Genomic DNA, 144,179 nt, shown 5'->3' on the forward strand with positions numbered 1-144,179 from the left:
TATTTTTCCGATTTTTAAAAAGTTTTGTAATTAGGGTTTAAATTAAACTTACTGAAGTGGAGTATTTAAAATAAACACTTGACACCAGGTCTGTGTTCGAAGATTCAAGCAGTCTTTATTCGCACCGGTGGGGAAGTGATCTGCTATAGGTCTAGTCAGGTCACTGTCCAATGATACGTAGTTTCAAACAACCTTTTATACACTTAAACGTACATGCTCAACCTTGTGCACGATCCTTTGGCACAATTTGATTAGTTTAAAGCCCGCGTGCACAGTAACTATTGGCTAATTTCCTTCCGCGTCACATAATCACTCGCCTCTGCCTAGCTCGCATAACATTAAGGTACCGCCTTCATAACCGAAGAAGCGCATGATTGATGTGGCCACAATCTATTGTCATTAGCCTAACCTTTGCTCAGGTCAGGTGGTATCCTGTTAACAGTTCACTTCTGCCCCATTGTTCCACTTTCTTAGGCCCCTTGTGGCTCCATTTCTAAGTCATGCAGCTTACCTTGGTTAGTTATTGCAAAGTCAACATGTTATTCTCAGCATTAGATCAACTGTGCAACTTGACCACTGCAAACAGCCCGTTAGTTACATAGAAACATAGAAACATAGAAAATAGGTGCAGGAGTAGGCCATTCGGCCCTTCTAGCCTGCACCGCCATTAAATGAGTTCATGGCTGAACATTCAACTTCAGTACCCCATTCCTGCTTTCTCGCCATACCCCTTGATCCCCCTAGCAGTAAGGACCTCATCTAACTCCTTTTTGAATATATTTAGTGAATTGGCCTCAACAACTTTCTGTGGTAGAGAATTCCACAGGTTCACCACTCTCTGGGTGAAGAAGTTCCTCCGCATCTCGGTCCTAAATGGCTTACCCCTTATCCTTAGACTGTGACCCCTGGTTCTGGACTTCCCCAACATTGGGAACATTCTTCCTGCATCTAACCTGTCTAACCCCGTCAGAATTTTATATGTTTCTATGAGGTCCCCTCTCATTCTTCTGAACTCCAGTGAATACAAGCCCAGTTGATCCAGTCTTTCTTGATAGGTCAGTCCCGCCATCCCGGGAATCAGTCTGGTGAACCTTCGCTGCACTCCCTCAATAGCAAGAATGTCCTTCCTCAGGTTAGGAGACCAAAACTGTACACAATACTCCAGGTGTGGCCTCACCAATGCCCTGTACAACTGTAGCAACACCTCCCTGCCCCTGTACTCAAATCCCCTTGCTATGAAGGCCAACATGCCATTTGCTTTCTTAACCGCCTGCTGCACCTGCATGCCAACCCTCAATGACTGATGTACCATGACACCCAGGTCTCTTTGCACCTCCCCTTTTCCTAATCTGTCACCATTCAGATAATAGTCTGTCTCTCTGTTTTTACCACCAAAGTGGATAACCTCACATTTATCCACATTATACTTCATCTGCCATGCATTTGCCCACTCACCTAACCTATCCAAGTCGCTCTGCAGCCTCACAGCATCCTCCTCGCAGCTCACACTGCCACCCAACTTAGTGTCATCCGCAAATTTGGAGATACTACATTTAATCCCCTCATCTAAATCATTACTGTACAGTGTAAACAGCTGGGGCCCCAGCACAGAACCTTGCGGTACCCCACTAGTCACTGCCTGCCATTCTGAAAAATACCCATTTACTCCTACTCTTTGCTTCCTGTCTGACAACCAGTTCTCAATCCATGTCAGTACACTACCCCCAATCCCATGTGCTCTAACTTTGCACATCAATCTCTTGTGTGGGACCTTGTCGAACGCCTTCTGAAAGTCCAAATATACCACATCAACTGGTTCTCCCTTATCCACTCTACTGGAAACATCCTCAAAAAATTCCAGAAGATTTGTCAAGCATGATTTCCCTTTCACAAATCCATGCTGACTTGGACCTATCATGTCACCTCTTTCCAAATGCACTGCTATGACATCCTTAATAATTGATTCCATCATTTTACCCACTACCGATGTCAGGCTGACCGGTCTATAATTCCCTGTTTTCTCTCTCCCTCCTTTTTTAAAAAGTGGGGTTACATTGGCTACCCTCCACTCCATAGGAACTGATCCAGAGTCAATGGAATGTTGGAAAATGACTGTCAACGCATCCACTATTTCCAAGGCCACCTCCTTAAGTACTCTGGGATGCAGTCCATCAGGCCCTGGGGATTTATCGGCCTTCTTTTGAATCCCGAGACCACTTCTTAACCCTATAATTATAGCAGAGCTCGAAATTCCCACTTTACTTACCTTAGTGGGCAGAATTTTTAAACAAAAAAATATGGTTTTAAATTTTATTTTTATATGTTTTAAAACTCTTACGCTGGTAAAAGTAGGCTATGCACCTGCTTTTACCAGGCACAACAGTTTTAAGGACTGTCCTTGCTGCCGCGATGCGTTGGATCTATCAAGCCAGAACTTGACAGATCGGAAAAGCCGTTTTTTGCTGCATGCGCATTGCGCGCCGAAAAACGGCTTTTGCGATATCTTCCCATGTCCATACACACTCCGTACAAACCCGGTGAGGCCGGAATTTCAGGCCCAATAAGGTGGATGTAGATCACTATGCCTCCTACCTCATTGTCATAAGGTCAGCCAGAGTAAGTGGACTTTAATGCTTGTGCCCACCCCCAATGAATTGGAGGATCTGAGAAGCAGCAGGTAGCAAAGCAATGGACGCAGTAAAATGATAAGTTCCTGTTTCTTAACAGGGTCACCAGGATGGCGTCAGATCTGGAGGCCTTCTGGCTAGGCTTTTGGACAGGTCTGCCTGAGTGCATTTTGGGTACCTCTGCTGAATTGCATCATCATCATAGGCAGTCCCTCGGAATCGAGGAAGACTTGCTTCCACTCTTAACATGAGTTCTTAGGTGGCTGTACAGTCCAATACAAGAGCCACAGTCTCTGTCACAGGTGGGACAGATAGTCGCTGAGGGAAGGGGTGGATGGGACTGGTTTGCTGCATGCTCTTTCTGCAGCCTGCGCTTGATTTCTGCATGCTCTCGGCGACAAGACTTGAGGTGCTCAGCGCCCTCCCGGATGCACTTCCTCCACTTAGGGCGGTCTTTGGCCAGGGACTCCCAGGTGTCAGTGGGGATGTTGCATTTTATCAGGGAGTCTTTGAGGGTGCCTTTTAACGTTTCCACTACCTACCTTTGGCTCATTTGCAGTGAAGGAGTTCAGAGTGCTTGCTTTGGGAGTCTTGTGTCTAGCACGCGAACTATGTGGCCTGCCCAGCGGAGCTGATCAAGTGTGGTCAGTGCTTCAATGCTGGGGATGTTGGCCTGGCCGAGGACACTAATGTTGGTGAGTCTGTCCTCCCAGGAGATTTGTAGGATCTTGCGGAGACATCGTTGGTGGTATTTCCCCAGCGACTTGAGGTGTCTACTGTACATGGTCCATGTTTCTGAGCCATACAGGAGGGCGGGTATTACTACAGCCCTGTAGACCATGAGCTTGGTGACAGTTTTGAGGGCCTGGTCTTCAAACACTCTTTTCCAAAGGCGGCCGAAGGCTGCACTGGCGCACTGGAGGTGGTGTTGGATCTCATCGTCAATGCCTGCTCTTGTTGATAGGAGGCTCCCGAGATAAGGGAAGTGCTGAATTGCATTCAGATGGTGAGAGGAGAGGAAAATCAGCCTAGATTTTTCCTATGTTGTCCTTGTCACCCTCCCATCCTCCACCCTTCATAAACCTCAACTCGTTCAAACATGTCCTGCCTGCATCCTATTCTACACTAAATCCCAGTCACCCATCGTCCCTCCCCCGCCCCGTCGTTTCTGATCTATACTGGTTCTCTGTTCTATATGGCATTGAATTTAAAATTGTCATCCGCATTTTAAAATACCTTGCGTATCCTACCTGAACTATCTGTTTCACTGTCACCAGTTTACTTCAATATAAAAACAAAGCAGATCAGACAGCATATGTAAAGACAAAAGACAAGTTAATGTTTGGGATGTAACCCTTCCTCAGAACTGAAAACCCGCTCGAATCGTTAATACCAAAGCAAAATACTGTGGATGCTGGAATCTGAAATAAAAAACAGAAAATGCTGGAAATCTCAGCGAGTCAGGCAGCATCTGTGGAGAGAAAAACTGAGTTAATGGGGACGGAAGAAAGAACAAAAGGGAAGATTTGCGATAGGGTGGAAGGCAGGAGAGACAAAAGGGATGATGGGCCGAATTGACATGGTAATGGCCAGAGTTAGAAAAAAGTTAGTCTAGGTAGGGCGTGAATGGCGCAATAACGATCAGCTGCCATTGGAGACAAAGAGAAAACAAGCATAAGCTGGGGGGGATGAGGAAAGGGAACCAAAGATGGGCAAAGGTTATACTCTGAAATTGTTGAACTCGATGTTGAGTCCAGAAGGCTGTAAAGTGCTTCGAATTGTTAATAGGTGCTGTGCATTTCCAGCAATGTTTTTGTTTCAATTATTTGACAATTGGATAGGAGGTAGACATGACGAGAATGATTTTAGCATTACAACCGCTAAAATAAATTAAATTCTTGTGCATTTTCGCTACTCACTGATAAAAATTGGACTTTTCATGATTTTCCAATTTTGGTTTGAATTCAATACGAATGAAGTGGCGGGGCGCAGTGATATTACGAGCGATATTGGACCTGAAGATTGACAATCAGTACCACAAGCGTTTGTTGAGCTAACAAATTACAGAGAAAACATACGAGGCTTGAACGCCGTTTAAAATTAATAAAATAAATCACTTTAACACAAATAAACGGCGAGGTGCGTGATTCGGTAAATGAAAGGACTGTGCACCAGCCCTGTATTAGCTGCAGGTGGCAGCAGCCACGGGACACAGAATATTGTGAAAGTCTGCGCGGGACCCGGACAGGATTCTTGAAATATATTACCGTTTCAGCGCGAGCTCCGGACCGGACGGGAGCAGAGCAGAGCGGGCCGGGGCGAGAGGAGGCGCCGGGTCTGAGCTGCACTTGGCAGCAGCAGGTGCATCAAAGGCCGGACGGCTGCGAGGAAAGAGATGATGATGATGGAGGAGGAGGAGGGTTCAGGGTCCGTCCGCTGGAAACCGCGTCGGCAGTGTCCGCACTCAGCCTTCAGCTCGGCGGGGCCGTCAGCGTGAGTCAGCGGCCGCAGTTCGGCAGAAATCCGACCGAGCGCCTGCGATTGGCAGGTAGCGGAGACCGAGGCGCAGCGAGAGCAATCCTGGCCAGGCCTCGGACGGCAGTGTGAGTATGGAGTGTCGAGTTATATTGTAGCCGACATGCATTCCTCTTTTCCCGGGGCGTTGCTATGGTAAATGTGAGTGGTGAGGAAACCTCTCCTCTGTCCGTGTTCCGCTTACTTCAACACTAGGCCTCTGGCTGTACGCAACGGTCCGTGGGTGTTTTTTGTGGACATTCGCGTAGGAGGCAGACCAAGGCCCATCTAACCCCAAGGCGGTTGGGGAGAAAAGAGGCGTCTTTATTTTTTTTACAATAATACATAATTTATAAAACTCCATCTGCTCGCCATACGTTTCTCTCGTTTATTTTTTTTAGCATATTTTTCTTGTCCTTGTGAGTTTTCACTCCAATCAGTTGGCGTTTTGGGCGAGATCCACTTTATTGAAGATTCCTCGCTTTCGGATGTTTTGTCATTTTGCTTCATCAGTAAAAGTTTTCGCGTTTTGGCGAATGCTTGTGTGGCAGAAGGTGTACTTGCTAATGCTGGATCTTCTGCACTCTGATCTGAAGGAATGCTATGTGATGCGTGTGTTACCGCTTAGTAAAAACTCCCAACAATGTAGTTTGTTGGATTTCAAAATACGACCGTAAATTTGTATAGTAGGTCGTTTGTGTCATTACTAGTAGTGAGTTGGAATATGCAGATATTCTATAATCTGTGGGTCCGCCAAGCCCCCAAGTCTCTGTTTTCCTCTGCTCCTGATTGAACCAGAGCTCTCGCATCCACCCATCAAGATCTCTTTTCTCATTACCCCACAATAGGGTACCTATGATTCCTTTTTGCTACTGCTCCAAGAGGACTTTCCCAATCCCTAGTGTATCTGTCTGAAGTGCAGCACAACCATAACAACATAAGTATAGTTCTCACCCTGCATCTTCCTCTGTTGCTTAACTCTACTGTTTTACTTAGAAACATAGAAAATAGGTGCAGGAGTAGGCCATTCGGCCCTTCGAGCCTGCACCGCCATTCAATGAGTTCATGGCTGAACATGCAACTTCAGTACCCCATTCCTGCTTTCTCGCCATACCCCTTGATCCCCCTAGTAGTAAGGACTGCATCTAACTCCTTTTTGAATATATTTAGTGAATTGGCCTCAACAACTTTCTGTGGTAGAGAATTCCACAGGTTCACCACTCTCTGGGTGAAGAAGTTTCTCCTCATCTCGGTCCTTTATCCTTAGACTGTGACTCCTGATTCTGGACTTCCCCAACATTGGGAACATTCTTCCTGCATCTAACCTGTCTAAACCTGTCAGAATTTTAAATGTTTCTATGAGAACCCCTCTCATTCTTCTGAACTCCAGTGAATACAAGCCCAGGTCCAGTTGATCCAGTCTTTCTTGATATGTCAGTTCCGCCATCCCGGGAATCAGTCTGGTGAACCTTCGCTGCACTCCCTCAATAGCAAGAATGTCCTTCCTCAAGTTAGGAGACCAAAACTGTACGCAATACTCCAGGTGTAGCCTCACCAAGGCCCTGTACAACTGTAGTAACACCTCCCTGTCCCTGTACTCAAATCCCCTTGCTATGAAGGCCAACATGCCATTTGCTTTCTTAACCGCCTTCTGTACCTGCATGCCAACCTTCAATGACTGATGTACCATGACACCCAGGTCTCGCTGCACCTCCCCTTTTCCTAATCTGTCACCATTCAGATAATAGTCTGTCTCTCTGTTTTTACTGCCAAAGTGGATAACCTCACATTTATCCACTTTATACTTCATCTGCCATGCATTTGCCCACTCACCTAACCTATCCAAGTCACTCTGCAGCCTCATAGCATCCTCCTCGCAGCTCACACTGCCATCCAACTTAGTGTCATCTGCAAATTTGGAGATACTACATTTAATCCCCTCGTCTAAATCATTAATGTACAATGTAAACAGCTGGGGGCCCAGCACAGAACCTTGCGGTACCCCACGAGTCACTGCCTGCCATTCTGACAAGTACTCATTTACTCCTACTCTTTGCTTCCTGTCTGCCAACCAGTTCTCAATCCACGTCAGCACACTACCCCCAATCCCAGTGCTTTAACTTTGCACATTAATCTCTTGTGTGGGACCTTGTCGAAAGCCTTCTGAAAGTCCAAATACACCACATCGACTGGTTCTCCCTTGTCCACTCCACTGGAAACATCCTCAAAAAATTCCAGAAGATTTGTCAAGCATGATTTCCCTTTCACATATCCATGCTGACTTGGACCTATCATGTCACCTCTTTCCAAAGGCGCTGCTATGACATCCTTTAATAATTGATTCCATCATTTTACCCACTACCGATGTCAGGCCGACCGGTCTATAATTCCCTGTTTTCTCTCCCTCCTTTTTTAAAAAGTGGGGTTACATTGGCTACCCTCCACTCCATAGGAACTGATTCAGAGTCTATGGAATGTTGGAAAATGACTGTCAATGCATCCGCTATTTCCAAGGCTACCTCCTTAAGTACTCTGGGATGCAGTCCATCAGGCCCTGGGGATTTATCGGCCTTCAATCCCATCAATTTCCCCAACACAATTTCCTGACTTATAAGGATTTACCTCCGTTCCTCCTCCTTTATTCGACCCTCTGATCCCTTTTATATCTGGAAGGTTGTTTGTGTCCTCCTCAGTGAGTACCGAACCAAAGTACTTGTTCAATTGGTCTGCCATTTCTTTGTTCCCCGTTATGACTTCCCCTGATTCTGACTGCAGGGGACCTACGTTTGTCTTTACTAACCTTTTTCTCTTCACATATCTATAGAAGCTTTTGCAGTCCGTCTTAATGTTCCCTGCAAGCTTCCTCTCGTACTCTATTTTCCCTGCCTTAATCAAACCCTTTGTCCACCTCTGCTGAGTTCTAAATTTCTCCCAGTCCCTGGGTTCGCTGCTATTTCTGGCCAATTTGTATGCCACTTCCTTGGCTTTAATACTATCCCTGATTTCCCTTGATAGCCACGGTTGAGCCACCTTCCCCTTTTTATTTTTACGCCAGACAGGGATGTACAATTGTTGTAGTTCATCCATGCAGTCTCTAAATGTCTGCCATTGCCCATCCACTGTCAACCCCTTAAGTATCATTCGCCAATCTATCCTAGCCAATTCACGCCTCATACCTTCAAAGTTACCCTTCTTTAAGTTCTGGACCATGGTCTCTGAAATAACTCTTTCATTCTCCATCCTAATGTAGAATTCCACCATATTATGGTTACTGTTCCTCAAGGGGCCTCGCACAACGAGATTGCTAATTAATTCCCTCTCATTACACAACACCCAGTCTAAGATAGCCCCCCCCCTAGTTGGTTCCTCGACATATTGGTCTAGAAAACCATCCCTTATGCACTCTACAAAATCCTCCTCCACCGTATTGCTTCCAGTTTGGTTAGCCCAATCTATATGCACATTAAAGTCACCCATGATAACTGCTGCACCTTTATTGCATGCACCCCTAATTTCCTATTTGATGCCCTCCCCAACATCACTACTACTGTTTGGAGGTCTGTACACAGCTTTTTGCCCTTTGGTATTCTGCAGCTCTACCCATATAGATTCCACATCATCCAAGCTAATGTCCTTCCTAACTATTGCATTAATCTCCTCTTTAACCAGCAATGCTACCCCACCTCCTTTTCCTTTTATTCTATCCTTCCTGAATGTTGAATACCCTTGGATGTTGAGTTCCCAGCCCTGATCATCCTGGAGCCACGTCTCTGTAATCCCAATCACATCATATCTGTTCACATCTATTTGCACAGTTAATTCATCCACCTTATTATGGATACTCCTTGCATTAAGACACAGAGCCTTCAGACTTGTCTTTTTAACACACCTTGTCCCTTTTAGAATTTTGCTGTAATGTGGCCCTTTTTGTTTTTTGCCTTGGGATTCTCTGCCCTCCACTTTTACTATTCTCCTGTCTATCTTTTGCCTCTCTCTCCCTTTTATTTCCCTCTGCCTCCCTGCATAGGTTCCCATCCCCCTGCCATATTAGTTTAATTCCTCCCCAACAACACTAGCAAACACTCCCCCAGGACATTGGTTCCGGTTCTGCCCAGGTGTTGACCGTCCGGTTTGTACTGGTCCCACCTCCCCCAGAACCGGTTTCAATGCCCCAGGAATTTGAATCGCTCCCTTCTGCACCACTCCCCAAGCCACGTATTCATCTGAGCTATCCTGCGATTCCTACTCTGACTAGCTTGTGGCACTGGTAGCAATCCTGCGATTACTACTTTTGAGGTCCTACTTTTTAATTTAGCTCCTAGCTCCCTACATTTGTCTCGTAGGACCTCATCCCGTTTTTTACCTATATCGTTGGTACCTATGCGCACAACGACAACTGGCTGGTCACCCTCCCTTTTCAGAATGTCCTGCACCCGCTCCGAGACATCCTTGACCCTTGCACCAGGGAGGCAACATACCATCTTGTAGGTTGCGGCCACAGAAATGCCTATCTATTCGCCTTGCAATCGAATCCCCTATCACTTTTGCTCTCACTCTTTTTCCTGCCCTCCTGTACAGCAGAGCCACCCACGGTGCCATGAACTTGGCTGCTGCTGCCGTCCCCTGATGAGTCATCCCCCTCAACAGTACCCAAAGCGGTGTATCTGTTTTGCAGGGGGATGACCGCAGGGGACCCCTGCCCTACCTTCCTTACACTGCTCTTCCTGCTGGTCACCCATTTACTATCTGGCTGAGTACCCTTTACCTGCAGTGTGACCAACTCGCTCAACGTGCTATTCACATCATTCTCAGCATCGTGGATGCTCCAGAGTGAATCCACCCGCAGCTCCAGTGCCGCAATGCGGTCCGTCAGGAGCTGCAGGTGGATGCACTTCCTGCATATGTAGTCGTCAGGGACACCGGAAGCGTCCCTGACTTCCGACATAGTACAGGAGGAGTTTAACATGTGTCCGAGCTCTCCTGCCATGACTTAACCCATAGATACACTTAAGTTGGCAACGGATTGCAAAAGTTTCTATAGATATGTAAAGAGAAAAAGGTTAGTAAAGACAAACGTAGGTCCCCTGCAGTCAGAATCAGGGGAAGTCATAACGGGGAACAAAGAAATGGCGGACCAATTGAACAAGTACTTTGGTTCGGTATTCACGAAGGAGGACACGAACAACCTTCCGGTTATAAAAGGGGTCGGGGGGTCTAGTAAGGAGGAGGAACTGAGGGAAATCCTTATTAGCCGGGAAATTGTGTTGGGGAAATTGATGGGATTGAAGGCCGATAAATCCCCAGGGCCTGATGGACTGCATCCCAGAGTACTTAAGGAGGTGGCCTTGGAAATAGTGGATGCATTGACAGTCATTTTCCAACATTCCATTGACTCTGGATCAGTTCCTATGGAGTGGAGGGTAGCCAATGTAACCCCACTTTTTATAAAAAAAAGGAGGGAGAGAGAAAACAGGGAAAACAGCCTGACATCGGTAGTGGGTAAAATGATGGAATCAATTATTAAGGATGTCATAGCAGTGCATTTGGAAAGAGGTGACATAATAGGTCCAAGTCAGCATGGATTTGTGAAAGGGAAATCATGCTTGACAAATCTTCTGGAATTTTTTGAGGATGTTTCCAGTAGAGTGGATAAGAGAGAACCAGTTGATGTGGTATATTTGGACTTTCAGAAGGCGTTCGACAAGGTCCCACACAAGAGATTGATGTGCAAAGTTAGAGCACATGGGATTGGGGGTAGTGTACTGACATGGATTGAGAACTGGTTGTCAGACAGGAAGCAAAGAGTAGGAGTAAATGGGTACTTTTCAGAATGGCAGGCAGTGACTAGTGGGGTACCGCAAGGTTCTGTGCTGGGGCCCCAGCTGTTTACACTGTACATTAATGATTTAGATGAGGGGATTAAATGTAGTATCTCCAAATTTGCGGATGACACTAAGTTGGGTGGCAGTGTGAGCTGCGAGGAGGATGCTGTGAGGCTGCAGAGCGACTTGGATAGGTTAGGTGAGTGGGCAAATGCATGGCAGATGAAGTATAATGTGGATAAATGTGAGGTTATCCACTTTGGTGGTAAAAACAGAGAGACAGACTATTATCTGAATGGTGACAGATTAGGAAAAGGGGAGGTGCAAAGAGACCTGGGTGTCATGGTACATCAGTTATTGAAGGTTGGCATGCAGGTGCAGCAGGCGGTTAAGAAAGCAAATGGCATGTTGGCCTTCATAGCAAGGGGATTTGAGTACAGGGGCAGGGAGGTGTTGCTACAGTTGTACAGGGCATTGGTGAGGCCACACCTGGAGTATTGTGTACAGTTTTGGTCTCCTAACCTGAGGAAGGACATTCTTGCTATTGAGGGAGTGCAGCGAAGGTTCACCAGACTGATTCCCGGGATGGCGGGACTGACCTATCAAGAAAGACTGGATCAACTGGGCTTGTATTCACTGGAGTTCAGAAGAATGAGAGGGGACCTCATAGAAACATTTAAAATTCTGACGGGGTTAGACAGGTTAGATGCAGGAAGAATGTTCCCAATGTTGGGGAAGTCCAGAACCAGAGGTCACAGTCTAAGGATAAGGGGTAAGCCATTTAGGACCGAGATGCGGAGGAACTTCTTCACCCAGAGAGTGGTGAACCTGTGGAATTCTCTACCACAGAAAGTTGTTGAGGCCAATTCACTAAATATATTCAAAAAGGAGTTAGATGAGGTTCTTACTACTAGGGGGATCAAGGGGTATGGCGAGAAAGCAGGAATGGGGTACTGAAGTTGAATGTTCAGCCATGAACTCATTGAATGGCGGTGCAGGCTAGAAGGGCCGAATGGCCTACTCCTGCACCTATTTTCTATGTTTCTAACAATGCTAAATGTAACTGATAAAGAAAGAAAAAGAAAAGTTACTCACCAATCACCAGCCAATCACTTACTCTCTTGGCTGTGACATCACCTTTCGATTTCTTTCTACTTTTTTGCCTTCTCCCTGTAGCTGCACAAACACGCGCCTCCCGAGCCTCTCCACGCACCTGGAACTCCCGAGCCTCCTCCGACGCATTGGGCCTTTTTATAGGCCATAGCGACGCACCTCCCGACTCTCTCCACGCACCTGGAACTCTCGTGCCTCCTCCGACGCATTGGGCCTTTTTATAGGCCATAGCGACGCACCTCCCGAGCCTCTCCACGCACCTGGAACTCTCGTGCCTCCTCCGACGCATTGGGCCTTTTTATAGGCCATAGCGACGCACCTCCCGAGCCTCTCCACGCACCTGGAACTCTCGTGCCTCCTCCGACGCGTTGGGCCTTTTTATAGGCCTCAGCGACGCACCTCCCGACTCTCTCCACACACCTTCCGACTCTCAAACTCTCCTGCTTTTCTAATTTTCCAAATCTGAATTCTGCTACTCCACTGGCTCCTGGTTCATATGCTGGCTTTTCAGCTGGTTGCTGAACTGGGCCATACTCCTTTACTGCCTGCTGCTCTAATCTCTGCTGGCGCCGGCTCCACGATGATCCTTTGCTCTGCTGCTGAACTCTGAATTGGACCTCATTGAACTGGTAACAGTGACCACTGCACAGTTCTTGTGGAGACGAAGTCCTGCTTTCACACCATAGTGTTGTGCGGCACTACTACCATGCTAAAGGGGATAGATTGAGAACAGATCTAGTAGCTCAAAACTGGGCATCCATGAGGCATTGTGAGCAATCAGCAGCAGCACAATTGTATTCCGCCACAATGTGTAACCTCATGGCCTGGCATATCCATCACTACAATTACCATCATGCCAGGGGATCAACCATGGTTCAATAAGGAGTGTAGTAGAGCATGCCAGGAGCAGCACCAGGCATATCTAAAAATTAGGTGCCAACCTGGTGAAGCTACAACACAGGACAACGTGTATGCTAAACAGAGCTAAGCGATTCCCACAACCAACAGATCAAATCAAAGCTCTGCAATCCTGCCACATCCAGAATGGTGGACAATTAAACAACTAACAGGGGGAGGAGGCTCCATGAGCATCCCCATCCTCAATGATAGCGGAGCCCAGTGCACAAATGCAAAAGACGAGACTGAAGCGCCAGGACATCACTGCAGGAATTCCTCAGTGCAGTGTCCTAGGCCCAACTATCTTCAGCTGCTTCATCAATGACCTTCCCTCCATTTATAGGGCTAGAAATGGGGATATTTGCTGATGATTGCAAAGAGTTCAGTTCATTTGCAATTCCTCAGATAATGAAGCAGTCCATGCCCACATGCAGCAACAGCTGGACAACATTCAGGCTTGGGCTGTTAAGTGTGAAGTAACATTCATGCCAGGCAATGACTATCTCCAACAAGAGAGAGTCTAATCATTGCCGAATCCCCCACCATCAACATCCTGGGGGTCACCATTGACCATAAACTTAAGGATGCGTTTACTTGCAACAGGAAAATGCTCAGATTGGGTCCCCTTGATCACATGACCTGATTGCTGATTGGTCCCCTTGGAGGATAAGACACTTCCAGCAGTTTATCTGGCATGTGTAATTAGAACTGCCCTTTTTACAACTATTTTAATTGAACTATAAATCAAGTGCCCCCTAGAACCGACAAATTAACGATCAACTTTGAACATTAAACAGTCAAATTAAAATTTGGTTGCCGTGGGGTGGTGATGCACTCCAGTCTCCGGCGCCCACCTCTCACGGAAGGCCGCGAGCGTACCGGTGGACACCGTGTGCTCCATCTCCAGAGACACCCTGGATTGAACGTAACCACGGAAGAGAAGCAGGCAGTCGGGCTGAATGACAGTCCGCTGCCTGGACTGGTTAATGGCCACCATGGCCATGCCCAGGAGCAGTCCTACGAGGAGGCCTTCTGACCTGCCTGCTCTCCTCTGCACAGGATGCCCAAAGATTAGGAATGTAGGACTGAAGTTCAACCAGAATTTGAGGAGCATTCCCTTCAAATATTGGAACGGGCTGCAACTCACTCCACATAATCGTAGAACATGGACTCTTCCAGACCGCAGAAATTGCAGGCGGCCTGGGAATCCGTGAATTGACTTAAAAACTGATTGCGCGGGACTGCCCCCTGCAACACCCTCCAGGCCAAGTCCCCAATAAATAAAGGGAGGACTCCTGCATAGAGAGTAGTCCATTGGGGACCCCGGCTGCCTCCGACGGCAAGCTGGTGTGTCGTGGCGTGTCTGGACGGCAGACGAGGATGGCAAAGTGAAGAGTGTGTACGAGTACAGGAATCACCTCCGTGCACAACTGAGTCAGTTCGGACGGGATCGCCTCACGTGCTTGAGCCTCCTCGATGCACCTAATGGAGTCAGGGCCCAGTGCTGTTTTTAGTGACTCGATGACATTGGCCGCGCACCGGACGTCAGCCCAGGATAGGCGCCATGCCAACTCTTCCGGCACCATCCAGCCCGCTCCTCCACCATCCAGTAGGTCCCTGACCCTGGTCATCTTGCTAAGCCCAGCCCTTTCTGCCACCTAAAACCGCACTTGTGGAGGTATGGATTCCTGAGCAGCGGCTCCCGAAGGACAGCCGCCATTCCAGATGGGGGAGAACTGCGCTTGGTGGTGACATCGTTCCAGACCCTGAGGCGTTCCTGGTAAAAGACAGGCAGCCCCCGCATGGCAGTCTGGACGCCTACCAGGTTTACAAACAGAAACTGAGTGCCATAATTAAGGCAGTACTGCTGATGGAAGAAATACGTCACCAGCGCACGCCATCTAGGAAGGTGCTTTACGTACAGCACCTCTGCAGGGTCTGAAGACGGAAAGTCGCAGCCTGGGTGCTCATGCACACCAACACCTGACCGCCCTCCCGAAGCAGGAAACTCTTGAGCTGCAGCAGAGACCCAATGCTTCCTGTTGATCCAGAAGAAGTCCACCAGCTGCTTCTGTATCTTGGTGAAAAACGCAGGGGGAGGGGTCAAAATAACCAACCACAGCATAGCGGCCACCAGCTGGTTTATGATTAGCGCTCGACCCCTGTAGAACAGCACTCTTGAGCAATCCTGTCAGCGCCCTAGCGAGCAGTGACTTTGGCCTCCAGTTCGCCAGCCAGGCTTCCTCGGCAGGGGTAAGGTAGACTCCCAGATAGAGGAGATGGGTTGTACTCCAGGCAAAAGGCCTGAACTCCGGCAGGGAGTCCACCTGCCACTGACCCACCAGGAGTCGGGAACATTTCTCAGAGTTGACCTAGTGGAGGATGCGGCCGAGCAAATCTTCTGGCACTCGCGCATCCTCCGCAGGTCAAGGGGATCCGCGACCGTGAGGAGCATGTCATCGGCATAAGTCAAGAGGACGACCTCCACGCCCGGCCCTTGCAGTGCCAGTCCCTTCAACCTCCGCCCTTTCTACATAATTAGTGACTTTGCAAAGTGTAATTCGAGCCATTCTGACTGCTGACTCCAGGTTAAGATCTCTTTCTCTCCCCCTTCTCCACCCCCCCACCCCAGTGTATCTGACCTATTCCCGAGCTCAGGTTCTTGACCTATCCCTGAGCCCAAGTTCCTGCCCCAAAAGCCCTAGAAGCAGCTCCAGCGGTAGGCACGAGCAGCACTGAGCTCCACGTGGTTCAGCACCACTTCCGGCTTCCTTGTATATCTCACTGTGTATGCGCGACCAGATCGAGCGCACATGTGCAAAAAGGGGGTGGAGTCCAATGCGCGCATGCGCAGAAGAACTCAAAAAAAAGTTGTTGCAAATAATCGGAAACTTAACTGGACTAGCCACATAAATACTGTGGCTACAAGACCAGGTCAGAGGCTGAATATTCTGTGGTGAGTGTTTCTCCTCCTGACTCCCCAAAGCCTTTCCACCATCTACAAGGCACAAGTCAGGAGTGTGATGGAATATTCTCCACTTGCCTGGATGGGTGCAGCTCCGACAACACTCAAGAAGCTTGACACCATCCAAGGCAAAGCAGCCGGCTTGCTTGGCACACTATCCAAACATTCACTCCCTCCACCACCGTGGCTGCAATGTATACTATCTACAAGATGCACTGCAGCAACACGCCAAAGCTTCTTCGATAGCACCTCCCATACCTGTGATCTCTACCTACATCGCCACCTCCAAGTCTCACACCATCCTGATTTGGAAATATATTGCTGTTCCTTCGTCGTCGCAGGGGCAAAATCCTGGAACTCCCTTCCTAACAGCACTATGGAAGTACCTTCAGCACACGGAGTGCAGCGATTCAACAAGGTAGCTGACCACCACCTTCTTGAGGGCAATTGGGGATGGACAATAAATGCTGGCCTTGGCAGCAACACCCACATTCCAGGAATGAAGAAAAAAGAAAACATTCTGCCGTTACTGCCTGCCCAAAGGCTTCTGCCCTCAAAGCCACATGGATATTGGGCTGTTTATTCTTTCTTGTATCAACCCCGAGCTTGAGACCTTTACTGCAAAATTTAAGGTCTCCTCTATGCCCATTTATGTACTCATTTTGGTTGCTCCTTGAACTTTATACTCACGCTTTGTCTTTTCAGCCATTTTTGGGTCATGTTCTTTCTTTCCTCAATTTCCAAAACTGCCACTTCTCCTTTTATCTCTCCCTTCCTCAGCATCAGATCCATCTCAATCCTTTTCCACGTAACAATATTCCTTCGCCTACCATGTCAATTGTTTTAGTTCCAGCCTTGAAACCCTCTCGAATGAGTGCATGGGCTCCTTCTGCTTTTGGTATTCACTGTGCAGACTGTTGCATCCATCACTACTTTACCCAGGGCAGAAGTTGCAACTGTTTCACATTCCACTCCCAGCAATGATGTCTCCTACCTTTCTCCTTGTGCCGTAACCTCTCCAACCTCTTCTCTTTGTGGCTTGTCACTCTGCATCCGATTTAATGCTCATCCAACCGAGCTGGCGTATAAGCAATCACCATTCTGCTCCAAATTACCCATCTGAATGTTCACTGTCTCGCAAATGAGGCTCTCTGCATTAATGATCTCGTCCTGGATGAATTTGTTGACAATCTTGACATTTTCAGAAACTTGGCTTACAGGTGATGATTCTTTCCCCTTCACTGAAGCCTTCCTGCCTTGACTACACACCTAAACATCTGTGGTTGTGAAGCTCATTGCCAAGTCACACCTACTCTCCTACTTCTCTGGCATCTTCTATTCTGTGAAGCATTCTCCCTCTTGCATCTCTGTCATCACTCACTCACTCATTTTATCCTTCCAAGCTCCATAATAATTTCCTCATTGAGATTTCCTATCTTGTCTCTGTTTAGCCTTGTACCCAGTTACTCCTCATCTTCACCGAATTCAATCTGTATCTTAACTTCATTGGCTCCACTTTGGTAGAAAAAAATAGAAAAGCAAGGTATTTTTTAAATGGTGAGAGATTGGGACGTGTTGGTGTTCAGAGGGACCTGGGTTTCCTTGTACACGAATCACTGACAGTTAACATGCAGGTACAGCAAGCAATTAAGAAAGCAAATGGTAGGATTTGAGTACAGTATAAGAGTAAAGATATCTTACTCCAATTATATAGGGCCCTGGAGAGACCACACCTGGAGTATTGTGTAGAGTTTTGGTCTCCTTACCTAAGGAAACATAGAAACATAGAAAATAGGTGCAGGAGTAGGCCACTCGGCCCTTCGAGCCTGCACCACCATTCAATAAGATCATGACTGATCATTCCCTCAGTACCCCTTTCCTGCTTTCTCTCCATACCCCTTGATCCCCTTAGCCGTAAGGGCCATATCTAACTCCCTCTCGAATATATCCAATAAACTGGCATCAACAACTCTCTGCGGCAGGGAATTCCACAGGTTAACAACTCTGCGTGAAGAAGTTTCTCTTCATCTCAATCCTAACTGGCCTACCCCTTATCCTAAAACTGTGTCCACTGGTACTGGACTTCCCCAACATCGGGAACATTCTACCCGCATCTAACCTGTCCCGTCCCGTCAGAATCTTATATGTTTCTATGAGATCCCCCCTCATCCTTCTAAACTCCAATGTATAAAGGCCCAGTTGATCCAGTCTCTCCTCATATGTCAGTCCTGCCATCCCGGGAATCAGTCTGGTGAACCTTCGCCACACTCCCTCAATAGCAAGAATGTCCTTCCTCCGATTAGGAGACCAAAACTGAACACATTATTCCAGGTGAGGCCTCACCAAGGCCCTGTACAAGGAAGGATATACTTGCCATTGAGGGACTGCAACAAAGGTTCACCAGACTGATTCCTGGGATGGGAGGATTGTCCTATAAGGAGAGATTGAGTAGACTAGGCCTATATTCTCTGGAGTTTAGAAGAATGAAAGGTGATCTCATTGAAACATACAAAATTCTTACCAGGCTGGACAGGGTAGAAGCAGGGAGTATGTTTCCTCTGGCTGAGGGGTCACAGTCTCAAAACAAGGGATCGGCCATTTAGGACTGAGATGAGGAGAACCTTCTTCAATCAGAGGGTGGTGAATCTCTGGAATTCTCTACTCCAGAGGGCTGTAGAGGCTCAGTCTTTGAGTATATTCAAGAAAGAGAGCGATAGATTTTTGGATATTAAGGGATATGGGGACAGTGCAGGAAAGTGAAGTTGAGGTAGAAGATCAGCCATGATCTCAATGAATGGCAGAGTAGGCTCGAATGACCTGCTCTTGCTCCTAATTCTTATGCTCTTATGACTCCCTCTGCTCCATCTTCTCTACCCTCTGTCACTCGCATCTTTTATATAAACCTCCTTAGTATCATTAGCTTTCCTCTGACTGTGACCATGGTGTGTTACTCCTTTTATGTTGGTATTTGGTGATTAATGAATGGTGTCGTCCTCATCATCATTAAGAGGTGATAAGTGCCCTCCTTCTTAAAAGAGTACAGTCAATATACACTAAATTAAACAATAAATAAAACTTATCAAATCGGATTAAAATTTGGTCCCGGAATGATGATGCACTGCAGTCCCCCACCAGTCACTGAAGGTCTCTAGCATGCCAGTGGACGCCACATGCTCCTTCAGGGACACCTGGACGTGAACATAGCTGTGGAAGAGAGGCAAGCTGTCAGGCCAAATGATTCCCTCGACTGCGCACTGTCTGGCCCTGTGGATAGCCACTTTGGCCAAGCCCAGGAGGAGATCCTCCGACTTGCCTGATGCCCTCCGAACCGGGAAGTCAAAGATCAGGAATGTGGGACTGAAGTGCAACACAAAATTGAGGAGCAACCCCTTCAAATAGTGGAACAGAAGCTGCAACCTCTTGCACTCCACATACATGTGAAACAAGGACTCATAACATAAGAACTAGGAACAGGAGTAGGTCATTTGGCTAAATATCATGGCTGATGTGATCATGGACGGAGCTCCACTTCCCTGCCCGCTCCCCATAATCCTTTACTCCCTTTATCGCTCAAAAATCTTATCTATCTCCGCCTTAAATATATTCAATGACCCAGCCTCCACAGCTCTCTGGGGCAGTGGATTCCATAGATTTGCAACCCATTGAGAGAAGAAATTTCTTCTCATCTCAGTTTTAAATGGGTGGCCCCTTATTCTAAGACTGTCCCCTAGTTTTAGTTTCCCCTATGAGTGGAAATATCCTCTCTGCATCCATCTTGTCGAGCCTCTTCATTATCTTATATGTTTCCATAAGATCACCTCTCATTCTTCTGAACGCCAAAGAGTATAGGCTCAACCTATCTTCATAAGTCAACCCCCTCATCTCTGGAATCAACCTAGTGAACCTTCTCTGACTCATCCGGGCCCCAGAAATTGCAGGTGGCCTGGGAGTCCATGAACCTGCTTAAAAACTTATTGCACAGGGTGGCTCTGTGCAACACCAAATCTCCAACAGAAAAGAAGATGACTCCTGCGTAGAGAGCCCTCCACTGCCTCCTCCGGACGACAAGATGGTACATCAAGGTGTGTCCGGATGGCAGACAAGGATGAAGAAGTAGAGTGTGCAGGAGCAGCCCTTGCAGGAAACTGCTCCATGCAGAGCGAAATGACATGGAAGGGATTGCCGAGAGATGGCTCAAATTTTGAAGTGTCTGCTCTCTAGGGAGGATTTGGGGCCAGGTGCCGATGAGAATTTCCATTCGAACAAGATTGAACACACTTGAGCTTCCTCGACACACTGATTGGAGTCCGGGCTGAGTGATTCTTTTAGCGTCTCGATGGCTTTGGCCATGAGCCAGTTGTTGCGCCAGGACTTGTGCTGTGCCAGCTCCTGGCGACATCCAGTCCGTTCCTCCACCATCCAATATGTCCCTGACTCTGGTAATCTTGCCAGCTAGAGCCCTCTCATCTGTCGACAACCTGAGCCTGCGTTCGTGGAAATGCAGATTCCTGAACAGCGCCTCCTGGAGTTTAGCCACCATTCCTGACTGGGGAGAAATCCAGCTGGAGGTGACCATGTTCTAGATCCTGATCAGTTCCTGGTATGAGACAGGCAGCTCCTGCAAGGAGGCACAGTTGCCCTTCCAGTTTTACAAACTTATCGTAATTAGCCCATGCTGCTGGCAGAAGAAATATGTCATCAGCGCCGCCGTCTCGGAAGATCATTGACATACAGGTATCTCAGTAAGGTGTGAAGGGAGGAAATAGCGGCCTGGGTAAGCACACCAGCGTCTGACTGCCCTCTCTTAGCGAGAGACTCCGAACCATGGCAGAGTCCCAATGAGCAGCTTCTGAATCTTGGTGACAAACTCAAGGCGAGCAATCAGTGACCAACTGTTGCCAAAACATAGCGGCCACCGGCTGACATGACCAGCGTTCGATCCCTGCAGGACAGCACTCTGAGCTGTCCTGTCCAGCACCCTAGGTGAGCGGTGACTTTGGCCTCCAGCTCTTGCCAGTTCGTCGGCTAGGCTTCCTCGGCAGGTCTAAGGTAGACTCCCAGGTAGAAGAAATGAGTGGTGCTCCAGGCAAAAGGCTCCTCTGGCAGGGAATCCATCCGCCAATGACTCAGCAGGAGTCCAAAACATTTCTCCCAGTTGATCCTGGCTGAGGCTGCAGCCGAGTAGATCTGCTAGCACTCGCGCATCCTTTGCAAGTCAATGAAATTTGGAGCATGTCATCAGTGTAAGCTGAGAGGACAACTTTCACACCCAGCCCTTGCAGAGCCAGTCCCGTCAACCTCTTCCGCAAGAGGTGCAGGAAAGGCTCCACGCAGATGGCATATAATTGGCCTGACGTGGGGCATCCCTAACTCACTCTCTTGCATTGTTGCCTCTAGATTTCCAAAAAATGTATCCTTGGCCTCTCTTGTATACTTGCTGCTCTTGTGCTGCATCAGTTTCCATCCATATGCTGACAATATTCAGCTGTACCTTTCCACCATCACCACCTCTTTACTGCCTGTCTGATACCAGGTTATGGTTGCATCCAAATCTCCAACTGAACATCGGGAAGACCAAATTCCTTGCTTTCTAACCTCATCATGAACTCTGTTCCCTTTTCTAGTTAATTCTTCACACCACATGAAACCCTGACATACTGTTCACCTAGAACTGAACTTCAAACCCCACATCCTTTTCCTGACCAAGGCAGTTTATTTCCACCTTCACACTCTAAAATTACCTATCTGCAGTCTCACCCTCAGCCTCTCTGCTGCTGGAATCCTTATTCCCACTTTTGTCAACTCTCCACTCCATTTCTCCAAAATTGCCCTTGCTCTCTCTCAATCTCTACCTTTCCTAAACTCCCAACTTGTCAAACACTGCCACCTGTATCCTGTTCTACACCAAGACCTGTACACCCATTTGACCCATTGTTACTCATCTAAATTGACTCCCTGACCTCCAACACACTCCGATTTTAAAATTCTGATTTTGCTTTTAAATTTCTCCATGACCTCAGCCTTAACCTTTTGTAGGTCACCGTCCTTCTAAGGAAAATGAAAAGGAAGTTCACCTCATCAGATTGTTGCAATTCAAAATATTGTGCAGGTGTTTTTTTTTCCCCAGACAGACCAAGACTGTGTGTTGTAGTATTGTGATTAGTAATGTAATGTGACAAGTTAGCAATAATCAAACATGAGTTAGCTGATGCCTGCCAGACAGCAGTTAGGGGCTCCAGTTAGTCCCACCACCCATGAGGTATGGAAGGGAAAAAAGCCAGTAATTCCCATCGCTGGCCATTGTCCTGTGATCATTGCTGGGAAGCCATGCTTGGTGATGACCGATCAGGACAGAATTGGACTCTAAATGTTGCCCGTTACAGTCTAATAATCTTTTAACACTTGCTGCCTGAAAAATGGATCCATGGTACTGTACCCCAGGAAAACTCAGCGCCTTCAGGATAAGGAGGAAACATGGGGTGGGGAGGAACAATACTCAGGCATGTGAGGGGAGATTTCCTCTATTTGCTCTTTGCAGCAAAATCTTAAACATAAACATATTTTTCTAATGTAATTGGCTAAGAGATTTAAAGGGGATTTGGGGGGAAATTTCTTCACCCAGAAGGTGGTGGTGGGGTGCGTCTGGAACTCACTGCCTGAAAGGGTGGTAGAGGCAGAAACCCTCAACATTTTAAAAAGTACTTGGAAGTGCACTTGAAGTTCCGTAGCCTACAGGGCTACGGACCAAGAGTTGTAAAGTGGGATCCGGCCGGTTAGCTCTTTGTCAGTTGGCGCGGACAAGTTGGGCCGAAATGGCCTCCTTCGGTGCTATAAATTTCTATGATTCTATGAACCCATCCCACACTTGACTGCACCCTATGGTCCTCTGACCTTGACTTATTTTCATCCCCCTGCTCTTTGCCGATTGGTGACTGCCCGAGTCCAACTTTGAAGCTTTCTCCCCAATCCCTCTGCCTCTCCCATTTTCTCAAAACCATTCTTTTTAACCAAGTTGTCAAATACCACTCTTTCCCCATGTGGTGTGCAGAGCACCTTTTAGTTTCTGATTTTTGAGACACAATTTTTTCTGAACAATCCTTAGTCTGTGTCTGTTCCCTTACTCTTTGTAATGCAAAGTTAGTAAATTTTCTACATTTAAAGGTGTTATTTAAGTGCAAATTGTTGACATCTGAAACCCACCTTGCTTTCTACCATCTACAACTGCTCCTCCCCCCCCCCCCCCCCCCCCCATGAAGCTGTTACAGTGACAGTGTGGCCCTTTCCCCAAGTTGCGCCTTGGCCTCTTCCCCATCTCCTCTGACACCTTTTCCAAGCACCTAGTCTTATTCCACTCGCTCTCCTTTAAAATCATTGTTGTCTACTGCCCCCCAAGCACCCTCTGCATTCTGAGACATCCTCCAACCTTTCCTCCTTCACTGCACGAATCTGCATTCTTTGATTTCGGTCTGCATCTTGCCTCCCCTTGCTCTCTCTCCTCTGACTTCACTGCTGTCCTGTTCTCTCTCAACCACTCCCTCTATGTAAATTCTCCTTTCCTGTATTAATGGCCATACCCTTCACCTTTGCCATCTTCCATGGCCTCTACTCAGATGGTCCATGATCAATGATGAGGCATTATCTGACCGCTTCCTTGTATCCCTTGGTATCCACATCCCCCTCCTCCTTCCAACTCCACTTTTTGGTGTCGGCCTGGAAATAAAACTCTTTCCCAGGTCACTTACAATTGTATTTTCAAACTCTCAACTGCCTAGCCTTTGACCCTCTACTCCCCATGATATCATTGATTTTCTCAACCATTTCCACACCTCCCCCTTTTGATGCTCTTGTCCTCAGCCAAACCTTTACTCTACCATCCTGGTCATTTTCCCTGTTGTGCCTCCATCTTAACTCCAAGTCCAAGGGGCACAGACTTGAACGTATCTGGGTTAAGCAACCATGACCAGATGTGATTGGAACCATCAAGCACTATGGGCCTCACTCTCCCCAACCAAATTCACCCACTACTCCAGGATCATCCTGGTGAGCAAAGATAAACTCTGACTTCCTTCCTCTAATATGAATCGTCTGGTTGAAACCCCTCTCCCCTGCTCCCTCCATTTTCCCTTGAACAACATGTGTGAGAAGCTCCTGGACTTCTTTGTCATCAAGATCGAGACCATCTGTTCAGTTGTTTTAACTGCTTCCCCATTCCCTGTCCCATTGCAGGGTCACTTCAGCACTAGCCCTGAACCGCATCTCTCTCCAGCTTCTCTCCTATCCTCCTCTTCTCGCCCCAAACCCCCTGCCCCCCCCCCCCCCACTTCTCCATGCTCTCTGTGAGCTCACCCAGTCCATGTGATCCATCTCCTGCTCCCTTCACCCCATTCTCATTAACTGCTGACCACCCAATGCCCTACCTGGCCCCTATGCTAGCTGATACTGTAACTAGCTCCTTCTCCTCTAGTACTGTCCCCTCCCTTTTAATACAGCTGTCATCAACCATTTCCTCAAAGCTCACCCTTGACCCCTCTGTCTTTGCAAATTACTGCTCCATCTTCAATTATCTTTTTCTATCAAATCTGTGAACATGTCACCTCTCAAATTCATGCCCAGCTTTCCCACAATTCTCATTTTTGAAACTCTCTCTAATTAGGTTTCTGTCACTGCGACAGCACCAAAATGGCTTTAACTAAAGTCACAAATGCATTCTGTGACTGTGACCGTGATGCATTATCTCTTCTAGTCCTCTCTGCAGCCTTTGACAAGGTCAACTATACCAACCTCTTAAAACGCTTCTCTTCTGTTGTCCAGCTCGGTGGGACTGCATTCACCTGATTCTACTGATATGTATCACATCATTGCCAGTGCATGGCCAGCAATGGCTTTTCTTCCCTGCCCTGTGCCATTACATTCAGAGTACCTCAAGTTTTATCCTCTGACCCTCATAGAAACCTAGAAAATAGGTGCAAGAGTAGGCCATTCGGCCCTTTGAGCCTGCACCACCATTCAATATGATCATGGCTGATCATGCAACTTTAGTACCCCATTCCTGCTTTCTCTCCATACCCCTTGATCCCCCTTTTGAATATATCTAATGAACTGGGCTCAACAACTTTCTGTGGTAGAGAATTCCACAGGTTCACAATTCTCTGAGTGAAGAAGTTTCTCCTCATCTCGGTCCTAAATGGCTTACCCCTTATCCTTAGACTGTGACTCCTGGTTCTGGACTTCCCCAACATTGGGAACATTCTTCCTGCATCTAACCAGTCAAATCCCATCAGAATTTTATATGTTTCTATGTCATCCCCCCCTTATTCTTCTAAATTCCAGTGAATATAAGCCTAGGCGATCCAGTCTTTCTTCATAGGTCATTCCTGCCATCCCAGGAATCAGTCTGGTGAACCTTCGCTGCACTCCCTCAATAGCAAGAATGTCCTTCCTCACATTAGGAGACCAAAATTGTACACACTATTCAAGGTGTGGCCTAACCAAGGCCCTGTACAACTGCAGTAAGACCTCCCTCCTCCTATATTCAAATCCTCTCGCTATGAAGGCCAACATGCTATTTGCCTTCTTCATCACCTGCTATACCTGCATGCCAACTTTCAATGACTGATTTACCATGACACCCAGGTCTCGTTGCACCTCCCTTTTTTCTAATCTGTCACCATTCAGATAATCTGCTTTCCTGTTTTTGCCACCAAAGTGGATAACCTCACATTTATCTACATTATACTGCATCTGCCATGCATTTGCCCACTCACCTAACCTGTCCAAGTTACCCTGCAGCCTCTTGGTATCCTCCTCACAGCTCACACTGCCACCCAGCTTAGGGCCCAAGTTTCCACAGGATAAAAAATGGGCGCCCTTCCGAGCTGGGCACCTGTTTTTCGCGCCTAAAACGGCGCCAGAAAAAAAACGCGCTATTCTCGAGCGCTTTGCAGCTCCTTGTCTGTTTGCCGCGGCACCCAGGGGGGCGGAGCCTACACTCGCGCCGATTTTGTAAATGGGAGGGGGCGGGTACTATTTAAATTATTTTTTTTCCTGCCGGCAACGCTGCACATGTGCGTTGGAGCGTTCGCGCATGCTCAGTGTGAAGGAAACATTAGCACTCGGCCATTTTTGTAGTTCTTTGTAGCTGTTTAATTTTTGAACATTTTTTAATAAAAGCACATTGCCATCAGCACATCAGCACAGAGGCTACCCTTCTCACTGTCTCCTTCCCCTCCCCACCCTCCACGGCAACAAACGGTTGTTTCCTCCCCCTCCCTCCCCTCCACGGCAACAAACCGCGGTTTCCTCCCCCTCCCTCCCCTCCGCAACAACAAACCGCTGTCTCCTTCCCCTCCCTCCCCTCCACGGCAACAAACCGCTGTCTCCTTCCCCTCCCTCCCCTCCACGGCAACAAATGGCGGTTTCCTCCCCCTCCCTCCCTTCCGCGGCAACAAACCGCTGTCTCCTTCCCCTCCCTCCCTTCCGCGGCAACAAACCGCTGTCTCCTTCCCCTCCCTCCCCTCCGCGGCAACAAACCGCTGTCTCCTTCCCCTCCCTCCCCTCCGCGGCAACAAATGGCGGTTTCCTTCCCCATCCCCCACGGGAACGAACGATGGCTGAAGCACTTTCACACAGGTAGGAAGATGGTTTATTTAATCTTTTCTTTGCTTATAAATGTTTATTCAGGTTGGATTTATTTGTATAATATTTGTAGAAGTATAAATAAGGATTGAGTGTAGAATTTAATGACTTCCCTTCCGCCCCCCCCCCCCCCCCCACCTCGTTCTGGACGCCTAATTTGTAACCTGCGCCTGATTTTTTAATGTGTAGAACAGGTTTTTTCAGTTCTACAAAAATCTTCACTTGCTCCATTCTACTTTAGTTTGGAGTACGTTTTCACTGTGGAAACTTTGAAATCAGGCATCAGTGGCCGGACACGCCCCCTTTTGAAGAAAAAATTCTGTTCCAAAGTAGAACTGTTCTACCTCACTAGAACTGCAGAAAAAAAAATATGGAAAATTGCGATTTCTAAGATAGTCCGTTCTCCACCAGTTGCTCCTAAAAAATCAGGCGCAAATCATGTGGAAACTTGGGCCCTTAGTATCATCTGCAAACTTGGAGATATTACATTCAATTCCTTTGTCTAAATCATTAATGTATATTGTAAATAGCTGGAGTCCCAGTACTGATCCTTGCGGTACCCCACTAGTCACTGCCTGCCATTCTGAAAAGGACCCGTTTATTCCTACTCTTTGCTTCCTGTCTGCCAACCAGTTCTCTATCCACGTCAATACATTAACCCCAATACCATGTGCTTTAATTTTGCACACTAATCTCTTGTGTGGGACCTTGTCAAAAACCTTTTGAAAGTCCAAATATACCAGATACATCATTGAACAAGTCTCACTTGCCGATCATCCATGTTCGTGCTGACCTACATTGATCCCTGGTCCCCCAAGCTTCAATTTAAAATTCTCACCTGTGTTTAAATCTCTTCATGGTCTCTCTTCTCTCTATCTCTCTAACTTCCTGCAACTTTCAGCTCACATCGCCGAGGTGATCGCCCGCACATCGCCCAGCTCAACTTTTGGCACATCGCCGGGCTGATGACTCGCTGAGAACATTGCTGGAGAATAGTTGCTTTTTCCTGGCCTTCCTCTCACAACTCGGCACTACGGATGCCATTTTGAATGTCGGAAGAAGGGAGAAGGCTGCTAAAACAAGGGGCTTAGAATTTGTAAGTTATTCAACATCCTTTTACTGATAGATCCACTCACATTTATACTAATATTTATATTTAAATGTACAACAGTTGCATTAATGTTTTAACTTAACTTTACTTACAATTGTTGTGCAGGGTCTTTTAATAACGTAAGATTCAACAAAATTTTATTATAAACAATTTCAATTTTAAACACCCCTGCCTCCCCAATAGCAACAAGAAAAACAAGAAGAAAACATGCCCCTCCCTACCTGCGGTCACGTTTCCCTCCAGATCCTGGACCCCCGCCACACCACCCGCCCGTTTTGGTCCCCCGGTACCGAGACGACGCGGGCGTGCAGCGGGCAACCGCAAGACTTCCTGCCGTGGTTGGGGTGACGGTGGCACGATCGGCTGTTGGGGGTGACTGGGGGGGGGGGGGGTTGTTGGAGGGGAAGATGAAGCACGGGCAGGGGCATCGTCTTCCAAGTCAGAAGGAAGTGCTTCCTCCTGACTCACTTGTGTGCTGGGGGTTGTGCTTCGATCGATCACGGCACCTTTGGGTGAAGCGCTGTGCTCAGCCAGCAATGCATACCGCAAGGCATTGGTGGCAGAGGTCTGTGCATGCATCTCCTCCAGTGTCTGCTGCATTGCCTCCGCTTGGGCAGCAGACACCTGGGAAAATTCCCGCGCGAACCGCACAAACTCCTGGAGATGCTTGCAATTTATTGTGACCGTTTCCTTGCACAGGGAGATCAAACCCTTTATCTGATCGTCCACTGCAGGCGAGTGCTGAGCTCGCTGACCCGACCTCCGTGGGGTTGGCATGCGCACTATAACGTGCCTTGGCATTGGCGGTTGCACACCGCTTGGTCCCGGTGCCTCTTCAATAGCAACTTCCACGGTGGCCGCAGGTTCATCCCCCTCTGGCTTCCTCCATTTCTTCCTCCTCTTCCTCCTCTTCCTCTGGCTCGGTCGTATCCCCCTCCTCCTCCTCCTCCTGTGCGGCCTCCACTTGCGCCTCTGGTTGACCTTCAAAGCACAATTGAGCCTGTTGAGCTTATTAGAACAGAAGGGTGCACATTACCGATACACTAATATGTAAAGTCTTATGTGGATTTAACTGCCCCAGAAAACCTGTTGCAGCTGCATCAGTCGCAGATGGACACGGGTTTATGGGGAGCGCACAGAGAAGGGGACAGTCGGCCAGATGACCTTCCCCTGTTCTTATTGCTTATGTTTTTATGTTGTCAACCTGAGAGTAGCACAAAGGCTGCATTCATGATATGACATGACATTACATCATCTGTATATTGCATTTTAATTAAATGATGTTATATTACTTTAAAACTGTTTCACACATTACTCACGTGATGCATTGGAGGGTCCCGCAACACCACGTGTGGTGGCCGAGCGACTGGTGGTCTCCACCAGTGCTGCTGCACGCTCCTCCAGCTCACTTAAAGCAGGGCCCCCTCCGCTGCGCCCTGTTGTTAGATATCTTCTTCTGCAGACGTGAAAAGAGCATGGCATAAGCTAATTGACTAGGTAGTTTCATGGAAAGATAACAGCTTCAAACGTTACATGCAAATGAGATCCACAATTGATGCACGGTTATAACAAAGATCAGTGTGTTTTGGAGCTACATATGTGTATATATACGTATGTATGTAAGAATTTTCAAAATTTAATTCAATCCAGGAGATTTACTATTACAGTTTTAATTACAATCTTCATCAATACAATATAAAATCTGTACTAACTCTAGCTGACACCACAAGGCTGTTCCAGCCCTTCCTGCAGTGGTTGGGACACCAAGGAGATGACGTCCGCAATCTCGGACGACAGCTTCCTGTACGCCCGGGTGGAGATTTGCCCTTAGCACCCCGGGTAAGTTCTGGCCACCTGGAGTGCACCTCCTCGACAAAGGCCTCGTTGACCTCGTCCGAAAACAGGTTTGCCCTTTTCTGACCCCCATCCACGCTCTCGGACGATGATGATAATGACATCGCTATCCAAATCTCCAACTCTCTCCAAAAAATACTTTATGCAACTCTCCAATGGCTTATCAAAAGTTTATCAAAATGGTTATCCAAACTCCCTCTCCAACTTCAACAATTCTCTCCTCTCTCTTCCTCTCTCTCCCTCTCTCTCCCTCTCTCTCCCTCTCTCTCCCTCTCTCTCTCTCTCTCTCTCTCTCTCTCTATCTCTCAACAGCCTTCTGCGCATGTGTGGATGACCCCTGACCTCCCGAAACGCGGAAAAATCTGTCACCAAAAAAAAACTTGTGTGTAGAAGACCTTTGCTAGGGAAGCTTTTGCCTTCCACATCATTGGCTGTTCGTTAGGCGAGCGTCACATCGCTGACCTTTTGCATCACCCATTTGACATCGCTGGCCTATCGCCAAGTGGAAAATCGCCATGCAAAAAATGTCTTAAAACACATTTTGATCAAGCTTTTAGTTACCTGTACTAATATCTCCTTTGGCTCACTCTTCATTTTTTTAGGTATGGCTCTATGGAGTGCTTAGTGATGTTTTTCTACATTAAAAGTGTTATACTTGGTGATAGATAGGATATGGGATTTAAAGCTCAGGTTAGAATAGAGTGCCAGAATTGAATGGTTTGGTTCAACCGGAGAGAATGGAACTATGGCAAGGCTGATAAGTCTTCCTGATATCTAGCTGGACAAGTGGTCTGACAGCATGGAGGCAGTCGAGGTGTTGAGAGAAGAGGTGGAGAGGTAGATATGGAAATTGTCAGTGCACTTGGAAGTTGGCCCCATGCTTGCAGATGATGTCTCCAAAAGGCAGGGTGTAGGTAAGGTAGAGGAGGGGTCCAAGGATATATTCTTTTAACAGACGTATGAAGGAGGGAGAGGAACCATTGCTAGAAATTCACTGGCTGTGTACAGATGGAACCATGCAAGGGCAGTCCCACGGAGTTGGATAACAGAGGAGAGGCGTTGGAAGGCGGGGGTCTAATCGACCTTATTGAACACCTTGCAGAGGATGAGGAGGGACATTGGTGACTTTAGTTGGGCTATTTCAGTGCTGCAGGATGGGTGGAAGTTTTATTGGAGGAATTTAAATTGGGGAATTAAGGACTTGGACAACAAACTAGACGTGATGGCATCTTCAAAGCTTTGAGAGAACAAATGGATGCTCATGATGGGGCTGCAACTGGAAAGGATAAATGGGTTGAGGGTGTTTTATATTGACAAAAGGACTGTTGTCAGCAATTGTGAAGGGTGGCAGGATAGTGTGTGAAGAAAGGAAAACATTTATATGAGCTAGCTTGGTTGCCAGGAAGGAGAGTTGAGTGATTTAGGAGTTGCGTAGGGAGGGGATCAAAGGAGCAGGAAGTGGATCTCGTGGATGAGAAGTTTGTAGAGGATAGGGGAGGGATAGAGATGGCGGAGAAACTATAGAAAGATGAGAGTTCAGGCTAGAGTAGTTTGGCGACTGGGGTGGAAAGAAGTGACAGTTGTGCGAATGTTCTTGAATCTTGAGATGAAGGAAATTATTCTGAAAAAAGAGCTTAAATTTGTCCCTACTCTCCAAGGGTGATATGAGCAGTTTTGGCTAAGGGGAGCAAGGCATGGTTATGCTTAATGTGATCAAGTGCGATCTGGTGATTGATGACTATGCCAGCTGTGTGCATCAGACACATTGGTCCACAGTGTTTCTACTTTGCCACAAAAACATCTATAGATAAAGTGGCCTGACCCAGATTAAAGAATTGAAGAACAGCGAGGCTTGGAATTATATAGGCATCCTTTTAAATTGGTGCTTTTTGTTCACCATATATGCAAGATATGGCTTGCTGTGGTGTGGTTCCTTTCCCCATACACCTGACTTTCATATCGTGTATGGATTGCAGGTGTGAGCAATCCATGCAAAACCTTGCGTTCGCTCCTCCTGCTTGTTTCTGGCAAGAGTGAAGGAGATGGATGTTTCTCGTTGTATAGAGAGCTGCAGTGATCTCCCTTATACAGAACTGCACTGCAAAATGCAAGATGTTGCTTATATCTGTAGCAACAACCTGAAAGGAGCCAGAGGAATAAAAATTAAGAGCAATAGTCACCTTGAGAGCCACAGGCAGTGTTATCCTTGCCCTGCTTTTAGGTTGCAGTTGTGGCTGCAGCAATTGACAGCTTTCACTCATAATCTCTCTTGTGAACCAAAAACGTCACATGCACTGGTCGCCGCTGAAGTTGAGCTTAGAGAATTGATCCCCACAGATTCTCTGTGGATATGGACTCCTGCTGAGTGCCCTGCTCCACCTCTTCCTCCTCCCTCATCTAGCAGTTTGTCCTGCTCTGTGTGTCCTCTCTTCATTCTCAGTCATGATTTGAATCATGTTCAATGCCAAAAGTCCTAGCAGGCCACCCATGACTGGAAGCAACTTGTTTCAGCTCAGTATTTTAAATGACATAAAATACTGTAAGACCAGCCAGTAGAGTACTAAAAACTTTAGTTAAGTATAGGAAACCTCCAAAAGTGTGTCCAGAAGCCAGAGGAAATAACCAAGCAGCTAAACTGTAAGTACTTCATGTTAAATAGCACTGGTGGGGTGTTCTTCATGCTGTTTAACGTCATGTTCAGCTGTGCGAGGTTATGATGGCATTGGGTGGAGTTACAAAATGGCTTCAAATCAGCATTGCACTTTGATTTGAGTCATGATCTTGCTCTGCATGCTGTCGTTGGGCGTAAATGCCTTTTTACCAAGATGGGATATGTAATCTAGGCTGAAACTCCGTACAGTACTGAGCGGGTGTCGCGCTGTCTTTAAGGTGAGACATTAAACCGAGGCACCGTCTATCTGTTCAGTTGGATGTAAAAGATCCCTTGGTGCTATTTGAAGAACAGCAGGGAATTCTTCTGGTGTTCTGGCCAACTCTCCATCCCCAACTCATAACCACTAAACCAAGTTAATTGTTCATTAATATCATTGCTGTTTTGGGGATCTTGTGTGCAAATTTGCTGCTGTGTTTGCCTAAATAACAACCGTGACTACACTTCAAAAATAATTTCAGTTAAAGTGCTTTGGGATGACCTGAGGACATGAAGGGCCCTACATAGATACATATTCTTTTGCTTATTCTACTCTCATCTTTCGCTCCCTAATAAGTCTGGACTAACAAGTAGATTTGGCCTGCATGCAGTGCTCCAATATTGTGATATTTTTCCTGTCTTCTGAGCTGTTGAATGAATGTGGTGGACATCCCACTTATTTTAAGTGAGTTACCATTTTTTTGGCTTTAATTGGTAAGCTTGGGCAATGCTAAGAATAAAGATTCAGGTTTCGGTTCATAAAAGAACTTGTGTCAAGGTTTGAATATGCGAAAAGTATATAAGGCGGTGAAGTAAGGGGTAAGTGTGAACTGTAACATAGGCCTGCTGCTTAGAAACATAGAAATTTAAAGCGCAAAAGGAGGCCATTTCGGCCCATTGTGTCTGCGCCGGCCGACAAAGAGCCACACAGCCCTCGGTCAGGTTACATATAAACCTATGAACAATGGCGCAAAGGTAAAGAGCATCCGGCCCACATAACTGATACTCCATGCATCAAAACATTTTACACTCCACCCCAACCGGAGCCATGCGATCTCTGGGAGAGGCAAAAAAATGGTTTTAAAAACCCAGGCCAATTGCGGGAAAATAAATCTGGGAAAATTCCTCTCCGACCAATCCAGGCAACCCTGCAGGTTACGGCACTTCAAGTGCCCATCCATGCACCTTTTTAACTGTGGTGAGGGTTTCTACCTCTACCACCCTTCCAAGCAGTGAGTTCCAGATTTCCATAACACTCTGCGTGAAGAAGCTTCTCCACCAACTACTTTAAAACTATGCCCCCTCGTAATTGACCACTCCACCAAGGGAAATAGGCCCTTGCTATACACTATATCCAGGCCCCTCAAAATTTTATACACCTCAATGAGGTCGTCTTCCGCCTCCTCTGTTCTAAAGGAGAACAAACCCAGCATATTCAATCAGTCCTCATAGCTAAGATTCTCCATTCCAGGCAGCATCCTCGTAAATCTCCTCTGCACCCTCTCCAGTGCAATCTCGTCCTTCCTATAATACGGTGACCAGAACTGTACACTGTATTCCAGCTGTGGCCTAACCAGAGTATTATACAATTTAAGCATAACCTCCCTGCTCTTGTATTCTATGCCTCGGCCAATAAAGGAAGCATTCCATATGCCTTCTTAACCACCTTATCCACCTGGCCTGCTACTTTCAGAGGTCTGTGGACAAGCACTCCAAGTCCCTTTGTTCATCTATACTTTTAAGTGGCCTACTGTTTAATGTGTATATCCTTTCCATTTAGCCCTCCCCAAGTGCATTACCTCACACTTCTCTGAATTAAATTCCATTTGCCACTGTTCTGACCACCTGACCAGTAGATTGATATCCTCCTGCAGTCCATGACTTTCCTCTTCATTATCAACCGCACAGCCAATTTTAGTGCTATCTCAAACTTCTCAATCATAGTCCCTATATTCAAATCTAGATCATTGATGTATATCACAAAAAGCAAGGGACCTAGTACTGAGCCTTGCAGAACCCCGCTGGAAACATCCTTCCAGTCACACAAACATCCATCAACCATTACCCTTTGCTTCCTACCTCTAAGCCAATTTTGCATCCAATGCCACTTTGCCCTGGATCCAATGGGCTTTTATTTTCGTGACCAGTCTGCCATGTGGGACCTTATCAAAAGCTTTGCTAAAGTCCATATACACTGCATCGTACGCACTACCCTCAACGACCCTCCTGGTTACCTCCTCTCAAAATTCAATCAGGTTAGTCAAACATGATCTTCCCTTAACAAATCCATACTGACTGTCCCTGATTAATCCTTGCCTTTCTAAATGTAGATTTATCCTGTCCTTCAGGATTTTTTCCCAATAATTTTCCCACCACTGAGGTTAGGCTGACAGGCCTGTAATTACTTGGCCTATCCCATTCTCCCTTCTTAAACAAGGCTGCCACATTAGCAGTGTGCCAGTCCTTTGACACCATGCCTAAATCCAAAGAGGACTGAAAAAAGAATGGTCAAGGCTTCTGCTATTTCCTCTCTTGCTTTGCTCAACAGGCTGGGGACTTATCTACTTTCAAAGTTGCTAAACCCCTTACTACCTCCTCTGTGTTTATTTCATCCAGAATTTCACACTCCTCCTCAATAGCAGTATTTGCATTGCCCCTTTCCTTTGTGAAAACAGGCGCAAAGTATTCATTAAGAACCATACCAATATCTTTCGCCTCCACACACCCTCATGGTCTCTAATAGGCCCTACCCTTTAGTTATTCTCTTGCTCTTCAATATATTTATAGAACATCATTGGGTTTCCCTTAATTTTACTTGCCAAGAATTGTTCATGCTCTTGGCATTCCTTTTTAATTTTACCTCTGAACTTTCTCTCTTCCTCCAGAGATTCTACAGTATTTAGCCATCGGTATATGACATACCTTTCCCTTTTTTTCTTTATCCTCCCCTGTAAGTCCCTAGACATCCAGCGAGCTCTAGAATTGTTTTTCCCACCCTTTTTCTATTCAGGGTACATGTTTGGCCCGAGACCCCCGGATCACCTCCTTGAATGCCTCCCACTGTTCCGACACTGATTTACCTATAAGTAGCTGTTTTCAGTCCACTGTGGCCAAATAACTTAGCAAAGTTAGCTTTTCCTCAAATTGAGACTTTTATTCCTTGTATATCCTTGTCCTTATCGATAACTACCTTGAATCTGACTGACTGAATTATGGCCACTGGCACCTAAGTGCTCTCTCACTGATACCCCTTCTACCTGCCCAGCTTCATTCCCCAAAACTAAATCCAGAACCGCCCTCTCTCATGTTGGGCTTGTTGCATACTGACTAAAAAAAGTTATTTTGAATGCATTTTAAGAATTCCGCATCCTCTATACTCTTCCCACTATATTTGTCCTAATTAATATTAGGATAGTTGAAATCCCCTACTATTACTGCCCTATGGTTTTTGGACTTCACAGAAATTTGTCTACATATTTGTTCTATCTCCCATCCACTGTTTGGGGATAATACACACCCAGCAGTGTGATCGCCCCTTTTTTATTTTTCAATTCGACCCATAGGGCCTCATTTGATGATCCCTCTAACATATTATCATCCTCACAGCTGTAATAGTTTCTTTAATCAATACTGCGCCTCCCTCCCTTTTTACCCCCCTCTCTGTCTTGTCTAAAAATTCCTGTAACCAGGAATATTTCGCTGCCAAACCTACCCCTGTTTCAGCCATGTTTCTGTAAACTATGATGTCATACTCTCGTGTCTATCTGTGCTCTTAGCTCATCTGCCTTACTCGCTATACTCCTTGCATTGAAGTATATACCATTTAGCACAGGAAGACCTCCTTGATTACTACTTACTAACCCTTGTTTCCTCTGTCTTACAGATTCACTTTCTACCTTCTTGCTTTCCAATTTCAGCTTTACTTCCTTCCCTATTGAATTTGTTCTCGGGTTCCCATCCCCCTGACAAGCTAGTTTAAACTCTCCCCAACAGCACTAGCAAAACTCCCCGCGAGGATATTAGTCCCGGCACTGTGCAGGTATTTTTCATGGTGGATCTGAAGAGCCCTCACCACCTTGGGGCAACTATGAATGGCAATAAATGTGACCTTGCCTATATCGTCCACATCCTTTCTACAAATAATGGTGAATGTGGAGCTTGCTGCCATATGGAGTGGTTAAAGCAGATAGGTTTGATGTATTTAAGGAGAGGCTTGATGCATACATGAGGGAGAAGGAAATATAGGGTAATGGCGAAAGGCTAATTTGCACTGAAAGTGTTTGACATAACTACAAATTCGCAGCTTAATCTGCAAAACATCCTATGACTCACATTTTAATTAGTAATGCTGATAGAATTGTTTATAGTGGTTCTACTATCATCGAGCAACTGTTGCCACGGAGAGCTATTTTGTCTAACATGATTAGATTGTGGGTGCCAGGAGCAAGATGTCCTGGAGGAACCCTTCCTTGACATGTAAAAACAATGATGTCCTATTGGTTGAAGAATGGGTCCTTGAAGCCAGATTTTTCAATTGAAGCTGTATTTCCAAAATGGGCAAAAGTAGTTATGTGAATTATTAACTTTCACAAAAAAATGCAGTAAATTAATTAGAAGTTGGATAAAGGTGGATTTAAGATAATAAAGATAGACAAGGAATGTGTTGAAGAATGGGACAGGAAAGATGGGGCCTGTAGAATTAGTGTTGGTTTTATATTACACTACAAAACACACATATTCCTGATGAGTAATACTATTTGTTTCAGTGTGCATGTGTGAGCTAAAATGGCTCGATCAGGGAGCCTGAAATACCCACCAGCAATCTAAAGCTTTAGGTGCAAGCACTTTAAGTTTTATTTTCTTCCTCTCTCAGCTTCTATGGGCTATTGAATATTGTCTCTTGGACAAGAATCCTATACTGTGAGGAATCTATTGGGTTAAGTAAAATGGTTGACAGATGGTTAGTAATGTTAATTCAGCTTCTTTGAAATCTGTGAAGCTCCTAATACCCTGCTGATGAGATCTTCGGTGTGTACACCTCTGAAGCACCTTGCTTATTTTATATTTTAAAGGCACCATATAACTGAAAGTTGGTGGTAACTAAATTCTTTGCAGCTCTTTATTTACAGATCAATAACACACCAACATTAAAAGTACACAGCCTTACTTTTTTGAAGTTTTTAGCTGGTACTGTTACTGAAGTTTGATTAGTTTAAATCCTTCTAGTGCTGTGGATGAGTTTATTTTATTAAGGTGCTTGATAGTGCAGGGGCCACTGACGAGCATACCAATTGCCACAGTCTCTTGCATGTTTGATGCACGTGAATATGCTTTTGACTAGTTGGATAAGCTGTTTTTTAAAGCCACCATTCTCCACTTAAAAATCCAATATTTTGAAAGCTGCCCTCGCCACTAAAATAGATGACAAAAGCCAAACAGAAGAGGGTAAGCTGTAGATTTTAAACTTGTTTTTAAAGTTGACAAAAAGTGAAAAAAAATAGATATGGTCAGAGGGGAAAAAGGTAACAATTTTGTATTTTTTAAAAAGCTGATAAAGAATGAGGACAAAAGGGACAATATGGCGATCAAGAAATTTTGCATTTTTGATTTTTTTGAAAATTCTATTTTAAGGTTAATATCATCGCTATTGCTCGCTTTTGAGTAGCTGAAAACTTACACAGCCAGTCAGCACAGGAGATTTTTTTCTAGATAACCTGACAATCCAAGGATTAATTAAGTTCTGTAATAGGGAAGAAATCTGCCCAGTAATCTTGGTGAAAAAGCAGACATGAATAAAAAAAAAATTAGGAAAGACAAAAAATGTCACCCAAGTAGCAGAAAAATTTTTATTTCTTTGAGGTAATTAGTGCATACTTTTTCTTTGAATTTAACGAAACTGAGCAAACTTAAATTTTGACTTGCAGACTTTTGATTACTAGTAAGGTAAGGAAGGTGGCGTGAGAGCAACCTAAAAGGGGCAGACTTGTTTGCTGTTTATTTTCAGCAGCCTCTTTGTTTAACATGAATTCAGAGTCCCGAGATGCCTGACTGCCCCCATCTCAGTTGGGGTATACTTACAGTACAGTAACTCTATTTGGTTTGCAAGCCTATAGTTATATATTTGAGTGCTTTCTGAATTTTCTGTACTTGATTAAGAATTGTAGCCTAGTATTTCAATGATCTTCACTTGGTTAGTCCAGTTTCAGACTGGTGAATGTTTGCACCACTAAGTTCATGTCTTTTATGATGCATTGAATGACCAGAATTATTTGCTTTTTTCCTCGTGGATGGGTATAAATTCTAGTTGTAGTGGAATCCTTCAGGTAATGGGATATACTCCTTGATTTTGAATATCTTTGTTGCATGAATTCTGAAATAGTGAAATCAAATTTTTTAAATTATAAGTATCTTTAATCCTTTCAATAGTGTCCCTGAATGCAACACGTTTTCCCATTGAATGTGATTATTACTTTAAAAGTAAAATCTGAGTGTTCCCATCTTGCGTCCTGCGAATTCAAGCTTCATGTTGAGTACAAAAGGGCATTTATTTTTAATATGGCAGTCTACTTTGATACTGTAACTTTTTGTAGAACTTGAGTTACCACAACAATAAAGTAAAACCTGAATGTTTAAATATAAACCAGATATTGCCTTTCAATATGTCTTGTCTCACTACAATAGTAACAGGGTTTTGGTGAGGTCCACAGCTAGCCAGGTGTTTTTGCTGACAGCCTGCTGCCTAATGACTCATGCCCTCATTCAGCAGCTGCCTGCTAGTTCCCTTTGTTGTGGGCATTGTTGCTGCACACCCCTTGTTAATACACATGATGCCCAGGGCAGACCTTGGTTGACATCAGTGTACTTGTCTTAAGAGGCCCCAAGACCTGACGTGGGATAGAAGTTGGTTTGCATCTGCCTCAGAAACTAATTGTGATCAGGACGAGCTGTTATTGGCTAGAAATGTGCTTTGGTAATGGGGGAAAGCATAGACATTGTTGGTCCATCTGTTCAGCTATTCATTGTTCTCACTGACTGCCTGGACGTCTGCAGCTCAAAGTGTATTAGGATTTTTTTTGTTAACTGCAACATAGAATCAAATGTCTGTCTGCTTTTCAGCTAATGTAAGTGCTGAAAATAACTTTATAAAACATGATGGTTGTACTTTATTGTGACAAGACAGTTTATACTCGTAAATGTAGGATGTAAGGTAAGCACTGTGAAGTTAAATCAGTCCAGAATTTAGGTGCATCATGATTCGTGATTAATGTCGATGACTTCCTCTTAGTCATTTTTGAATTGCAACCTAGCTTGTATTTGGAAAATTTGGTGCTGTATATAGTTTTATAGATGCAGTATAATCCAACATTTAAAGAATGTACTTTTTTTTTTAAACAAAATTTTTATAAAAGCTGTTAAGTAAACTATTTTGATGGAGCAAAATGTCTCTAGCATTGTATCAATAAAATGTACTACAGAAAATCTACAGTTCACTAACCCTGGTGAAAGATTTAGCTGAAAATATTTGATGCCTTTATGTTTTTGTGTAGTAAGTTAATTTGAGAAATAACTACTTTGCTTTATGTTTCAAAAAATAAAAATAGGAAAGGCTGGTCAGTCAGCATCAGGAAAGAGAAAGGACAAGTTAAATATTTTTGGCAGATATCCTTAAAAAATGTGTTCTTTCGACAGATACTAACAGACCTGATGTATATTTCCAGTTTTTGTACTGCTTTGTTTCATTTGTACAAAACGGAGGGGTGCTAAGTTGCCTTCAGGATTTTTTCTGTTAATTAGTCTGTAGCTGGAAGGTTTGTTACAGCAATATGTTCGGTTTATTTTTTTTAATCCATGTTCATTTGTGCAATTTAAGGTGGGAGTGGGAATCTTTTGTTCTAGCTTTAATACAATATACTTTGTAAATACAGTATAGTTTGTGTCCAGGAAGGGGTTAAAACACACTGCTATTGTGTCCACACATGCAGCAATTAATGCAAACTTTTCAGTGAGCAGACCACCAGTTGCTTATCTTCAGCAGGCTTCATGGACATCTGGTGTTCCTTTTGCATTAACCAGTTTGTTTTATGCAAGACCCTTTCCTTTTTCAGATTCTGTTGTGCAAACTATTAATTGTTAGCTTTGGATTTTAAAACTCGTAAGATTTCTAGTGTCATAGGCTTAAAATAGTAATTTGATGGCGGCTATGACATTGCATATGGTATGTACTACTATCTGTAGTGTGCCATTGCTGTTCTACGAATACTTTCTGCTTCACTAGACAAAGAAAACTTTGAACTGAGAGTCATCATGGTAGCATCACTAATTTATATAGTAAATCATTTCTTAATTGTTACTAACATTTGCGTTGATTCCTGTGTTCACTCATTTTAGTAGGTTTGGTTATTTTGATCCATTAGTTAGTCACTTGTTAGTCACTATCCTGGTAAAAATGAGTTGGGCTCTTCAAAAACTGAGTTTTCAATTTCTGACTGGAATGTACCATTTCTTAAAATTACATCACAACTGTGGGACTATAAATATTTTGGGGGAAATGATATTGAATTTTTGTTGCATATAGGCAAGCTATAAGTTAACTTGATTTAATAACTTTTTTTTGTGCCTTTCCAAACTATTCTAAACAGGATAGGAAAACATTAGCCAAAGAAATCATGGTATAGTATTGAACAGTTCAGCTTTTGAATAATGACCCTTGAACTGTGGTTGGTATGTATATTTTCACTTTTTCACCTGTGGATGAGTTTAAGGCTGGGAATATTTTTTTTAAGACAATAGTATATTCAATATAGATGTGCAATTTTTGAATATTTGCCCATGTTAGCATTAATGTTACAATGTTAGCATCCAGTAACATTCATGGCATCCTGTTCTAAACTGAAATACCCACTAGGTAAAAGAGATTCATTCACGTCTATGACTATACATTTCTGTTCTCCTTTGTGTATGTATAGGTACATGTGCACTGTAAATTAAGAAAGTGTTGCAGCATCACACAACAATTAATATTTTACTGGACAAGATGTGATGCTGAGAAATTGTGGGGTTTTTTAAGCCATCTACCAGGGGCATTGATTTTTTTGTATAATTATGTTATATATGATCTGTGGAAGATGGACACCTATTGTGCCATGTATTGATGATCCTCACTGCAGTTGTTTGAATAATTGGTGTGTTTGTATCTCAGTTGATTTCCAAGTGAAGTGTTTTAACTTCTATATAATGTAGGTGTAGCAACTTGTTTTATTGTGAAGTGTTGGTGTACTCTGGGGAGAAATCTGCATTAGTCTTGCAGTCTAGAATAGAATTGAATGTATCTTTTAACTGTGGTAATCATATTCATTTTTAGGGGGGGCATTGAAAACCTTTGTACATCTGCTTTGTGTTTTTATGCTGTTAATATTATTTTGCTATATAATCTAGCTTAGAAGACAAAGTCTTAACAAAAATAGATTTCTTAAATGACTTTCTAATCATGAGTTGGTACAGTGTATATAACATCACCATTAAAGAGATGAATATTACCTATTAAATAACTTCTCCATTTGTGATAGAATGCAGTCCATAAGACAATGATGTCGGTGTTTCATGATTTGTTTGGCAGTTGTATTGTTCTAAAAGGGCAAGCCAGACACACTCGAGCCCCTGCACTTTTTGGCCTTTGTTCATTCAAAATTGTTCACTCAGTATTGGTGCATTCGTGATGGTATGCTGAAGCATCGCATCCTAGCAACTGGGGGAAGTTGCTTAGCATCACTTTTTTGCAATAGATTCATCCATTTACTGCAGTTTTATACTGGGTGCATCGAGAATATGATTGTTTTCTTCCAGTTGGATGATTTCTCTCTCTTAAATATTTGCTATATATTATAAAAGCATATACTAATTCTAAATGAGAGAATCTGCTGCACCTATTTTAAGTGTACTTGCTTTGTTATGGACATAAAAAATTGAGTATTCAGATTCTTCCTCATTTGTTCAATCGCCACATAAATGAATAAGGTTTTCTGTCTTCCCACGATAGGAGGCAAAAACACACCTTGTGGCCACCATCAGTTTTACAAGAGCATGTGCAATTTGGACCCATTTTGATCAAATGACCTTCCTCACCCGTTTTGTGTGCAACTATATTTTTGTCTTTTTATTTCTGTCTCTTGCATTGCAGGAAACTTGTGTTTGTTGTTAATTGGTGCTGAGTTCTGTTCATTGTATTTTCTAATACCGTTAACATAGTAAAATGTCCCAAGGCTTTTCACAGGAGCATTACAAAACAAAATTTGACACCGAGCCACATGAGATACTGGGGCAGCTTGGACAGAGGTAGGTTTTAAACAGCGTCTTAAAGAAGGAAAGAGAAGTGGTAAGGTTTAGGTAGGAAATTTCAGAGCTGGATGAGCAGAAATTTTATCCAATTAAATGTTGGGAAGACCGAAGTCATTGTCTTTGGTCCCCGCCACAAATTGCGTTCCCTAGCCACTGACTCCATCCCTCTCACTGGCATCTGTCTGAGGCTGAACCACACTGTTTGCAACCTAGGTATCACATTTGACCCTGAAATGAGCTACCGGCCACATATCCGTGGCATAACTAAAACCACCTATTTCCACCTCCGTAACAGTGCCCGTCTCCACCCCTGCCTCCTCTCATCTGCTGCTGAAAGCCTCATCCATGCCTTTGTTACCTCTACACTCGACTACTCCAATGCACTCCTGGCTGGCCTCCCACATTCTACCCTACGTAAACTTGAGGTCATCCAAAACCTGGCTGCCCATGTCCTAACTCGCTCCAAGTCCCGCTCACCCATCACCTCTGTGCTCGCTGACTTACATTGGCTCCAGGTTAAGCAACGCTTCGATTTCAAAATTCTCATCCTTGTTTACAAATCCCTAATGGCCTAACCCCTCCCTATCTCTGTAATCTGTAATCTCCTTCAGCCTAACTACCCCCTGTCCACCCCGAGAGCTATCTGCGCTCCTCAAATTCTGCCCTCTTGAGCATCCCTGATTATAACTGCTCAACTATTGGCAGCCGTGCCTTCAGCTGCCTGGACCCTAAGCTCTGGAACTCCCTCCCTAAACCTCTCCGCCTCCCTCTCTTCCTTTTAAGATGCTCCTTAAAGCCTACCTCTTTGACCAAGCTTTTGGTCATCTGCCGTAATTATTTCTTATGTGGCTCGGTGTCAAATTTATTTGTTATCTTTTATAACACTCCTGTGAAGTGCCTTGGGACGTTTTATTACATTAAAGGCGCTATACAAATACTTGTTAGTGCCTTGGCAGTTGAAGGCACGGCCACCAATGGCAGCGATTAAAATTGGGGTGAATTTGGCTCGAGGTCAGAATTCGAGGGGCAGATATCTCGGAGGATGTGTGGTGCTGGAGGAGATTAGAGATGGGGAGGGGCAAGGCCGTGGGAAGGATTGGAAAACCAGATGCGAATTTTAAAGTGGAGGTGTTACTTAACTGGGAACCAATGTACATAAGAACATAAGAAATAGGAACAGGAGTAGGCCATATGGCCCCTTGAGCCTGCTCCGCCATTCAATAAGGTCATGGCTGATCTGATCATGGACTCAGCTCCACTTCCCCGCCCACTCCCCATAACCCCTTATCCCCTTATTGTTTAGAACAGCGAGCACCGGGGCGATGGTGTGAGTTAGGACACGGGCAGCAGAGTTTCGGATGACCTCAAGTTTATGGAGGGTAGAATATGAGAGCCCGGCCAGGAGTGTGTTGGAATAGTCAAGGCATGGAGGTGAAGTAAAGGCATGGATGAGGGTTTCAGCAGCAGATAAGATGAGATAAGAGTGGAGACGAGCGATATTACGAAGGTGGAAATGGGCAGTCTTAGTGATTGAATGGATATGAAGTGGAAAGCTCAATTCGTGATCAAATATGACACCAAGGTTGCGAACAGTCTGGTTCAATCTCTGACAGTTACCAGGAGAAGGATGGAGTCGGTGGCTAGGGAACAAAGTTCGTGGCGGGGTACCGACCGGGTGTCATCAGCATACATGTGGAAAATGACGCATAGGATGTCATTTGTGACTTTAATAAGAGCTGCTTCGGTTCTGTGACGGGCAGAAATCTGATTAGAGGGATTCAAACATGGAGTCAGTAGTGCAGTCATGAAATTATGAGAACACTGAGTTTATCAAGTTCATAAACACTTGGGGATGTTTTTGTTAGCCCATTGATGTTATTTTGGATCTGAATGATTGTTGTTATGCTCATCATCATAGGCAGTCCCTCGAAATCGAGGAAGACTTGCTTCCACTCTAAAAGTGAATTCTCAGGTGGCTGTACAGTCCAATGCAGGAATTACAGTCTCTAACAGGTGGGGCATAGAGTGGTTGAAGGAAAGGGTGGATGGGGAGCCTGGTTTGCCGCATGCTCCTTTCGCTGTCTGTGCTTGGTTTCTGCATGCTCTCGGCAACGAGACTCGAGGTGCTCAGCGCCCTCCCGGATGCTCTTCCTCCACTTTGGGCGGTCTTGGGCCAGGGATTCCAAGGTCCCGGTGAGGATGTTACACTTTATCAAGGAGGCTTTGAGGGTGTCCTTGAAATGTTTCTTCTGCCCACCTGGGGCTTGCTTGCTGTGTAGGCGTTCCGAGTAGAGCACTTGCTTAGGGAGTCTTGTGTTGGGCATGCGGACGATGTGGTCCACTCAATGGAGCCGGTCGAGTGTGGTCAGTGCTTCGATGCTGGAGATGTTGGCCTGAGCGAGAACACTGACGGTGCGCCTGTCCTCCCAGTGCATTTGCAGGATCTTGCAGAGGCAGCGCTGGTGGTACTTTTCCAGCGCTTTGAGGTGTCTGCTGTATATATAGTCCATGTCTCTGAGCCATATAGGAGGGCAGGTCTCACTACTGATCTGTAGGCCATAAGCTTGGTGCCAGATTTGAGGTCCTGGTCATCAAACACTCTCTTCCTCAGGCAGTCGAAGACTGTGCTGGCACACTGGAGGTGGTGTTGGACCTCGTTATCGATGTCTTCCCTTGCTGATATTAGGGTCCCGAGGTATGGAAAATGGCCCATGTTGTGCACGGCTGAGCCGTGGATTTTGATGACCGGGGGCAGTGCAGTGTGGCGGGGTCAGGTTGGTGGAGGACCTTTGTCTTACGGATGTTTAGCCTAAGGCCCATGCTTTCGTACGCCTCGGTGAAGGTGTTGACGATGGCTTGGAGTTCCGCATCTGAGTGTCCGCAGACGCAAGTGTCGGCCGCGTACTGTAGTTCGATGACTGAGGATGCGTGCGTGCTGTGCTAAGTATCGGCTTATGCATGACTCTGTTGGTTTGGTTCCAGTCCTTTTGCCATGGGTCCATGTCGACTTTCAGTTTTAAAATCTTCATTCAGTGTTTGGGATCCTTCCTGATGACCTGTGCTATTGATGTGTTATCATTGTACAGGTTCCGTTCATAAGTGTGAAGCCTAGCGTGTGTGTGTATTGTCTTCATGAGTATAATCTTTGGTACCATCTGAAGCAGTTTTTTTTCATGCTTGTATAGGATAATTCAAATTTCATTCCAGTTCATTTCATCAACCTGTACAATCTTTCTTGTGTTCGGGACACTTAACCCACCCCCTGCCCCCCTCCAGCCCTAAATATTTCTAGAAGAATTCCTCTGGTACTATATCCTCGGCTATTTAAAAACTTATTTCAAAGAATGATCAGCTTTACGAAGATGATTGTTTCTTTCTGATTTGTCAATAACCTCGGCAACACTGACTGCCAGAGCATTGATCCTATTTCTGATATTTTTGGCTTTAGTGAAGCAGGAGAGCGGTTTACCTTGCATGTCAGAGTCACAGCATTCCTTTGTTCTAGACATCGTCACTTTCCTCAATACTGTGCACAAATTGCCTCTCTAGTTCAGTTTCCTGAACCTGAAAGCCTTAGCTTGTTTAGCAAATGATATAAACAATACTTGAAGACTCCTGTTATAACTTTTAAATCATTTTAGTAGTGCTGACTACAAGTTATGGGTAAATTATCACGTGAACTTATTTGTGGGATATAAAATTTCTGGCCGATTGAGATTGTCAATTTGCCATATAGGGAATCATAGTTATGAGCTTACATCTTTGGCATGCTAACTTTCTGTCCTTCTATGTCACCTAATGCTCCAGCTTTAAATTTAGTGTAAATGATTTTCATTAAACCTAATGAAAAGTGCAGTGCCGTACTATACTGCAATATTTTAGCAAATGTAGGTGTGTGCTAATGCTTAAGGAGGGGTTTTAATGTTTCAACTTTACCTTCTAATAATGAAAACTTTTAAATCAGTTGAAAAGCTGCCTTAAAAAATTGGACAGCTGGGTAAGAGTTGCCGATGGCAACCACAGTAGTGTGGTGGTTATGTGATTCGTCACAATGACATCGTAGACGGATGGGATCAGACCAGATGATGAGCATTTCAGATACACAGTACAATGCGTCTTGAGCTTTTTGTATATTTGTTTGAAAGAGCATATTTAATTTTTCAACTTTAGTGAAAAATGTTCTACGTTGAACTTTAGTAAGTGCTGTCGCCTTTTGAAGAAAATGAACAATTTATTGTTAATAAGTGTGAACTAGATACTGAACTGAAAGTTTGTCTGGCAGTAAACAGGAAAGATTGCAAGCTGTATGTGGTATTTTTTTGAGTTGATCTAAGTGGGTCAATGGATTTAAACCTTTACAGAAATGTATTTAAATGTGTATCGACTTCAATATTTTTCGAAGTAATGTATAATATGTACAACATTGTTTTTTTAAAGTTATCTGGGAGGATTTCCATGCAGGGCTCAGGATTTGCCCATTTAAGCGTATAGAAACAAAGAAACATAGAAAATAAGTGCAGGAGTAGGCCATTTGGCCCTTCGAGCCTGCACCGCCATTCAATGAGTTCATGGCTGAACATGCAACTTCAGTACCCCATTCCTGCTTTCTCGCCATACTCCTTGATCCCCCTAGTAGTAAGGACTACATCTAACTCCTTTTTGAATATATTTAGTGAATTGGCCTCAACAACTTCTTTGAAACCTTTGCCAGTGAGGTTGCAAGTTAAATTTATTGCATAGACATGTAACTTAGATTTCTAGTGACATATTTATATATAGCAAGGAGAACAATAATATGTGGTTGACAACCAGAAAATTATTTTCTTTTCTTCCCTTAGCAGTTTGATGCAATTATGTTAGCAACAGCTTTATATTAAGTTTTTGGTTTAATTGTATACAAAAGATAAATCACTTGCATTAGATGACCCAGGGTTTTGATTTTTGTAGCTGTCTGGTAGAATTGTAGTAGATATTCTTGGTTTTCAGTTTTGCTCGTCATGTTTTTAACTTTGTCTTGATACTCAGTATTTATTTGGTGACTGGCCTTGTGTTTGTCTGCAGATGTCCAACCTGCAGCTCTGGGGCCTCATTTAGCTTGCAGGCTCTGGCAATCCTGCCCTCAAAGCTCTGGTAACTTAATCCTTGTTGAACTTCAATTTATTGCTGCTTTATCCTGTTTTGTATTTTTGGGGCCTGGAGCTTTGAAAAAGGGTTAGAGCTGTTTTTAACACTGTTGTCTAAATTGGAATGTTAAGATCTGTTAGCATCTGTGCTTGAACTGTGCAAATAAAAGTGAACATGAATTTAAACTTCTTGTATAGTCCCAGAGGCTTAATGCTATGTACCCGTGCGGCCCATACAGACTAAAGCTTAGACACCCATTCGTTAGACTAACTAATTGCATAGCTAGTTACATTTCTGTTTTTGTTTGTGAATTAAAGCAATTTATTTGTAATTTATAAAAAAATAAAGCACTAAAAAATTCAACAAATTATTGATCTCCCTTGGCATTGCACATAGGGAGTCTGGACCAACTGTAGCCTTCAGGTGAAGTGAGGTATAGGGCAGGAGATGGGGACTGAATTACATCAGGATGACTTGATTCAGGGTACACATTGTGTTTTTAATATTTTCAGTGCCTCCATTGGTGGGAGGATGCAATTAGTGTGACAAGATTACACTGATTACTGCCACATTTCTAATAGAAACTTCATTTATAATGGAAAATGTTGTGGGACGTTTGTGCAGGTGCAAGTTTATTTGTTATAGTTATTGAATGTAAATATGATGAATAATTCCCGTAAAGGATTAATTACAGTTTTTTTTGATGGTGTTAAACCAAGGTGGCTGTAAACAAATTCATGGCATTATATGAAGAGTGGAAGTTATTCTGGTGACCTGGCAAACATTTTATGCTTTGACCAACACTATCAAACAGATGATCGAACACTGAATTGGTGGTAACTTTGTGACATGGGTCAGTAATTGGTTGGGGGGTGGGAGACAGAATAGGGATAAAGGATTTGTTCTGATTGGTAGGATGTGATAAATGGTCTTCCCTAGGGATCTGTCTTGGTGCCTCAGCTTTTCACCATATATATCCAAATTTGCAGATGGCACTAAGTTAGGAGGCACAGCAAATTGTGTACCTGGGACCCAAAACATAAAAACAGATAGTAAACGCTTTTACCGATATATAAAACGGAAAAGAGTGACTAAAGTAAATGTTGGTCCCTTAGAAGATGAGAAAGGGGATTTAATAATGGGAAATGTGGAAATGGCCGAGACCGTAAACAATTATTTTGCTTCGGTCTTCACAGTGGAAGACACAAAAACCATGCCAAAAATTGCTGGTCACGGGAATGTGGGAAGGGAGGACCTTTGAGATAATCACTATCACTAGGGGGGTAGTGCTGGATAGGCTAATGGGACTCAAGGTAGACAAATCCCCTGGTCCGGATGAAATGCATCCCAGGGTATTAAAAGAGATGGTGGAAGTTATAGCAGATGCATTGGTTATAATCTATCAAAATTCTCTGGACTCTGGAGAGGTACCAGCGGATTGGAAAGCAGCTAATGTAACGCCTCTGTTTAAAAAAGGGGGCAGACAAAAGGCAGGTAACTATAGGCCGGTTAGTTTAATATCTGTAGTGGGAAAAATGCTTGAAGCTATCATTAAGGAAGAAATAGCGGGACATCTAGATAGGAATAGTGCAATCAAGCAGACGCAACATGGATTCATGAAGGGGAAATCATGTTCAACTAATTTACTGGAATTCTTTGAGGATATAACGAGCATGGTGGATAGAGGTGTACCGATGGATGTGGTGTATTTAGATTTCCAAAAGGCATTCGATAAGGTGCCACAAAAGGTTACTGCAGAAGATAAAGGTACGCGGAGTCAGAGGAAGTGTATTAGCATGGATCGAGAATTGGCTGGCTAACAGAGAGCAGAGAGTCGGGATAAATGGGTCCTTTTTGGGTTGGAAATCGGTGGTTAGTGGTGTGCCACAGGGATCGGTGCTGGGACCACAACTGTTTACAATATACATAGCTGACGGTGCCGAATGGCCTACTCCTGCACCTATTTTCTATGTTTCTATGACTTGGAAGAGGGGACAGAGTGTAGTGTAACAAAATTTGCAGATGACACAAAGATTAGTGGGAAAGCGGGTTGTGTAGAGGACACAGAGAGGCTGCAAAGAGATTTAGATAGGTTAAGCGAATGGGCTAAGGTTTGGCAGATGGAATACAATGTGAGGTCATCCACCTTGGGGGGAAAAAAAAAACAGTAAAAGGGAATATTATTTGAATGGGGAGAAATTACAACATGCTGCGGTGTAGAGGGACCTGGGGGTCCTTCTGCATGAACTTTTTGGAGTTTATCTGCAAAACATAAAACATTAAACCGTGCCACCCGACCTGGGTGACACACCAGACATTTACAAGGCCCTTTTTTTTCGTTTTTTTTGGGGGGTTTTTTGGGCACTTAAATCACAATTTTTCCACAGTGCCCCCTATAAAAGGGAAGGGGACACTAAAAACACCGGCAATTAAAACAAATTAAACTTTAAAACGTAAAATCAAATTAAAATTTGGTTGCCGGGTGTGATGATGCACTCCAGTCCCTCCGGTGCCCACCTCTCACGGAAGGCCGCGAGCGTACCGGTGGACACCGCGTGCTCCATCTCCAAGGACACCCTGGACCGGATGTAAGAGCAGAAGAGAGGCAGGCAGTCAGGTTCCCAAAAAGTTAGTTTGCAGGTGCAGCAGGTAATCAGGAAGGCGAATGGAATGTTGGCCTTCATTGCGAGAGGGATGGAGTACAAAAGCAGGGAGGTCCTGCTGCAACTGTATAGGGTATTGGTGAGGCTGCACCTGGAGTACTGCGTGCAGTTTTGGTCACCTTACTTAAGGAAGGATATACTAGCTTTGGAGGGGGTACAGAGACGATTCACTAGGCTGATTCCGGTGATGAGGGAGTTACCTTATGATGATAGATTGAGTAGACTGGGTCTTTACTCGTTGGAGTTCAGAAGGATGAGGGATGATCTTATAGAAACATTTAAAATAATGAAAGGGATAGACAAGATAGAGGCAGAGAGGTTGTTCCCACTGGTTGGGGAGACGAGAACTAGGGGGCACAGCCTCAAAATACGGGGGAGCCAATTTAAAACCAAGTTAAGAAGGAATTTCTTCTCCCAGAGGGTTGTGAATCTGGAATTCTCTGCCCAAGGAAGCAGTTGAGGCTAGCTCATTGAATGTATTCAAATCACAGATAGATATATTTTTAACCAATAAGGGAATTGAGGGTTACGGGGAGCGGGCGGGTAAGTGGAGCTGAGTCCACGGCCAGATCAGCCATGATCTTGTTGAATGGCAGAGCAGGCTCGAGGAGCTAGATGGCCTACTCCTGTTCCTAATTCTTATGTTCTTATGGGAGCAGAAAGTTACAAAGGGGCATAGACAAGGTAAATTGGCAAAACTAAGACAGATGGAGTTCAATGTGGGGTAGTGTGAGGTCACCCACTTTAGATCTGAGAAAGAAAATTCAGAATATTTTCTTAAAGAAAAACTTGTATTTATATAGTGCCTTTCATAACCTCCAGACATCCCAAAGCACTTTACAGCCAATGAAGCACTTTTATTTTTTTTAAAAACTATACTCACTGTTGTAATATAGGAAATGTGGCAGCTAATTTGCGCACAGCAAGGTTCCACAAAAGGCAATGTGATAATGACCAGGTAATCTGTTTTTAAGGTGGTGGGCTAAATATTTTCCAAGACATGGGAGAATTCCCATGCTGCTCCTCGAAATAGTGCCATGGGATCTTTTACATGGTCTTGGTTTAACGTCTCCACTGAAAGACTGCACCTCTGACAGTGCAGCACTCCCTCATTACTGCATTGAAGTGTCGGCCTAAATTTTGTGCTCAAGTCCTTGGAGTGGATGAGGGACTAATGGGAAACCAGGAACTGTGGAGGAGCAAAGGGATTTAGGTGGTATTATACACAAATCACTACAAGCTAGTGCCCAGGTACAAAAAGTAATTAAAGATTGATGACATTTTGGCTTTTGTCAAGGGGATTGGAATTCAAAAGTGAGGAAGTGACTCTTCAATTGTAAAGCGCATTGATTAGACCCCACCTGGAGAACAGTGTTCAGTTTTGAGCACTGAATGTTTTGGGCAGGAAAGATAAATTGGCTTTAGAAGGGGTATAGTGCTAATTCATCAGAATGAACAGGGCCTAAAGTGTTAAATTATGAGGATCGGTTGCATAAACTTGGCTTGTATTCCCTTCAGTTCAGAAAGTTGAGAGGTGATCTAGTTGAGGTGGAATAGGGTAGATACAGAGAAACTATTTCCTCTAGTAGGGGAATCCAGAACAAGAGGGTAAAAATAGATAGAGGGTAGATGGATAAAGCCCTTTTCAAAATTATATATAGTTTAGGGGCATAGAGTACAAGAGTAAAGAAGTAATAAATTTGTGCATGATTTTAAGGACATCAAAGGTAGTGGAGAGGGTGTGATTTAGTAATCAAGTCAGTAGCTGCAGAGATGTCGTGAAGAATAGTAGGCCAAAGGCTAGATGGTTGGGAATTAGTGCAGTGGTAAGGGACTCGAGGGAGAGTTTTTTTTACTGATGGAAATCAGCATCCAACTTGTATCAGATTCACCCCCTTAACCTTATCGGTTACTGGTTTTTCAAGCCTTCATAACTATAACTGCTCATTCTTGTTATCATTCCAGTGAAGCTCACTTCAATCTTTTAATGGCTGCAATATCCTTCCTATAATGGAGCGTGCACAATACTCCCAACATCTTGCCTGTCTCCCAGTGACCAAATCCCTGAAGAATATGGTTTAAAAATGTTTGTAATCTACCCAGTATATTTCAAACTCATCGAGTGTGGGTGATTATACTAATTTCCACAAAGCCACTTTCAGTTCATTGTCAACCCCACAGCTGACTTTAGGTTGCAACTGGAGGTGCCAACATTTCTTATCTGATTAAGGTTTTCAACTTTTATTATGGTAAATTGAAAGAAAGGAATAAAGTTCAAGTCTAATTATTTAAAAATTGGTATGAATTATAGCTTGATACTTGCGTTCATTAAAGCTTCCCATAATCAATTTGCAGCATCAGTAATTCATTATCTCAAGAAATACTAGGGACTGGCTGTAGAATTGTGAGGTGTCATGGAGGCACAGACAGTAGATAGCACACTTTAATTTATGTCAACTTAATTCATTTATTCTTCGTAATAACAAGCTTTAGTAAGCCTTTGACGGTTCCTCTTGTCCTTCTTACCCACCCCCTCCCACCACACCACAAGTTAGCATCCTCCAGAGCAAAAGTTCCAAAATGTACTGTGGAACAGTTTCTTCCATCCTGTGCTGTGCTGTGTCCTGGAATGGGACATGAATCTCCAGGGCACTGCTTCTGACCGCCTGGGAGAACTGGAGAGGCATCATAGATTGGAAAATGGAGGTCAGGGAACACTATGGAAATGGGATAGGGGCTCGGGAGGGGAGGGAAAGAGAGAGAGAGAGCGAGAGAGAGAGAGAGAGAGAGAGAGAGAGACTAGGAAATGAGAGTCGGGAGATTGGGGCTCGAGCAGGGAAGAGAGGGAATCTGGGGGTCGGGGCGATTGGAGCTTGGGTGAGGGAAAAAAGCACTGGGGAATGGGGTGGAGTGGGTGTGTGGACCAGCATTTCCTGAAGAGCCAGGAGTGGCAGGTACAATGTGGTGAATAGGAGCAGCCTGTAAAAGTCAAGTGAAACCTCTAGACCTTGCTGTGGATAAATAGTGAAAGATTGTCAGCGAATTAGGAACAAGAATACAGAGACTGAAAATTCTCTCTGCGTGCAGGGAGCTGCACACCTTGATTTTACATCTCATACTGGAATATCTGGAGGAGTGAGACACAGGAAGGCCAAGTACAGTTGGCGGCGGCCCACAGTAGTGCTATGGAGCTAAGAGGAGCACTCCTGCTCCTACATCCCCGTAGAAGGGGAAGTTTAAAAAAAAACTTTCCTTACCATTTCTTCAGTGGCCTCCAGCAGTTGCTTTAAGAGCCACTATTTAGGTTGCTGTAGAACTGTGAAAACTAGTTGGAGTTTGCACGCTCCACCTAGATTTTCACGCATTTTCCAGAAGGGTCCTGAAAGGCTCAGGACCGTTCTTTGCATATTTAAATTGATCCAACACTGATTTCAGACAGCCGCCAGGTACACCTAAACACAGTGAGGACCAATATGGTGGCTGCCATGCTGCTGACACAGATTATGTGCAGGACCTTGTGCCCAAAAATTGGTATACATTTTTCCCCTTTTTTATTCCCAAAAGTTGGCAATGCATACCAATTTCTACCCCAGTGTGTCCAAATAACTTTACTGAATGTGGCCTGTGCCAGGATATCTCATGAGACCCACCATGTAAATTGAGTTTGGCAACCCTGATCTAGATTGTATAGTACATATTTCTATAAAACGTATTGGTGATCTGTCCTTTTGTCTGTTTGTCATTACTGTGTGCTGGGGAAGCACTTGCTTGTCCACGTAGAAGTCCTCGCCTCCCTTTAGCTACCGGGCTTCCTGAGGTCTTGGAAACCCGATCGGTCAGAGTTAAATTTAAAATGGAGCTAAAATCTGAGGCATGCAACCCCATTAAAATACTTAAATGAGCAACCCGCCTCCTGGAAGCAGATTGGATGACCATTCCACGTCCCGCCTCCGTTAAAACTGGAAGTGGACATGTTCGAGGTGGGTTGGGTTTGGGCTTGCGATTTTTAAAAACGTTTTACATCCCACCTGACCCAAACCCCACCCGTTTTTGATGGTTAAAATTCCCCTCATTGGGGCCAAGTTTCGGCCTGAGTTGCTCCTGTTTTTTTTGGAGCAACTGGTTTAGAATGGAGTATCTTAGAAATTTGAATTCTCGGCATTTAGTTTGCTCCAGTTCTAGTCAGTTAGAACAGTTTCACTTTGGAACAGAATTTCTTTTTCAAAAGGGGGCGTGTCCAGCCACTTACGCCTGTTTTCAAAGTTTAGGCAGTGAAAACTTACTCCAAACTAACTTGGAATGGAGTAAGTGAAGATTTTTGTACGCTCGAAAAAACCTTGTCTACACTTTAGAAAATCAGGCGTAGGTTACAAATTAGGCTTGGGGGAGGGGGGTTTAAAGGGAAGTTTACAAACATTAAACACTTCAGTTTTACAAATAAAGAGCCATCATCAATAATAAATGATAAATACATCAATAAATCAACCAATAAATCAATCAAAAAAATTCATAAAAAATAAAAAAAATCAATAAATAAAACATTTTCTACTTACCAACTGTAGCACCGGGAGTCCTTCAACAGCGTGCTGGGACGGCCCCCTCAGTGTGTCTCTGTGTCTCTATCTCTCTGTCTGTCAGAGAATGAGAGAGACACACACAGTCTGTCAGTGTCTGTGTTTCTGACAGAGAGGGGAGGGGGAGAGGATGGAGGGAAGGAGAGAGAGAGAGAGAGGGAGGGGGCGGAGGGAAGGAGAGGGAGGGGGCGGAGGGAAGGAGAGGGAGGGGGCGGAGGGAAGGAGAGGGAGGGGGCGGAGGGAAGGAGAGGGAGGGGGCGGAGGGAAGGAGAGGGAGGGGGCGGAGGGAAGGAGAGGGAGGGGGCGGAGGGAAGGAGAGGGAGGGGGCGGAGGGAAGGAGAGGGAGGGGGCGGAGGGAAGGAGAGGGAGGGGGCGGAGGGAAGGAGAGGGAGGGGGCGGAGGGAAGGAGAGGGAGGGGGCGGAGGGAAGGAGAGGGAGGGGGCGGAGGGAAGGAGAGAGAGGGAGGGGGCGGAGGGAAGGAGAGAGAGGGAGGGGGCGGAGGGAAGGAGAGAGAGAGAGGGGGCGGAGGGAAGGAGAGAGAGAGAGGGGGCGGAGGGAAGGGGAGAGAGAGAGGGGGCGGAGGGAAGGGGAAGGAGAGAGAGAGAGAGGGGGCGGAGGGAAGGAGAGAGAGAGGGGGCGGAGGGAAGGAGAGAGGGAGGGAGGGAGGAGAGGGGGGGGGCGGAGGGAAGGAGAGAGAGAGAGAGGGGGGCGGAGGGAAGGAGAGAGGGGGGGCGGAGGGAAGGAGAGAGGGGGGGCGGAGGGAAGGAGAGAGGGGGGGGCGGAGGGAAGGAGAGAGAGGGGGGGCGGAGGGAAGGAGAGAGAGGGGGGGCGGAGGGAAGGAGAGAGAGGGGGGGCGGAGGGAAGGAGAGAGAGGGGGGGCGGAGGGAAGGAGAGAGAGGGGGGGCGGAGGGAAGGAGAGAGAGGGGGGGCGGAGGGAAGGAGAGAGAGAGAGAGAGAGGGAAAGAGAGAGAGAGAGGGGGCGGAGGGAAAGAGAGAGAGAGAGGGGGCGGAGGGAAGGAGAGAGAGAGAGGGGCGGAGGGAAGGAGAGGGAGAGAGAGAGGGGGTGGAGGGAAGGAGAGAGAGAGGGGGCGGAGGGAAGATGGGGCGGAGGGAAAGAGAGAGAGATGGGGCGGAGGGAAGGAGAGAGAGAGAGAGAGAGAGTGGAGGGGGGAAGGAGAGAGAAAGAGGCTGAACGGCCGGGCCCAAGACTTCGGGCTGGATTTACAGGTAGGTGGCGTCGGGTGGGGGGGGGGGGTCACCGAGGTTCGGGGGGGGGGTCGCGGAGGTCCGGTCGGGTGGGAGGAGCCTTATCCACGCAGCCCCAGTGAGGCCATTCGGCCAGGGGCTAGGGGCTGCGTGCTTTGGGCGCCTGGAGCTACTGCACACGCGCGTCCACTGTAGTGCGCGTGTGCAGAGGTCCCGGGACTGTTTTCAGCGCAGGGACCTGGCTCCGCCCCCCACAGCTCGTGCTGCGCCGTGCCCAGCTGCAGAGGACCTGCAGGGAGCCGGAGAATAGGTGAGTTTTTTTAGGCGCACTTTCTGGCGCGAAAAACGGGCGTCCAGGTCCGGCCCGAAACTTGTGCCCATTGTATCTAAGGAATATGTATAGCTGAAAGTGGCATCACTTAATATTGGTAAATTTGTAGCAGAATAAATCATGCAAACTCCACTCCAGATTGATGTTTGTAGTTTTATTTCCTAGAGTACGAATACTGAATTTACCTCTGCTTTTGCGTAAATTTATTAGCATAATGCAACCTAAAGTCAGCCCTGGTCTGACTGTCCATTATCTGTCTTCACATTCCATAATCTGCTGCAATATCAGTTGAAAATGTAAGCATATTTTGTTTTTATTGGGTTTGCTTTTTTAAAAGAAATACTCCTAATACAAGTATTTTTAATCGCAGGAAAGATTGAGGACGTTGCCCGATAAGCAACTATTTACCATGTTATGTGTATAATGTCACACATCACTTCCAAAACTGAAATGGCAACTGCACATTTTGGTTCTCAAACTAGTACTTAGACAAGTTGTTAATGAGATGTTAATTAAGTTGAGTAATTGCAGCAAAAGTGAAGTGCATTACTGTAGATTTTCTCTTTGCAGGTCTGAATTGCAATTTAAAGATTAATCTTTATGCTAGAACCACGGTATGTATTTGAGTATTGATTGTACCTACAAGCAGAGTTATTGAGTATAGCATGCTAACATAGTTAGGTGAACTTTACAAGTTTATGCAAGATCAATTAGTATTTTATAAAAAATGTAAATGGAAATTTGCCTATATGCTTGTTTAGGATATCTTGATTATATCTTTATTGAATCATAGAAATGTACAGCACAGAAGGAGGCCATTTTGCTCCATCGTGTCTGTGTCTGCCAACAAAGAGCTATCCAGCCTAATCCCACTTTCCAGCTCTTGGTCCGTAGCCTTGTAGGTTACGACACTTCAAGTGCATAGCCAAGTATTTTTTAAATGTGGTGAGGGTTTCTGTCTCTACTACCCTTTCAGGCAGTGAGTTCTAGACCCCCACTACCCTCCTGGGTGAAAAAGGATTCCCCCTCAAATCCCCTCTAAACCTCCTACCAATTACCTGCATTATAAATCTATGTCCCATGGTTGTTGACCCCTCTGCTAAGGGAAATAGGTCCTTCCTATCCACTCTTATCTAGGCCCCTCATAATTTTATACACCTCAATTAGATTTCTCCTCAACCTCCTCTGTTCCAAAGAAAACAACCTCAGCCTATCCAATCATTCCTCATGCTAAATTTCTCCAGACCAGGCGACACCCTCGTAAATCTCCCCTGTACCCTCTCTAATGCAATCACATCTTTCCTGTAATGTGGTGACCAGAACTGCATGCAGTACTCTAGCTGTGGCCTAGCTAGTGTTTTATATAGTTCAAGCATAACCTCCCTCATCTTGTAGTCTATGTCTCGACTAATAAAGGCAAGTATTCCGTATGCCTTCTTAACTACCTTATGTACCTGACCTATCTTCAGGGATCTGTGGACATGCACTCCAAAGTCTATTTGTTCCTCTATATCTGTGTCCTATCACTTATTGTGTATTCCCTTCTCTTGTTAGCCCTCCCTAAATACATTACCTTACACTTCTCCGGATTGAATTCCATTTGCTGCTGTTCTGCACACCTGACCAGTTCATTGATATCTTCCTGCAGTTTACAGCTTTCTTCTTCATTATCAACCACACAGCCAATTTTTGTATCATCTGCAAACTTCTTAATCATAACCCCTACATCTAAGTTTAAATCATTGTTATATAACACAAAAAGCAAGGGACCTAGTATTATGGCTTGTGGAACCCCACTGGAAACAGCCTTCCAGTCACAAAAACACCCATCAACCATTACCCTTTGCTTCCTGCCCTAACCAATTTTGGATCAAACTTGCCACTTTGCCCTGGATCCCATAGGCTTTTACTTTCGGGACCAGTCTGCCATGCGGAACCTTATCAAAAGCCTTGCTAAAATCCATATACACTACATCATACACACCACCCTGATCAACCCTCCTTGTTAACTCCTCAAAAAATTGAATCAAGTTAGTCAGACACGACCTTCCCTGAATAAATCCGTGCTGATTGTCCTTGATTAATCCGTGTCTTTGTAAATGAAGATTTATCCTGTCCCTGAGAATTGTTTCCAATAATTTCCCCACCACCGAGGTTAGGCTGACTGGCCTGTAATTACTCAGTCTATCTCTTTCACCCTTTTTGAAAAACGTTAGCAGTCCTCCCGCACCACGCCTGTAGCCAGAAAGGATTAGGAAATGTTGGTCAGAGCCTCTGTTATTTCGTGTCTCAATTCTTTTAACAGCCTGGGATACATTTCATCTGGGCCTGGGGATTTACCCACTTTCAAAGCTGCGAACCCCCTTAATGCTTCCTCTCTCACTGTTTATGTCATCTACTATTTCACACTCCTCCTCGATAGCAGTGTCTACATCGCCCCTCTCTGTGAAAACTCATTTAAGAACCATACCCAAGTCTTCTGCCTCATCACACAGATTACCTTTATGGTCTCTAATAGGCCCGACTCTTTCTTTAATTATCCTCTTGTTCTTAATGTATTTATGACATAACTTTGGGTTTTCCTTGATTTTATTTTCCAAAATGTTTTCATGCTCTCTCTTTGCTTTCCTAATTTCCTTTTTAATTTCACCCCTGCACTTTCTATACTCCTCTTGGGTTTCTGCAGTATTGAGCCCTCAGTATCTGTCATAAGCCTCCCTATTTTTCTTTATCCTACTCTGTATACCCCTTGATATCCAGGGGGCTCTAGATTTGTTAGTCCCACCCTTTCTCTTTAAAGGAACATACTTGCTTTGAACCCTCAGGATCTCCTCCTTGAATGCCTCCCACTGCTTGACACTGATTTACCTTCCAGTAGCTGTTTCCAGTCCACTTTGGCTAAATCACATCTCAGCTTAGTAAAATTGGCTTTTCCCCAATTGAGAAATCCTTTCCCTAGTCTATCTTTGTCCTTTTCCATAACTACCCTAAATCTAACTGAATTATGATCACTAGCATCAAAATGCTCTCTCACTGATACCCCTTCCACCTGTCCAACTTTATTCCCTAAAACACAGTCTAGAACCGCCCCCTCCCTTGTTGGGCTTGCTACACTGGCTAAAAATGTTCTCCTGAATGCATTTTAGGAATTCTGCACCCTCTATACCTTTCATACTAATTCTATCCCAGTTAATATTGGGATACCTGTAGTTAAAATCCTCTACTATTACTGCCCTATAGTTTTTGCACTTTTCAGAAATTTGCCTACATATTTGCTCTTCTATCTCCCTCTGACTGTTTTGGGGTCTATAGTACACTCCCAGCTGTGTGATCGCCCCTTTTTTGTTCTTCAATTCCATTCTATTCAACCCATATTGAATAATTTTAGTAGCTAGAGATTTAAATATTGCTTGATTATTGATTTTGGTGATTTGTGTCTCAGTAACTAGGAAGTGTACGTGTGGATGTTGTGTGAAGAATGGATTGGACTGTGACCTTTCCTGTTCCCCACCACCAAGTTGAACAGTCTGCTGGCCTCTGTCTAGGTTCAGACATGAAGAATAGACATTTGGGTGAACTACCAACACCCAGATCAAAAATCCAGTACACATTGCTTTTTAAGAGGGATGGGAAGGAAAAGAAAAGAGCAATGAACAGATTGTTGTGTCTACTTTCAACCTTCAATGCGGATATGCTTGGCAACCAAAGAAAACACTTTTAATGAGCCAGATATAATAGAGATGTGAAGCTTGTCTGTTGACCAGAAAGATTAAAGAAAGGATAATGACTTCAGAGAAGAGGGAACAGGAATTTACAAGGGTAGACAAAAGTGAGGGGATTATTGAGGGTGAATGGATAATACTACAATCGGTAAGTGAGTCATCACAGATCTGTGAAATAGCCAGGTTAGCGTTTGACCTCCAGTGAATTGTCAAGGATTGGAGCTAGAGACCAATACATCAGGGACAAGGCTGTGCTGAGGGGAAGCAAGGAAATGTGGATTATGGTTCATATAAGTAGCAAGGAAGGAAGACTGTCCTCCATATTTCTCCATATACCAATTATAAATCATTGAAAAATGATTAGACATAATGCAGGATAAATACATACCCAGACAGAACAAGTGCGACCCTAAACCGATTTAATAATTTAAACAGAAGTTAAATAAAGATGAGGGAAAAAGCTCCGGATCCTGCCACAATAAAGGGTAATAGGTTCACTGGCATAAACATTAAAAAAAGCCGAAACAAATTAAAAGGGTGATCAGGGGCAAAAAAAGACCTAGAGGAAAATAGTAATCTTTAACAATGAGTACTTTAGTAGTACAAGAAGCGTTAAAGGCGAGAACAATAAAAGATGCAAAGGGACTTGAAAGGGAGGGTGAGCAAACAATGATTACATTCTCCAAATATTCGCAAGGGAAGACATTATCAGCATCACCTCCCAAGCAGAGCTAACATCATCAGAATTCATCATCATAGTCAGTCCCTTGAAATCGAGGAAGACTTGCTTTCACTCTAACAATGAGTTCTTAGGTGACTGAACAGTCCAATACGGGAATTACAGTCTCTCTCACAGGTGGGATAGGCAGTCATTGAAGGAAAGGGTGGGTGGGACTAGTTGGCCGCACACTCCTGCTGCCTGCGCTTGGTTTCTGCATGCTCTTGGCGATGTGACTCGAGGTGCTCAGCACCCTCCCGGATGCACTTCTGCCACTTAGAGTGGTCCTTGGCCAGGGACTCCCAGGTGTCGGTGGGGATGTTGCACTTTATCAAGGAGGCTTTGAGGGTGTCCTTGAAACGTTTCCTCTGCCCACCTTGGGCTCGCTTGCCGTGTAGGAGTTCTGAGTAAAACGTTTGCTTTGTTCGCCTAGCTGACGAGACTCCCAATCAGAATTAATGGCTGCCTAAATAGGAGGACTTCAATCTCATTTATATCTAACGTGGCTCAGAACAAATAAATCACCGAGTAGATGGTTTTTATTCAAGTGTAATGAGAAACTAGGGAGGAGATTTTTTGAAGGGCACTGAAGAAGGCACTGGAGAGGTACCAATGGATTGGAAAAAGACTAATGCTCATTTTTTAAAAGTGTGACAAAACCGATACTGGCAACTGTCTTAGAAGCATTTGTCTTATTGCAAACCTGTGCAAAATAATAGAACTGATTATCCAGAGTAAACTTGATCAAAAAGCAAAAAGAAATGACTGATGCGGGAAATCTGACACACTGACAACACCCAGCTTTACATCTCCACCTTTCTCAACTCCTGTTGTTCGACTGCTTGTCCAGCATCCAGTCATGGAATAACTGTAATTTCAGTTAAATTCTGGGAAGACTATGGGGCCGAAATTGCTGCTTTTTATAACCCTGTTAGCGCTTCTGGGGGGCGATGCCGTTTTCGCACGGGGGAGGCGGGGTGCAAGTACCTCCGGGGAAATTGCCTTGGAGGTTTGGGGGGTGCTGTACCAGCAGCGCCGCACCCTGCGATTAGCGCCCTAGTCCGGAGCGCAACCAGCGATGACTTCATTACCGTGCGTGCTGACCCCTTTGCGCCCCACGAGGCTGGCGCGGGCGGATGTCAACGCCTGCTTCGCGGGTCATGAAGCCGGCGGGCATCGGACGCCGGGGAGACCGTTACCACCCCAGGCCGGCATTTTATTTTGTCGGACGACTTTTGGGTCAACCCGACAATGGCGGGTTTCGCGTTGACTGGGCTGCCATCATGCAGCCCGGCATTCTGTTTTGGGTGCCGGGCCACTGGCCCGGTCGATCGCATCCCTGATAGCCAAGTGGCAGCCACCAAAGGGTCTGCAGAGTCTGCAGTGGTCCTCCCCTTTATTTGAAGGGGAGGGGCATTGTAGCGTGTCAGCACTACACTGATGATCTGTGAAAGGCTGGCCTCCTCAGTGCCGCCCCGGGAGCATCCCTCCGCTTCGTTTCAGGGGTGCACAACCCAATTCTGTGTGGGGAGTGGGACTTCTGGGCCAGGCGCAGGAAGCCCCGGAAAGTTACCGCCTCCAATTGGGGCTAAGGGAAATTTCTCCCCCTAAAGCTATTCTGTACCCTTGTCACTGATTGAATCCTCCTCCCTAGCTACTGCCTCAGGCTAAACCAGACAGTTTGCAATCTTGGCAGCCTATTCAACCCCAAGCTGAGCTTCTGACCCCATGGGCCCGAACTTAGCCGAGGTTCTGCCCACAACTGCCGAACTTCCGCCGGAAATAGTTTTTATTTTGTTGATTCCTCCGGTCCTGCCCAGGTGCCGCCTGCCGGGAGATTCCTCACGGAAGTTTCTCCGGCGCTACTTACTGATGTCTGCCCATGCCGCAGGCTGGAAATCCGGGATTTTCTTCAGGCACCATGGACTAGGATCGCCCTGCCGCCCGCCAGAAGGACCGCTGGCAAAAAGTTGGTCTGAGCTGGCTGTGAGTCAGGTGGCAGAGAGAATCGCTCAGTGTACTGCAGTGCTTCACATCCAGGTATCATGCACATGCTGCAGCATTAACAGTGGCGCAGAAATAGGAATGGACCTCAAGCCGCACACAGAGTTGAGATATGTAATTCCAGATTAGACAGTTGAAGGGAAGGTGTGGTAGAGAAAATGGCAATGAGTGTTGAAAGATGGTAAACCCTCAATGGAGATGCCCTACAAGAGTCTTGAAATCATTTCAGGCGGAAAATTTTTAGTGACAGATTGTGGCTGCGCATATAGAATGATCTTGGGTCAGAGAAACTGGGCGCGAGTTAGAAAATGTAAAGCTCTGGCAGGTCTCGGCATGTGATAGTGAGAATAGCATGACGTGAGGTATGGAAGACGGAAAAATATATATAATGCAAACCAATTTCACTGATGCACATGTCATCTCACGGGTCCCACTACGCAATGTTTTGGCATGAGAAAAAGTTGGATGAAGTGCAAGCCTTAATGTGTGCCCTGCAAGTAGTTCAACTAATTCTCATTGAATGGAAGCCTTCCTGCATTGGTGACCCTTACTTGTGGCGAGATGGCCTGGTGGAAGGACCCATTATACAGTAGAATCATAAGTGGTGGGCAAGATAGCCCTCATAGTGGAATGCCAGAGGGAGAGCTGTGTTTTTCTCAGAAGGCACCACACATTATGTAAAAATGACACTGACCACGAGTGGATGAACAATGTGAATTTATTAAGAAGTGTAGCATTCCAAAAGTGACACAACATCACAACATTAACGAGCATATACATCACCAACACCCACCTGTCTACCCGCCACCACCACCTCTCTTTCCCCCCCCCAATGTGAGGCCCATCGTCCTCGTCTTTGCTCCGTCTTCAAGATGGCGCGCTACACCCCTGCCCCTCACCGCCTCTGCTTGATCAGGTCGTGCAGGAGTGTCCATCTTGGCGAAAAGGTAGGGGCCGTGATTGATGGAGCCTGCATGTCCGACTCCTGAGGATCTGTGTGCCTTGAGGGTGTGGGCTCGGGGGCTTGCACAATCTGGCCAGAAGCCATCGCTTGCCTCATCGCCTTGACAGACTCTATGCTCTCCACCGCACTAATGAGCCGCTCCATGCTGTCAGTATGGTGTTGAGCAAAGGTCACAATGCTGGCAGCTATCCCAGCCATAGTCTGCAGCAGATCGCGACCTAGCTCGACGTTCGGCCTCGATAGCTGGACACTCGTTAATGGCCGTGAGCTGTCCTTCATCCTCAGGTGATTGTTGGATCTGTGAGGGTGAATGTGCTGTGGTTGGTTTACCGCGACGGTCTCTGCGCCTGCCAGCACTTGTTCCTGGTTCATCTGGTTCGAACCCCATGAATTTGGACCCCGATGCCGAGGCTCTCTGGACAGGTGGCACACATGTCAGGAGGCTGGTGTCTTCCTCTTGCAGCTCGTTTGGCTCTACCACGGGCCCCTCTCTCTCCTGGGCTTTGACTGTGTGCCAGAGGTGGATGGTGTGCATTGCTCGTTGCACGTAGAGGAGAACATTTCATTCTATAGCTGGGGGATGGGGTTGGTCAGGATGACCTATGAGCCGTCCAATCTCACATTGTGCCATCAAGGAGTTCCATCGCTACTTGGGCACACCAACAATGGCCAACAAAGTGTGCGTGAAAATGCTTTTGACTTAATATTGCGTGACCTTTCATGACGTGAGCGTCACGCACACTGGAGATTAGTTTAACCATACCATACTCTCTAACGGGATCTGCATCACCCTTTGTGGTTGCATGGCGTTGCTGACCCACCAATGTCAAGGCACGATCCTCCAGACTGCTCAACTCTATGACCTCTGCTGAGCCCCCTCCCGTGGCTCTCAGGCTTGCTGTCTTTGTATTTTTCTTCTGCGGAAAGAAACGTTGTAGCCTCGACCCCTTTTGCTCATGCCCCACATACACACTCAGACACAGACACTTCTGGCACAGAACCTTTTGGAGTTGACGGGAGGGCTCCAATAAATGGTTACTCACTCTTACTGATGCCAACACATCGTTCCAACGTTTCCTACACTGGTCCCCATCCTGCGCAATGTTGCCCATTGAGGACATGGCCTCGCCAATCTCACTCCAGATGCATCTGTATTGGGGTGGTTGAGGCTTTCCACGACCATCCCGGTGAGGTCTTTATACCTGCGATCCATCTCTGAAAAATAAAAAAGGGAAGGTGGCTCAACCGTGGCTATCAAGGGAAATCAGGGATAGTATTAAAGCCAAGGAAGTGGCATACAAATTGGCCAGAAATAGCAGTAAACCCGGGGACTGGGAGAAATTTAGGACTCTGCAGAGGAGGACAAAGGGTTTGATTAGGGCAGGGAAAATAGAGTACGAGAGGAAGCTTGCAGGGAACATTAAGACTGACTGCAAAAGTTTCTATAGATATGTAAAGAGAAAAAGATTAGTAAAGACAAACGTAGGTCCTCTGCAGTCAGAATCAGGGGAAGTCATAACGGGGAACAAAGAAATGGCAGACCAATTGAACAAGTACTTTGGTTCGGTATTCACTAAGGAGGACACAAACAACTTTCCGGATATAAAAGGGGTCAGAGGGTCGAGTAAGAAGGAGGAACTGAGGGAAATTGTGTTGGGGAAATTGATGGGATTGAAGGCCGATAAATCCCCAGGGCCTGATGGACTACTTAAGGAGGTGGCCTTGGAAATAACGGATGCATTGACAGACATTTTCCAACATTCCATAGACTCTGGATCAGTTCCTATGGAGTGGAGGGTAGCCAATGTAACCCCACTTTTTTTTAAAAAAAAGGAGGGAGAGAGAAAACAGGGAATTATAGACCGGTCAGCCTGACATCGGTAGTGGGTAAAATGATGGAATCAATTCTTAAGGATGTCATAGCAGCGCATTTGGAAAGAGGTGACATGATAGGTCCAAGTCAGCATGGATTTGTGAAAGGGAAATCATGCTTGACAAATCTTCTGGAATTTGAGGATGTTTCCAGTAGAGTGGACAAGGGAGAACCAGTTGATGTGGTGTATTTGGACTTTCAGAAGGCTTTCGACAAGGTCCCACACAAGTTAAATCACATGGGATTGGGGGTAGTGTGCTGACGTGGATTGAGAACTGGTTGGCAGACAGGAAGCAAAGAGTAGGAGTAAATGGGTACTTGTCAGAGTGGCAGGCAGTGACTAGTGGGGTACCGCAAGGTTCTGTGCTGGGCCCCCAGCTGTTTACATTGTACATTAATGATTTAGACAAGGGGATTAAATGTAGTATCTCCAAATTTGCGGATGACACTAAGTTGGGTGGCAGTGTGAGCTGCGAGGAAGATGCTATGAGGCTGCAGAGTGTCTTGGATAGGTTGGTGAGTGGGCAAATGCATGGCAGATGAAGTATAATGTGGATAAATGTGAGGTTATCCACTTTGGTGGTAAAAACAGAGAGACACAGACTATTATCTGAATGGTGGCAGATTAGGAAAAGGGGAGGTGCAACGAGACCTGGGTGTCATGGTACATCAGTCATTGAAGGTTGGCATGCAGGTACAGCAGGCGATTGAGAAAGCAAATGGCATGTTGGCCTTCATAGCGAGGGGATTTGAGTACAGGGGCAGGGAGGTGTTGCTACAGTTGTACAGGGCATTGGTGAGGCCACACCTGGAGTATTGTGTACAGTTTTGGTCTCCTAACTTGAGGAAGGACATTCTTGCTATTGAGGGAGTGCAGCGAAGTTTCACCAGACTGATTCCCGGGATGGCAGGAATGACCTATGAAGAAAGACTGGATCGCCTAGGCTTATATTCACTGGAATTTAGAAGAATAAGGGGGGGATGACATAGAAACATATAAAATTCTGATGGGATTTGACTGGTTAGATGCAGGAAGAATGTTCCCAATGTTGGGGAAGTCCAGAACCAGGGGTCACAGCCTAAGGATAAGGGGTAAGCCATTTAGGACCGAGATGAGGAGAAACTTCTTCACCCAGAGAGTGGTGAACCTGTGGAATTCTCTACCACAGAAAGTTGTTGAGGCCAATTCACTAAATATATTCAAAAAGGAGTTAGATGTAGTCCTTACTACTAGGGGGATCATAGGGTATGGCGAGAAAGCAGGAATGGGGTACTGAAGTTGCATGTTCAGCCATGAACTCATTGAATGGCAATGCAGGCTCGAAGGGCCGAATGGCCTACTCCTGCACCTATTTTCTATGTTTCTATGATACAAGTTCCTTCAGTTCTTCATTGAACCAGGGAGCTCTGGTCCTGGTTTTAACAAGTCTTCCTTGAAACGTTTTGTCCATTCATTTCAATTGCCTATATGGATGGCTACTGAATACTTTGTTGCTCTCTATTTCCAACACTCTTCCCCCCCCTCCAACTGGCAGGTGTAAAGGAGTGCTCATCATTTAAGCGCATGCGCAGATATCTCATCAACTCTCTTCACCCCAAAATGACGTCGGATGGCAAATTAAACTGCAAAAAAAAAGTTTCGCGCATGCGCGGCCTCCGAAATCTTCCGAGTTGAGAGGCTTGCACATACCGCCCACTGCAGCTGATGCCCGCTCCCGACTGCCGCTGCCGCCGACACAACTGCGGCGAAACTCACTCCCGACTGGCCCCAGCGGCAACGGGCGGAAAAAAGGTATGTGCCGCCCGGGGATTGCCGAGAAATGGGCGGCCTTAGAGTTGACTAAGTTCGGACCCCATAATCCTCTCCATCACAGAGCGCCTACTTTCACACGACAACCCCTTCCATCACTGCTATCTGAGAGTAGATTGATGGGACGGTAATTGGCTGGATTAGATTTGTCCTGCTTTTTGCGGACCGGACATACCTGGGCAATTTTCCATTTTGTCTGGTAGATGCCAGTGTTGTAGCTGTACTGGAACACTTTGGCTAGAGGTGCGGCTAGTTCTGGAGCGCAAGTATGCAGCACTACAGCCAGCATGTTGTTTGGGGCCCATAGCCTTTGCTGCATCCAGTGCACTCAAGTGGAGTGAATTGAATCGGCTGAAGATTGGCTTCTGTGATAGTGGGGACCTCAACAGTAGGTAGAGATGGATCATCCACTCGGAACTTCTGGCTGAAGATGGTTGCAAATGCTTCAGCTTTGTCTTTTGCACTCTTGCTGAGCTGCGCCGTCATTGAGGATGGGGATGTGCATGGAGCCTTCTCCTTCCGTTGTTTAATTGTCCACTATCATTCACGACTGGATCTGGAAGGACTGCAGAGCTTTGATCTGATCCATTGGTAGGCCTCACTGACCTACATTGGTTCACATTTCCCAAAAGCTTTAAGTTAAAATTCTCATCCATGTGTTTAAATCCCTTCAAAGCCTCGCCCCTTCAATATCCTTGTAACCTATTCAGCCCTACAACCATCGTATAACTCTGCGTTTTGTCAACTCTAGGTTCTTGAGCATTCTGAAATCCCTTTGCCCCACCATGGCTGCCGTGTCTTCAGTGGTGAAGACCCAATGCTTTGGAATTACCTCGCTAAACCCCTCTGCCACCCCGCCTCCCTTTCCTCCTTTAAGCCGCTCCTTAAAACCCACGGCCTAGAGTTTCTGCTAGTATGAAATTCAAATTGCTTTTAAAATTAAGCTTTCTTTTTAAGGCACAGACATTAGTAGGTATGTTTTAAATGTTTTTGAATGTTTATTTAATTAACAAATATTGACTAATGTCCACCAATGGCTCAGTAACTTTTTTGAAACCATTTAAAAATCAGGTTAACCGCCCCCCCCCCGCACCTCCAGAGCCGGTTTCTTTTTTTCTCTCCTTTTCTCTAATGGCAGTTGGTCATTATCCTGCCATTCACACCCTATCTTGACTAATGTTTTTCTAACTCCTGGCATTAGCATTTGAATTTGGGCCATCATCCCTTTTGTGTCTCTAATCTCCTGTCTTGCACCCTATCACAGACCTTTTCTTTTGTTCTTCTCCCCCTTTTTGTGCTTTTAAGAATCTGTTCTTTCTGAACACACTCCAGTTCTGACGACGAGTCATCGACCCGAAACGTTAACTCTGCTTTGTCTCCACAGATGCTGTCTGATCTGAGATTTCCAGCATTTTCTGTTTTTATTCCAGATTCCAGCATCTGCAGTATTTTGCTATTGTGTTAAAAATCAGGTTACTCACAGGTGGTGGACTAGCCACTCTTATTTTTAAAAATACTTCCATTTTGTTATAAACCAATTTTCAGCTGTCTTTACCACCAAGTTACCACCCTTAAATACGTAAATAATCATTTTTAATGCAAGGAAAACAACCATTGGAGAACTCTGCTTTTTGCCAACTGTGGGTTCTTGTGCATCCTGAAATTCTGTGCCCTACCATGCAGCCGTGTCTCTAGTAGTTCAGGCCCAATGATTTGGAATTACCTCCCTGAACCCCTCTGCCACCCCACCTCCCTTTCCTCCTTTAAACAGCTTCTTAAAACCCATGGCCGAGAGTTCCACTAGTCTGCCGTTTCTCGGAAATCGGCCAAACCAGCATAAAAGATCAAGGAATTTTGAGTGCAAATTATGTTGAGTGTAAGTGGGTTTGCGTGATCCTTAACACTGGTTTAAGAAACAGCGCTGGAATCCGGCCCTGCGCACATAACCAGCCACATCCCCAGATTGAAATAATGAGCCTGGCGAGTTTCTGCCGATTGCAACCGTATGAGAAGGCTCTTAAAATAGCTGTCTTTTTAATATACAAAGACACTAGTAGGCATGTTTTAAATGTTTTTAAATATTTATTTACAATGACTAGACCAATGAAACTAATAAATGGTTCGGTATAGCTTTTTTTAAAAAGTCATTTTCAGTCATTTTAAAATCCAGTTACTCAGGTGGTGGACTAGACACTTTAAAAAAAAAATGCTTATATTTTGTGATAAACCCATTTTCAGCTGTATTAATAAAACTGCACCAGGTTACCATTCAAATACATCAATAATTATTTTTCCATGCAAGGAAAATTTTAAAAAAAACTGCGTCCTATTATGCTGCTCGATTGTGTTGGTTCATGAAAGATTTTACGTTTGTGATTATGCAAATGTGTTTGAGTGTAAACTTGAACCATAACTTCACTTTGGAAAAGCAGCACAATTTGCATCCACAGTGGAGACTCTACAAGTCTTTGATCAAGCTTTTATTTACTCCTATTGGGCTCAATTTTCCCCAGTTATTTGCGGCATTTTTTTGGCACGCTCCTTTTTTTTGGCATAAATTAAAATATCCAAGTTTCCCCAAAGTTTATACGCCAGCGTAATTCAGTAACTATTTTTTTTAGGTTCATATTTTTTTGCGTAATGGGGGCGTAACCCGTTGTCTGCGGCAGTTTTTCAGATTTCTTCCTAGGACGGCTCCACTCCCAAAAATCCTTCTGGGCACTGAAGAAAAATCGGTGCAGAAAGACGCCATTGTTTTTATGTGAAGTTTTAGAGGGAGTCCAGAAGACATTAAATATGCATGATGAAGCTTAATTTTTTTTCAAACTTAAAATGGAGAAAATTGAAGTCTAATGCAATTCTTTAATTTTTTTTTTCAAAGTGCCACGCCACTTTGCTTACTGGGCTCTGCTAACTGGGCTCGAGGGTTGGACCGTCTGAATTGCTCCCTCGCCCGGATCTCGGGGCTCGGCTTCAAAAGAAGCCCGGGATAGGGTGGGGTGGAAGCCTTGCACTATGCAGCAGCTTCAAAAGAAGCCCTGGGTGGGTGGGTGTTTGGTAAGCCCCTGTGTCTGGGCAAGGGAGCAATTCTGCTGGCCAACCCTCGAGCCCGGTGAGGAAACATTTGGTGGGTGGTACTTTTTTTTTAAAATCAAAAATTAAAGAATGGCATTCGACTTCGTTGCCCCACATGTTCTCATTGAATACCTAGCTTTGAGAGAGAGAGAGAGAGAGAGAGAGAGAGAGACTTTAACTTTGTCTTGCTGCTTTGAGCTTCTTGCAACAGTGCAACTTAATTATGGGAGCAATATTGACTGTCATACCTCGTGAAAGGAACCTAAATGATGGTGCTGCGGAGGAGACGATTGATTCGACATTATCATGTGAGGAACCTCAGAGCACATAAGATGATGGGCTGGAGGCCTTGCCAATGTCGGGCATATCGAGACAGGCGTTCATACCTGCATTTGAGTAATGCAGATTGTGTGAGAAGGCTGCGTTTCCGCAAAGAAGTTGTAACCGAGATCTGTGAGTTAGTAAAAACAGTCCTGCAACCTAGAAGCATCAGGAGGACTGCTTTGTCAGTTGAAGTGAAGATTATAGCTGCACTTTCATTCTATGCACCTGGATTGTTCCAGGCCACAACTGGGGCAGTGTGTGCAGTTTCTCAACATGCAACACATATCTGCATTCGGCAGGTGACTGCTGCACTATATGCGGAATGACTACATAAAGTTCCCCATGACTGCCCAGGCAATGCGTGAAAGGGCTGTGGGTTTCTCCAGGATTGCTAGCTTCCCAAAGGTGCAGGGCTGCATTGATTGTACCCATATTGCCTTGCGAGCACCTTTTTGGAGGGTTCTGAGATGTACAGGAATAGAAAAGGCTTCACTCCGTTAATGTGCAGCTCGTGTGTGACGACATGCATTGCATCATGTCAGTTGATGCAAGATACCATGGGAGCACCCCATAATGCGTTCATCCTACGTGACAGTGCTATATCTGCCATGTTTCAGCACCAGCCAGAAGGGCAGAGCTGGCTGCTGATGGGCAAAGGGTACGGCCTCGCCACCTGGCTCATGATGCCCCTACGCTTAACCCGGACGGAAGCTGACCGGGAATACAACATGTCGCACAATGCGGCGCGCAGCATAATAGGGCCATTGGCATCTTGAAACAGCATTTCTGATACCTGGACCATTCCGGAAGCTACTTGCAATACTCCCCTGAGATTGTTGGTCAGTTCATGGTTGTGTGCTGCATGCTGCATAACTTAGCCATCATAAGGCAGCAGCAGCTGGTAGCAGAAGACCTACCTGAGGTGAGAGTGGCTGATGAGCAGGAGGAGGAGGATGCAGATGACGAGGAAGCCATGCAATTACCTGAACTGCAAGATGGCGGAAGAGGGCGGGCTATCCTGCCCCTTTAACAATTGCTAAAGCCTTGCGCCAGCAGCTCATCTGTGAACACTTTGCTGCCTGAAGGCTCAGCGGCAACTATTCCAAATGGACCATGTTTACTGTTCAGACCTGTTCCGTAATGTGTGGTGTTAATGGAGCAAATAATGGAAAAGATTCTTCTTTAGTTTAAAAAGTTGTGTTAATAATGAAACACATAATGGAAATAATTCAGTTATAATTTAAAATATATTTTATTCAAAAGTTTAACATTTGTTTGTACTTAACTTTCGTTTGATACAAGAATATTTTTATTATTCAATTAAGATCACTGACGAACTTTTAAACTTGTAAATTTACATAATTTACAAAAAACCTTTAATTTGGGAACAGTTACAATAGTAATAATAGCAGCAAAGAAAGGCTGCACCCATCTCTCCTCCACCTTATTCTAAGACCGCCTGCTGCGCTTGGTCTTGTTGGCGCAGTGTTTCTTGTCTGGGTGTATTCCCTTATTTCAGCAGGTAACTGACATTCCCTCCCTCGTGCCCTGACAGTGTCTCAACTACCTGCAACATTCCCTCCCTCATGTACCGACATTGTATCAGCTGCCTGCGACATTCCCCCCCCCCTCATGTGCCTGGACAGTGTTCCCATTTCTCGTCCATGTTGTTACTTCTTACTGACCCTAACTGTAACCCTAACCCTAAAAAAGGCCGAATGCAGACCGGGGGCTGTACTGGGCATGCGCGCCCATACCAGTCACGTCATAAATGTTGTTTTTTTGCATATTTTTTCAGCACAGGCATTAGGTTTCACTCCCGGAAGCTATAGGACGGGCTGCGCGGCGCCAATTTCAAAAAATAGAACGTGGAAACTTGCTGGTTATTCTTTTGGAGTAGTCAGGGCCAAAAAAAACGGGTGTAACTCTTGCAATTTGCCAAAAAACAGCATTGGGGAAAATTGAGCCCATTCGCTCCTACTTGGTGTTGAAGTACTTCTGTAAAATGCTTGGGACATTTTTCCACGTTAAAGGTACTGATTGAATGCATGTTGCTGTTTGATTAGTATTGCAAGTCTAGCTTTATTTACTTTAATTAGCAGCCATTGCAATTTCTTGTAGATAGAAAATCCAGAAGAAAGAGTTTGGAATTTTTTTTGTCTAATCATCACGCGCGCTCAAATTTTGATTTGGGTCATAAACTTATGCATGCATCTTGCAAACCTGCAATCTTGTAGCAATTCTTCTTGGGATCTTACCCTTGTGAAAAATCTAGGCTGAAGTAGCATGAAGTGTAATTTGTGCCCACCCAATATAAAGTGGACAGACTGTAGTTGTTTCTGGGTCAACCTAATTTAAATAATCAGGTAAGCACAGACATAAGGAACTCCACTAATTGGGAATTTGGCTGTCGACGTGGGGAAACTAATCTGCTGCAGGACATGAAAGTTAATCAATTGTGCAGGCGAAATGCTTTTAAATCCACATGATCATTGTTAAGAACAAAAAACTAGGGCCAAATGGGAACTGTGTTAAATGAATATTACCTTAAAGAAAATTCTGCTAGGGTACATTGGTCCCCCAAGGGTTTCATTGCCTTTTTTTTTGCCCCTGCTCCTTTAAGTATTTGGAGGATCAGTAGTACAATATACCCAGTACCTTGCAAGTCTGAGTGCTTTTGTTTGTATACATTTTAAGAGCCTTTTCCTATTGCAGCTCTTGATGCAAGATTTTTCATGCTGCTATTTTGGAAGTACAGTATAAATAGTGTCATTTTTGATTTTCTGCCCAAATTTATGCTTTATTTTCTGTTTTTCAGCTTTATATAGTCTTCAAATCGGTATTTTCAATTTAAAAATGATTACTGAAAATATTACTTATTTGTGGTTCGATGGGTTAATTACCATGGAGCCACATTTCCAGTAGAGGCAGTTTGGGGATAGATCTGTGGCTGCTTCATAGATGCACCTCTGTCTCTATCCCAAATATCGGGGTATGGGGCATTTACATACTGTTGGTGGATGTCTGCGCTATTTATGGCACAACTAGGTTACGTCACCTTAAGGTGTTTATCCAGAGTTTCCACTATCTCTCCACCAAAGTTATGGTGGATGAGTGAAAGAATCCCCGTGGAAATTTCCTCCCACTTTTTTTTTTAAAGCTTCCATTTAGAACCATAGAAGCTTACAGCACAGAAGGAAGCCATTTGGCCCACAGTGTCATTGCCAACTCTTCACTAGAACTAATCCCACTTCCCTACTCTGACGACAGCCCCACATCTTTCTCTGCTTGTTTTATCTATTCCCCTAAAAAATGCAATGGTTTCTACCTTAACTGCTTCCTGTGGCAAAGCATTCTATGCTCTAATACTCTGCTTAAAAACGTTTCATCTAACCGCTCCTCACTCTGACAATTTTATATTGTTGACCTCTCATCACTTACTCTACAACCAGAGGAAATAGTTATTCCTATTACTCATATCAAAACCTTCCATAATTTTGAGAAGCTCTATTAAAACTCCTTTTAACCACTGCTCCAATGGAAATGGTCTTAGCATTTCATTGGATTTGAAAAGCTTTGGGCTGTCATAACTAATTTTTCAGCACTGGTATCATCCTGATGTATGCTGCATTCTCTTTAATGTTTTAATGTGATTTCTATAATGGGACACTCAAAATTGCATGCAGTATTCTTGCTGTGATCTAACCACTGCCTTGTACAAACACAATTTGATCATTACTTTTTTGCTCTTTTGCTCTGGCCTTATTTATAACCCAAAATGCTATTTTTCCACAAGCGTGTTTGCGATCAGTCTATTTTTGGATAACTAGAATTGCCTATAATTATAACTCCTAATGTTATTGCTAATTTTTATTTTACAAATTTCATCCTCCATTTCCTTTCTACAGTTCAGTCTATAATATACTTCCAGGAATACGATTTATCCCTTTCTATTCTTCAATTTAATCCAGCGGGATTCTGTTTGGACCACTTTTTAAAATTTCAGTCATTAGGCTTTAGTGCTATGATATGCCAGCGCAGCCTTCGGCTGTCTGAAGAAAAGAGTGTTTGAAGACCAGGCCCTCAAATCTACCACCAAGCTCATGGTCCACAGGTCTGTGGTAATACCCGCCCTCCTGTATGGATCTGAGGCATGTACGATGTGGAGATATATCACCAACGATGTCTCCGCAAGATTCTGCAAATCTCCTGGGAGGACAGGCGCACCAACATCAGTGTCCTCGCCCAGGCTAACATCCCCAGTATTGAAACACTGATCACACTCGATCAGCTTCGCTGGGCAGGCCACATAGTGGGCAGGCCACATAGTTCACATGCCAGATACGAAACTCCCTAAGCAAATGCTTTATGCGGAGCTCCTTCGTAGTAAACGAGCCAAAGGAGGAGAGCGGAAACGTTATAAGGACATCTTCAAAGCCTCCCTGGTAAAGTGCAACATCACCACTGACACCTGGGAGACCCTGGCCGAAGATCGCCCGAGGTGGAGAAAGTACATCAGGGAGGGCGTTGAGCTCTTCGAGTCTCAACGCAAAGAGCGTGAAGAGGCCAAGGGCAGGCAGCGGAAGGAGCACGCGGCAAACCAGCCTCACCGACCCCTTCCCTCGACGAATGTCTGTCCCACCTGTAACAGGATCTGTGGCTCTCGTATCGGACTGTTCAGCCATCAAAGAACTCACTTAGGGAGTGGAAGCAAGTCTTCCTCAATTCCGAGGGACTGCCTATGACTGTTTCTAATATTGCTACTTCTCCCCTTTCTCTCCTGAAAATGTTATACTCTGATATATTTTCTGATCCAGCTACTGCCACTTTTCAGTTACTGCAATTATGCATTAATATTACATTAATATACATTTATTTTAGTTTGGATTCTTAATCTGGCAGTTACTTTCTTTTGCCTTCCCACATCCTGGTTTCCATTTAAAAATTCCTCCTGTTGCTTAAGTTATTTTAAACTTTCTACCTCCCGATTGCCTGTACAGTGAAATCTTGCTTTCCTTTCCAAATTGACTATTCTACTCTTGCTTTTTCCCAGCCCTGCCATATTACTTTAAACCGTTTCCCCCAATTCTAGTGATGATATATTGGTTCCAGCTTTGGTATGGTATAGACTGTCCCCTTGATTGAGCTCACTCCTTACCCAGAACTGCTCCTAGTGCCCCAGTAATCTGGACCCTTTAATGCCCCTCATCAAGAGCTTCTGTACCTATTTCATTAGGTCCTTTTACCCTGCCATCAGGGAGACTCTCAATTTATATTACAGAAACTGTCCACCCTTCACTATTAAATCTCCCACTGCATCTCTGCACTCAACTTTTCTTTCTCTTTCTTCCCCTCTCCACCCCAGGCAACCACTTTTTCACAGTACCATAGTATTGTTTTGTGACTGTTATCCCTTGAGTTGTTGCCCGTGGAAAATCTTCTTACTATCTTTCTTTTTGCCTGTTGGATGACCGACCCCCCCCCCCTTTGAAGTTGAAGTTTTAGTATATGCAGTTGGAGACACTTCAGCTTTGTGTTTGCCTTGGATTCTCAAACAAGCCAAGATCTCCACATCCAGCAAAATGTTTGCTTTGGAGTGTCTTGAGAACATGAAAGGAGGTATATAAATGCAAGTTTTTTTTCTAACACTGGTTGTAACTGTTGCCATGATGTAACTGTCTAAACAGTGAGTCTAACTATATACTGTGGCTATATATTTAGAGCAGACTCCTTCTGTAATATTGCCCTCTGCTCTGCTTCACATAAAATACTTGCCTAAATACACTGCTATATTCCTTGCCTCCTGGGGTTTGAATGACACATGTCCTGAAAATAGTGTTCCAGCAAGAGAGAACCATTTATCAACAGGACAAGGAATCTATTGAACAGCTTGCATTTATATTGTACCTTTTTATGTTAAAAAATGTCCCATGGTGCTTTACAGAGGCACATTCTAGCTTTTTTTACTTTGGGACCGAAGTTACTACTGGGTATAATGTTTGCTAGATTGTATTTTTATTTACCAGTTTACATGGTGTAAATCCACTAGTGTCTTCAAAAAAGTGTAATTAGAACTTTGGTTGGAATACCGGGAGTGTGGCACACTTAAACCGATATTCAGCATTGAGGGTGACGACACTTCAATGGAGTGCAGTCCCGAACCTGGCACCATGAGGCAAAGGACTGCACAGGGGCCCACAGCAAAGTGTAGAAATGCAGGAGCAATTGGGGGTTCGATAGTCCAGGAGACAGACTGGAAGTTCTGCTACCATCAACGTGAGACCCATGTAGAATGTTGCCTCCCTGGTGCCAGGGTAAGGGACATCACAGAGCGGGTGCAGAACGTTCTGCGGGGGGAGGGAAGGGGGAAGAATTCATGGTCCATGTCGAAACCAATGACATAGGGAGGAAGAGGGTTGAGGTCCTGCAGTCAGAGTTTTAGGAGCTGGGGAGGAAGTTAAAAAGCAGGACCTCAAAGGTAGTAATTTCTGGATTACTCCCAGTGCCATGCACTAGTGAGAGTAGAAATAGGAAGAAATGGCAGGTTAATGTATGGCTAGAGACATGGTACAGGATGGAGGCCTTCAGATTCCTGGGACATTGGGACCAGTTACATGGCAGGAGGGACCTGTTCAGATTGGACAGGTTGCACCTGAGTAGTCCAGGGGCCAGTATCCTTGTGGGAAGATTAACTAGTGCTGTGGGTTTAAACTAATTCGCCAGGGGGTAGTGCACCAGGATGTAGTATTTTTAAAAAGTAGAAACCAGATGCATAGAGGACTAGGAGAGACAGTTAGTTAGAAATAATACAGAATTAGGTGGGATCATAGAAAATACAAAGGGGTCTAAGTTAGGTTTGGAGTGCATGTGTAGTTAATAAGGTTGGTGAGCTTCAGGCGTAAATAGCCATGTGGGAATATAATGTAGTGGCGATAACTTAGACCTGGCTCAAAAAAGGAGAAGATTGGATGCTTAATATTCCTGGGTACAAGGTATTCAGGAAAGATAGGGAAGGTAAAAAAGGAGGAGGGGTTGCTCTTCAAAAGAGTTGTCACAGATTTAATGAGCCAAATGGCCTTCTGTGCTTCTATGACCTGTGTTTATCTAAATAGTTAAAATCCTTGTTGAAAAATTTTGATTTTCATTAATCAGTTAGCTGTTTCCATGTCCAAAGAGGGGAGAGGAGCAGAATATCATGGCAAGATGCAGCTTGTAGAGTATTAGGGCTCAATTTTCCCTGGTGATTTGCGCTATTTTTTGGGCATGCGCTGCTTTTTCTGGCCTAAATTTTTTAAATCCAAGTTTCCCAAAGATTGTGTGCCAGCGTAACTCAGTTACGATTTTTTTAGGTTAGTTTTTTTTTGCGTAACCTGATGGCTGCGCAGTTTTTCACTTATGCAAGTTTGGCCATCTTGCATTTCTCCTAGGACTTCGTATGTGACCACTCCCAAAAAACCTTCTGGGCACTTAAGAAAAACCAGCGCACATCAAAAAATCAGCACAGAAAGACACCTTTGTTTTTAGGCGAAGTTTTGGAGGTAGTCCAGAACACACAAATATGTGTCATCAAGCTTAAATTTTTTTAACTGAAAACGCAGAAAATGGAAGTTTTAATGCAATTCTTTAAGTTTGGATTTTTTTAAAGTGCCACGCCACCACTGAACGTCTCCAAACCGGGCTCGAGGGTTGGAGCGTCGGCCGGCAGAATCGGTCCCTCACAAGGAGATGGGTTCTGCTTGAAAGGAAGCCTGGTGGGGGGGTGGTGGGAGTTGTGTGGAAGCCGAATTGAAGGGGTGAGAACCCTTACACCTATGTCACTATGCATCAAATGAAGCCCGGGGCGGGGTGTTTTCCGATCTAAGCAAGCCTATTGCGCATGCCCAAAATTGATTGTGGTCCATACTAGGGCGTCGACCTTGGTGAGAGAGACAACAAAGAAGCTTGACCTGCCTGCCGTTTTGAGCTTGCAAAGGTACAATTTAATCATGAGCAATAATGACAATGCTATACCTCGTGCAAGCCTTCTGCATGATGGTGCTGTGGAGGAGATGATTGCTTCGACGTCATCGCATGAGGAACCTCAGAGCACCATAGGATGATGGGCAGGAGGCCTTACCCACGTCGGGTATATCGGGACAGGCGTTCATACCAGTACCTAAGTGATACAGACTGTGTCAGAAGGCTGCGTTTCCGCAAAGAAGTTCTAACCGAGATCTCTGAGTTAGTAAAAGCAGACCTGCAACCTTAGAAACACCAGGAGGAATGCCTTCAGTTGAAGTGAAGGTTACAGCTGCACTTTCATTCTATGCATCCGGATCGTTCCAGACCACAACTGGGGAAGTGTGCTCCATTTCTCAACGTGCAACACATCTGCATTCGGCAGGTGACTGCTGCACTATATGCCTGGAGGAGTGACTACATAAAGTTCCCAATGACAGCCCAGGTAATGTGTGAAAGGGCTTTGGGCTTCTCCAGGATTGCTGGCTTCCCAAAGGTACAGGGTTGCATTGATTGTACCCACATCGCCTTGCGAGCACCTTTTGCAGGATTCCGAGATATACAGGAACAGAAAAGGCTTCCACTCAGTGTGCAACTCGTGTGTGACTACATACATCGCATCACGTCAGTTGATGCAAGATAATGTGGGAGCACCCATGATGCATTCATCCTACGTGAGAGCGCTATATCTGCCATGTTTCAGCAGCAGCCAGAAGGGCAGAGCTGGCTGCTGGGAGACAAAGGGTACGGCCTCTTCACCTGGCTCATGACGCCTCTACGCGTAACCCGGACAGAAGTTGACCGGGAATACGTGTTGCACATTGCTACGTGCAACATAATAGAGAGGACCATTGACCTCTTGAAACAGCGTTTCCGATGCCTGGACCATTCCGGAGGCTTCTTGAGATTGTCGGTCAGTTTACTGTTGTGTGCTGCATGCTGCATAACTTAGCCATCATAAGGCAGCAGCAGCTGGTAGTAGTTAAGAGTAACAAAAACAACAGCAAAGAAAGGCTGCACCCATCTCTCCTCCACCTTATTCTAAGACCGCACGCTGCACTTGGTCTTGTTGACTCCACCCCTGCCCACAGGTGGTGGCGGCGCAGTGTTTCTTGGGCTGGTACCAAGCTTATTCTTTCAAACATCTTGGGTAATGCGCACTTCTTGATGGGGGGGGGGGGGGGGGTGTGGGCAGCCGGTAATGTTGAAGGCCCGGCTTAGGCCTCTTCAGAGGCTGGTCTGGGGAATGGAGTGGGAGTGGCAGTTGATTCTGTCAATGGGCGCGGGGTCTGGACGTGTTGCAGACGCGACATTCCCTCCCTCGTGCCCTGACAGTGTCTCAACTACCTGCAACATTCCCTCCGTCATGTTCCCTGAGAGTGTTGTTACTTCTCCCAACAGTCCCGATACCTCATCTCCCATCCCACTGATGTCCAGGAGTGATCGTGTAAGGTCAATGCTCTCTGAAATTATCTGAACCACATCTGTTGGATCCTGCACTTCTGGAGAGAACTGTCGAGCTCTCCTTCCCCTCCTCACCCTGGGTGTGGCTGGCTGTATCCCACTGGGACCTGCAGCCTCGGACTGTGGGAAACCATGGAATGTCCCAGCAACACTCGTACCACTCGGGAACGGGCCTGGCACCTCAATGGGTTGCACCTGCACCACCTCCAAAGTGAGTATAACAGTGAGGGCTTCATCCATCACCTCCCCCTCACCCCCATGCTCTTGGTCTGGAAGATGGGTGCTGCCAATTTCAAAAAATAGAACGGGGGAAACTTGCTACTTATTTTTTGGAGTAGTTGGGGCCAAAATAAAATGGCTTAACTCTGCCAATACGACAAAAAATGGCATTGGGGAAAATTGAGCCTTAATCTCTTGGGTTTTATGTCTTTTTAAAAAAAGGAACTTGCACTTTATAGTGCCTTTTTATGTTCTTGGGACATCCCAACGCTTTTCATATCCAATTAATTACTTTTGAAGTGTAGTTACTGTTGTGTAGAAACGCACGGGGCAAGTTTGCACAGCAAAATTCCATAGACTGAAAATTAGATGAATGACCAGCCAATCTGTATCTGGTTTTGGTTGATGGAGGGATGTTTGCCAGGAAGGTTTCTCTACTGGTGTTTGAATAGTACCATGGGATCTTTTGCATTCACTTAACCAGCCATATCCCATCTGAAAAAGGAATTTCAGACAATGTATTGCACTGTGGCATCATCTTAGACAATGTGCTGAAGTCCTGGTTTGGGACCTTCTAACTCTGAAGCAAGAGCCAACTAAACAAAGTGGACACTTAGAACTGCACATGTTTAAACACTAAATTAGTTTTGTTGTTTTGTGGGAAGATGTACCGTTGCATTAGAGATATAATCTCATTGCAAATCTTATTTTACATACTGTAAAATGTACAACTACTTCACAAAATTATGTCAAACTCTATATCCTTGATGCTGCAGCAGTCTCAAACTGATATTTTGAGGTCTTTTGGAAATTCGTCTGTTACTGATTTGAAATGTCATGTGATGCTCACGTTCTTTGCCAATCTAAACTTTAATCATGAGGTTTCCAGTTATAAAATTGTAATCTCTCTTATTAATAAAGGGCACTGAGGGTGCATTTATACTTTAGCTACTGGCCTGAGAATGGTAACTGCAGTATTGGTCCAGCCAGGCTGAACCCTTTAAACTACCTGCTTCTGCTTTAAAATTCTCACCCAAGAGAGAACTCTGCATCCATAGTTATGGGCATATTCAAAGTGTCCCTGTCAATGTTTTGAGACCAAAGGAAGGAACTTTGGGTATTTTTTTTTTTACAAACTGCTAAGGAGGTCCAAAGCAGAAACCTTCGTGATGTCGAAGCTGCAGTATAAATGTACCCTGAAAATTATTTTCTCGCTATGAACAGACAAGAATGCTTTCTGACTGAAGGCCATGATTTCATTTACCGAATCACTGAAAATGATCATGCAGGTACAGCAAGCAATTAGAAATGATATTTTCGCCTTTATTACAAAAGGTTTGGAGTACAAAAGTAAAGAAGTCTGACTGCAGTTATATAGGTGAAGGTTCACCAAACTGATTCCTGTGATTGGGGGGTGGTGGGGGGGAGGGTTGTCCTATGAGGAACGATTTTGAGGAGACGAGACCTATATTCCCTAGAATTTAGAAAAATGGTCATCTCATTGAAACATATAACACCGGGCTTGACAGGATAGATGCTGGGGAGAATGTTATCCCTGGCAGGGGTCACAATCTCAGAATAAGGGGTCGCCCATTTAGGACTGAGATGAGAAATCTCTTCACTCAAAAGATTGTGAACCTTTGGAATTCTCTACCCCCGGAGGGCTGTACATGCTCAGTCATTGAGTAAATTCAAGACCGAGATTGATAGATTTTTGAATATTGGGGGAATCAAGGGATATGGGGATAGTGAAGGAAAGTGGAATTGAGATAGAAGATCAGGCATGATCTTATTGAATGGCGGAACATGCTCGAAGGGCAGAATGACCTACTTCTGCTCCCATTTCTTGTGTTCTTAAGGGCTAAACAATGAAAGGATTGTATTTAGAATATCTGTGGATTGAAGTTTCAATACACTGAATGTTTAGTTCAGTTGTATGATGAGTGAATTAATACATTTCGAGTTCTGTCACTGAGTTTCACTAGCATGTAAACACAATCTTAAGGGTTTCCCTCAACTGATATCTATTGTATCAAAACAACCTCTTTAACCCTGAGTCTAAAATTCTGCTGTGGGTGTATTTGCAGGGCTAGTGTAATTGTGCTGGCATATTTTGTTATGCTAGCACACAAGTGATTTCTCCTGATTCTGACATCCCCTTATTTACATAGTCCTGGTGTAGTTGCATGATTTGGACTGAGTGCAGAGGTCAAGATTTACTGAGCAAGGCCAGGGATACTTTACTGTTGTTTCTTAAAACAGTATCTGCACACACTCTTCATGGCAACGTATGAAATTAAACATGTTCAGCTGCATATTGTGCTGAAATGAGATAGGAGACTGCTTCTGTCTAGGGGACAGGGAAGAGGTCCTGTATCAGGCAAAGAATGGTGGGTGCAATTCAAAGAAGCAATGGTACAACGATGACACAAACAGCAACAATAAAAAACTAGGACTAATCTCATCAAAAGGTGAGTCCACAAAGTTTTAAAGCTATTTCCACTTGCTGTGCTCCTGTAGGAGTGTGCTTCATGCCAGACTTTAAAGATACATAGCAGTGGCCTGCATCAATGGGGAAACATCTGAATTCCTGGGGTGGCAAGGTAACCCCCCCCCCCCCCCCCCCCTCAATAAGGCATGCACCATGGTGCACAAGACTCCTGCCATCCTCCTGGGCACCAAGTGCAGCCCCAGGGCTGGTACAAATTGGGCGCAAAGGAAAAGATCCTGATTTTCTACACTCTCTCTGTGGCTAGCATGTTAGCACATAGGAATGTAATTTCACTCCCTACATTTCCTGCATCAGGGTACCTAATGTAATGAGAAAATGAAACAACTGTTTAGAAAATTTGTTCTTGATTTGTCTAATTTGAATGGTTTGTTTAGCTCTACTAAAAATCATTTTGAAATCCAATTTTTTTTTTTGTCCACCTTCTAGAAGTACAACCCGTTGTGTGTCCAAACACGTAAAACTCCTGGATTGACTCCACATACATGCAACAAATTCATGGGCTTGAAAGATCACTCTGTGCATGAGAACAACACTGTTCTGGGACTACTACATCTCAATGTGGAAAGCACTGACAAACCACTAAACGTGATTACATCTTGGTCAATGGTGGAAAAAACAGCAATGGATAAAGGGTACTCTAGTACAGAGAATGTTGGGGAGTGGGCAATGCAAAACACAGACAGCTCTGGTTCAGATAGTGAATTGGAGCAGTTAGGAATTGCCATGATAGAGACTGGTCCTATAAATAAAGCTCACCGACAGCTTTGTAGGTCACCTGGTTTGGAATCAAATCTACTAAAATGCAATGAGGCTCTGCAGGATTTTAAAATTGATGCTGAAACAAAACCAAAGGAAGATGTGAGACCTACAGATGAGGACAAAGACTACCAAACCAAAATGGAGTTTGCACTGAAATTGGGATACTCAGAAGAACAAGTACAGCTTGTTTTGAACAAATTAGGAACAGATGCCCTACCTAATGATATACTAGGTGAACTTGTTAAACTGGGGAACAAACTTGATTCCGATGCCTCCTGTGGCACAAGTAACCCTGGAACTATGACTCCACGAGATACAACTTCAACAGATTCTCAAAGGTCTGATTCCCCTGTAGAAGAATTGGTGGATGATGGTGATAATCTAAAACCTGTGGTCATTGATGGCAGTAATGTGGCAATGAGGTGAGTGGGAAAATTGTATGTTTCCCTTATTCTCCTCTACTTTGGTAGCCCACCAGCTCTAGCAATAGGACACTGAATTGACAAATAGAGGCTTGCATTTTCCTGTCCACATTGCTTTAATATAAAATATGGTTTATTATGAGGGGCGATGGTGCGGAGGAGAGGAGAAGTAGAGCATCCAGTTACCAATAAAAGTAAGTTTCATGCCATTCCACAATAATATCAATAATGATTACTGAAGTCCCTCCAACCAGATAGTCTTATCATTGTTAAATTAAAGATTAGAAGATAGAAATGGGCACATTGTTATTTGACTACCCTCACTGACTAATTACACCTGTACTAACATCTCCATCTGTTGCACACTGCTCTTATTAGTTTCACAGATGGATGTTTTTGAACCAGCTCATAGTACCGCTGCCTTTCCAGTTTAACAAAATTTACACAGCGCCTTGCGGTCATGTTGAGTTTTACTCTTGGCACACGGTGGGCGCACTTAATAGTGCAGACATGTTTTTCCTCTGTGTGGGCTGCCGATACATTATACAAGTTAGTTGGCAGCCCCTTCCTGTTTTTAAAAATTCATTATAGATTGAATTGGTTGCATTTGTGAGGTGACCAGGACAGACTTTGTTCTAATGGCTTTCCGTTGGTGCTTTTTTCTCTCTCTCAAGCTTTAGGGACTTTTTTTCTATCTATCAAAAACCTTCCTGACCACGCCCCCACCCCTCCTCATAGTTACTCACCAAATGGACAGTGGGACCAGGAGAGAGAAAATAATTCAATAATTTAAAATGAATTATGATATAAACATAGCATGAAGTAGAAAAGATTTAGGTTGCCAATGTTTTTAAAGACTGAATAGTGGAGGAAAGAGTTAAAGGGGTTAGCAGAATTGGTGTGTACAATTGTTTGTTTTGTTCTTGTCTCAGTAATGAGGTTCCTGATGTTTTGTGATTTTATTACTGGAATAGTGTTTTTGCTAAATTAATGTGAAATTTATATATGTTAGCAAATGTTTTTTGCAGGTCTCCCAAGGCATGCATTTTCTGATCTTAGATTTTGAAGTGAGGAAAGCATTTCAATGAAATTTTAAACATTTTATTTGAGTCGGCAATGAAAAGTAGTGATCGAGTGCATCAATGGAAAGTGAAATTCTGAAAACAAGCGTTATTTTACAATTGTTGCAAAATCCCATGCTCTTTCAAAGTTTTTACACAGCAATGCTACTGCCTAAATGCAATGGCAAGGCTTTTGATTGAAGCAGCAACAAAAATGAATATAGAATTTTGCATACATGCTAACCTCTAACTAAATAAAACTGACCAACTGCTTCAAAAAAAGTCTTGACACAGCACTCAAAAATCAGACTTAAAGAATAGACTTGACTATAAGCTTATGACATGAGAACACTAGTTTCATGGGCTTTACAACATAAACTGTTATACTATAACATTTTTTCATTTGTTTTGGGGGAATAAAAGCATCAGTACATGATCGTCCGAAAGGAGAAATATGAATGTGAAATCACAAAATTGCTGATGTATTTCTTGGGTGATGCTTGAAGGCATTGTCCCACTGGAAATTTTAGAAATTTTACATTTAAAAGTATGCTTTCTGGTTATTTTCAAGCACTTTTATATTCTTCACAATTGATAGATTTTTAATCTTAAGAAAAGTAAAAACAACGTGACGTTCCAGGCCAACCCTTTTTCCACCCCACCACAGTTCACAAACATTTTTCACCCTCTTTATGAAAATAAATATTTCATAATCAAAAATTATTGGCATTTATTAAGTGCATGTTAATCATGGATGACGTGCAAATTTAATATAACAACTGAAGACTGCTCAGGCGAGCTGAAGGGCCCAAGTTTCTGCCCCCTGTAAAAACGGCACACCTCCATTAGTTGCGTCGACTTTCTAGAATAAAAAGGGTGCCGAAAACTTCCCTTCTAAATCTCCGAGCTCCTCAAGATGTCTTCGGCCTCAGCGTAGCGCAGCACAATGAGTGGGGGGCAGAGCCAGGTCCCGGCGCTGAAAACAGTGCCGGGATCTCTGCACATGCACTCTAGAGTGTGCACGCATGTGCAGTAGCTCCTCACAGCCCGAAGCTCTGCAGGCTGTGTGGGAGGGGCCCTTATGAGCACTGAATATCTTTACTAAAAGCTGACGCTGAATATTCTTGTCACCTCATGTCGAGGTTTCAGTAGGAGTGTTACCTGAAGAGGCTGTCAAGATTCATAAAAAAACGTTTACACATCTGGTAAAGGCTCACTTGGAAAGATGCAGGTTTGAAAATGTGTAGTTCCAACTGTTTTTGAGACTTTGCAGAAAGATTCAGATCTTTAACTTAAAACAATCATTGAAGTGATTTTGCATCCATCAGTATCAAGTCTAAATTACTTCGCTTCACCCTCCCCCCCCCCCCCCGCCCCCCGTGTGCAGCCTCCCCTCTCCCCACCGCCCCCCCCCCCCCCCCCCCACTGTCCGAGCGAGAGAGACACAGAAACACCTTCCCTTCACATAAAGGGGTCAAGTTTCAGCCTGAGTTGCTCCTATTTTTTTTGGAGCAACTAGTTTAGAATGGAGCATCTTAGAAATTGCAATTCTCGGCCTTTAGTTTGCTCCAGTTCTAGTAAGTTAGAACAGTTTCATTTTAGAACAGATTTTTTTTTCAAAAGGGGGCGTGTCCGGCTATTTACGCAAGTTTAGGCAGCAAAAACTTACTCAAAACTAACTTAGAATGGAGTAAGTGTAGATTTTTGTAGGCTCAGAAAAACCTTGCCTACACTTAGAAATCAGGCGTAGGGAATGAGAGATGGGGGAAGGGGGGTTTACAAACATTAAACACTTCACATTTACAAATAAAGAGCCACCATCAATAATAAATGATAAATAAATCAATAAATAAACCAATAAATCAATCCAAATAAGTTTTTAAAAAAAATATTAAAAAAAAAAATTAAACATCACTCAATAAATAAAAAATTATTTCTACTCACCTGCAGCACCAGGGAGAAGAGTGGGGGGGGGGGGGGGAAAGAGAAAAAGATGGGGGAAGAGAAGGAGGAGAGAAGAGATGATGGGTTGGGGGGGGGGGAGGAGGAGGAGAGGGAGGGAGGAGAAGAAGATGATGGTGGGGGGGGTGCAGGGAGAAGATGGGTTGGGTGGGAGGGAGGAGGAGAAGAGAGGAACGTGGTGGGGGGGGGGAAAGAGAGAGACGACGAAGAAGCCGCCCCCCCGCACGATGCCGGGCTGCCGACGCCGCCGACTCTTCGGGCGGGGCCCGCCCTAGCGAGATGCCGGGCGGGCGGGCCCCGTCGACGTCGAGGAAGCCGGGCCCCGCCGAGGACTTCGGGCGGGGCCCGCATGCAGCCGATGCTGGGCTGCCGACGTCTCTTCAGGTGGGGCCCGCCCCAGCGAGATGCGGGCGGACGGGCCTCGCTGACTACAACGACGACACCGGCTGCCAGGAGTTCTTCAGGCGGGGCCCGTCCCCAGCGAGAGGCCGAGCGGGCGAGCCCCACCGCCGAGGTAAGATGCGCAGGCCACTTGACCGGGGATAGGGGCGACGTCCCTTCGGCCTAGGATAGGGTCGTCGCCCCGGCGACAAGACGCCGGCAGATACTGCGCATGTGTGCAGCTGCTGGCACTGTTTTTGGCGCAGGGCTGTAGCTCCGCCCCCAGCAGCTCCTGCTGTGCGGCGCCGAGGTGGAATTGGGCCTACAGCTATCTGAGAATCGCGAGGTAAGTATTTGGCACAATTTTGGTTCTATAAATTAGGTGGGCCTCTCCGATGTGCGCCGTTCTAACGGGTGGCCAAAACTTGACCCCATAGGTAGGTCTTCTATTTTTTATTATTGATTGGTTGCTTATTACTTTGGTCTTGGTGCTTTAGGTGCAGGGTTCCTTCTATTTTTAATTAATTATTTGCTTATTACTTTTTGCGCTTCGTTTAGTGCTTGGTGCTTTAAATGTACTGCTTTGTTTCGTGCTTTAAATGCTCCCCCCCCAAACCCGGTCTCTGCCTGTGCCTGCACTGAATTTAGCTCTAGATAAGGTTTTTCAGAACTTACAAAAGTCGACACTTACTCCATTCTAAGTTAGTTTGGTGTAAGTTTTCGCTGCCTAAACTTCTTGCAAAACAGGCCTAAGTGGCTGGACACACCCCCTTTTGGGAAAAAAAAACTGAACTAAAACGAAACTAAACTAACTCACTAGAACTGGAGCAAACTAAATGCCGAGAATTGCAATTTCTAAGATACTCCAAACTAAACTAGTTGCTCCAACTACACCTGAAACTTGGGCCCAGAATGAAACCACCCGAAAATAATTCCAGCTATTTTGTTGCTGCCTTTTTGTCCATAGTAACTAAAAAGTCTAATGTGCAAAATAAGGTTTTATCAAAATAAAAACATTCAAGATTGAACTATTTCACAATAACGATATGTTTAACTTTACACACACATTTGTTTTTCATGTCTTTTAATACCATCGTTGAAGTTCTTACTTCAGGGCCTCGGCTACTGTCCAACCTAGTCTTGAAATATTTTTTTGACCAATCACTATGTTAGCTTCAAAAAGATTCTACAATCTGCAGTATTCACAATTTTCCACTATATGTCAGTAGGATTTTCTCACTATTGCTTGACTGTGAGAGTACTTCTGTCTGTCAGCAAATATGATAACTCTGGATTTTAAGCTTAAAACCAGTGTTGTCACATCCTGGAGTTCTGTCTCATCATCACCCCCTCGTCTGTGCTGATGGGTCCTGGCATCTCTATCTATCTATTGCTTCTATACCCTAAGACCACCACCCTGCCAAAGTACTGTATTACCCTGGGACCTTTCCCCATGACTAACAGACCCCAGGAATCACCCAGTAAACCAATATTCATTCTACCTCTCCAGTAATCCTAAAACTCCCAACTTGCCCTTAGCATATCTCAGAACCTTGCCCCAATGCTACTCAAGACCAACAACCCTTAAACCCTCCCCACTACAGGAAACCCCACTTCCACCTCTTCATAACATGTTTTCTACTACCTTTCTATGTATCCTGGATTTTTTAAATGCAAAAGAGAAAATTAAATACCTAATAATGCAACATAGAAATAATGAAGGCCACTCATTTGTGGTTTTCAGAGGAATGGACAGCAGCAGAATATGATCATCAAAATATAGACTTTTGGGGGGTGGGATGTCAGAATCCTAAGTAGAACCCTTTCCCACAGAGTACCTCAGCAGAGCCATTAAAAAGACTGACCCGTTTTAACACCGCTCCACTTTAGCAGTTAAACAACAACTTGCATCACTCCTTTTAATATGGTAAAATGTCCCAAGGCGCTTCACATGGGGGTGATCAAACACATTTCGACACCAAGCCACATAGAAATATTGGAACAGGGCAAGAAGGTAGGGTTTAAAGAAGGGGAGAGGTGAGATGTTTAAGGAGGGAATTCCAGAGCTTAGGGCATAAGACAGTTGAAGGCACAGCTGCTAATGGAGTGATGAAAATCGGGGATGCGCAAGAGACAAGAATTGGAACGCAAAGATCTCGGAAAATCGTAGTACTGGGGGGATGAGGCCACGGAGAGATTTGAAATCTAAGATAAGAATTTTTAAATTGAGGCATTGCCGGACTGGGAGCCAGTGTTTCTCAGCAAGTACAGGGGTCATGGGTGAATGGGACTTAGAAACATAGAAACATAGAAAATAGATGCAGGAGTAGGCCATTCGGCCCTTCTAGCCTGCACCGCCATTCAATGAGTTCATGGCTGAACATTCAACTTCAGTACCCCATTCCTGCTTTCTCACCATACCCCTTGATTCCCCCTAGTAGTAAGGACCTCATCTAACTCCTTTTTGAATATATTTAGTGAATTGGCCTCAACAACTTTCTGTGGTAGAGAATTCCACAGGTTCACCACTCTCTGGGTGAAGAAGTTCCTCCGCATCTCGGTCCTAAATGGCTTACCCCTTATCCTTAGACTGTGACCTCTGGTTCTGGACTTCCCCAACATTGGGAACATTCTTCCTGCATCTAACCTGTCTAACCCCGTCAGAATTTTAAATGTTTCTATGAGGTCCCCTCTCATTCTTCTGAACTCCAGTGAATACAAGCCCAGTTGATCCAGTCTTTCTTGATAGGTCAGTCCCGCCATCCCGGGAATCAGTCTGGTGAACCTTCGCTGCACTCCCTCAATAACAAGAATGTCCTTCCTCAGGTTAGGAGACCAAAACTGTACACAATACTCCAGGTGTGGCCTCACCAATGCCCTGTACAACTGTAGCAACACCACCCTGCCCCTGTACTCAAATCCCCTCGCTATGAAGGCCAACATGCCATTTGCTTTCTTAACCGCCTGCTACACCTGCATGTCAACCTTCAATGACTGATGTACCATGACACCCAGGTCTCTTTGCACCTCCCCTTTTCCTAATCTGTCACCATTCAGATAATAGTCTGTCTCTCTGTTTTTACCACCAAAGTGGATAACCTCACATTTATCCACATTATACTTCATCTGCCATGCATTTGCCCACTCACCTAACCTATCCAAGTCGCTCTGCAGCCTCACAGCATCCTCCTCGCAGGTCACACTGCCACCCAACTTAGTGTCATCCGCAAATTTGGAGATACTACATTTAATCCCCTCATCTAAATCATTAATGTACAGTGTAAACAGCTGGGGCCCCAGCACAGAACCTTGCGGTACCCCACTAGTCACTGCCTGCCATTCTGAAAAGTACCCATTTACTCCTACTCTTTGCTTCCTGTCTGACAACCAGTTCTCAATCCATGTCAGCACACTACCCCCAATCCCATGTGCTCTAACTTTGCACATCAATCTCTTGGTGCGAGGTGGGATACAGGCAGCTTTGATTGGGATTGCACACCTGCTCTAGACCACAGTCTACTCGTGAAGAGGCGAATTCATTTTGTGCTGAAAGTGGCCCTTACTGCTAGCTGTATAATTTGATTTTTTTTGGTAAAATTAATTAAAGATTCTATTTTGCACTTTTATTTACTGTCATTCTTTTCAGCTGCACTTGCAATATGCTAGTGATTGGTGGGTGGGAGGTGGATGCGGGGAAAGCAAATAGATATAGTTGTGGCCAGGAGTCACTTATGAGCTGTTGCCTTCCAGTTGCAAAGGTAAGGGAGATAACTGGATGGAGAAAATTCTGGAAAGGTGTGGTTGGAACCAATGATTTAAAGAGCAGGATGGAAGCCTTGGAAAAGGAGTTTGAGAGATTGAGTGTTGGATTTAAAATCAGCACTTCAACTGTCGCTATGTAATTCTGTGTAATGATTTTAGGAATATTTCCAATGCCTCGTGCTCGGCCATTTTGGGAGAAGCAGATTAAATGCATCAAAACATAATGTGGGAGATGGTGCAGAGGGGAAGATTTTAGATTATTATGGCGATGGGATCTGAGACAGGGAAGCTCTACGTACAGTTTGGGCTTCTGAACCGGTACCAATGTGCTCGCAATGGATAAATAGAGCAGGAATGAGGGATAAGATTGGGGAACAAGATGAAAAATAGGTATAAAAAGGGGGAAATGTTTTACAATAGTAGGGCAGATAGGAAAGATTATGAATGGTCATGGAAAGAAAAATGTAGGGCAAATAATACTGGGCATATAAAGGTCAGGGTTGCAGTGTTTATATGTGATATATGAAATAATGTTTTTATTGATGGTGTTCAGATATAGGGTTCAATTTTCCTCTGCTGATTTTTGGCGCCCAGGAAGATTAAGACGATTTTTTGTGCCCGATTGCGCTGAGATAAAAAAAAAAGTTGGAACTTTCACGAAAGTAACATTTCATTTTGGTGCTGCAGTACCTGAAGTTAAATCTGGGGGTGGAGCTTCAAGTCTGCGCCAAAAGTTGAGGTTGCCAGGGTTTAACGAGAGACACAGAGGGCTGAAGCTCCACCTACCTGCGAGTTAGTTCCACAGCCAGGGCTTACGGGGATGGGGTGGGGGAGAGATTGCCGGGGACTGTAGCAGGACTGGGGGGGTGGGGTGGGGGCCAATCGGCCTAGGGTTGAAGTGGGGTGGGGGGCCAATTGGCCCGGGGTTCATTCGGGACCAGGAGGGGGGTGGCCAATCGGCCCGGGGTTGCACCAGGAGCGGAGGGCCAATTGGCCCGGGGTTGCAGGGGGGTGGGGCATTTGGTCCGAGGTTGCAGCAGGGGGAAAGGGGCCATTCGGACCGGGTTTGCAGCAGGAGCAGGGCCCAAACACCAGAATAAGTAATCTTTAATGTAAAGAGAAGCAAGGAACGTACTAAACATGATCATTATAAACTATCTTCTAAACTGCAAAGAAACAGCTCCGATACAGACCTGAGCGACGATTTCCGTAACTTAACGTAGGATTTTTCTGATCGGTACTTAAGGCCACTCTGCACCGTCTTTTAAAATAAATAAATAAATAAATAAATAAATCAAAATCGATTGTCGGGAAAAATCACTTAAATGGTGCGGAAATCAGTTTTCACCCAGACCTGCGCCAAAAAATCTGCTGTACAAAAAATCTGGTGCTGACAGTTGCCGCCAGCGTACAAACTTTGAGGAAAGTTGCAAAATCAAGATTGTTCAAAAAAAAATCAGCGTACGCCAAAAAAACGGCACCCACTGGTGGCGAAAATTGAGCCCATAGTCTTGTCTAGGTTGAGTTAATAAGGGATCTGTTGCCATTATTAAGATTGCATTATAATCCACTGAACAGTGGGAAATAAATTGAGTATGAGATTTGTAAGCAATTTATAGAGGTTGGCAGTAGTAAGAGTTGTAGTTATGGCCATTTTAATTGTCCTGAGGTAGATTGGGATAAGATGAGTTTGTGGAGTAGTTTCTAAAATGCAACTAGGACAAGTAACTTTGTACTCTTATCTGAGCATCAACATAAAAGTTAATACATTGCATGTACAACAGGGAAGGATTAGGCATTAGATCTAAATTTGGGTAATGTAACAAGACGGGTCAGCAACCTTAAAGTCGGAGAACAATTGAGAAATTGTGACAATAACCTAATTAGGTTCCATTAAAGAGGAACTAGCTTGAATTAATTTCATTGGTTGGAAGAAATGGCAGATGAATCAGCTGACTAATGCGTTCTTTAAATACGAGATGAATAAAGTGCAGGTTAAATACATTGCTACTAAGAGAAAAAGGGATTCGATGGATCAAATTGGGTTTAAAAAGAAGCAAATGATAAATAGACGGGAAGATGCATAGAAACAGGCCATTCAGCCCAATAAATCTGCATCGGTGTTTACCCTCCACAGCGGGAAATAATCCTAATCTCATTTGCCTAATCTGTTCCCATATTCCTTCATCCCTTTCTCATCATCCACCTATCCAATCTGATCTTGAATGTTGACAATTTCTGCCTAAACCACTAACCCTGGAAATGAATTCCAAAGCCTCGCAACTTTGCATAAAGAAGTTTTTTTTGCTCTCTGTTCTGAATCTCTTGCATTTAATCGGCCCCTTGTTCTGGATCCATTAACTACTGGATGGTCTCTTTCTATCAACCTTGTACCATCCTTTCATCATTTTAAGTGTTTCTACTGTATCTGCCCATAATCTGCATTGTTCTAATGGGTAAAAAGACACTATTTTTGAACTCTTTGTATTTGTATTTCCTCGTAGTAGGCAGCATCTTGGTGAATCTGCTCTGTACCCTCCTGTGCCTCAATACTACATGCAGCACTCTAATTGAAGTCTAATAAGGACATTATTACCTCTCTTCTTTTATATTCTATACCTCTTGTGATAACCTTGAATTCAATTAGCAATTTTTTTTACAGCCTGTGGTACTGCCTTAATGTCCTGTGAACTGGAACTTCCAAATCCACTGCTATTCCATAGCGCAGGGTCTACTCCCATTCAGAGTATAATTACTGCTGTTATTTTTTTTACGAAAATCATCTCAGACTTACTGACCTTGCATTCCCTCTGCCACTTTCTAGCCCATTCGCTCCTCATCAATATCCCTTTGTAGCTTCCTCTTGGTCTTGTATTAGTATTATCTGCAAATTTCAACACCACACACTCTAGGCCTATATTCAAATCATTGATATACTTAGTGAACAGAAGTGGCCCCAGAATTGAACCATGTTGGATACGACTACCTGCTTCCAACCATCTGCCAGAAATCCTTTAAGATCATTTTTAAAAGGTCATGGATTTCTGGGTTTTATGTATTGGGTCATAATAGGAAAAGGTAGTAAATTTGTACAAGGCATTGGTTAGGCCACTGTTTCAGTATTGCATCTGATTCTGGGCACCCTGTTACGGGAAGGATATTTGAGCCATGAAAAGGATGCAATTAAGATTCACTGGAATAATATCAGCAATGAGAAGTTATGAATATGATCTTCAAAGAAGTTGGGTCTTTTCCACTGGAACCGAAAGGTTAAGCGCAGAAGGTTTTCAAGATTATGGAAAGTATTGAGAGGATAAATAGCGAATGATCGTTTCGACTGGTTGTTGAATCAGTAACTGGGGCATGGACTCCTGATTATCACTGGAAAAATGATGGGTGATGTTAGAAATGTTTTTACAGTGTTATTAGAATATGCTTTACTATGGCTATTGAGACAGATGTTAAAGGAGAGTTGGAATATAAAAGAATAGAGAAAGGGTAGGGGATATGGGATTAGATTAGTTGATTTGAAGAGCAAGGACTGGCACAGGTGCAAGAAGTCAAATGGCCACTTTCTATGCTGTAGTTTTTATGATTTTTCACTCACTTTTGTCCTCTCATTGACTGTAAAGCGCTTTGAGACATCCGGTGGTTGTGAAATGCGCTATATAAATGCAAGTCTCTCTCTTTCATTTTTCCCTTTTTCTCCTTTCTCCTCTTTCTCTCTCCTTCTCTTGGGCTGCCTGTCTTGGGATGCCTGTCTTTGTCTTCCTTTCTTTCTTGGGCTTCCTTTTCTTTTCTTTGGTTGTTTGGGCTTTCTTTCTCTCCTTGAACAATCAACTTTTCACCAATTGTTTAAGCCTGTCTTCATAACTTAAAACTAAATTCCACGATGAAGCTTGTTGCTTTATCTATGCTTTATTTATCTTCTATGCTCAAAAGGTTTGACGATGCAAGGATGCTTTTTGGCAAATTTTTTTAATAAATCAATTTTACTTGTATTACCCCTGTTTGCTGATTTTTATTTATAGGAGTATTAACTGGGAACAATAATCCCATTGAATATATGGATTTAAGATGTTTTTATTTCTTACAGTCATGGCAACAAGGAAGTGTTCTCCTGTCGAGGGATTAAGTTAGCAGTGGACTGGTTTTTGGAAAGGGGCCATAAAGATATTACTGTGTTTGTGCCTGCCTGGAGGAAGGAACAATCAAGACCTGATGCCCTCATCACGGGTAACCTGTAGCAATTACTCAGTTGATTTGGATTGGTACATAAATTAAACATTGCCAGAGTTGTTACTGTTGATGGACCGGAATAGACCCCAGTTTCAAATTTTTTAGACCTAAAGTTTAAAGAACCTTTTTTATATAAATTTAATTCTTTTGAGTTTGTGTTGTAATGCAGTGAGACAAAATCTTGAAAAAGTGGATTTTTTAAAAAATGATTAATTTCCAGCATTTTATTGCTCTGTTGCAAGGCTATGGAATAGAGCACATCCGTGATCTTCCTATAAAAGATAATACAGCCAATCTGTGTTAACTGAGTTGTGTTTCCCTTTTTGAATATTGCAAAGGGTAAATAATAATGTTGATTATATCTACACATCTGCAGCTTTCCAGAAGATTGTAAAATAGTTAGTGCTCCTCAAGATACTTTGCTGTTGATAGATTAGGGAACCCTACCTATAAAATCTCAACTCATAAGGGGCCCAAGTTTTGGGCCGCGCCTAGAACAGCGCAGTCCCGATCTGGACGCCCATTTTTCGCGCCACAAAGTGCGCCTAAAAAATACTTCCAGATTCTCCGGCTCGCTGCTGGCCCTCGGCGCGGCGCAGCACGAGCTGTAGGGGGCGGAGCCAGGTCCCTGCGCTGAAAACAGTGCCGGGACCTCTGCACATGCGCACTACAGTGGGCACACATGTGCAGTAGCTCCAGGTGCCCAAAACTGTGTGGGAGGGGCCCGAAGCACGCAGCCTCTAGCCCTGGCCGAATGGCCTAACTGGGGCTGCGTGCATAAGGTTGCCTCCCACGCCCAGCTCCTGCTTCCTCCGGACCGGACCCGACCCGACCCGACTTGACTCACGCTCCCCACCCCGACCCAACCTCCTCTTCCCCCGCTCCCGACCGTCCCTCCCCGACCGACCGACCTCCGCCCGCCCCCGACCGATCTCCGCCCTCGCCCCCCCGACCGACCGACCACCCCCCCCCACCCCCTCCGCCCCGACCCACATTCCCCCTGGACCCCGACGCCACCGACCTGTCAATCCGGTAAGTCTAAGCTCGAAGTCTTGGGCCCGGCCCGCCTCCCTCTCCTTTCTCTCTCTCTCTCTCTCTCTCTCTCTCTTTTCCCCCCCCGCCCTCTCTCTCCCGCCCTCTCTCTTCCCCCACCCCCCCCTTCCCTCCCTCCCTCCTTTCTTACCCCCCCTTCCTTCCCTCCCTCCCTTCTCACCCCACCCTTCCCTCCCTCCCTCCCTTCTCACCCCACCCTTCCTCCCTCCCTCCCTTCTCACCCCACCCTTCCCTCCCTCCCTCCCTTCTCACCCCACCCTTCCCTCCCTCCCTCCCTTCTCACCCCCCCTTCCCTCCCTCCCTTCTCACCCCCCCCTTCCCTCCCTTCCTTCTCACCCCCCCCTCCTTCCCTTCTCTCCCCCCCTCCTTCCCTTCTCTCCCCCCCTCCATTCTAATCCTCCCCTCCCTCCCTTCTCTCCCCCTCTTCTTCTTCCCCCCCTCTTCTTCCCCCCCTCCTTCCCTTCTCTCCCCCCCCCTCCCTCTCTCCCCCCTCCCTTCTAATCCTCCCCTCCTTCCCTTCTCTCCCCCTCTTCTTCTCTCCCCTCTTCTTCTCTCCCCCTCTTCCTTCTCACCCCCCCTCCCTTCTCACCCCCCCCTCCCTTCTCACCCCCCCCTCCCTTCTCACCCCCCCCTCCCTTCTCACCCCCCCCTCCCTTCTCACCCCCCCCTCCCTTCTCACCCCCCCCTCCCTTCTCACCCCCCCCTCCCTTCTCACCCCCCCCTCCCTTCTCACCCCCCCCTCCCTTCTCACCCCCCCCCTCCCTTCTCACCCCCCCCTCCCTTCTCACCCCCCCCTCCCTTCTCACCCCCCCCCTCCCTTCTCACCCCCCCCTCCCTTCTCACCCCCCCCTCCCTTCTCACCCCCCCCTCCCTTCTCACCCCCCCCTCCCTTCTCACCCCCCCCTCCCTTCTCACCCCCCCTCCCTTCTCACCCCCCCCTCCCTTCTCACCCCCCCCCTCCCTTCTCACCCCCCCCTCCCTTCTCACCCCCCCCTCCCTTCTCACCCCCCCCTCCCTTCTCACCCCCCTCCTCCCTTCTCACCCCCCCTCCCTTCTCACCCCCCTCCCTCCTCACCTCCCCCCCTCCCTCCTCACCTCCCCCCCTCCTCACCTCGCCCCGCCCCCCCTCCTCACCTCGCCCCGCCCCCCCTCCTCACCTCGCCCCGCCCCCCCTCCACACCTCGCCCCCCCCCTCCTCACCTCGCCCCGCCCCCCCTCCTCACCTCGCCCCGCCCCCCCTCCTCACCTCGCCCCGCCCCCCCTCCTCACCTCGCCCCGCCCCCCCTCCTCACCTCGCCCCGCCCCCCCTCCTCACCTCGCCCCGCCCCCCCTCCTCACCTCGCCCCGCACCCCCTCCTCACCTCGCCCCGCACCCCCTCCTCACCTCGCCCCGCCCCCCCTCCTCACCTCGCCCCGCCCCCCCTCCTCACCTCGCCCCGCCCCCCCTCCTCACCTCGCCCCGCCCCCCCTCCTCACCTCGCCCCGCCCCCCCTCCTCACCTCGCCCCGCCCCCCCTCCTCACCTCGCCCCGCCCCCCCTCCTCACCTCGCCCCGCCCCCCCTCCTCACCTCGCCCCGCCCCCCCTCCTCACCTCGCCCCGCCCCCCCTCCTCACCTCGCCCCGCCCCCCCTCCTCACCTCGCCCCGCCCCCCCTCCTCACCTCGCCCCGCCCCCCCTCCTCACCTCGCCCCGCCCCCCCTCCTCACCTCGCCCCCCCCCCTCCCTTCTCACCCCCCCCTCCCTTCTCACCCCCCCCTCCCTTCTCACCCCCCCCCTCCCTTCTCACCCCCCCCCCCGCCCTTCTCACTCTCCCCCTCCCTTCTCACCCCCCCTCCCTTCTCACCCCCCCTCCCTTCTCACCCCCCCTCCCTTCTCACCCCCCCCTCTCACACTCCCCCCTCCCTTCCTTCTCACCTCCCCTCCTTCCTTCTCACCCCCCCTCCTTCCTTCTCACCCCACCCCCTTCCTTCTCACCCCTCCCCCCACCCCCTCTTCCCCCCCCCCCCCATCTCACCTCACCCCGCCCCCCTCCCTTCTCACCCCCCTCCTCACTTCCCCTCCCCTCCTCACGCCCCCTCCCCTCCTCTTCTCACCCCCCTCCCTTCTCACCCCCCTCCCCTCCCCCCCCTCCCTTCTCACCCCCCTCCCCTCCCCTCCCACCCTTCTCACCCCACCCTTCCTTCTCTCCCCACCCCCTCCTCTCCCCACCCCCTCCTCTCCCCACCCCCTCCTCTCCCCCCACTTCCCTTTCCTCCCCCTCACCCCACCTCCCCCCTCCTCACCTCACCCCGCCCCCCCATCTCACCTGACCCCGCCCCCCCTCCCTTCTCACCCCCCTCCTCACGCCTCCTCCCCTCCTCTTCTCACCCCCCCCTCCCTTCTCACCCCCCTCCCCTCCCACCCTTCTCACCCCACCCTTCCTTCTCACTCCACCCCCTCCTCGCCCCACCCCCCCATCCTCCTCCCCCCACCCCCTCTACCCCAATATAAAATAGGTACGTTGGGTTCCAACTTGTTTTTCAGATATCTTCTAAATTAGGATTACCAAACACTTGGTTTATATACACTTTCAGTTGTTTAGTGATATTTGATGCATGTAAGTTAGTACTTCAATATATCCATGTAAAGTATTGAGGCTCTTAAAATTTAGTGTATGCCATCTGCTGAGAGATAATAAGATTTGATCTTGAGCCTTGGCTTTGGATGTTTAAGTCTGACTGAGAGCTTAGCACAGGATTCCCAGATACTGCCCATGCCTTTCAACTCAATATCTGCTCTGTCAACCTTTTTTTATATTTTAGATCTATTGGCTCAAGTATTTTTTCTGATTGCCTCTGCAACATTTTTGTGCTTCCTTCTGAACCCAAGTATGCAAGTCTTCCTATTTATTTTCTAAGTCTAAACATCCTTCTTAACTTCAGAACACACAAAAAAATCCTCAATGCAACTGTCTGTCATCATTTATTCTTTCCGTGTCCTTGCTGCTGCCAAAACAGATGCATAAGGCTGATAAGAGGATACCCTACTTATTAGCACAGATGGGCAGCAATTATGTCAGCCTGTTGTCCTGTTTAGAGCGACTCCTTGGATTCAAGAACTGTAAATTCACCTGCTTCCACCTTCCTTTTAACACTGATTTGGAATGTTTGGCCGTTATTCAGCCTTGACCAATTTATCATAGCACATGTTGCTTTGGTTGAAAAGAACCAAACACTGGTTTGTTGGTGAGGTGTTTTGATAGATTTAGAAAACTTCTTATGATTTCAATACAAATTTCTGAACGGGCATTCTCCAAGTGCTTACTAATAAACTTTTTTGCCTTAATCACATAATGCACATTCAGTCAAAGCTGAATGTCTAATCGGTGCTCACCTCTACATTGGCATATGGGAAATGCTAAGCCAAACACACAGAATTCTCAGAAACTGTTATATTGTCTATTATAAAGAGTAATAAACAATAATGTATTGCAAGGCAGTAACATCTCCAGTTAAAAACAGAAAATGTTGGAAACACGCAGGTTAAGCAGCATCCGTGGAGAGAGAAACAAAGAGAATGGCAAACATTTAAAGATCACATGGATGAACTTCAACAAATGTACATCCCTGTCTGGAGTAAAGATAAAAATGGGGAAGGTGGCTCAACTGTGGCTCAACGAGGGAAATTAAGGATAGTGTTAAATCCAAGGAAGAGGCATATAAATTGGCCAGAAAAAGCAGCAATCCTGAGAACTGGGAGAATTTTATAATACAGCAGAGGAGGACAATGGGCTTAATTAGGAGGGGGAAAATAGAGTATGAGAGGAAGCTTGCTGAGAACATAAAAACTGACTGCAAAAGCTTCTATAGATATGTGAAGAGAAAATGATGAGTGAAGACAAACATAGGTCCTTTGCAGTCAAACAAATACTTTGGTTCTGTCTTCACGAAGGAAGACACAAATAATACTAAGGAACCGAGGGTCTAGTGAGAAGGAGGAACTGTAGGAAATCCTTATTAGACGGGAAATTGTGTTAGGGAAATTGAGGGGTTTGAAGACCGATTAAATCTCCAGGGCCTGATGGTCTGCATCCCAGAGTACTTAAGGAAGTGGCCCGAGAAATAGTGGATGCATTGGTGATCATTTTCCAACAGTCTTATCGACTCTGGATTGGTTCCTATGGACTGGAAGGTAGCTAATGTAACACCACTTTTTAAGAAGGGAGGGAGAGAGAAAATGGGTAATTATAGACCTGTTAGCCTGACATCAGTAGTGGGGAAAATGTTGGAATCAATTATTAAAGATGAAATAGCAGCGCATTTGGAAAGCAGTGACAGGATCGGTCCAAGTCAGCATGGATTTATGAAAGGGAAATCCTGCTTGACAAATCTTCTAGAATTTTTTGAGGATGTAACTAGTAGAGTGGACAAGGGAGAACCGGTGGATGTGGTGTATTTGGACTTTCAAAAGGTTTTTGACACAGTCCCACACAAGAGATTGGTGTGCACAATTAAAGCACATGGTATTGGGGGTAATGGACTGACGTGGATCGAGAACTGGTTGGCAAACAGGAAGCAGAGAGTCGGGATAAACGGGTCCTTTTCAGAATGGCAGACAGTGACTAGTGGGGTGCCACAGGGCTCAGTGCTGGGACCCCAGCTATTTACAATATACATCAATGATTTGGATGAGGGAATTGAGTGTAATATCTCCAAGTTTGCAGATGACACTAAACTGGGTGGCGGTGTGAGCTGTGAGGAGGATGCTAAAAGGCTGCAGGTTGACTTGGACAGGTTAGGTGAGTGGGCAAGCGAGTGGCAGATGCAGTATAATGTGGATAAATGTGAGGTTATCCACTTTGGGGGCAAAAACACAAAGGCAGAATATTATCTGAATGGCGGCAGATTAGGAAAAGGGGAGGTGCAACGAGACCTGGGGTGTCATGGTACATCAGTCATTGAAAGTTGGCATGCAAGTACAGCAGGCGGTGAAGGCGGCAAATGGTATGTTGGCCTTCATAGCTAGGGGATTTGAGTATAGGAGCAGGGAGGTCTTACTGCAGTTGTACAGGGCCTTAGTGAGGCCTCACCTGGAATATTGTGTTCAGTTTTGGTCTTCTAATCTGAGGAAGGACGTTCTTGCTATTGAGGGAGTGCAGCGAAGGTTCACCAGACTGATTCCTGGGATGGCAGGACTGACATATGAGAGACTGGATCGACTGGGCCTGTATTCACTGGAGTTTAGAAGAATGAGAGGGGATCTCATAGAAACATATAAAATTCTGACGGGACTGGACAGATTAGATGCAGGAAGAATGTTCCCGATGTTGGGGAAGTCCAGAACCAGGGGGACATAGTCTAAGGATAAGGAGTAAACCATTTAGGACTGAGATGAGGAGAAACTCCTTCACTGAGAGTTGTTAACCTGTGGAATTCCCTACCGCAGACAGTTGTTGATACCAGTTCATTGGATATATGCAAGAGGGAGTTAGATATGGCTCTTACGGCTAAAGGGATCAAGGGGTATGGATGATCTTATTGAATGGTGGTGCAGACTTGAAGGGCCGAATGGCCTACTCCCGCACCTATTTTCTATGTTTATTAGTTAACATTTCAGGTCGATTACCTTTCATTAGAACACTTCTGATGAAAAGTCAATGATCTGAAATGTTAACTCTGTTTCTATCTCCACAGATGCTGCAGGACCTGCTGTGTGTTTCCAGCATTTTGTGTTTCGATTTCAAATTTCCAGCCTCTGTAGGATTTTTCTTTTTGTTTTAGTAACCTCTCGGTTAAGCTGCTGTTTGATAAACCATGGGAGATGTCTACTTAATCCCTCATATTTTACTACCTTCACATACTCCAGACTCTTACTTACTAACATTCTTCATTTCCATTCATATAGGAAAGTCTTGGCTGATTTTTATAAAATTAAATCCAGCCTGTAAACATTTTTTTTAATTTCCTTTTTGTCTTCCCTTCCTTCCCTTTCCCCCAAAATAACTACTGGCTCATACCTAAGCCTAAGCTGATTTCCAAGTGTTTTTGCAAAAGAATGTTGGTTAATGTGTTTACTATAAACCTGGAAAACTAAGTGATGCCAAAAGTTCATGATTATCAAATTTGGAAATTATGCCCTGAAACTAGAAATAGTATTTCAGAAATCTAGATAGTGATGTAACAATTATTACATATAAAACAATTTTATTTTCACAGATCAAGAAATCCTGCGCAAGTTGGAAAAGGATAAAATCCTCGTCTTCACACCATCCCGTCGTGTGCAAGGGCGAAGAGTGGTTTGCTATGACGATCGCTTCATAGTGAAATTGGCTTACGGGTCAGATGGTATCATTGTATCAAATGATAACTACAGGGATTTGCAAAATGAAAAGCCTGAATGGAAAAAATTCATAGATGAGAGATTACTTATGTATTCTTTTGTAAATGACAAGTGAGTATTCAGATTTTGCAAGACAGTGTTTTACATTCAATGCAATCTAAAAGTTATTATGTTAGCGGGCATCCAAAATGTTATCAAGTGGCTGGTATTAATGTAGTATCACTTGATGATTGTGATGTGCATAGCATTGATGTAATTTTGTTTAATTTCAGATTTATGCCACCTGATGATCCTCTGGGTCGCCATGGGCCTAGCTTGGATAACTTTCTGAGGAAGCGACCTGTTGTTCCAGAACACAAGAAGCAGCCGTGTCCATATGGTAAATTGATTTTGAAATATAAAAACCCTGTTTATACTACACTCGAATTTCAGCTACACCAAAACATTTCAGTAGTATTCTCCAAAGTAGAGAGGTGTAATTCCTTCACAATACAAACTAAACAGGGTCGCTGTACAAGTTTCTTGTATGTATTCTTTGTAGTTTGGCTACTGCCTGAAGACTTGCTAACATATTACAAACCAAAAGTGCACTTTGACGTGATGAGTCTTGGCTGTAAAGAAGACTGTAAATCTTGTTACATAAGGAGGTGTAAGAACTGCTACTAATCACTAATACCACTTTGAAGGCACATTAAGATATTTCAGTTCAATATAGGGGCAGAAATCCCAGCCTCTCGGGTCCGTGCTGAGTGTGTACGAACCCGGGAAGGCATCGCAAAAGCTGGTTTTCAGTGCGCAAATGCTCCAGCTTGACAGATCTTCTGTATCTCAGCAGCCAGGAGATTTGCATGGGCAAGATTGTGGTATTTACCCATATCTTGCCCAGCAATTGTCCTGAAAACTCTTGCACCTGATAAAAGCAGGCGCATAGCATACTTTTACCGACATAAGAGTTTTAAACACACTTGAAACATAAAAAATAAAATTTAAACACTTTATTTTTAAAAACCCTGTCCACGTCGTTAAATTTGTTTTAAAGCATAATTTAGAAAACATATTTTAAAAATCGGAATAAATATTTAATACATAAATAACTTTAATTTAAATTAATGTTAAATATGTAGTGTATTCTATTTTTTATTTTGTTTTGGGGGGGGGGTTCTCATTCATAATGGGAACTCCAACTTAGAGTTCCCATTATTATAAATGAGAACATACTTTCTCATACTGAATGGCTGCCTAGAGCCATGTGACTGCAGCTCCAGCCCTGCGCATGCCCTAACGTGCACACGCTGCAACGCGCAGTCAGTGGAGGCCTCAGGACTGGGAACTCGCATGAGCGCAGCTGCTTCAGGTAAGTGTGCATCTTTTAAGTTTTTTACCCGGTCGCCCGTGGGAAGCAGCCGATCGGGATTTCTGGGCCCTTGTATTTGAGATGAGTCTTAAAGGCACCATATGAATAAAATGGGTGCCTGCTGTCATACAATTTTACTTAGCCCACAAGTCAAAAAAGAAATCACAGCCAAACCTGAGCTTTTCCTTCACTATATTCCAAATTTAATGTCTGGGCCTGGTTTGAATAGGAAGCCTCGGTTTCCCACCCGCAGCCAGCTAGATTGAGAGGCTAGCTCTGGGCGAGTATTGCCTGCACTGGGACACGCAAAGGAGGGCAAGATTGCATGGGGGGCCCGGGTCAGCTGGGGTGGGGGACCTGAAAAGATTGGGGGGGGAAGGAAGGGAGGGGGGGGAAAGGAAAGGGAAGGGGGAGAGGGGGGAAAGGGAAGGGAGAGGAGGGAGGGGGGAAAGGAGGAAGGGGGGAGGGGGGAAAGGGAAGGGAGAGGAGGAAGGGGGGAGGGGAAGGGGGGAAGGGGGGGGAAGGGAAGGGAGGGGGGGGAAGGGAAGGGAAGGGAGGGGGGAAAGAGGGAGGGGAGGGAGGGGGCGGGTGTCCAGAATATTGCAATCGCAAGACCAGCACTGGGGGGGGGAGGAGGAAAAGGAGCATGGAGGCGGGGGGTCTGATTGGAGGCCTCATTGAGGGGGTTCTCCGTTCTCAGGGGATGGGTGTTAAGTAGGGATCCAGGAAGTTAATGCAAGGACACTTATCTCTCCTTGCTTTAGCTGTCGGGTTTCACGAGATGTGCAAAACCCAACCAGCTTAAGTTAAATACAAAATTGAGGTTGAAGATGCTGCTTCCAGCCTAATTATAATATTTAAATAGACAACCTGCTTCCTGGCAGTGGATTGGCTGCCCTTCCGCCTCTATTAAAACCAGAAGTGGGCGGCTTGGTTGAGGTCGGGATTCACATTAACACTTTAACTACCACGACGCCCCCAACCAACCCCCTTTTATTAGGATAAAATTCCCCCCACGTGTCAGCCGTGGCTCAGTTGGTAGCACTCTCGCCTCAGACAGAAGGTCTTTGGGTTCAAGTCCCACACAAGGTCGCACTCTGTGAAGTACTGAGGCAGTGCTGCACTGTCTGAGGTGGTGTCTTTCGGATGAGACGATAAATCGAGGCCCCACCTGTCCTCTCAGGTTGACATAAAGGATCCCATGGTACTATTTTGAAGAAGAACCATGGCAGTTCTCTCCAGTGTCCTGGCCACTATTTAGCCCTCAACCAACATCACTAAAAACAGATTATCTGGTCTTGCTGTGCATAAATTGGCTGTCACATTTCCTGAATTGCAATACAGACTACACTGCAAAAGTACTTCATTGGCTGTAAAGCACTTTAGGAGACCCTGAAATCGTAAAAAGCAGTTATATAATTGCAAGTCTTTCTTTCCACCAGTGTCACTGGATAGTGATTGGGAATGGGAGCCAGGCTATCCTCTCCCCTGACACACTTGCCTTCCTTGCTGAGGGATGCTGATGCCAGTTGTAGCACCCCACCACTTCCCAGACAGCGATCAGCTAACTCTGCAATCGGTGTTTGTTTTTTGTTGAAAATCAGTATTTTGATCCATGTATAGAAATAACTTGAATGTACACTGGACACCAAATTCCCCAGTACTGAAGTATAGAATATTTTAAACCTGCAGTAATGATGGCCGTTTAATGTCTGCGTACATGTCCTTCTATATTGAAGGCGTGGAACACATTGGTAGATAAGGGAGTGAGGGGATATGGGGAGCGGGCAGGGAAGTGGAGTTGAGCCCAAGATCAGATCAGCCATGATCTTATTAAATGGCGGAGCAGTCTTGAGGTGCCAAATGGCCTACTTCTGCTCCTATTTGTTATGTAATTGGGGTCTGCCCTGATGGGATGTTGTCACACAATGGACTAAACCAAAATAAGACAGCCTCATAAAATTGAAGCAATGCAGAGTAGCGATTAACCAGGCATTAATCTAATCCTCAGTCAAATGACTGATATGAACTGAAGCTTCACTGTCGCAGTTCATGTTGTTACTTGAATTATTCAATTTTAGATTATTTCTTGTATTTTCTGGCCTTTATCTAGTATATATCATGGATATATTATTGGTTTGGATTCACCATCAAGTACTTCCAAGTTTTCTTTCGTTGCACCTGTACCAAGTGTGTTTAATATTTCCTTTTATTCAAGTATGGTATTCTATATGTTAAATAATAGATTAGCAATTTTTTACACTTGATTGGAATAACTAAATGTTTCCTTTGTTCCACAGTAGTCATTTAAAACCTACTTTCGTGTTTTCAACAGGAAAAAAGTGCACTTATGGCCATAAATGTAAGTACTACCATCCAGAACGAGGTACACAGCCTCAGCGTTCTGTGGCTGATGAACTCCGTGCTAGTGCAAAGAATTCAATAATGAAAACCACTAATGAAGGAGGCTTGGTGAAGAGCAACAGTGTTCCATCTAATACCAAAACTGAGGGTATGTTTGATGTCAAACGTACAGCTCCTAAAAGACCGTCTGACCCAAGTATACAAACTCCTCTTTATAATGAAGTTGAAGAGAAACTTGGCAATAAAACCAGATTGGAAACCAGATCCGTGCCCTCTCTTGTTGGTGCATCAAATCCTTCAACTGCAAAAGTCCATGGTAGTGCAGTATCAGGTTCTGGAATGCACTTTTTGACACAAGAACAAGGGGTGCCAGCACAGTACCCACCAATTCTGGTGACCAATAGCCATGGAACACACGTATCCTATAATAACCAGCACCCAAAATGTGACTCTCCTGTTGATGGAGGATATTATTCCATGATGAATCCATATCATAACCTTGGTTTATCTGGTGTACACAGCCCAGACCGGTTTTCTGTAGATAAAGAATACAGACTAAACCATGCAGGTTCTGATTGTAGCAGTGAAGGAAGTATCAGCTGTGGTAGCAGTGATTCATATGTTGGATATAATGAACGAGCCTACCCAAGTTCTCCAGTTACAGTGCTTGAGGAAAACCTGAAATGTCACCAGTTTCATAATCGACATCAGCCCTTTCTTCATGGTTATCATGATACTCTAACAAGAGTGCAAAGTTACAGTCAAGAAGAGCAAAAGCCACCGCTCAAAACTTCTGTCCCTTGCATGGCATCGCATTTGCAGCATCCAATAATTGGGGCTCGCTCCAGTTGTCCTAGTGAATATCGCTCTGTACCTCACAACGCCCAGCATCCACCGACCATGCATATGGGAAGAGCACTAGGAACCACAAGGATAGAAAGCTTTTCAGACTCACGTTTATATGAAAACCTACCAATGAGACAAAGAAAACCTTATATAGGTCAAGAAACGTTTGCCAGTTGGAACAGGCTTGGCTATGGCATGGATGCTTATGGTTACGCACAAGGATATTCATTACCTAACAATCCCGCTCAGCCATGTTATGATCAATTTACATTCCAAAGTCTACCTGAAAAAAGGGAACAGACCTGGAGGATGCCATGGAGCGGACTACCTCCTGAGCCTCCAAATCCACAAAGGTTTCAGGATGCCCGTGACAAGATCTTCATAAATTTGTGCAACATATTTCCAGCTGACCTTGTGCGGATGGTAATGAAAAAGCATCCTCACATGATTGATGCCCAGCAACTTGCTGCAGCTATTCTAGCAGAAAAGTCAAAACTGGGTTATTGAATTGAAATGCATCATCTTGATGTTCTTATTTCTCAGCCCAAATGCTGAGGTAGCTCGCATTTGTGAGATTCTTCAAAACAGGGAGATAAGAGTATAACGTGTAAAGAAGTACCCTCTGCAAAAGGGATTTTTTTGTGTGTTTCTGTTAGTACCTTTTAGAACTATTGTGTTATTTAAAGCTGCAGTTTACTATAGGAAACATTATAAAATGTATATGTTAAAGCACCTTCTTAATTTAATTACTGGTGATGTAGTTTACTGTCTCCATAATATATTGCAGCTTTAACCTGAAGGTGTCAGTAGGAAGTCTGATGTTTTTCTCAAACTAATACATTTAGTGGCTTCTAGCACTTTACCTTCAGCATTTTGAGAAAGTATTGATGGTACCACTAATTGAATAGTATGATCAAAATGTCAGCTGACCTTAACCGAATGGCTGTTAATAGCTGAGCAGAAATACCGATCAGTTATTATTTAAGGATGTATATAGTACTGTACTAAGTTTTGAGGTTGCAATAAAAAGCAACCTTTTTAAAATTAATTTAGTTTAAACATTTTTAAATATTGTGTACTGATTTTTATTATTGCACCCAGGCTGTGGTATTATGAGAAGGCCTGATTTATCTTGCCATAATTTCTTTTTTAAAGTAGAAACAAACAGATTGTCTGTTTTGTTTCAGTAAAAGTTATTTCTGGTATTTTTAATGGGTTTTGCCAGTTGCAGTGTCATATTCATCCTACAAGGAGCTGTTTAGCTGTTGAGTGCATTGCAGGTTCGAGCAAAGTCCTAAATGGCCAGAAATGACCTTTCATTGTTGATACAAATTGTATCTTTTTAAAATAAAATCTACAGTACAGTTAAATTTATATTTAGTAATACCGTAAATACACAAACTTGTGTAAATGTAATTAGGGACAATTTGGGCAACATTTTACCAGATCCTTGAAATTAACCATCAATTTGCAGAATTTTTGCATTATTGCTTTTCACTGGTTGGCAAACATCCAAGTTTGGACAAAATACCTTCTGGACAGCAAAATCCTATATTTGGGTTTATCTGTTTCTCTTTTGCATAGTCAGTAAACAGGTCTGTCCAGTGCCATGTTTTTAAAAAAATATATCCAAAGTGTAACGAGCAATTGTAATGTCAACAAAGTTTAATAATTTCATATTTCTTTTCACTGTTTCTTCATAATCCTGTAGTTAAGGTTTGAGTTTTAGTACTGACTAAGTTCATCTGATGGATTTGTCAATGAGTCTCATCTCTTCATGGCCAGGCTGCGAGATAGGATGTCATCCTGTGGAGGATTGTTACCTCAACTAATTTTAAACTATAGGTATAGCTGCTGTCATTGTTATCCTCTGCAACAAGTGGCTTTCCTGTTAGCTAAAGATGTGGTTGTAAACTGTGGAGAATAACCATGAATTTAATTATGTTTTCAACTTAATAGGGTGAGCATAGATTTTTATATAATAAAGAAAAAGAATAGTAAGCAAAATACTGATGGGAAATAAAATTGGAAAATTACAACCTATTCAATCAATACTCTACCATGATATTGGTGCTTGTGTAATGGTGAGTTTCAATTTTTTTCAAATATGAACATTTTTCCATCCACTCAGTGCCATACAATTCCAAACTCCAGATTTCAATGTCTATTTTTTAAGACTCATCAATGCTGTTCCATTAATGGAACTGGATTATGTTCATCTCTTTTCTTTTTTCTTTCACCCCTCCTACTCCTAAGGTAGAATGTAGCATACTTTCTTGCGGCCTGATCAAAAGCAGATGAAACTTGCATATTTGAATGGATATTTCCATGTATTGCACATATATACCATAACTAAGTTGAGCAGAAACATTACCAAATTTCAGGGAACATGGTAAAATGGTTCCTAAAACCACGTCCAAACACACCTAATAGGATAACCTTTTCACTACTTGTGTGGCACTGTGTGTCACACGAAGTAGACTTTGGGTATGAATGCTTTTTTAACAGGGCATTGTGCTTATAGCCATAACTGATATTCTGAACCATGTTCAGCACATATCCATAACAAATTGTTGTATACAATAATAGTAATTGTTAGTATTCCCTTCCTCATCTACAGTACAATGCTGTTGATTTTTGAATTGCACACATTCTACAGTACCATTATAAAGCTCCCAGTTTGTATTGGTACTATAAAATCTAGTATATCTGTTGAAAAGTTTGATAGTTTATGTGTTTGGGTCAATATTAGAATTTTGAAATGAAATTCATGAATAATTGACTTCTCTTCTCTTTCCTCTTTCCCCACCCAGGTGCCATATCTTCTGGTGCCAAATGGTTAATTTATCAGATGCAACAGTAGTATTTAATTGTATGGTTTTATATTTTACAATTTAAAATATATATTCATTAATATTTTGAAACTTAAAAACTAATGGTTAAGTTTATAATAAAAACAAAGTAAAATATGAACAGAATATTTTGAAACATTTGTGATCTCTGCTTTCTAAACTTAAGTATATTTGGGGTTGTTGAAGAGCTTCTTCAATATAATGCAGCTGACAATGCACATTACTGTTGGTAAAAACAGCTAAAATAATGTTATTACTTTCATGCAAAGCCAGTTTTGTAGTCCAGCTATAATTCTACAGTAATCTAATAGATCTGATCATACATTATAGTTTTGATCTGCTTGTGTGAATATCATCAAGTCACACTAATTCAAGCCACATTATGGTTACCTCAAGATATTTTAATGTAAGACAACATTGTACAGTTAATTATTCCATGAAATTTTTAATCTTGAGTCAGCATTCTGTTTTTAAACTTGCATGTCAAAGTATTATGCATAATTACTTATGACGTTGGGTTTCTAAGATAAGAATTTCCTGCTCTAATTGTTAATCATATGCATGTTATTGCTTGTAAGCAGGAACAGGAAATCATCAATTCTGAAAGCATGCTGGGTGGTGGTTTATACAATGCATGTGACAATTTAATGTACCTAAATTTACCAAAATTAACATCTTGTTCACTTTGCTACTTTATGATGACTCACTGTGTCAACACTTTAAGGGAGGGGGAAGGGAGGTGTGCATATTAAAATTCCTAATACTAATTATTTTTATATATTTTCCATGGCACTTGCACTGTGGTGGCATCTTGCAAGTATATTTATAACGTGTAATAATCGCTTTTTGTGTATACATTTTAAATGGCATGGTAGATAGATTATTGCACAATGTAGGTAAAATGGGGTTAGACTACTAGATTTACATGACTATTAATCTATCAGCCGCAGTTCATATTTTCTGATGTGTAATAAATAGATCGTCTGTGTAACTTTAAAAATTGGGTTTATATTGAAGATTTAATGCAATATTCATGAAATAAGTCTAAATTGTAAACATTTACATGTTTTATCTTAATTGTTTAACTATTGCTAAATGACTGCAGTTTTCTATATAATGTTCAAGTGTAAATGTACTCCATTGCTCACATATTTATTAATCTTGCTCCTCAAGCATCAGCTTTGAACATTTGTCACTGCACTGTAATCGTGGAGGATTGGGCCAAAAGCACGTGAATTGTCATTTTTATGGGTGCCATCAAAACTTTGGCTCCAGCTATCACCTGATGGAAATGTTCTTTATCCCTGTCCTAAGTTATTGTGATATCCTAATCAAGCTTTGTGTATATTATACTGCATCAGTTCTAAATATCTGAAAAGTAGCATATTTTCACTTATTTTAATGGGTGAACTTGTGAGCATGGCATAAAGAGAAATTTTGTTTTAAGAACAGGTTTACTTCTACTTTAGAAAATTATAGGCAAATTTCTAGGGATCAAAAAATGCCAGTTGTAATAGTGACTTGATTTGTGTAACCTTTTTGAAATCTTCCATAAGTTTGATCCCAAGGGGATTCTGCTATTAACTTGCCTGTTTCTTCCATAGACTTTGCTACACTCACTCCCTGCTCTGAGCAGGTCTCTGAACTGTTTTAATTGCCATATATATTCTTCAATTTTCTGCCACATTTATCCAATTTGGGTATATACATATAGGGGGTAATTTTTAAGACTTTGCATTGCTGATAAGGTGTCCCAAATCAAAATTTCAGCTGTGTGCTCTGTATAATTTTTTGACTTCGAATTAATTTTCCAACTTCAAATTAATTTTCCAACTATTATGGACAGTGCACACCCACATTTCCAATCACTATTGGAAATTCTGTATAGGATTATTGTCTATGCTGCTGCCCATACGGCTGTGATCCTATCCCAGTTATTATTTCTTCCATTGTCCACAATAGTCATGCACTAAACTGACACCAGATAAAATAAGCATATTCCAAGCCTAGGCTCTCTTTTTGCTTATTATTCAACATTGCTTTTATCCCATTCCCTAAAATGAGGCTTTAAAAAAAATTGCACGATATCCAATTTACACAACACTTAGTCTTCAGCCACCAGTATCTATCTTAATTCCATTGTCAGTGCCTGAGATCAAGACACTATCTGTAGCAGTGATTGATACCCATGATGCATGCTGTTTGTTGTCGCATAAAGTGATGTAAAGCTGCCATCAGGCTTGGGAAAGGGCTTGTAAGCTCCTTTGTGATACAAGGATGACCAAGTTCTATTTATCCTGAGGTGTAGAGGTTTTCAAGTTTTGTTATAACTCCAGGTCAAACAAGGACTTACTAGAAGGCAACACTTGTTCATAAGAGCAGTCCATGAAAGATGCAGCACCTATATAAAATTGCACGTCAATTTGTGAAGCTTTGGAAAAGGTGGCTGGGTCTTTTAGGTCTCAAACTAATTCCTTTAGCAATAAGTCATAAATCTCAATATTTGGATACAGATATGCTGCAGTCAGCCAGATGGTATGCTGGTGATGTCTAAAATGGTCACTTCTGGATAGGCACTTGCTTGGATTTAATCCTAATTGATACCAATATCAAAGCACAATGGGGAGCAATGAATCTGATTGACTTCTCAAATCCAAGATTATATTTTCCACCAGAAGAATATATTATGGGGAAAATTTGTGAAGACATTCCTTAGGTTCATGTCAGTGGCTAATTGCTACCATTGCTGGGTATATTGGATTAACCATCAGTGCAACTTCTTTATTTTGAACAGTGATGTTGGAAGCTGATGGGTCACCATCAATACCTGGGGCTGAGTTCAAATAAAGCTTCTACTTTGCCTGGAGCTAGTCATTTTGCAATCCTGGGTTCTACCAATCTGTGAAAATATGAAGATAGTGTATCTTCAACAGTAGCAGAGACATGAGCAAGTTGGAAACACTTCACTTTATTCCTTCAATGTAAATTTAAGAGCCCATAATCAAAGTGCATGTTTAGGTGACCATAAGCCAAAACATTTTTCCTCGTCTTCTCCCTCTTGTTTGGTCAGTGGGTAGAATTATTTGAACGACTTGTGACTCGGGCTGCCACTCTCTGGTCAAGGGAGCTCGGTTATACGAGGCTTCTGTAGCAACAGAAGTCGTCTTTATGTATTCTATTGGAATTGTTTTCCATATGAAAGGAGATGGAAAGTCACATGCAAGCTATAATGGTAAATCAATATAGGCTATGCTCACAACAGCCAGGGTTTTTGATATTTGCAAACCGGCTACTGAAATTGTCATTGCCATAGCTCATTGTTTCATTATAACCAAAAGAAACATTATCCAATATGGATATTATGACAGTGTAATTTACTAGTGCAGACTTTAATTAAAGTTATGATTCAGCCTTTGTTCTGACTTGGAGTGAGAGTTATTTGGACTTGAATATACATACATGTGTACTTGGTGACTATACTGTCACCAGTTAGGCCAGAACAAGCCCTTGCATACAGTCAAATAGAAGTCACTTGAATACAGCATAGGCTTGTGAAAGGGTGAGTTTTCACAGATGATTCTCTTTTGCCCTTTGTATTCTAATACAATTTGACCATAATTGTAAAACAAAGATGGGTAGTTTAAAAATTCAGGGATCTTTCCAAATGTTTACTATTGTGAATCCTGTGAACACCCAACAATTTTTTTGTAAATCAGATTGGTTTTCATATTAAAAATACAATTGGATTGCTATCTCAGCACAAAGTTGTGAGCTATTTAGTTGTCATATTTGTGGCAAATTGTTAAGTTTATGCCCAGCTTGAGGCTTAGAAACCTTTAAAATCAATGACTTAATGAATAGTGTACAGCACATAGAACATTTTAAAAACTTTTCAGAGGGAAAAAAAAAACAAGTTCTTGCAAAAAGATAACATGCATGAAAGTATATGGTCAGGGCACAAGTATGTGGCCTCATATCAGGTGATTATTATAGTAGAAATGTATGTTGAAGCACCTGTTTGCCTGTAATATGGTCTGTTTATGAAACTTTTCAAAATACTGTACTAAAACTATTTGGGTTAGTTAACCCAAATAATCTGCAAGTCTTAGTGACAAAATCCTGTCTCACATCTTATCCGAATGATAGTACCTCCAACAGTGCAGCACTCCCTTAGCAGTACACTGGAGTGCCAGCTTAGATTTTGTTTTTGTGCTCTAGTCCCTGGAGTGGAATTTTAACCAACCTTCAGACTAAGCCACAACTGACAAGACACTATCTCTATCAATTCAGTCCTTTAGCTCAATCCTGTAACATCTTGTAGGGCAGCTCCTAATGTACCCCATAAAGTTTGACAAGTTTGAAGACAAAACCCATATGACCCCATTTCTTGTTTTGATCAACAATGGTATATTTTTTCACTAACTTATCGTAAAAGGGGGAATAGTTTGTCTCCATGCAGAACTGTTGTTTTGGATCTCGAGATAGTGAACTTTAAACAAAGAAAAGATAGACCAACTTGTGAACCACTTGCTTTGAATTCCAATCAACTGCATAACACGAGTATGAGCTGGTATTATAGGTGTGGTGCTGCTTTATAGGTATTTAAAATGTTAAAACTAAACTTTAAAATACATTTGTAACCTAGAGGAAAAAGAGCTCTCTTATGCAAACACTTGCTGATTTATACTGGTATTTCATTTCAGAATACAATAAATGAATTCAAATCTTGTCACACTTAGTTTCACTCGTTTAATTTTTCCTCTGATTTTTTTCATCCTTGAAGAATAATACAAAAGTTGAAGATACACAAATGAGTATGTAATCAAGACAAATACACTTCAGTACTGAGCAAGTACTATATTATTGGAAGTGCATTCTTCCATTGAGAAGTTCAATCAGGATTCACTCTGCCTGTTATGGTGGAACATAGATGTTCTGGCTAGTATTCCTCCCTTTGCCAGTATCACCAAAAATCGATTGGTCATTATACCTGCCACTTGTGGAACATTGCTGGTACTGAGTGAGCTGCTTTTTGTCTGCAGGAGTCACTGCACTCAAGGTAAGTCACTGACGCACAGACATTTTGATGTAATGAATTGTTAAGCACAGACTACAGATTCATTCCATTATTTTACATCAAATAAAAAAATGAATCAGTTATCAGGATTAAACTTGGATTATTAGTTAATCAACAGTCAACATAAATTCAGCAGGGGAAGATCCTACCTGACTTACCTCTTCAACTTTTTTTGTAGGGACAAAAAAAGTGGTCTGACATGTCCATAGACTTCCAGAAAACATCTGATAAGTTTCATACAAAAGGCCAAGTTAAGTTCAAAGCAGTGGAGATTGAGGATACACATCTTGTGAATGGATATGAAATTAATGGGTGCTTCTTGGAGTAGTGTTGGGGTGGTTGTAAGTACTCACCGGGGAGCCTGACTTATCAGAGTCCCATCTAATTTTGCTCAGCTATATATTCAAATTGAAAGGTTGGTCAGGCTTTCCACTTCTGATCTGTCATTTTGTTACTGCTGCTAACGGAGGTCCGAATCCTTGAAGGCATACAGTTATGTTTTTGGTTTTGTCCTCTGCTGGTATAGTGTCTTGAGATTGGAGCGGGGTAAAAACTGGGTGGGTTGGCAGTATTAGTAAAGGATTTGATAAAAGAACAAAGTTCAAAACATAGAAAAATAGGTGCAGGAGTAGGCCATTCGGCCCTTCGAACCTGCACCACCATTCAATAAGATCATGGTTAACAACTCAGTGAAGACATTTTTCCTCATCGCGGTCCTAAATGGCTTACCTCTTATCCTTAGACTGTAACCTAGTTCTGGACTCCCCCAACATTGGGAACATTCTTCCTGCATCTAACCTGTCCAGTCCCGTCAATTTTATGTTTCTATGAGATCCCCCCCCCTCATCCTTCTAAACTCCAGTGAATACAGGCCCAGTCGATCCAGTCTCTCCTCATATGTCAGTCCTGCCATCCCAGGAATCAGTCTAGTGAACCTTTGCTGCACTCCCTCAATAGCAAGAATGTCCTTCCTCTGATTAGGAGACCAAAACTGAACACACTATTCCAGGTGAGGCCTCACCAAGGCCCTGTACAGCTGCAGCAAGACCTCCCTGCTCCTACACTCAAATCCCCTAGCTATGAAGGCCAACATGCCATTTGCCTTATTCACCACCTGCATGCCAACTTTCAATGACTGATGTACCATGACACCCAGGTCTCATTGCATCTCCCCTTTTCCTAATCTGCCGCCATTCAGATAATATTCTGCCTTTGGTGTTTTTGCCACCAAAGTAGATACTCACATTTATCCACATTATACTGCATCTGCTATGCATTAGCCCACTTACCTAACCTGTCCAAGTCACCCTGCAGCCTCTTAGCATCCTCCTCACACTGCCACCAGCTTAGTGTCATCTGCAAACTTGGAGATATTACACTCAATTCCTTCATCTAAATCATTGATGTATATTGTAAATAGCTGGGGTCCCAGCACTGAGCCCTGCAGCACCACACTGGTCACTGCCTGCCATTCTGAAAAGGATCTGTTTATTCCTACTCTCTGCTTCCTGTCTGCCAACCAGTTCTCTATCCACGTCAGTACATTACCCCCAATACCATATGCTTTAATTTTGCACACTAATCTCTTGTGGGACCTTGTCAAAAGCCTTTTGAAAGTCCAAATACACCACATCCACTGGTTCTCCCTTGTCCACTCTACTAGTTATATCCTCAACATTTTAGAAGATTTGTCAAGCATGATTTCCCTTTCATAAATCCATGCTGACTTGGACCAATCCAGTCATTGCTTTCCAACAATTTCCCCACTACTGATGTCAAGCTAACCGGTCTATAATTCCCCATTTTCTCTCTCCCTCTCCCTCTTTTAAAAAGTTGTTACATTAGCTACCCTCTGGTCCATTGGAACTGGGGGCTGTATTAGAACCACATCCTTAAGAATAGAGATAACTAGAAAGGGAAATCATACAATTCTGTGTCATAGATCACCAAACAATGGAGAGCGAGATCGTGCATCCTGTTCAGAGAGGTGCAAGAACAGGGATGTATTATTTAGGTTGATTTTAACTATCCCACGCTAGACTGGAATTAAGATAATGGCCCAAATTTCCCCTTATGGGTTTGGAGTGCTAAATTGTTAAAGATGGGATTCCCGACCTGATCCTGCCACCAACCCGCCCATTTACTATTTTAAACAGGCCGGACTGAGCGGGCGAACAACCCGCTTCTGGGGGCGCTATGTCAATTTAAAATTTCACTGCATGTGGATGGATTTCACATACTTCGTGAAACCCAGCAATTTTGCATCCAGGACGCAAGTGGCTTTGTACCTACCTCCTGGATCCAGGGTCCCTAACAAACCCACCCCCTGCGATCGAAGACGCTACCACAAGGCCTTCCCCACTAATGATGCTGAGGCCTGCTACAATCCTCCAGTGGCCAGCCCCGATCCTCTTTCCCCAGCCGACGCCCCTGGATCCTCTTGCCAGCCAATCCTCGACCCCTCAGCATTTACAGGCCTACCCACCCGCAGTCAGCCAGCCTCTCAATCTGGCTGGCTGCGGGCAGGAATCAGAGGCCTCATGCAAATCAGGATCTGTTAAAGGCAAAAGGGCCTGTGAGAAACGCAATCTCTGGTTTCTCGCCCACCTTGGAGTGATTGCTTTAGAATGCAACAAAGACTGCCTCCTAAATCATTATGCTGGGGGACTTGAGGGTAATCAGTGTAACACCTTTACTCAAAAGATAAAACAGCCACATCTTGAGCAGTTAACCTAGATTTAGTTGGGACTGGATAGATAAACTGAATGCAGTAGCAGTGTATAGGATGATGATTAGGTGTCTCAAACTTTACCAAAAAAGTGCATTTTATAAGAAATGTAGGATGAATAGAAAATTGACAGACTGGAAACAAGAGCTAGTGTTGATCTGTGTTGCTCAGATTTGAAATAGTATACCCCAGGGTCAATGTTGGATCTATTTTTGTTCGTGTGTACTATGTTCCCTGCAGCCAGTGAGCCGGCTTTTAAATTGGAAAAACCACGCATGCACATAACTTTCAAAAAAAATTACAAGTAATATTGGTTATGTATATATTGAACTCTGGTGGCAGGAGCACGATATCCAAATTTTCTCACTACAAAAGTAGGGGTTGACAAACAGCAAGAATGTTGGTAAAGACTTCAGAACATGCAGGTTAGTGGAATGGGCAGACATGTGGCAGATGCAATTTGATGCGACTTAACTGGAGCAATACATTTTGAGCAGAGACAAACAAGGTCTGGGTATACACTGGAAAGATGCAGAGTGAAGAAGTGATACATTTGTACAAAGCAGTGGCAGGCTAGAGTGCTGTGTGTAAATTTAGAAACCCAATTATAGAAAGGATATTAGAGATTGTAGCAGGTGGTCTGAAGGAGGGGCAGAAGCTTTGGTATTTCAGCCATGAAAGGAAGCATCCAACAGGTGATTTTAGAAGTATATAAAATTGTAAATGCTATTGGTAAATCCAGAAAATTACTACAAATTTCAAGGGCAAAACAAGGAAAAACAGGTTTATAACCAGTTGTTATATCAGTAAAAAACAGTGAACATGTGGAATGGACCCCTAGATAGAGTACTGGAGGCAACCAACTTTTATTTATCGTAGTAAAATCCAAGGCACTTCACAGCAGTGTTAGAAGACAAAACATAAATTTGACACCGAGCCACATAAGACGAAATTATGGCAGATGACCAAAAGCTTGGTTAAAGAGGTAGGTTTAAAGAGGAAAGAGAGAAGTTTAGGGGGGAGTTCCAGAGATTAGGGCCCAGGCAGCTGAGGGCATGGCCACCAATGGTTGAGCAGTTATAATCAGGGATGCTCGAAGGCAGAATTTGAGGAGCGCAGACATCTCGTGGGGTTGTGAGGATGAAAAGAGATTAGAGATAGGGAGAGGCGAGGCAATGGAGGGATTTGTAAACAAGGATGAGAATTTTGAAATCAAGGCATTGCTTAACCGGGAGCCAATGTAGGTCAGCGAGCACAGGGGTGATGGGTCACTGGTGTGAGTTAGGACACAGGCGAGAGTTTTGGATGACCAAGTTTATGGAGGGTGGAATGTGGGAGGCCAGCCAGGAGTGCGTTGGTGCAGTCAAGTCTAAAGGTAACAAAGGCACAGATAAGTGTTTCCGCAGCAGAAGAGCAGAGGCAGGCAATGTTACGGAGGTGGAAATCGGTGGTTTTATTCATGCTGTGAATATGTGGCTAGAAGCCCATTTCAGGGTCAAATGACACCTAGGTTGCAAAGTCTGATTTAGCCTCAGATAGATGCTAGGGAAAGGGATGGAGTCAGTGGCTAGGTACACAGTTTATGGCGGGAAAACAAAAACTTGGGATAATTTAATTAGATATTGCAATGGGGAAATTTTAGGATCGTTCTAAATGAATCAACTAAGATGGACTAAATGGCATTCCTCCTCCATAATTATCTTGCAAATTAATCAGATGTGTAGTTTAATCCGGAATCATATAGTCTAACAGCAAGTTTTTTTTCTGAAGTGATTAGGAGTATACAATGCTTGTGGTATCTTAATACCGGGGCATATTGCTACTTAATGCGAACATAGGGTCACTTATTGAAACTGAAATTTGCTGTGAAACAGATGGAGCAGAGGGTCCAAACAATAGTACCAGTCTACAAATTTATTTAGTAGGTGAACATCAGTTTTTAGCCCAGAATATTGTACTTCAGGATCTATCACAGTATTTTTAATGTAACATCCAAAAACAGGTTTTCATAAATACACAACTCAGTTATTGAACCATAATTTGAGAAAATTACATTCACTGACTTCATTTCTTCCTATCCAGCAGCAGGGGTCAGAATTGGTAAACTTTATGGAGTAGACATAGGTCAGCTACTCACAACTATAATAAAGGTAACAAATCCAAGCAAATTCAGAAGATGGATAAATTTTTTTTTTAAGTCTTTAAAGAATAGAGATGACGACATCCTCACTGGTTGGATAAATCCATCTGTAGGATTTCTATTTTTAACAAAAGCATCAAATACCTAACTTTGCCCTCCACAATGAGCAGCAGTGAAAGAGACTTGCATTTATATAGTGCCTTTCATGACCACTGGAATTCCTAAAGCACTTTACAGCCAATGAAGTACTTTTGAAGTGTTGTTGTAATGTAGGCAACGCAGCAGCCAATTTGCACACAGCAATGTTGGTAATGACCAGATAATCTGTTTTGGTGATGTTGAGGGATAAATATTGACCAGAACATTTGGGCTAATTCACCTGCTCTTCAAAATAGTGCCATAGAATCTTTTACATCCACCCGAGAGCAGACAGGGCCTCAGCCTAGATTTTATTGTGCGTGTCACTGGAGTGGGACTTGAACCTATTACCTTCTGATGGAGAAGCAGGTGTACTACCAACTGAGCCACAGCTGACAATGTTCACAGAAGTACTGTTGCAAAAGCTCAACAGAATGCAGTTCAGCTGCAGACAAAACTAAAAGCGACAATGCAACATACAAGGTGTTGTTTTACAAGGAAGCCCAGATATATTGGTGCTAAAATTCCAATGTCCCGGGTCCTTATGAAGTTTCTACGGACCCAGGAAGTCATCAGCAATGCGCATGCGCTGAAAACCGGCTTTTCCGATCTGTCAAGTTTCTGGCTTGATAGATCTCGCACATATCGGGAGCGAGGACACTAGCAGGACAAGATTTCCGATATTTACTCATATTTTGCCCAGCAAATGTCCTCAAAAATCTTGTGCCTGAAAAAGCAGGTATATTGCCTACTTTTACAAGTGTAAGTGTTTAAAAATACATAAACATTTAAAAATAAAGTTATAAAAACACATTTTATTGTTAAAAACCCTCCCCACAATAGTAACTTTATCTTAAAGGCATAATTAAAAAAACATAAAAAAGAAATCTTTTTTTTGTGTGTTTGTGGGGGGGGGGGGGGGGGGGGGGAGCGGGCAGGCAGAGAGGAAGGGAGGAAGGAAGAGTTTCTCATTCATAATAATGGGAACTCCGTAATAATAATGGGAATTCCAACTTACGGAGTTCCCATTATTATGAATGAGAAAATACTGTACCTTGATTGGCTGCCCAGAGCCATGTGACTCCAGCTCCAAGCCTGCACAAGTCCCGATGTGCACGCGCTCCAATGCGTAGGAGTGAAGGCCTCAGGATCGGAAGTTCGTGCGGGCACAGCAGGAACAAGTAGGTGCGCATCTTTAACTTTTTCAACTGTTTGCCGGCGGGAAGACCTCGATCAGAATTCCAGGCCCATTATATAGAAACCCATGAATGGAGATCCATGTTTACTCGGATTATAACTTATCGAAGAATAATCTGAGAATATGCATATTAATATGAATTCTAATTAAGCAATCATCTCAAGGGAAATATTACATTTTCTCCTCCATGCACTTGAATACTAGTATTAAAAGGTATATTCCCAGATTTCCAGGGGGGCGGTCGTGGGGAGGAAAGGTGTAAAGAATTTGACAGTCAACCAGCATTTTCTGGAACACCCAATACCCAGTTACTGAATACCATCAGTTGATCCTGAGAGCAGGTCACTCTCCAACTATGGTGATTCATAATGAGAAAAAAAATCAAAGTGGAATAAAAGTATGTTTTCGCAACATCTAAAATTTGGTATACTGTATAACATCTTTTCTGTCTAACTTAAAAATACATACTTTTTTCAATCATTTTATTAAGAATATTCCCAGTCGAGTTCCCAGTAGACCACTCCAACATTGCTCTCGACATCACCTGGTTACTGACTCGTAACATCCCTTAAGCCCATTATTATCTCTGCACCTGCAAAGTAATCCTAGTCAGACAAGAGAACCCATAATTATAGGAATGAAAGAGAGTGCGCCAGACCAGTTCTTACATTTTTTTTTTTAATTGTTAACCAATGAATGTTCAAAAGTTATGCTCAATTGTACAACACGGTGTTGGGGAAAAGCATTTGTAAAGTTAATTTTGGAAGAAACAGACCAATGCATTTTATATCAATAGGTATTCTATACTGCTTCTTTTGTATGATCAGAAAATAGTTGCACAATTGTATAAATGAAAGTGTGATCTAGCTCATATAGCTGTATTAAACTGCAAACACAATAACTGGTTGTATTATCCAACACTGATACCAATACACTGATGCATCAATGTTAGTGCACACATTTCAGGGAAAAAAATTTATTGGAAGCACAGTATTTCAACTTACTATGGCAAACTGCTTGAACATTATAAAAATACTAATGCTCATGCTCCAGTGCATGTTTCTGATGCATTGAAACAGTATGCTATTACACTGCAAGTAGAAATACTCCACAAAAAGCATTTTGATGCATGTGCACAACATTCACAAACCAGTCTTCAAGAATTGCCAGCTGTCCCTCAGCATATAATGAAAACAAAAATCTCACCTGCAATTACAAAAAACTAGATGTTTATTCATGATGTAAATTAAAACTTTTCCTGCAATAGCAGCCACAAAGAGCGCAATAGAATTCTCCATTATCTTTAGCCTACTGGCATGTTAAATGCTCAACTATAAATGGCAATTTCAATAAACCATCATTATAGATAATAAATGCTGATTTATGAGTGCATAATACCAATGGGAATTTAGCTGAACCAAGTACAGAGGAAGCAAGGGCACGGAATCTAAATTGTTTATTACAGTAAATCTTCAATGACTTGATCAAATCTATGTTTATTTAGCTCAGGAAATGTGGTAAGTTTGACAACCAGCCAATTGTCAAGACAACATGCACTGTCGTTACTACGACCGTAATTTGCCACTCACCACTTAGATTTAATAATGCAAGTTACCTCAGTATCTCATCCTCGCATCTCAACAACCACCATTCACCAGAGATGTGCGCACATACATTCACTCATTATCCCATAAGCAGAAGAAAATACCACCTAGGTACCAGCAACACAAATATTAAGTAATACAAAAACCTCTATGTGCCAACATCATTTTACATATACAACATTGAGTGGTCTGATCAATACATACAAGTATTGCAACCGTACTAACAATTCATTCAGAATTTTAGGGAAAAAAGGTGCCAAAGATGCAAGATTAAAATCACACAAATGATATCTTGCACAAAGTTTACTCTGAGAGGGTGTTTGACTGGCCATTCATCATGTGTATAATATTGAGGTAGTATACTGTCCCCTCCTTGGGACTGATGTTTTCATATGCTCCCCTGCCAGAAAGGCCTGACATTAAAAATTGTTCACTAATATATGCTACATTTCAATTTGGTGTATGCAGACACAGAAAACCCAATGTCAATGCATTGCTTGCTGTGTCTTGAGCAGATAGCAGATCCTGTCTTCTAAGCTGGTCTGCTATCTGTTTAACAAGTCTTTGTGCACAGGTAGGCAAAGAAAACCATCTATGATGATAGGACAAGAAACACCAACCTTACTACAAAGATGTTCAATCTGACACGATGCTGTATTCAGATGTTACATCTCAGTTCCTGAAATTTTGCAGACTCTTCAATTTAAGGCAGTTTGCTTATGCCTTCACAAAGTATCAATTGTTCTATATTAACTTTATACACCTAATGGCAAGCTACAGCGACTAAGCCAAACTTCATGCATGCATTTTACTGAAATTAAACATGCCTGTTCAACAAAAATCAGTATATTTCCTGAATCGTTACAGCTAAGTTCTGCTAATTGTACTGTAAAATGCTTAAAGGGTATTTACCAACTACCTTAAAAATTTACATCCAACTCCACACAGTACAATACTTTGGCAAGGTGAAATACTACTGTTATTAGCTGTACAGTGCTGCTTGGTCCTCTGCTGGTGGTTCAGCTGTTTTAAAGAACATAATATAAAGTAACCGCACTCTCACATAGCTTCAAACTCATCAATACGCTGTTTTGTGTTGCCTTGTCGTATCTGTCGAAGGGTCTTGTATTTGTCACGGCCTGCCTTAACATTCTCAGCATGGATGACATCGTTTACAGTTTTCTTTGTCTCATCGCGGGCATGGGCCAATTCAGAACTTAGTGCCTATTAAACAAACATGGTTTAAGTGGTCATTCAAAAAAAAAACATTCACAGCTTGCATCTAATGTTTTTACTTAACTAGAAAATGGGATGAGTAAAAAATATATATTTTTTTAAATAAAGTATTCTTGAAGCTTCAAGGGTGTACAGTAAATAGATGTCCACTTTGGATTCTTAACAGCCGAAGAGTTATTCCTTTAGGGTAGAATTTCAGCCAGAATATCTGCTAAATCTCCTAACTACATTGTCCACCTTCAGTTATTTTAAATGCAGTGTTTTTTTTGGGGTGGGTGTGGGGGGGGCCCATCACAAATCACATTTATAAATAAAGTATATGCACAGTACACAGGAACCATGATAATTTGGGGTTCCAGATTTCTGATTCTAAGTCATTAACATTTATTATAATAGGAAAAGGTTTATAAAGTAAAAACCTTCAAATGGCTAGACAGGTCACTTTGAAGTTTTTAGATTGGCTACAGTGACAGAATGTGGAATCAAATCCTGCTTAGAATTGGATATATACTTGAAAAGGAAAAAAACTGCAGGGCTAGGAAGAAAGAGCTGGAGAGTGGGACTAATTGGATATCTCCTTCAAAGAGCCAGCACAGGTATGATAGGCCGAATAGCCTCCTTCTGTTGTATGAGCCTATGCTTTCATAGCACAGAGAACAAGAGGTTTAAGCAGGAAATACCATTTATCAGAATTATGTTTTTTCCTTTATTACAGAACTGAAAATAAACTAAACATGCCAACACTGTTCATGCACATATTAGAGGTCTAAAAATAAACCTTGCCAAGAAGAATTTAGCAGAAGGTAGGACTGTGTCTTTTAAATTGCAAACTAATAGAAAAAAAAAATGAATAATAAAGTGTTAAAATAAATAATGTGGTCTGTCAGACCAGTTTATGAAATAGAAACCAATGCTGAATATAGTAAAGAATAAACATTTGTTTAGCACTTAATACTTCAAAAAAAGTCTGACCAGAGCAGGAAGAGGGAAATTAGATGAGGTAGCCGAAGAATTGAAAAGGTCAATTTTAAGAGGACTTTTGAGGGCTTGGAAGATATATGCAGCAAGGTGGAGGGGTTAGAAGAGAGAGTTCCAAAGTGAGAGGCAAGAATCACTGATGGCTTTGGCACCAATGGCAAAGCATAGACAGGGAAAATGCCAGTTGGATCAGTGGCGGATGCAATCAAGGACATATGGTTGCAGAGGTAGGGAAGTGTGAGGAGGATGGGGAAATTATAGATGAGAAGTTGATGCACTCAGACATGGGGAGACAGTGGCACTTGGCATAGATAATGGTGATGGGGAAAAAAAAACATGGGTGTTGATAATTCAGTCTGTGCACAGCAGCAGTCCCTGCTGTGTGTTCCTGCAGTCCTTGGACCATGATACAAGGTCAGCTAATATAAATAAATATTCGCCACTCCCAATTCACATATGTGACCCAATGGGAGTGCCATGGGAGCAACTGGATGCCGTTAAAGGGGAACTGTTTGAAAACTGCAAAATGTTTATGAAGGTGAAGGCGCAGATGCGGGTCCAGCTTTAAAAGGCGTCTAAGTTGAAGTGTTGCAAAGCATCCAAACAGATAAATATATTAACATGGCAACTGACAAACACCAAAATAAACAAAAAAAAAATACAAAGAAGCTACCGGCAACAAATCTCTCCAATGAAGCCTAAGCAACCAACACATAGGAAGGCACTTTCCCTGTATAGCCAGTTTCATACAAACACTGAACATCTACAGCACAAAGCTCAAAGGAAAATTGCATCTGTGGTTCTTCCTCTTGGATGATGCACATCGTGTATTGATGGGCATGGTGACAAGGTATAGGAAGTCATTCTGGTTTAATTTAAACTATACAAGTCTGCTAATATCACTCAAATTTGAAATTAACAACAGTGCAGGTGTTGTATATATTTAGCAAAAGTATACCGTGTTACATTATTTAAGCAATAAATGAAAATAAGTTTTTTCTAAACATTCAGATTGTTGATGCAAATCTCATTCGGGAGAAAAAGGTTTATTAAAAATCAGAAATTATATCGAAGATCTAAACAAACTGAAAAGGTAAACTTAACATTAATTCAATTATAAAAATCAACACACTAGTGGCTTGGTTTAATGCTTCTTTAACCTCATGCAATAATGGGCATTCTTGTGAACTTCGAGACATGCCTATCCACATTTGAAGTAATTTATAGCCTATGCACAAAGACAACTAATCAGCTCACCTGCAGTTGTTTCTTTACACGCTCATTCTTCTGTGTTTCAGTAATGCGTTCCTCCTCACTGCGGTGGTTTGCTACTCCTTCTGATAAGAGTTCAGCACTGGCTTCAGCATTGTTCTCGTCTTGCTCATCATCATGCTCATTCTCAGCTTGTGGAATAACTGGTGGAGGTGGTAGAGTAGGAGCTGTCATCACAGTCTTCAATTCCTCTTTAGTTTTTTCTAAATCTTCCTGAGCTGTGACAGCCTAAAGTTAGGGAAAAAAATATATATACCTTTTTTCCCCCCATTTGTACTGGTAGAAGTTTGTCATTCACTTCCCAAATGCTATCATCTAAATTAGCAATATAATAATTATGATGGCAAGATCTATCTGCTAAGTATTCAAGAAAGTTATCTTCCATTGCTTAGTGTAAAATTCCCAGTGAGAAAGTTTGTTTAATTCATTTAGAAGCAGCATTACTTCAGTTGGACAGTATCCACCCCTGCCGCCCCCCCCATAAAAACAATTTTCTTCATTGTATTTGATAATACTTAGATTAAACAGTAAGTATAGCTGAATTAATTACTTTATGCTGCCATTCAGTGGCCTCCATTTCCTTCTTCTTCTTGGCATCCTCCAGCAGTGCGATTTTGGCAGTAAATTCAGCAAGTTCAGCTGCCTAAAAAGGAAGAAACATCATTAATCGATCATAGTTAAATTTAGCACAAATTTGTACACCAGCACAATTCAATTTTCTTTCAGGGCTCAAAATTAACTATGTATGCAGAATAGAAAAAAAAGTGAATAACAACACCTGTAAACTTTCCCTCATTAAACATTTAGAAATGTATGGGTTAATCAAGGACTGCCGGCATCGACTTGTTAAAGGCAAGTCGCTCTTGACAAATTGGAGTTTTTTTTTGAAGAACTGGCTAATTGGATAAAGTGAATGAAGATCAGGATATGTTGATTTTTCAGAAGGATTTTGAGAAGGTGTTAGACAAGAGCCTCATTAGAAAAATGGTGCAAGAGGAATATGGTACAAGAGGAAATGTAGCAACAAAAGTAGTTTGATCGAAAACATAGGTACATAGAGGATTTGGACTTGGGTATAGGGGAACACAAATCTCAAAATTTGCCGAGAACACAATTAGATTTGGTAAACGGTAAGGTGGATTATAAAAGACTCCAAGAAAACAGACAGGTGAAAAATAATAGATGTATAAGCTAAATGGAAAGCTGTTTAAGGTGTGAATGAACAGATACACCTAGAAGTGAGAGATATAGCAAAGCCTTTTTTTTTTAAAATAAGTATGTTAGAACTCAGAAGGGAATAAAATAATCCATAGGACCATTAAAGGTCACTGCAAATTAAACTCTAGTCAACTCCCAGAACATTATAGAGGTACTAAATGGAGAGTCTTCACTCCAGTAGACAATGCAGAGTTTCCATTAGTACAATGTATATTTAACACTAAAATGTAGATCAGCAAAGTGGAAGCATGTATAATCCAGGAAAGAATAATCAAATAGGGCTGCTGGACTGGACAGCATTCACCTCTGTGCTTAAAGCTGTGGTGCATGTGCCAAATATATAGTTCATTAAGGACTGTTTGTTCTCAAGAACTGGAGGCTAATGTAGTACCAATACTTAAAAAGTGCAGTAAGATAGAACCAGGACATTATACGCCAATTAGTTGAGCTTCAGTTGTTAGAAAGAATCGTTAGAGATACCCCGCATGACCACCTAGACAGAGTAGGCATTATTAGAGACTCCCAACATGGCTTCTGGAAAAAAAAAGTAATTTTGCAGCAAACTGGTTGACTTTTGAGGTGATAACTGGGTTGATGGATGGAGGTCGTCCTGTTGGCATTATTTGGACATTCAGAAAGTTTTTTTTTTAAAAAACGTACTGTAAATTAGATTACTTTATAAAATCCTGTGTAATAGGAGGGCAGCTGCTAAATTAGAGAGAGGCTAGACAAGTTCCTTGCTGTGGCTAATAATGCGTACAAAAGATAGGTAGCCGTTGGGCATGTATCTCATGATCACTGATCACCTGGAACTTTAGTCACACATCCCAACATCTCCTCATTTGGCTTGATGTTAATTCTTGCCAGATTATGCTCCTATGAAGTTCCTTGGGACGTTTTACTTCGTTAAATGCGCGATATAAATACAAGTTATAGATTGCCTTTGGGAGTCGGAGATGAATTTCACAGTTCTGCTTCCTTGAATTGGCCTAGGGGTTTCAATAAAAAGTCATGTGGGATGGTACGCTGAGAGTCCTGATTCTGAGTTGGGTCACGACTGTGCAAGACAGGATCTTTTCATTGGTTTGTAAAGTTCAAATTTATAATTGCCTGAAAGTTCAAGTACAGGTAGATAAAGCCAATAAAAAAGGCCAACAGCATTTTGGACTTTATAAATAGAGGCAGAGTGTAAAGAAGTAATGATGAATTTGTATAAAGCAATAGTTAGGCCATAATTAAGAGTAGTGTCAGTTTTGGGCACCCCATTATAGAAATGGCATTACTGTACAACAAGAGCACGTAGTGTAGATTCACCAGGAGAATGCCAGTAATGGAAAACTGGTTGTAAGGAGTTACTTGAGATACTGGGACTGTTTCCACTTTAGCAGAGAAGGTTAAAAGATTTTTTTCCAAAAAAGCAGTGTGTAAAATTATGAAGATAAAGTGGAGAGAAAGACTACCTCCTCTCATTGTGACGTCATTCGTTTAAAAATTGAGGGGAAGTGATTAAGTCATTTATTTACATAGAGGATAGTTGGATCTTAGGATGCTTTGCCACAGGAAGTGGTTGAGGTAGAGACGGTTGTGTATATATTTTTTTTAAAAAAAGGGAAAACTGGATAAATATTTGAAGCAGAGGACTATGAGGAGAAAGTGAGGCAAGGGGAATAGTTTTGGATTGTTTGAGCAGAGATAAACAAAATATGAATGGTCTCCTATGCTGTAAAATGTCTAATCGTCTCGGACACACAAGGTACAGCTCTGGAGGCAGAAAAAGAACCACCTCAAAACCTAGTGTTAGCATCAGGAGATAGTTCCGAAGATAGACTAGAGAAAAAGGGATTTGCAGCTTTGAGAGGAAGCAGATGAAAAGGTATGAAAAAAATAAATCTGGGACCATTTAATAGCTGGACGCTAACTTCTTTCTGAATGGATAAATTAAGATGGGCTGAATGGCCTTCATCTATCTTGTGATTTGCTGTCTGCATACCTAGCTCTGCTCTGGAAAGGATCTCAGTAGACGAACAGATTTGTCGGCAGCTTTACAGAGAAATGTTCAAGGGCATAAAGCATACATCAGTTTTCTCTATATAATACTTTTAAATTCAAACAAACTGAATTTTTGTGTGTCTAAATTTACCTTCCTCAACCTTATTCCTTTCTATTCTGTCCTCTGACTTGACTTAAAGACAAGAAACTTTTTTTTTTTTTACAAAGTTGCCCAACAAGTCTGTCATTATGCTGCAGATACTCTCTCCCAAGCAGGACTTCTTGAAACAAAGAATATTAAAGATTGAAGGTAGTATATTAAACAATGATTTATATCCACAGCAACAAACTTTTGAAACCAATAGTTCATTATCCACTATTTATGTCTAAATGCACAAAATCTAAAGTCTAGTTATTAGGAAATTGTGAAACATAGGGAGAGGAGAAAGAATTAGAGAAAAGGGAAAAGGAACAGTGGAGGACCTCCAATGCATCCTGCGAACCAATTAAGTTAGTTTCATGTAATGTACTCTTCTGTCCCAATCCCATTTAGGGAAGTTTCTAAAAAAAATTAGAAAGACTCCTAGTCAACGGGATATGGATTTTACAATTAATTTTTCCTCCTCGGTATTGACATGCCATTTCAGACTTCCTTACAATGGACAAAGACAAAAGGTTCATACCAGATGCTCTTGATTCTTCATTTGATCTTCAGCCTGTTTGGCCAAGGCAGCTTTTGCTTCTTCTGCATTGCGACGCTCTTTTTCTAGTCTTTCAGCCTCTTCTTTTGCTCTTTTCCTTTCCTGCTCGAGTTCTAAAGCTCTATGGGTTTGATCTTCTAGCTCTGTTGGAAGCATTTTTATAAATCAAAATTTCTGTTCCATTTTTGTCCAAAAAGGGATTTGCTAATAGTTCAACAATTTATTTATGTATTGAAAGACAAAAAAGCTGTGCCTATTACACTGTGGATAGCTGGTTGCTAACTTAGCCGCTCTTGCATCTTGCTGGTCCAACAGAATATATATGACAGAACAATATTGCCATTACCAGCCTGAACAGATAATTGGTTAGATGATGTGACTGAGGTAGTTTTTTTTAATTATTCTTAATTTGGCTCAGGTACTGGTCACCTCAGTTACTTCACTCAGCAAGTGCCTAGACAGAAAGTGTCAAATAATTCGACCATGGGAACGAATGTACAAATGCACATACTTGCAGCAGAGATCATGGCCATGATTGGATAACTTGGCATTGAATTATTTATGGGATCTTCCTAGTTTTCATATCTCAACTACTCAAATAAACTTGCCAAGCTCTCCAAGGAGTCAGACATACCAGTTTAAATGCAGTACAAAATAGAAGAGTACAAATGAGTTTGCGCCGGTTTCATTCTGACATGAACTGAATGTTAAACAATACGAAGTAAATCCCAATATACAGTTAACATTGACTAAAGTTATTACAATCTCAAATCTGCTGTTAACATATTCCAATTTTGGCAATCTAAATATATCCAACTATGTCCTGGACACTGCAATTGCACATCCTACATAAAAGTGTGGTAGGCAGGATACTGCAGTCTTTTTCCAGAAGAAAAATGTTTGCATAAGGTAGTGTATTCAACTATTTCTACAAATAGAATTATGCATTCTTCAAACACTACTTGTGTTGTGGGAACTAATCTATAAAGTCAGTTTTTGTCTGTCCTGGGAGCACGTGGACTGAGTGACAGTTGCAGCGACCAATGGGCGATCGGGGCCCACCCAGCCTCACAACCAATCATGGCGGGAGGACGAGAGTGAGACGGAGAGAGTGGTTTGGGAGGGGCGAAAATGAGAGCGAGGGAGAACGGACGGACATCAGCATTGATTCTATAGATAAAGATGATAACAGTCTAAACAAGTACTATTGCAATAGAGATACTAATTTGACCGCAAATGTTTTGCGGGTCTCTGCTAGTTATTTATGTTTTACTCTAGCAAGGTAGTTTAGAATCAAGATCTGTTGTTTTCTCTGCATCTCATTCTCAGTTTAAATTCCGACTGCATTTGTGGGAAATCATTGTTCTGCCGAATCTTTTCAAAGGGATAGACAAGGTACCATTAATTTCCCAGGGGCAGAATTCTAGATTGTTGAGCCACAAAGCTTGAGCAAGGAATTTCTTCCAACCACACCTTGGAGGTGGAAAGAAAATAAAGAAGAAATAGGGTCAATAAAGTGGACTCAGAAAAAAGGGTATAAAGCAGGGATGCAAAGGGATATGATTACAATCTTCAAAACCACAAGCAAAGCATGAAACTTGTGGGATAACTTCATATTTCACAGTTTGAGAACACATGGAATAAATGACCATAAATGGATATCAGCTTCACAAAGATGCAGTCTAGAATAAAAAACCAAGCAGGTACTACATTGCACAAGTGGTCAAAATATAAATCTTTACCTCTCTGGGCCTTTAATGTTTGTTCTTCAATTTGTCGAAGTCTTTCCATAAGCTCTTCTTTCTCTTGTTCTATCCTCTCCTTTTCCTTTTCTGCCATTTCTCTCTTCTTTTTTTCATTTTCCAGCTGTGCCCTTTTAAAAACAAAAATAGATGAACTTAACTACAGATCAAATTGGACAATATATTTTTCTAGTAGTCTATGATGTGTGCCATAACAAATTTAATAGGTCAAGGCAATTGCATGTGTAGACATCATCTTGGGCTTAAAGGCCAGTTTAATTTTTAAATGCATACACTGGAGAAGGTGCAGTGAAAAACAAAAAGATTGATCTTAATTTTGAGACAAACTTAAGATAAGAACATAAGAAATAGGAACAGGAGTAGGCCATATGGCCCCTCGGGCCTGCTCCGTCATTCAATAAGATCATGGACTCAGCTCCACCTCCCTGCCCACTCCCCATAACCTCTTATCCCTTTATCATTTAAAGAAACTGTCTATTTCGGTCTTAAATTTATTCAATGTCCCAGCTTCCACAGCTCTGAGGCAGCGAATTCCACAGATTTACAACCCCGAGAAGAAATTTCTCCTCATCTCAGTTTTAAATGGGCGGCCCCTTATTCTAAGATCATGCCCTCTAGTTTTAGTCTCCCCCATCAGTGGAAACATCCTCTCTGCATCCACCTTGTCAATCCCCCTCAAATCTTATACGTTTCGATAAGATCACCTCTCGTTCTTCTGAATTTCAACGAGTAGAGGCCCAACCTACTCAATCTTTCCTTATAAGTCAACTCCCTCATCCCCAGAATCAACCCAGTGAACCTTCTCTGAACTGCCTCCAAAGCAAGTATATCCTTTCGTAAATATGGAAACCAAAACTGCACACAGTATTCCAGGTGTGGCCTCACCAATACCCTGTATAGCTGTAGCAAGACTTTCCTGTTTTTATTCTCCATCCCCTTTGCAATAAAGGCCAAGATTCCATTGGGCCTTCCTGATCACTTGCTGTACCTGCATACTATCCTTTTGTGTTTCATGCACAAGTACCCCCAAGTCCCGCTGTACTGCAGCACTTTGCAACCTTTCGCCATTTAAATAATAACTTGCTCTTTGATTTTTTTCTGCCAAAGTGCACGACCTCACACTTTCCAACATTATATTCCATCTGCCAAATTTTTGCCCACTCACTTAGCCTGTCTATGTCCTTTTTGTGTGTCCTCCTCACACATTGCTTTTCCTCCCATCTTTGTATAGTCAGCAAACTTGGCTACGTTACACTCAGTCCCTTCTTCTAAGTCATTATAGATTGTAAATAGTTGGGGTCCCAGCACCGATCCCTGCAGCACCCCACTAGTTACTGGTTGCCAACCAGAGAATGAACCATTTATCCTGACTCTCTTTTCTGTTAGTTAGCCAATTCTCTATCCATGCGAATATATTACCCCCAACCCAATGAACTTTCATCTTGTGCAGTAACCTTTTATGTGGCACCTTGTCAAATGCCTTCTGGAAGTCCAAATACACCACATCCACTGGTTCCCCTTTATCCACCCTGTTCATTACACCCTCAAAGAATTCCAGAAAATTTGTCAAACATGACTTCCCCTTCATAAATCCATGCCGACTCTGCCCGACCAAATTTTGTTTTTCCAAATGTCCTGCTACTGCTTCTTTAATAATGGACTCCAACATTTTCCAACCACAGATGTCAGGCTAACTGGTCTATAGTTTTCTGCTTTTTGTCTGCCTCCTTAAAAAAAAATAGGAGAATCACATTTGCAGTTTTCCAATCTGCTGGGACCTCCCCAGAATCCAGGGAATTTTGTGTATCCACAATCCCTGCCGCTACTTCTCGTAAGACTCGAGGATGCAAGCCATCAAGTTCAGGGGATTTATCTGCCTTTAGTCCCATTATCTTACTGAGTACCACCTCCTTAGTGATTGTGATTGTGTTAAATTCCTCCCACCCTATAGCCCCACACTTGAAACCTCACACTTTCCAACATTTGTAGGAGTCACGTGGTCAGGCCTCCAACCAGGAGTTGAAAACCTTACTCTACCAGTAGTACTCATGAGCTGCTAACAGTCTCTACCCATTCCCCAACTCTTCAAACATTAGCAGCTGCAGCAGAGGGAGGGCATCCCAGACAGGGGTCTGCAGGATATTAACTAACCTTCGCACCCCACCATCACCACCGTCCATCAATTTGGCTGGGATCTCCTAGGCCCTTCGGTCCAACAGCACCTTTGTGTCCTGTGCAGGTTGCCAACATAGATTCCAGGATCAGGACAACCCTCCCTCATTGGAAATGTACCCCAGGATGGCAATGAACTAAGAGACCCAATTTACAGAAAATGGACTGAAATCACATCTTGCTAGCAGGACACCAAAATTAGTCATGAAATTAGTGAGGGTGAAAAAAAAAAAGGAATGCTGCAGAAGATACAGCCAATTATGGGATATTTGGCTCATCTGGTTACTGTACATAGAATCATAGAAGTTTACAGCACGGAAGGAGGCCATTTCAGTCCATCGTGTGTGCCGGCCAACAAGAGGCTATCCAGCCGAATCCCACTTTCCAGCTCTAGGTCCGTAGTCCTGCAGGTTACGGCACTTCAAGTGCACATCCAAATACTTTTTAAAAATGTAGTGAGGGTTTCGGCCCTACCACCCTTTCAGGCAGTGAGTTCCAGACCCCCACAACCTGCTGGGTGAAGAAATGTCCCCTCAAATCCCCTCTAACAAACACTTTAAAGTTATGCCCCCTGGTTGTTGACCACTCTGCCACAGGAAATAGGCCATTTCTATCCACTATATCTAGGCCTCTCAATCTTATATCCCTCAATGAGATCTCCCCTCAGCCTCCTCTGTTCCAAGGAAAACAAATCCAGCCTATCCAATCTGTCCTCATAGCCAAGATTCTCCTCTCCCGGCAACAGCCTCGTAAATCTCCTCTGTACCCTCTCCAGTGCAATCACATCCTTCCTGCAATGCGATGACCAGAACTGCACGCAGTACTCAAACTGTGGCCTAACCAGTGTTTTATACAGTTCAAGCATAACCACTCCCCCCTCCCCATATTCTATGCCTCAGCTAATAAAGGCAAGTATTCCATATGCCTTCTTAACCACCATATCTACCTTGCCTGCTACTTTCAGGGATCTGTGGCCATACACTCCAAGATCCCTTTGTTCCTTTACACCTGTGTCCTATAATTTATTGTGTATTCTCTTTCCTCTTTAGCCCTCCCCTAAAGCATTAACTCACACTTCTCTGGATTAAATTTCATTTGTCACTGTTCTGCCCACCTGACCAGTTGATGGATATCTTCCTGCAGTCCGCAGCTTTCTTCATTATCAACCACACAGCCGATTTTAGTATCAGCTGCAAACATCTCAATCATACCTCCTATATTCAAGTCTAGATCATTGATGTACATCACTAAAAGCAAGGGACCTAGTACTGAGCCCTGAGGAACCCCACAGGAAACATCCTTCCAGTCACAAAAACACCCTTGCTTCCTGCCTCCGTGCCAATTTTGGATCCAACTTGCCTCTTTGCCCTGGATCCCATGGGATTTTACTTTCGTGACCAATCTACCATGTGGGACCTTATCAAAAGCTTTGCTTAAGTCCATATACATTACATCATACACTTTGCCCTCATCAACCCTCCTTGTTACCTCCTCGAAAAATTCAATCGTTAGTCAGACACGACCTTCCCTTAACAAATCCGTGCCGACTGTCCTTGATTAATCTGTGTCTTTCTAAGTGAAGATTTATCCTGTCCTTCAGGATTTTTTCCAATAATATTCCCATCAGAGGTTAGGCTGACTGGCCTGTAATTACTCTACCCCTTTCTCCCTTCTTAAACAAAAAGGTACCACATTAGCAGTCATCTGGCACTACACCTGAAGCCAGAGAGGATTTGAAAATGATGGTCTAAGCCCCCGCTATTTCCTCTTTTGCTTCACTCAACAGACTGGGCTACATTTCATCCGGGCCTGGGGACTTATCCACTTTCAAACCTGCTAAACCTCTTAATACCTCATCTCTCACTATGTTTATTTCATCTAATATTTCACACTCCTCCTAGGTAGCAGTGTCTGCATTGTCCCTCTCGTGAAAACAGATGCAAAGTACTCATTAAGAGCCACACCCACATCCTCCGCCTCCACACACAGATTACCCTCGGTCTCCAATAGGTCCTACTCTTTAGTTATCCTCTTGCTCTTTATATTTATAAAACATCTTTGGGTTGTCCTTGATTTTACTTGCCAAGAATTTTTCATGCTCTTTTTGCTTTCTCAAATATCTTTTTTAATTTCACCCCTGGACTTTCTATACTCCGCGATTCTGCAGTATTTAGCCCTCAGTATGTCATAAGCTTTCCTTTTTTTCCTTTATCCTGCCCGGTATGTCCCTCGACATCCAGGGGGCTCGAGATTTGTTAGTCCCACCCTTTTTCTTTAAGGGCACATATTTGGCCTGAACCCTCCGGATCTTCTCCTTGAATGCCCGCCACTGATTTTCATTCAAGTAGCTGTTTCCCAGTCCACTATGGCCAAATCACCTCAATGTAGCAAAGTTGGCTTTTCCCAATTTAGAACTTTTATTCCTGGTTTATCCTTGTCCTTTTCCATAACTACCTTAAATCTAACTGAATTATGGTCACTAGCAGCTAACTGCTCTCCCACCTGCCCAGCTTCATTCCCTAAAACTAAATCCAGAACCACCCCTCCAGTGTTGGGCTTCCTACATACTAGCTAAAAAAAGTTCTCTTGAATGTATTTTAGGAATTCCACACCCTCTATACCCTTGACTCATTTTGTCCCACTTATTAGGATAGTTGAAATCCCCTATTACCACCCTATAGTTTTTGCATTGCTCAGAAATGTGCCTACATATTTGCTCTTCTATCTCCCTCTCACTGTTTGGAGGTCTATAGTACACTCCCAGCAGTGTGATCGCCCCTTTTTTGTTTTTCAGTTTGACCCATATGGCCTAGTTTGATGATCCCTAACATATCATCCCTCCTCACAGCTATAATAGTATCTTTAATCAATACCGCAACCCCCCTCACTAACCATGACCATAAGAACACCTGATGCAAATTCAAGAGTTCCTAATTTACAGGTTTTGCTGTATAGTGCAAAATCTGTTTGCTAAATATTTTGTAAGTGGATGAAGACGATGGCGATTTAAACAAACATGACCATTTTGTTCAATAGCAAAATACTGTGGATGCTGGAATTTTATGACCATTTTGTTTCCGCTTTTCTGGGAACTTATGAGAATGTTGCAATGAAATTAATTTCCACTCCTTTTCTCTCCCTCCCTTCCCACACACTAATGTCAACCTTCTTCCTGGTTAACTTTCTGCCGTTAACCATTATTCGATTAACTGGTCATTCATCTCTCTGCAATTTATGGTGCATTCCTAAGTTCAAGATGGCTGCCTTGTTTTGCTTACATAACAATGGCTGCACTGCAATATAATTTATTGCATGTTAAGTATTTTAGATATTTGAGACATGATAATTCTCTGTGCAAGTCCCTCTCTTTCAGGGATTAAGGCAAGGACTTATATATTATTTGAAATACATGCAACACATCGTCCAACAATAGTAAGTCCCTTAGTTACAATTCACCACACTAGATAACAGCTTTATATTTACTGAGTTAGAGAATTTTTCTTTCCATTTGTAAAGATTCAATGGTAGCCTTCAAAAGGAAATTGGATAAATACTTGAGATAAAATTGCAGAGATATAGGGAAAGAATGGGGAAGTGGGACTAAAATGATTGCTCTTCGAAAGAGCTGACACAAGACTCGATGGATCAAATGGACTCCTCCTGTGCTGTACTATTCTATGATTCTATAAAGGGATGTCATCTTGGCTGGAGTTCGAGGAATATGCAGCTGTTTTATGATTTCTTTTATTGATCAGCAGATGGCAGCAAGTAGATGCCAGATAGTTGCCACGTGGTGCAGTGTGTTTCATTTACTATACTAAATGAACAATGCATTTCATATAAAAAATATATTGACCTTCAATAACATTCTTTACATTTTGCCTTCACATTTTTAAACTGACGTGGCTTTTCAGTTCTCTTCCCCACCACATGGCAAGTGAAAGCAAAAGGTTAAAATGAGTGCCTTTTCATGGAGAGAAGTAGTAGGTGTATGACTAATAGGAGTCCCTGGGTTTACATGGCAGAGTTTTGTTTAGTTGTAAATTACTCATGATTGATGACAATGGCACAAGGCACAACAGTAGGCAGATTTGCAGAGAGTAAACATGGCAGCAATACCCCTTTAACATACGAGGAAAACACTGCAAAGAACACATACTGCTTGTGTTCAGTTGCCCCAGTGTATTCAGAACAAAATCTGAGTGTCATGTTCTTCATGAGATTACTTGTCCTAGGCCAGCATAAAAGGAACACAATACTAACTTGCCTAAAGGGTATTTCAATCTCCACATACAAACATGATAATCCGTCATTTTCACCACAAATGGGGGAAGTGAGGGAAAAGGATGATGAGTTGGCACGTAGTGGGCACTAACTCTTAAAACATTTTACATTATATATGTGTTATATATGTAAACTTGTATTTACTCTGTATAGCCACCAGAGGGCTCATCCTCATGAGTCCCAAGGTACAGGTCTTTGAGGAGGCTTCACAGCTTGGAAAAGGCACTCTGGAGACCTGCAATAAAAGACTACGGTCACACTTTACTTTGAGCGCAGTGTTCAGTCTGACTCTTTCTCCATACACTACAACTGGTGCCGAGATTGATAACGAACTCAAAGATGCAGAGAACAGTGGGCATCCTGGAGAAATTCTTGGGGGGAGATGACTGGGAAACTTTTGAGGAGAGACTCAACCAATAATTGGTGGCCAACGAGCTAAATGGGGAAGAGAACGCTGTCAAACGAAGGGCGATCCTCCTCACCATCTGTGGGGCACCAACGTATGGCCACATGAAGAGTCTGCTCACTCCAGCGAAACCCACGGAGAAATCGTACGACAATTTGTGCACACTGGTTTGAGAGCATTTGAACCCGAAGGAAAGCGTTCTGATGGCAAGGTACTGGTTCTATACCGACAAAAGGTCTGAAGGCCAGGAAGTGGGGAGTTATGTCACCGAGCTAAGACGCCTTGCAGGACATTGCGAATTTGAAGGACATTTGGAGCACATGCTCAGAGACTTTTTCGTACTTGATATTGGCCACAAAACCATACTTCGCAAATTTTTGACTGGAGAGACCCCAACCTTGAGTAAGGCCATAGCAGCAGCCCAGGCGTTCATTGCCACCAGTGACAATATGAAGCAAATCTCTCAGCACACAAGTGCTGCTACAAGTACGGTGAACAAAGTGGTGTTGTTCTCGAATCGTAACTACAGGGCAGGTCACCCATACCTGCAGCTACATGTCTGCAGATGTCTCAGAGTCCATCAAGGGTGATGAATGCAAGGCCATTAACACCTTGTTGGTGCTGCGGGGGTGATCATCATTTCCATTCATGCCGATTCAAAGAATACGTTTGCAAGGGTTGTGGAACAAAAGGGACACCTCCAACGATTGCACAGGTGAGCTGCAAAGCCTGTTAAATCTGCAAACCACCATGTTGCAGAGGAGGACAGATCCATGGAGGATCACAACAAACCAGAGCCTCAGATCGAGGAGGCACAGATACATGGGGTGCACACATTCACCATGAATTGTCCCCCGATAATGCTGAATGTTGAACTAAATGGACTCCCGGTGTCAATGGAGCTGGACACGGGCGCGAGCCAGTCCATCATGGGCAAAAAGACGTTCGAAAGGTTGTGGTGCGACAAGGCCTCAAGGCCAGTCTTAACTCCAGTTTGCACGAAACTATGAACTTACACGAAAGAAGTGATTCCTGTAATCGGCAGTGCCACCGTAAAGTCTCCTACGATGGAGCGGTGCATGAGCTACAACTCTGGGTGGTACCAGGCGATGGTCCCACGCTGCTCGGCAGGAGCTGGCTGGGAAAAATACGCTGAAACTGGGACGACGTCCGAGCGCTATCGCCCTCTGACGACACTTCGTGTGCCCAGGTCTTAAACAAATTTCCTTCGCTGTTCGAACCAGGCATCGGGAAATTCCAAGGAGCAAAAGTGCAGATTCACCTAATTCCGGGGGCACGACCCATCCATCACAAGGCGAGAGCAGCATCTTACATGATGAGAGAAAGGATAGAGATCGAGCTAGACCGGCTGCAAAGAGGGCATCATTTCACCGATCGATTTCAGCGAGTGGGCCAGTCTTAACGTCCCAGTCCTCAAGGGAGACGGCACCGTCAGAATCTGTGGCGATTACAAAGTAACTATCAATAGTTTCTCCCTGCAGGACCAATACCCACTACCAAAGGCTGATGACCTCTTTGCAATGCTGGCGGGAGGAAAGACGTTCATGAAGCTGGATCTGACTTCAGCCTACACGACGCAGGAACTGGAGGAATAATCGAAGGCCCTCACCTGCATCAACACGCACAAAGGTCTTTTTGTTTATAACAGATGCCCGTTTGGAATCCGATCGGCGGCGATATTCCAAAGAAACATGGAAAGCTTACTAAAGTCGGTCCCGCACACCGTGGCCTTCCAGGAAGACATCTTGATCACAGGTCGGAACACAGTCAAGCATTTGCAGAACCTGGAGGAGCTTCTTAGTCGACTCAACTGCATGTGGCTCAGGTTAAAACGCTAGAAGTGAGTTTTCCTGGTGCCTGAAGTGGAATTCCTGGGAAGGAGGATTGCGGTGGACGGCATCAGGCCCACCAACGCGAAGATGGAGGCAATCACGAAAGCAGAGGCCACAGAACGTGAGGGAGCTGCGGCCGTTTCTCGGACTCCTGAACTACTTTGGTAACTTCTTACCGGGTCTCAGCACACTGTTCGAACCACTGCATGTCTTACTACGAAAAGGGGACGAATGGGTTTGGGGCAAAAGCCAAGAAAATGCCTTTGTAAAAGCGAGAAAATTGTTATGCTCAAACAAATTACTTGCGTTGTATGATCCACGTAAGCGTTTGATACTAGCATGCGATGCGTTGTCATATGGTGTCGGGTGTGTATTGCAACAAGCTAATGATTTCGGGAAACTGCAACCGGTTGCTTATGCATCCAGGAGTCTGTCTAAGGCTGAGAGCCTACAGCATGCATGATTGAGAAAGAAGCGTTAGCATGTGTCTATGGGGTAAAGAAAATGCATCAATACCTGTTTGGGCTAAAATTCGAATTGGAAACTGACCTTAAGCTACTTATATCCCTGTTCTCAGAGAGTAAAAGGATAAATACCAACGCATCAGCCCACATCCAGAGATGGGCGCTCACATTGTCCGCATACAACTATGCCGTCCGCCACAGGCCAAGCACAGAAAACTGTGCCGATGTTCTCAGTAGGCTGCCATTGCCCACCACGGGGGTGGAAATGGCGCAGCCTGCAGATCTAGCCATGGTTATGGAAGCATTTGAGAGCGAGCAATCACCGGTCACTGCCCGGCAGATCAAAACCTGGACAAGCCAGGACCCCTTATTATCTCTAGTCAAAAGCTGTGTGCTTCACGGGAGCTGGTCCAGTGTCCCAGTGGAAATGCAGGGAGAGAGAAAGCCGTTCCAGCGGCGCAAAGCTGAAATGTCTATACAGGCAGACTGCCTTCTGTGGGGCGGTCGAGTAGTGGTCCCCAAGAAGGGCAGAGACACCTTCATCAATGGCCTCCACAGTACCCATCCAGGCATCGTAATGATGAAAGCGATAGCCAGATCCCACGTGTGGTGACCCGGTATCGATGCGAATTTAGTCCAGCGTTCACAGATGTAATACATGCTTGCAGTTAAGCAATGTACCCAGGGAGGCGCCGCTAAGTTTATGGTCTTGGCCCTCCAAACCGTGATCTCGGGTACACATTGACTATGCAGGCCCATTCTTGGTTAAAATGTTCCTTGTGGTTTTAGACGTGTATTCCAAGTGGATTGAATGCGAGATAATGTCAGCTAGCACGTCCGCTGCCACTACTGAAAAGCCTGCGAGCTATGTTTGCCACACACTGTCTACCCGATGTCCTGGTGAGCGACAACGGGCCATGTTTTACCAGTGCGGAGTTCAAAGAATTCATGACCCGTAACGGAATCAAACATGTCACATCTGCCCCGTTTAAACCAGCATCCAATGGTCAGGCAGAGAGAGCAGTGCAAACCATCAAGCAGGACTTGGAGAGTAACGGAAGGCTCTCTGCAGACTCGCCTATCCCGAGTCCTGCTTAGCTACTGCACAAGATCCCACTCACTCCCTGGGATCCCACTTGCTGAACTGCTCATGAAAAGAGCACTTAAGACAAGGCTCTCGTTTGTTCACCCTGATCTACATGAACAGGTAGAGAGCAGGCAGCTTCAACAAATGGCATACCGTGATAGCGCAAATGTGTCACGTGAGATTGAAATCAATGATCCTGTATTTGTATTAAATTATGGACAAGGTCCCAAGTGGCTTCCCGGCACTGTCATGGCCAAAGAGGGGAACAGGGTGTTTCAGGTCAAACTTTCAAATGGACTCATTCACCGGAAACACTTGGACCAAATCAAATTCACGGACTATCCTGAGCAACCCACCTTGGACCCTACTTTTTTTGATCCCCCAACATACACACCAGTGGCAACCAGCACCACGGTTGACCACGAAGCAGAACCCATCATCCACAGCAGCCCAGCAGGACCCAACACACCAGGCAGCCCAGCAAGGCCAGCTGCACAGCAGCCCAGCGAGGGCCCAACAAATGATTCAACAACACCAGCTTTCACACCAAGACGATCAACCAGGGCAAGAAGGGCCCCAGATCGACTCACATTTTAAATACTTACACTATTGACTTTGGGGGGGGGGGGGGGGGTGGGAGATGGTGTTGTGGACTTGTATTTACTCTGTATAGCCACCAGAGGGCTCATCCTCGAGTCCCAATGGATCCCATAATCCCTTGGGAGCACAGGTATTTAAGGAGGCCTCACAGGTTGGAGGGGCACTCTGGAGACCTGCAATAAAAGACTACAGTCACACTTTACTTTGAGCTCCGTGTTCAGTCTGACTCTTTATGCACACAGTAACTCTCTCTATAGTCTGCTATATTTTGGGCTTTTCTTTCAATCTGAGCAAGCATCTTGTGCAATTCAGGTGAACAAACATATTCTCAACCACACAAAGAAGACGATGCCTTGAGATGCTTTCTTCCACCTATATTTGGAATAGTCACTTTTACGACAACATCTTCCATGTCTACACAATAATGAACATATTGCTTGTATTTGGAAAAGATTAAACAGCTGCACTAATTTGAAAGGCAGCATGTGTGGAAAAACAGAAGTCAGACAATACTTAAGACCCTTCCTCAGGACTGGGAAATATTATTTGGTTAGTTTGTTTTAATGAATATGACAAAGCAAGGGGAGCTGTCAAAAACATTAGAGGTACGAAGGTGGAAAGGAATAAATAAGATGAGTTAAATCAGGAAGCTTGGATTTTGAAAGCCTGAACATTGGAACAGGAAGGAAAGACTGAAAAGATTCCAGCTTTAAGGTTGTGAGGAATAATGGGTTTGAGTAAAAGTCCTGGTTTTCAACACAGTCCAGGGGTAGGGAGGTTGATGAGCACAGAAG

The 144,179-nt window shown here is 43.9% G+C and overlaps 2 protein-coding genes across 3 annotated transcripts in view; one reads left to right on the forward strand and one right to left on the reverse strand.

Moving 5' to 3' along the window:
- The first annotated feature begins 4,878 nt into the window (after window positions 1-4,878).
- Window positions 4,879-110,492, forward strand: LOC139275131 (probable ribonuclease ZC3H12C). The gene is made up of 6 exons (XM_070892173.1): window positions 4,879-5,230; window positions 83,531-84,285; window positions 95,548-95,687; window positions 102,938-103,172; window positions 103,334-103,440; window positions 106,751-110,492. Exons 2-6 carry the CDS (start codon window positions 83,600-83,602, stop codon window positions 108,130-108,132), a joined length of 2,550 nt encoding a protein of 849 aa, XP_070748274.1. The 5' UTR covers window positions 4,879-5,230; window positions 83,531-83,599; the 3' UTR covers window positions 108,133-110,492.
- Window positions 110,493-122,434: 11,942 nt separating this feature from the next.
- The window catches only part of LOC139275132 (radixin), a 103,499-nt gene continuing 81,754 nt past the window's right edge, over window positions 122,435-144,179 (reverse strand). For both annotated transcript variants that reach the window (XM_070892174.1, XM_070892175.1), the window contains exons 10-14: window positions 132,499-132,629; window positions 130,739-130,899; window positions 127,399-127,491; window positions 126,834-127,076; window positions 122,435-124,586 (exon numbers count right to left, since the gene is read on the reverse strand). In XM_070892174.1, the coding sequence (XP_070748275.1) occupies window positions 124,422-124,586; window positions 126,834-127,076; window positions 127,399-127,491; window positions 130,739-130,899; window positions 132,499-132,629 (793 nt within the window). In that variant the 3' untranslated portion in view covers window positions 122,435-124,421. The remainder of the gene's footprint in view (window positions 124,587-126,833; window positions 127,077-127,398; window positions 127,492-130,738; window positions 130,900-132,498; window positions 132,630-144,179) is intronic.

This window comes from Pristiophorus japonicus, chromosome 10 (assembly GCF_044704955.1).
Source record: "Pristiophorus japonicus isolate sPriJap1 chromosome 10, sPriJap1.hap1, whole genome shotgun sequence".
NCBI classification, from domain to species: Eukaryota; Metazoa; Chordata; class Chondrichthyes; family Pristiophoridae; genus Pristiophorus; species Pristiophorus japonicus.

What these genes read in the sequence shown, in the direction of transcription:
- LOC139275131 (XM_070892173.1), top strand. Translation starts at nt 83,600, where the DNA reads ATGGGCTTGAAAGATCACTCTGTGCATGAGAACAACACTGTTCTGGGA. An exon ending in GGCAGTAATGTGGCAATGAG is followed by an intron (nt 84,286 to 95,547) that starts GTGAGTGGGAAA and finishes TATTTCTTACAG; the next exon opens with TCATGGCAACAAGGAAGTGT. An exon ending in GAAGCAGCCGTGTCCATATG is followed by an intron (nt 103,441 to 106,750) that starts GTAAATTGATTT and finishes TGTTTTCAACAG; the next exon opens with GAAAAAAGTGCACTTATGGC.